The sequence below is a fragment of the Engystomops pustulosus genome, chromosome 3 (assembly GCF_040894005.1).
Source record: "Engystomops pustulosus chromosome 3, aEngPut4.maternal, whole genome shotgun sequence".
NCBI lineage: Eukaryota > Metazoa > Chordata > Amphibia > Anura > Leptodactylidae > Engystomops > Engystomops pustulosus.
Window position 1 is genome coordinate 89,200,782 of NC_092413.1, and position 118,200 is coordinate 89,318,981.

Sequence of the window (118,200 nt, forward strand, 5' to 3'; positions counted from 1 at the left end):
GGTTACCATGAATCATGTGATCTCTGTCCATTTGGACATACCTGAGCAATTGTGTTGAAGATGTTATTTCTCACATATTATGTATTTGGGATGTGGGCACATGTATATATATCAATATGTATTAATGATGTAAACACTGTTTTTGATGTTTTTTATTATGTAACTTTGTACACAGTAGATGATGTCATTATGTGGAGACACTATATATATGTTGTTTTTGGACTATGTACACATGCTTGACAAGATCGCAATGCGATCGAAACATTGCCTTTGGTTGGAATTAAGCAATCTTTTTGAGTTCATCCGTCCCTGTGCTTTGCTGCGGTCCTCTTTGCTATTATTGGATCCATAAGTATTGAAAACCATATTTCAGAGTAGGTGGAGTACAGAGCAGTTCTACCATATGTAAAGAGATAGATTTCACCTGTGCACCGCTCCTTCAGCAGGTCTCAGGGACTTCTGGGTATATCTTATCTTATTCTGGGAAATTGTGTCGCGGAGCTTGCACTCACCTTCATCCAGGATAGGATCGTGAACTTCAGTGCATTTCAGGGAACTTCAGCGCAGCAGCGCCACCTGGTGTCCGTTGGAGGAACTGCCTTGATGAATCCCGGACGGACCCGAATCCACCGCAGAGAACGCGCCGCTGGATCGCGAACGGACCGGGTAAGTAAATATGCCCCAATGTCACTATGTCATTGCAGTACAGCAGACTCCCAGACTGCAAAAACACAACCCACAACTCCCCTGAACTTCCTGGCTTTATCAATATGATTGTCTGTATATCCAGTGAGGATTTATGGCTATACAGACAACCATATTGTTGGTGGTCTGTAGGCTTGGTGCACCTTATGACACCTATGGAACCAGGCACCGTTAGGCATCTTTTACTTAGTATAGATGCGCTAGGGATATATTCCCATATACTCACTCTATACAGCGTTCCCCTATCCAATATGGCGACAGCGACACATCAGTTACTAGTGCGCACGCGCACCTATCGCCGCTCTCCCATTACCCATCAAGCTATAGCGGTCACGTGATTATCAGCAGTACACTACTATGAACGCCGATGGACCCGACAGTATAGTTATCTGGTGAGCGATCGACAGCTATTATACTTGTACACACTACACTGTTGTCATGTTTATTGATGAAATGTGTTGCTCAATACAAATATGTATTCTTATACACAATACAACAGAGTATAGTAATCGTACAAAAAAGGTAACACCTATGTATCTGTAGCAAAAACAATAACAATATTGGTTTTCACCAATTCACAGTGCGGTGTACTAATGTACGTGTATGCAATAGATGTTGGTACCTTTGATGAGGCTGCCGTTGCTCCTCTCGGACTAAGTGATCCGGGATGAGAATAACTTTGAGCACTTGTGGTATTATCCGTCCAGTAGCTGTGTCGCGCAGCTAGTCCACTTGATGTTGGTAAAAAACTGGACAGTACTTACTGTGTGAGGAGTGGAGCCCCGGCCGGCGGCTACACACTCCAAGCACAGTTCCGGTTAGTTCCGTACGGTGATGTCACCTAGGTTACGGTAAGTCCGGAGGGACACAAATCCGCCAACGCGTTTCTGAGACCAATACTGTCTCCTTCGTCAGTATAGTTATCTGGTGAGCGATCGACAGCTATTATACTTGTACACACTACACTGTTGTCACGTTTATTGATGAAATGTGTTGCTCAATACAAATATGTATTCTTATACACTATTTATATACTGTAATTTTCACTTGTTTACAATAGAGGAGTGATGTCACTTCCTCAATGTCTTGTATAAATTGTATCACTGCTGTGTACACCTTTGCTTGAGAAAGGCTCTAGGCTTTAGGAGCTGAAACTTTGCTTGGCACATGCTGGAATAAAATAGTACGTTATTGACCACATTGAATCTCGGAGTGCTGCCATTTTTTCTTTGGTTGAGTTTAATAGAAAATGTAGTCCAGACATTGACAAGGTTTTTGACAATAATTTTCGCCTTCAAACTTTTCTTTAATCAAAAATGTTCCCTTTGTTGAAATTCCAGCATTGCAGAGCTTTGGTATTCTACCTTTTAATTTGTTAAAGTAATCTCGAGAAATTTCACCCCATGTTTCCAGGAGCCCCTCCCACAAGATGGATTGGCTTGATAGGCTGGCCACTCCATTACAGATAGAATACCAGCTGCCTATGCATAAGTTGGAGATGTGCTTTGGGTCATTGTGCTGTTGTAGGATGAAATTGGCTCCAATGAAGCGCTGTCCACAGAGTATGGCTTGACATTGCAAAATGTTAAAATCCCTTTGACCTGGTAAAAATCTCCCACTTTACCAGCACCAAGCAACCCCAGACCATCACATTACCTCTACCATGCTTGACAGGTGGCATCAGGCATCTTCCAGCATCTTCCCAGTGTTCTGTGTCTCACAAATCTTCTTCTGTGTGATTCAAACTTAGATTCATCTGTCATAACACTTATTTCTAATCTTCCTCTGTTCAATTTCTGTGTTCTTTTGCCCATATTAATCTTTTCCTTTTATTAGCCAGATATGGCTTTTTCTTTGCCTCTCTGCCCTGAAGGTCAGCATCCTGGAGTCACCTTTTCAGTGTAGAGGTTGACACTGGCATTAGGCGGGTACTATATAATGTAGCTGCCAGTTGAGGACCTGTGAGGCGTTGGTTTCTCAAAATAGAGACTCTACTGTACTTGTCTGTTTGCTTAATTGCGCAGCAGGGCCTCCCACTTCTCTTTCTTCTCTGGTTAGAGCCTATTTGTGCTCTCCTCTGGAGGGAGTAGTACACACTGTGGAAGGAAATCTTCCGTTTCTTGACAATTTGTCACGTGGAATGGATTCATTTCTAAGGACAAGAATAGACTGTCGAGTTTCACATGAAAATTCTTTTTTTTCTGGCCATTGTGAGAGTTGCATTGAACAAACAATTGTGATGCTCCAGATTCTTAACCAGCTCAAAGGAAGGTTAGCTTGATAGCTTTCTTAATCAGCCAAACTATTTTCAGCTGTGCTAGCATATTTGAATAACATTATTATTTTTACACAGTTAGCAAACACAATGTACCATTTAACCACTGGAGTGGTGGTTGTTGGAAATGGGTCCATATACAGCTACGTAGATATTGTGTTAAAAACCAGACGTTTGCAGGTAGAATAGTTATTTATCACAATGTTAGCTTCATTGACAGAAAATCTGTTTTTCTTTAAAAAATAAAGACAATTCTAAGTGACCACAAACTTTTGAGCAGTAGTGTATACATCGTTTTTACTTTGTCTACATACGTAAAAAGAATGCAGATGTTAATCCATCCTAATAGTTTAAGACAGAGGTTGGAAACTAGGTATCGATGGCACAGTAAAAGTTATCATGAAAGGCACGGACAATATTTTTGTAAGTAACCCAAATTGGCACATCTGTTGGGCTATTTTGTTGCAGTTTTATTTAGTACCGTGTAATTCAGCAGATTTGCTATTCCAGAATATAAGGATGTTCTAGACATAATGACAGACCGTTAGGTTGGGGAAAACTGTGTTAATTAGTCATTGTCTGTATCACAGTTTCTATGTATATTAGATTTTACTAGTATCTTAAATATCCAAAGAAACTGAATTTTTTTAATCACAATTATTTTAGCATTATCTGTACCATTTTTCCTACAACAACATGATCTGATTTGCTGTTATCAGATAGATAGGTCTTACAGCTTGAGGGTCATGTTTATAATTGCTGGGTTGTGCTTCACTCTTTAGTTATCTTCAGTTCAGAAGGCAGCAAGGGATTTGCTATTTGAGAAATGCACCCATTGAAATACATGAATTTTGATACAATGTCCTTATATGAACTGCATTCATCAGACAGAGCTCCATGCCATGCAGAAATTAAACCAGATTTATGGACACAACAATGGGCATGGTTAAATGGTATAATGAGGGAGGCTGACAAAATGGAGTATGCAAAATTTACCATTTAATCACAGCCAATATTCCTTTTTACAGTAGCCATTTATATGTTCAATTTTTAAAGTGCTAAAAAACATAACTGCAGAGAAATCCGTCCTATTAGAACGCCACATAAGAATTTGACTTTGGGCTCACTGATAACTTTTAGGCTAATGCACACCAAAAATTTTAAACCAGTCCATTGTTTTTCACTGAGCAGGCTTGAAAAAGCACCTGTGAGCGTGAAAAGCCCCACTGCTGCAGCTTGTATGCTCCCTTGGGTTTTTTTTTGGATACACAGAGATAAAATGGAAGCAAGGCAGAGATAAAACACAAGGGATGTGGAATGGACATGCAATATACATGCCAATGTGAAACAACCCTAAGGGGAATAGCTGTGACTTTATAACCTCTTTAAGGTCAGGACACAGACATGGGCAGTGAGCCCCACAAACTGTCCCTGTCTGCTTACTGGGTCCACCCTAAACAGTGACCATTAACTGGGCATTGTTTCTTCCCTTGTAAACACATAACAAGGCAGGCAGCACTAAGGGGAGGTAGACAATCCGAGAAACATCAAGATAGCAAGGAAAGTACAAAATAGAAAAATCAGGAGAATGTAGAAAGTGAATAGCAGAATGAACACAAACAGAAAGGAAGAATACAAAAGGGTTGCAGAGAGCCAGCAATCAAGCAAATAGAGTGCTGTTCAGACAGCTGACTGAAAAACTCCAGATAGAATACAGCAACTTCTCAGGCTAACAATAAGGCTAACAATAAGGCCACCAACACATGTACAGAAAGAGATTGCTCTATAAAGAACTGTATATAACATAAACTAGTAACGACTGCCAGATAAGCCAGAAACCCCTGAATGTAACATAGAACCAAAAAAAAAAGAGAAAAAGAGGGTACAAACCAAGGCTTCACACAACAGGGATATGAGAAAAATATTTATTGAAAACAATCAATAAAGTGCAATCAGTAAAATAAAGTGCATCTCAAGAAGAGAAAATACAGGCACACCAGGTAATAGGTCCAAAAATAGCGAATGTACAGTACTGTAAGGTAATATAGTAATAAAGTACTGTAGGCCAAAAATTACACAAGAGGTAACAGAATACAAAAATGGATGATTACATAAAGTGTGAATGCCAAGAAAAACAATATAGCCCACAAGACACTAAAAACATAAGATGGTGACAATATGCGAGTAAGCACAAAAACAGCAATAAATGGATACATAAATAAAGTGAATTGGGCTAGGAGGACAAACTATTACGCATTTCGACAACCGCAGGTCTTTGTCAAGGGATAACAATACGAACAGCATAAGACTGAGAAACCGAAAAACAACCAAAACTTGGTTCTGTATGGTGCCCCTTAAGGAATTTCCGCAAACGTCCTGCTGCTTTCAGCTGCTGCTTAACCTAGGTTCAGGGCCGCCACTAGGAATTTTGGGGCTCCTGGCTGATAATATTTTTGAGCCCCCCTCACACTTAAGTTCCCATCTTATACTGTTATGCCACATTGCATATAAGTGCTCCATAAATTCATTCTCCTATATATAGTTATCTGAAATTAATTATAGAGAGTACTTCACCCCCAATTTATTATATATAGTGCACCTTTTAAACTGATATGACATACAGAACCCCTAATTCATTAATTAAGGGAGTGTTCATATAGCATAAAGCGCACAATGCATTAACAATTCATATACAGTATACACTGTATATAGCCCAGCAAAAATCCCCCAGTAGATTGGTAGCCTCAGCACATGCCCCCAGTAGGAATGGTAGCCACAGCACGTGCCCCTCAGTAGGTAGGGGTAGGTAACCACAGCACATGCCTCCCAGTAAATAGGTAGTTGCAGCAAATGCCTCCGGTAGATAGGTAGTCACAGCGCATGCCCCCAGTAGATAGGTAGTCATGGCGCAGCTTTTCTAGTAGTCTGTTCCTTCTTGCTGCTGTGCCCTAAGCGAATGCCTACTTCTCTCTATGACTCAGGTGCCATAACCTAAGCAATGATGAAAGCTATGACGCCTGGATTATACAAAGGATGCAAACAGCGATGTTAAAGTGATCAACACTGAGTGCGTCTTAATGCCCTGAACATACATAAATTTCATAAAACAAAGCTATTTTCCACCTTTTGACATATGTGCATGTCAAGGTATGTGCAAAGTAGCCTGCATACACAGTTGTCAGAGAGCAGTTGTAATTGACAGCTGTCTATTTTCGATAAAGCTTAAAATGTAAGTTTACTCAAATTTAACATTTAATATATTGTTCTATTTTGCTGCTTGATCATAAAGTCAATTGTTTTACAATCAGATTCTTGAATCTAGAAATTTTAGCATCAAGTCATCCTTTTTATAGTGATACTGATGCTGCACCCTCTTAAACTCATAGAGGACCTGTCACCCATAAATTGGGCACTAGGAGCTGCTTACTTTAGATTTTAAACAAATGCTGCAGTGTTAGAGTGCTATCTAACACTGCGACGGAGTACAATGTAAACGCCAGACCGCTCGCAAAACAGTCCTAGGTATTCATGAGGGGGCAGTACGAGATGCTACCTCTTCCCCGGACCGCCCCGCCCGCTCCATAGGCCGGAGGTGACTGTCCGCCCCAACCCAGCCCCCTCATGAATACATCGGACCATGAATACATTGTACTCCGCCACAGTGTTAGATGGCGTTACCAGAGGTTTGCAGCGTTTGTTTAAGCTCTAGGAGCTGTTTACTTTAGTAAGCAGACCCTAGTGCCCAATTTATGGGTGACAGGTCCTCTCTAAAGCTTCAACAAACTTCATTTTACTTTCTTAAACATTCAATAACAAGTAAGAAAACATCTAAAAAGATATAAGGTCAATCATGGATTTGGCTTTGGTGTTTTCCCAAACACAATCACCAAATACTAAACGAAATCAAAAAATCAAGAAAGCCTAACTGGGGAAAATATAGTATAAAACGTAACTAGAAAAAAAATAAAAAAATAATATCCACTGTGGGGAATTGCTCTGGTAGATGCCTTGTAGCAGTGCAGGAAGCAGGGACACACGCAGAGTTAAAGTCCAAAAAATCTAATGTTTATTCACACTTCCTTGTCAAAACACAAATCAGCCTTGGCTTAGGCGCATACAAAATACAAAATCAACCCTGCCTGGCTGGGCACTGCCTAATACAATAACAGCACCTAACTATAAATGTACCAGGCTGCCTGGCACATGCTCTTGGCCAGCAGAATATCAGGAGCCACTCAGTTACCTTTGCTGTGTGAACACGGTCCAGCCTTCAGCTCTCCAGGTAGCGCCTCACCTACTGCTTCTGGCCTGCAGTCTAAATCAGGCTCTAATGAGGTCTGTGACCCGCACCTGGGGGCTATACAGAAACCCAGGACCAAAGCCCGGATGGAGTAGGAGTCCCACTACCAGCCTACCCCTACTCCATAATAAGCAGGCCCAGTACGGACATTACAAAGGTGTCTATGCTAGCTAGGCCAACATAGACCAAACAGACTACTCTTGCTTACCACATGTCTGCATTAACCCTTGGGTTACTGCAGACAAATCCAGGGCTTTTACCACATACTTTTTATCTGCCTGTAGGACAGATAGCGGTTCTCCTCACTTTCTCACACCACACTCCAGTGTCCAGTTTTATGAGATAGCCCCAATCCAAACACAGGCAGTCTCTCATCAAATCATTCTAAAAACAAAAGTAATGGCATTATAGCGACTTGCCATACCAGAATGTATAAATCTTGGTGCTCAATGGGAGAGTGTTAGCAGAATGATGTAGTAAGAGAAAAGTTTTTTTTTCTTATCCAATGTGGAGCAACTGCTTTTTATGAAAAAAGACGTTTGTGCAAGATAGAAGATTGTAAAGAAAATATCAAAATGCCAAAGGGCACTTAGAGGATAGGAAACAATACACAAAGATTATCACATGATTTACAGTGGGGAAAAAAGTATTTAGTCAGCACCAATTCTGCAAATCTCCCATTAAAAAAGATGAGAGTGGCCTGTAATTGACATCATAGGTATGAGAGAGAAAATATAAAAACAAATCAAGAAAATCACATCTTATTTTTAAACGAATTTATTAGCAAATTATCATGGGAATTGAGTATTTGGTCAAAAACAAAAGTTATTCTCAAACTTTATTACATATTCTTTGTTGGTAATGACAGAGGTCAAACTTTTTCTGTAGGTCTTCACAAGGTTGGCACACACTGTTGCTAGTATGTTGGCCCATTCCTCCAGGCAGATCTCCTCTAGATCAGTAATGTTTTGTGGCTGTTGTTGGGCAACACGGGCATTCAACTCCCTCCAAAGGTTTTCTATGAGGTTGAGATCTGGAGACTGACTAGGCCAAGTCAGGACCTTGAAATGTTTCTACGAAGACACTCCTTCATTGCCCTGGCGGTGTGCTTGGGATCATTGTCATGCTGAAAGATCCAGTCACGTTAATTCTTCAAATCTTCAACGGATCTGTCATTCTGGTCCCTTTGCAGAGATACAGCCCCAAGACATGATGTTGTCACCCCCAGCTTCACAGTAGGTATGGTGTTCTCTGGATGTAACTCAACATTCACTCTCTTCCAAACGTGTGTTGTGTTTCTACCAAACCATTCTACTTTTGTAGACCATAGAACATTCTTCCATAACTCTTCCGGAACATCCAAATGCTTTCTAGAAAACTTCAGATGGTTCTGGATTAGAGATGAGCGAACATGCTCGTCCGAGCTTGATGCTCGGTCGAGCATTAGGGTACTCGAAACTGCTCGTTACTCGGACGAATACTTCGCCCGCTCGAGAAAATGGCAGCTCCCGCCGTTTTGCTTTTTGGCGGCCAGAAACAGAGCCAATCACAAGCCAGGAGACTCTGCACTCCACCCAGCATGACGTGGTACCCTTACACGTCGATAGCAGTGGTTGGCTGGCCAGATCAGGTGACCCTGGGATAGACTAGCCGCTGGCCGCGCTGCTCGGATCATTCTGTCTCTGGATGCCGCTAGGGAGAGAGCTGCTGCTGCTCAGGGAAAGCGTTAGGGTGTTCTATTAGCTTACTGTTAGGCAGGAGTGATTCTCAAAGAACCCAACAGCCCTTCTTAGGGCTACAATAACGTTCTACTTTTTTTATTTTAATTTGCATCTTTTACCATTTTGTGAGGAATTAGCAGGGGGACTTGCTACCGTTGTGTTTAGCTCTTAGTGGCACACATATCCATAGCAAAGACCGAAGTGGGAAAATTCAGTAGGGGTTGGATTTCTATTAGGCAATAACTCAGTGTCATCTCATCTGGCATAGTACTGTGCTTCCTTTGATACTTGGCTAGAAAATAGCCATAGGAGAATACAAACAGCTTCTTGAAGCCTACAGTAGCGTTCTATATATTTGATTTCTGGTTGATCTGCTGGTGGCTGTAGTTTCTGCAGTGCATGTACTTGCCAATTCTGAGCAATTTGTAGTGAGACTTGCGACCGCTGTGTTCTGCGCTTAGTGGCGCACATATCCATAGCAAAGGCTGAAGTGGCAAAATTCAGTAGGGGTTGGATTTCTATTAGGCAATAACTCAGTGTCATCTCATCTGGCATAGTACTGTGCTTCCTTTGATACTTGGCTAGAAAATAGCCATAGGAGAATACAAACAGCTTCTTGAAGCCTACAGTAGCGTTCTATATATTTGATTTCTGGTTGATCTGCTGGTGGCTGTAGTTTCTGCAGTGCATGTACTTGCCAATTCTGAGCAATTTGTAGTGAGACTTGCGACCGCTGTGTTCTGCGCTTAGTGGCGCACATATCCATAGCAAAGGCTGAAGTGGCAAAATTCAGTAGGGGTTGGATTTCTATTAGGCAATAACTCAGTGTCATCTCATCTGGCATAGTACTGTGCTTCCTTTGATACTTGGCTAGAAAATAGCCATAGGAGAATACAAACAGCTTCTTGAAGCCTACAGTAGCGTTCTATATATTTGATTTCTGGTTGATCTGCTGGTGGCTGTAGTTTCTGCAGTGCATGTACTTGCCAATTCTGAGCAATTTGTAGTGAGACTTGCGACCGCTGTGTTCTGCGCTTAGTGGCGCACATATCCATAGCAAAGGCTGAAGTGGCAAAATTCAGTAGGGGTTGGATTTCTATTAGGCAATAACTCAGTGTCATCTCATCTGGCATAGTACTGTGCTTCCTTTGATACTTGGCTAGAAAATAGCCATAGGAGAATACAAACAGCTTCTTGAAGCCTACAGTAGCGTTCTATATATTTGATTTCTGGTTGATCTGCTGGTGGCTGTAGTTTCTGCAGTGCATGTACTTGCCAATTCTGAGCAATTTGTAGTGAGACTTGCGACCGCTGTGTTCTGCGCTTAGTGGCGCACATATCCATAGCAAAGGCTGAAGTGGCAAAATTCAGTAGGGGTTGGATTTCTATTAGGCAATAACTCAGTGTCATCTCATCCGGCATAGTACTGTGCTTCCTTTGATACTTGGCTAGAAAATAGCCATAGGAGAATACAAACAGCTTCTTGATCTTGAAGCCTACAGTAGCGTTCTATATATTTGATTTCTGGTTGATCTGCTGGTGGCTGTAGTTTCTGCAGTGCATGTACTTGCCAATTCTGAGCAATTTGTAGTGGGACTTGCGACCGCTGTGTTCTGCGCTTAGTGGCGCACATATCCATAGCAAAGGCCGAAGTGGCAAAATTCAGTAGGGGTTGGATTTCTATTAGGCAATAACTCAGTGTCATCTCATCCGGCATAGTACTGTGCTTCCTTTGATACTTGGCTAGAAAATAGCCATAGGAGAATACAAACAGCTTCTTGATCTTGAAGCCTACAGTAGCGTTCTATATATTTGATTTCTGGTTGATCTGCTGGTGGCTGTAGTTTCTGCAGTGCATGTACTTGCCAATTCTGAGCAATTTGTAGTGGGACTTGCGACCGCTGTGTTCTGCGCTTAGTGGCGCACATATCCATAGCAAAGGCCGAAGTGGCAAAATTCAGTAGGGGTTGGATTTCTATTAGGCAATAACTCAGTGTCATCTCATCTGGCATAGTACTGTGCTTCCTTTGATACTTGGCTAGAAAATAGCCATAGCAATAGGATAGCATTGTTTGGTTTTAAAAACTCAAAAAAAAACAAAAAACACAAAAAAAAAAAAAAACACAAAAAAAACAAAAAAAAGTAAAAAAAAAAATAAAGTTATAACTCTCATTTTAAAAATGTTTAACCCGAGGGCTAGGGGTAGAGGACGAGGGCGGGGACGTGGGCGTCCAACTACTGCAGGGGTCAGAGGCCGTGGTCCTGGGCGGGGTGAGACACCACCTGCTGATGAGGGAGCAGGGGAACGCCGCAGAGCTACACTCCCTAGGTTCATGTCTGAAGTTACTGGGACTCGTGGTAGAGCACTGTTGAGGCCAGAACAGTGCGAACAGGTGATGTCGTGGATTGCTGACAATGCTTCGAGCAATTTGTCCACCACCAGTCAGTCTTCCACGCAGTCCACCCATGTCACCGAAATCGCCACTCCTCCAGCTCCTGCACCTCAGCCTCCTCCCCCCCAGTCTGCCCCCTCCCAGGAAAATTTGGCATTTGAACCGGCATACTCTGAGGAACTGTTTTCTGGACCCTTCCCACAGTCACAAACCACTTGTCCGGTTGCTGCTGAGCAATTTTCCGATGCCCAGGTTTTCCACCAGTCACAGTCTGTGGGTGATGATGACCTTCTTGACGTAGTGGAAGTGTGTAAAGAGGTGTCCGACGATGAGGAGACACGGTTGTCAGACAGTGGGGAAGTTGTTGTCAGGGCAGGAAGTCCGAGGGGGGAGCAGACTGAGGGATCGGAGGATGATGAGGTGACAGACCCAAGCTGGGTTGAGAGGCCGGGTGAACACAGTGCTTCTGAGACGGAGGAGAGTCCTCGACCTGAACAGGTTGGAAGAGGCAGTGGTGGGGCCAGACGGAGAGGCAGGGCCAGAGCTGGTGCATCAGCGCCACTGTCAACTAGTGAAGCTCCCGTGGTGAGGGCTCTTGCGGCGAGGGCTAGATCTTCAGAAGTGTGGAGGTTCTTTAAGGAAACACCGGATGACCGACGGACTGTGGTGTGCAACATTTGCCAAACCAGGCTCAGCAGGGGTTCCACCACTACTAGCTTAACTACCACCAGTATGCGCAGGCATATGAATGCTAAGCACCCCACTCAGTGGCAACAAGCCCGTTCACCTCCGGCCGTGCACACCACTGCTCCTTCCCCTGTGTCAGCTGCTAGTCAGCCCCCTGCCCAGGACCCTGGCACAAAAACCCCATCGTCGCCTCCACGATCCTCCACAGCATCCACCAGCGTTCAGCTCTCCATACCCCAGACGCTGGAGCGGAAACGCAAATATAGTGCAACCCACCCGCACGCCCAAGCCCTTAATGTGCACATCTCCAGATTGCTTAGCCTGGAGATGCTGCCCTATAGGCTAGTAGAGACCGAGGCCTTTCGCAACCTCATGGCGGCGGCCGCCCCTCGGTATTCGGTCCCCAGCCGCCACTACTTTTCCCGATGTGCCGTCCCAGCCCTGCACCAGCACGTGTCAGACAACATCATCCGTGCCCTGACCAACGCCGTTTCTGACAAGGTCCACCTGACCACGGACACGTGGACGAGTGCTGCCGGGCAGGGCCACTATATATCGCTGACGGCACATTGGGTTAACTTGGTGGAGGCTGGGACCGAGTCTGACCCTGGGGCTGCTCATATACTGCCGACGCCGAGGATTGCGGGGCCTACCTCGGTCCAGGTGTTTCAGGCCTACTATGCCTCCTCCTCCTCCCACCCCTCCTCCACCTCCTCCTCCGAACTACCATCCGTGGGCACGGCGCCATCAGTCGGTAGCTCTAGGCACAGCAGCAGTGCCGTCGCTAAGCGACAGCAGGCGGTGCTCAAACTGCTGAGCCTAGGCGACAAAAGGCACACCGCCCAAGAGCTATTACAGGGCATCACGGCGCAGACTGATCTGTGGCTGGCACCGCTGAACCTCAAGCCGGGAATGGTTGTGTGTGACAACGGCCGTAACCTGGTGGCGGCTCTGCAACTCGGCAGACTGACACATGTGCCATGCCTGGCCCATGTGTTAAATCTGATAGTGCAGCGTTTCCTCAAGACATACCCCAATCTGTCTGATTTGCTCACGAAGGTGCGCCGCATCTGTGCGCATTTCAGGAAGTCCAGCCCAGATGCTGCCACTCTCAGGGCAGCGCAGCGCCGCCTCCAACTGCCCGCTCACCGACTGTTGTGCGACGTGCCCACGAGGTGGAATTCAACACTGACCATGTTATCCAGAGTTTACCAGCAGCGCAGAGCGATTGTAGACTGCCAGATGTCAACTTCCACCAGAACTGGTAGTCAGGTCAGTCAGCTTCCTCAAGTCTACAATGAGGAGTGGACGTGGATGTCTGATATCTGTCAGGTGCTGAGTAACTTTGAGGAGTCAACACAGATGGTCAGTGGCGATGCCGCCATCATCAGCCTCACCATCCCGCTGCTTGGCCTGTTGAAAAACTCTCTGGTCAGCATGAAGTCGGAAGCTTTGCGCTCGTCACAAGAGACGGGGGAAGAATATTCCCTTGTTGATAGCCAAAGCACCCTGAGGTCTGTTTCTCAGCGCATATCGGAGGAGGTGGAGGTGGAGGAGGATGAGGAGGAAGAGGAGGAGAATGTTGGCGAGACACAAGAGGGGACCATTGTTGAGTCCTTCACTGTTCAGCGTGTATGGGCAGAAGAAGAGGAGTTGGAGGAGTTGGAGGAGGAGGAAATGGACAGTCAGGCCAGTGAGGGGAGTGAATTCTTACGCGTTGGTACTCTGGCGCATATGGCAGATTTCATGCTAGGCTGCCTATCCCGTGACCCTCGCGTTCAAAGAATTTATTCCAGCACCGATTACTGGGTGTTCACTCTCCTGGACCCACGGTACAAGCAAAATCTTCCCACTCTCATCCCTGGAGAGGAAAGGAGTGTGAGAATGCATGAATACCAGCAGGCCCTGGTGCACAAGCTGAAACAGTATTTCCCTTCTGACAGCGCTAGCGGCAGAGTGCGTAGTTCTGCGGGACAAGTAGCGAGGGAGAGTAGGCGAGCAGGCAGCTTGTCCAGCACTGGCAAGGGTACGCTTTACAAGGCTTTTGCCAGCTTTATGTCACCCCAGCAAGACACTGTCACCTGTCCCCAGTCTCGGCAGAGTAGGGCTGATCTTTACAGAAAGATGGTGAGGGAGTACGTAGCTGACCATACCATCGTCCTAAATGATCACACAGCTCCCTACAACTACTGGGTTTCAAAGCTGGACATGTGGCACGAACTGGCGCTGTACGCCTTGGAGGTTCTTGCCTGCCCTGCCGCTAGCGTCTTGTCCGAGCGGGTTTTCAGTGCAGCTGGTGGCATCATCACCGATAAGCGTACACGCCTGTCGACTGACAGCGCTGACAGGCTGACGCTTATTAAAATGAATAAAGGCTGGATTTCTCAGAATTTCCAATCTCCACCAGGTGAAGGAAGCTCAACCTGAATAATTGATCCACTCCTCCTCCTCCTCCTCATTTTCCTCCTTCTCCTCCTCTTTGTACAGTAAAGCAGAGGAAAATGGCTATTTTTTGACAGGGCCCACTGGCTCTTGCTATAGTACTTCATGCATTTAATTTTTCTGGAGGGCCACCTACCCGGTCCTCTGTTTGAAACAATTTTTGTGAGTGCCACATACAGGCACTCAATCTATTCCATTTTTCTGGAGGGCCACCTACCCGGTCCTCTGTTTTAAAAAATTTTTGGGACTGCCACATACAGGCACTCAATCTATTCCATTTTACTGCAGGGCCACCTACCTGCTCCTCTGGTTTGAACAATTTTTGGGACTGCCACATACAGGCACTCAATCTATTCCATTTTACTGGAGGGCCACCTACCTGCTCCTCTGGTTTGAAACATTTTTGGGACTGCCACATACAGGCACTCAATCTATTCCATTTTACTGCAGGGCCACCTACCTGCTCCTCTGGTTTGAACAATTTTTGGGACTGCCACATACAGGCACTCAATCTATTCCATTTTACTGGAGGGCCACCTACCTGCTCCTCTGGTTTGAAACATTTTTGGGACTGCCACATACAGGCACTCAATCTATTCCATTTTACTGCAGGGCCACCTACCTGCTCCTCTGGTTTGAACAATTTTTGGGACTGCCACATACAGGCACTCAATCTATTCCATTTTACTGCAGGGCCACCTACCTGCTCCTCTGGTTTGAACAATTTTTGGGACTGCCACATACAGGCACTCAATCTATTCCATTTTACTGGAGGGCCACCTACCTGCTCCTCTGGTTTGAAACATTTTTGGGACTGCCACATACAGGCACTCAATCTATTCCATTTTACTGCAGGGCCACCTACCTGCTCCTCTGGTTTGAACAATTTTTGGGACTGCCACATACAGGCACTCAATCTATTCCATTTTACTGGAGGGCCACCTACCTGCTCCTCTGGTTTGAAACATTTTTGGGACTGCCACATACAGGCACTCAATCTATTCCATTTTACTGCAGGGCCACCTACCTGCTCCTCTGGTTTGAACAATTTTTGGGACTGCCACATACAGGCACTCAATCTATTCCATTTTACTGCAGGGCCACCTACCTGCTCCTCTGGTTTGAACAATTTTTGGGACTGCCACATACAGGCACTCAATCTATTCCATTTTACTGCAGGGCCACCTACCTGCTCCTCTGGTTTGAACAATTTTTGGGACTGCCACATACAGGCACTCAATCTATTCCATTTTACTGCAGGGCCACCTACCTGCTCCTCTGGTTTGAACAATTTTTGGGACTGCCACATACAGGCACTCAATCTATTCCATTTTACTGCAGGGCCACCTACCTGCTCCTCTGGTTTGAACAATTTTTGGGACTGCCACATACAGGCACTCAATCTATTCCATTTTACTGGAGGGCCACCTACCTGCTCCTCTGGTTTGAAACATTTTTGGGACTGCCACATACAGGCACTCAATCTATCCCATTTTACTGGAGGGCCACCTACCTGCTCCTCTGGTTTGAAAAATGTTTGGGACTGCCACATACAGGCACTATCCAAATTAAATTGTCTCCATAGCAGCCTCCACACGTTGTCTCCATTGCTACCTCCAAAAGTCGTCCATATAGCTGCCTCCATACATCGTCCCTTTATCAAACGAGGTGTGTCAGGCAGAAATTTGGGTTGTTTTCATGGATTCCACATCAAAGTTGTTAACTTTGTCACCACCCTGCTGTGTAATCCCCAAAATATACTGGCAAACTTTTACCATTTAGGGATATTATTTCAGCGCTTCTTGCGCATCTGTTTACATTCCCCTCACCCGGCATATCCTAAACTTATAAGAACGCTACTACACTTGATCTTATACAAAAGGTTCTTAGAAGTGCTGTTTGGGGAGTAGCCTAGAGACAGGGGCTTGGATTGGCGAAAGCTCGCCTGGCAGCGGAACGCCAGCTCCATGCGCATCATGCGCTTCTTGCGCATCTGTTTACATTCCCCTCACCCGCCATATCCCAAACTTATAAGAACGCTACTACACTTAACTTGGTGCAGGCTGGGACCGAGTCTGACCCTGGGGCTGGTCATATACTGCCGACGCAGAGAATTGCGGGGCCTACCTCGGTCCAGGTCTCAAAGGCCTACTATACCTCCTCCCACCCCTCCTCCACCTCCTCCTCCTCCGAATTACCATCCGTGGGCATGGCGCCATCAGTCGGTAGCTCTAGGCACAGCAGCAGTGCCGTCGCTAAGCGACAGCAGGCGGTGCTGAAACTGCTGAGCCTAGGCGATAAAAGGCACACCGCCCAAGAGCTATTACAGGGCATTCCACATCAAAGTTGTTAACTTTGTCGCCACCCTGCTGTGTAATCCCCAAAATATACTTGCAAACTTTTACCATTTAGGGATATTATTTCAGCGCTTCTTGCGCATCTGTTTACATTCCCCTCACCCGGCATATCCTAAACTTATAAGAACGCTACTACACTTGATCTTATACAAAAGGTTCTTAGAAGTGCTGTTTGGGGAGTAGCCTAGAGACAGGGGCTTGGATTGGCGAAAGCTCGCCTGGCAGCGGAGCGCCAGCTCCATGCCAAGATCCAACTAACATAGTTTTAACTGCAGCACCTTTAATCTACTACTAGTTCACTGCCTCCATACATCGTCCCCTTATCAAACGAGCTGTGTCAGGCAGAATTTTGGGTTGTTTTCATGGCTTCCATGTTAACTTTGTCGCCACCCTGCTGTGTAATCCACAAAATATACTGGCAAACTTTTATCATGTACCGATATTATTTGAGCGCTTCTTGCTCACCTCCTTTGGTTCCTCTCTGCCACCCATTGGTTTGAAGCCTGAGTCCATTTAGGGTATGTCGCCATGACACTCTCTAGCCTGCTGCCGCTGCCTCTGCATGCCGTCCCCTATAGTGTCAGGGTCAATTATTGGATGTTTTAGATGCTATCTAGCTTCATTCTGTCACTCTGTCATGGCCATGCTGTTGCCCATAATTTTGGCATAATGGTGCGATTATGCAGCCTCAGAGGCATCCATGCATGCTGCCCCTGCTGTTTCCTGTCCATTTCCGTGGTGTTTCCATCCTTTTCTGAGGTTCCCAGGTGTTTGGCCAAGCTTCCCTGTGCAGAGCCTTGGTCCCCTTGAAAAATGCTCGAGTCTCCTATTGACTTCAATGGGGTTCGTTATTCGAGACGAGCACTCGAGCATCGGGAAAAGTTCGTCTCGAATAACGAGTACCCGAGCATTTTAGTGTTCGCTCATCTCTATTCTGGATATGTACTGGCTTAAGCCAGTAGGATCTAAGACCATTGCAGTTTAGTCAGTCCACAACTAACAGTAGCATTTGTTACATTGGTTCCAGCTTTCTGCAGGTTATTCACTAGGCTCCCCATGTGGTTCTGAGATCTTTGCTCACCATTATTGTGATCATTTTGACCCCATGCAGTGAGATCTTACATAGAGCCCTGATCAGGGGAGATTATCAGTGGTCTTGTATGTCTTCGATTTTCTAATTATTTCTCCCACAGTTGGTTTCTTCACCAAGCTGCTTGCCTATTGCATTCAGTCTTCCCAGCCTGGTGCAGGTCTACAATTTTGTTTCTGGTGTCCTTCAACAACTCTTTGGTCTTCACCAAAGTGGTGTTTGGAGTGTGACTGTTTGAGGTTGTGGACAGGTGTCTTTTATACTGATTCTATACCTAATATGTCTTAAATTCCAGCCTGTTGTGCCTCATGCCTTACTTTGGAGATGCAACCCTAATCAGTTGCCACGCTTTTTTGGTTTATGGGACATTTATCGATTCCTATATTTAGCAAAGCCAAAAGAGGGGATTTCTCAAAGTAAGTATTTGTGATTGCAGCCAACAAGGAAAGGCTTGTGTCCAAAGTAAAGTTACTTTAGGACATGACAACCACATATGTAACTGATCTCCTCTCTCTTCACATCCCCGACTGCCCGTATACACTATGAATAACCATGGTAGACGTAATCTTCCATCTTATTTGCATCTATCCCTCCAGTCTATCCACAACTAATTACACACAGTAAAACAACATTATATAATCATGGTGAATTTTCAGCTTGAGATGTCGATGATGGACACTTTAGCTTATAATCTTAAAATGATCAAAGCAGATGGTTGATTTACCAGAGAAATGGAATTCAAATAATTGAATATTAAAGAGCTATAAATAGCAACTTAAACCAAGTCTCTTTGGACACACATAAGAACCTAGAAGACAGTAAACATTCCCTATTAAGTAACATAAATATTAATATAAAGTGTTAATTTACACTTTAAAAAAAAACATTTCATTCAGTTCACTAGATGCTTATATTATCTTAATGCAGCCAGCAAAGTATAGAATAGATAATGTCATAGTGGTTTCTATGGCTACCTCCTATAAAATCCTTCTTATTCTTTGTAGAAAGAGCTGCCAATCAGTGACTAGGATTAACGACTACGAGCAGAGATATGCATAGATACATAACTGGATTTAATAATCTGCTGTGTTACATGTTGCCTGCATTTTTTATGTGTTAGACAGGAAGCAGATGACCATGCAGTCCCTTCTCCCATTATATATCAATTCTGCACTGTGGCTCAGTCTGGAAAATCTGCAGGCCTTAGGCTCTCTTTAATATTATCCTTGATATAGCGCTATCAACTTCTAAAGCACTTAACATAAGCATAGATACTTTTTATGCAAAACTACACTGTAGACGCTGGAACTGCCGCAGGAGTGGTCACAGGAACCTGAGGCGGAGGCTGAGAGTCAAGCAGCCGTTGAAGGGCAGAAGCAACTTGGCTTAGAAGTCCTCCTTGGGCAGCAATCTGCTGAGACTGCTGGGCGACAACACCAGAAAGTTCTGCCAGTATCTGACGTGGCTCCTTGGCGGGGTCCATGGTCAGATTTTACTGTCACGGCTGTGAGTCTGTAGACCCTCTGGACCACCACGGGAGATGGTGCAAGCCGACACCTGGGACCGGAGTCTAAGTGGCATCTGGTCTTCACCAGAACCCGCGCAAGGCAGGATAGTCTTGCTGCGGCGGGGTACCACCAGGTCATTCCACGGGTGCGACTAGCCCGTGCTGGCAGCCAAGGTAGTAATGCAGGAGACAGTCTGTACCTGGGGAGACAGTGGGAGAACAGCACAGGAAGACACTCTAGGACTCGCGTCAGGATTCGCAAGAGCTGACACACAGATCAGGAACAGAGCAACGGACTGGCACACGGATCAGGATACGCAGGATACACAGGAATACAGGATACACAGGACAGCAGGCTACACAGGAACGCAGGATACACAGGAACACAGGATACACAGGGGGGCTTTCTATTCAGGGGATGGCTTGAAGATTCGGCAAGGGTCACAGGAAGGTGGCAGGCCAATTATTCATGCGCTGGCCCTTTAAATGTTTGCACGCCAGCACTGAAGCCAGCACGCCAGCACTGAAGACCACCGCTGGAGCCAGGAGAGGTGAGTGCAGCCATGCAGAGGCTCCGGGGGCACACAGAGGCACACGGGTGCTCCCGCGATCTGAGACAGGGATAACGGGGTAACAACGGGAGAACAACGCAGGAACCGGAATGCAGTAACAGGAACGTAGGAACACACAGGGAGCCGCAGGAATTTATGGAAAACCAGAAGAGGTCAGTACCGACCCTTAAATTTTCGTGTGCCAGGTCGCGCGCGCCCTAGGGAGTGGGGACACGAGCCTGGCCTGGTCTGGACGGGATGGGAGCAGGCTTGTAGGAAGGTAAGTGAGGGCCATGGGGGTGCCGAGCCACCACGGAGAGGGGCACGGGTGTGCCCACGATCCGTTACATACCACCCCCCCTCGGTCTCCCCCGTTTCTTAGTCCCAAGAAACCTCTGGAGAAGAGTCTGATCCAAAATATTCTCTACGGGCTCGCAGAATCTCTCCTCAGGCCCGAACCCCTACCAGTCTACAAGGAAGAAGCACTTACCCCATGATAGTCTTCATGTTCAGAACCTCCTTATCTTCATAGACATGTGGGGAGTCAGTCTCAGGAGCAGAAGGAGGAGATTGCTGAGAAAAGCGGTTCAAGATGACTGGCTTCAGGAGGGAGACATGGAAGGAGTTCGGAATGCGCATTGATGGAGGAAGGCAGAGCTTGTAAGCCACTGGGTTGATGATGCGCTTGATTACCTCAAAGGGACCAAGGAACCTTGTTATCAGCCTGGGTATTGGTGCAGTCTGTGACTCGGAGAAGGGATTGGTCCCAAATTGATTGGAGGTCCTGCACCAGATCCACTACCACAGGGACATCAGAGCAAGTAGACAGTGGAAGGGGAGGATGAGGGATTCGTCCGTAGACCACAAAGAACGGATCTGCGACAGCAGACCCAGAGTCCAGGGACGAAGTGGCGGAGGTTCTACTTGGCTCTTTCTACTTGGCCATTTGACTGAGGGTGAAAGGCAGAAGAAAAGTCAAGATTAACTTGCAGCTGGTTACACAAGAAACGCCAGAACTTGGACAAAAACTGGACCCCTTGGTCAGACACGATGTGCAACGAAAGCCCATGCAGCTGGAAGATATGTTTGAAGAACAAACTGGCAAACTGTGGAGAAGACAGAAGACCGGGAAGGGGAAGAAAATGGGACATCTTGGAAAACCGGTCCGTCACCACCTAGATGACAGTATTGCCCGAGGAGACAGGCAGATCAGTAATAAAGTCCATTGCCACATGAGACCACGGGTGACTGGGTATTGGCAATGGAAGTAACAGTCCAGTCGGTTTGAGACGAGAGGCTTTGTTGCGGGCACAGGAGGAGCAGGTCTGGCCACCAGTAGTAGCGGGAGATGAGGGCCACAAAACGTTGCACCCCTGGGTGCCCAGCCACACCTGAAGAATGTCCCGAGACAGAATCCTCTTCCGGAGAGAAGGTCTAACATACGTCTTGCTGGGAGGGAACTGCTGAAGATCCTTCGGCGCTGCAACAACAAGCTGTTCAGGAGAGATGATATGCTGAGGAACTGGCTCTTCTCCAACAACATCCAAAGCACGGGACAGTGCATCAGCCTTGACATTCTTGTCTGCAGGATGGAAATGAATCAGCAGGCTGTAGCAAGAGAAAAACAATGAACAAAAAGTTCTTGTGGTCTGTGTACACACAAACGTGATGGAGAGCTCCCTCCAGTAGGTACCGCCATTCTTCCAAAGCAAGTTTGATGGCTAACAGTTCTCTGTCACCAATCGAATAATTTCTCTCTGCGGGAGAAAATTATTTTGAAAAGAAGGCGCATGTGAGATTTTGGCCCTTAGGCCCTTTCTGGGTGAGCACCACTCCAGGTTTGTCTGTGTCAGGCCTAGTGAGCACAGGAGCCGAGGCAAAAGCGGACTTCAACTTGGATAAGGCCTCTTCAGCTGCAGGAGGCCAGACATGTGGATTGGCACCCTTCTTGGTGAGTGCCACGATGGGACATACCAGAGTGGAGAAACGCGGAATAAACTGCCAATAATAGTTTGCAAAACCCAGGAACTTCTGTATGGCTTGTAGACCTTCTGGGCGTGGCCACTGTAGAACTGCAGACAAGAAATGGAAGGCTGCGCTGGTGAAACTGACATTTTTCTAGCTTGGCGTAGAGATGGTTGGCACGGAGCTTCTCCCAGAAGCCCTAGGTGCTGGCATTTCTCGGACTTTAGGGACAGACTGGACAAGCCCCGATGAAGTGCTTGGGACTGGCACAACACAGACAGAGGTTCTCCTGGCAACGTCTGGAACGTTCCTTAGCTGTGAGTAAGACTTGCATAGGCTCCACTTCAGACTGTGCGGCCAGAGGCTGGAGCGGCCTTTGTAAAACCAGAGCCAAGCAAGGCAAATGTGGAAGCCGGACTTGTGCTTGCTTGTGATGCAACTCTTCAGCACGCTCCATGAACTGCACATCTATCCGAGTGGCCAGGGTGATGAGACCACTCAGAGTAGCCGGCAGGTCACGGGTGGCCAATACGTCTTTGACCTGTGAGAACAGTCCTTTTTTGAAAGGCCGCATTGTTCCAGGTTAGCTCGGAAGCCACGGTGTGGAACTTGACAGAATATTCACCGACAGACGAGTCTCCTTGGCGCAAGCTCAGCAGCGCTGTTTCAGCTGAGGAGGCTCGTGCGGGTTCCTCGGACCGGAATTCAGCCAGAAATGCCGTATGGGTGGCCATGACTGGATCGCCTCTGTCCCATAGAGCTGCAGGGAAACTTCAGGAAAGGAGGCATTATAAGAGGGGGCTGTGGGAAAGGAGGTATAATATAGGTTGGGTACAGGGTAAGGGCAGGGTACACAATATTTTTTCCAGAAAAAAATTTCCAAAGATTTTGCATGCAGCTGGTCCCTTGTTACAAAAAGGTAAGGGAGCACTGAGTTATATGGTCCCAAAGACTGCCCAGACAAGCTAAGGGGTTGCAGAGATCAGATGAGACTTTCCATTTGTATGGCAACTTCAGACCTGTATTTTTTATCTTTATGCCACAATAAGGCAGATTGCCTCTGTTCCATAGAGGAGTAGCCCAGGCCAGGGCCTTCCCGGAGAGTGAACTGACAACGAATGCTACCTTGGAGCGTTCGGTGACAAACTGGGATGGCAAAAATTCTATTTGCAGCGAGCACTGGTAATAAGGCCCCTTCACAATCCTCAGGCATAGAATGTCTGAGCCTTGTTTTGGCTGCCAGTGGATAAGCCGGAGTGACTGGAAAAGTCGCAAGAACTGCGGCAGGAGTAGTCACAGGAGCCTTGGAGGAAAGCAGCTGTTGAGAGGCAATCTGTTGGGACTGCTGGGCGACAACGCTGGAAAGATCAGCTCCTTGGCGGGGTCCATGGCCGGATCTTACTGTCAGAGTTCTGGGTTAGTGGACCCTCTGGACCACCGCGGGAGGTGGTACTAGCTGACACCTGGGACCGGAGTCTAAGTGGCATCTGGTCTTCACCTGGTGCCACCAGGTTGTTCCACAGGTGTGACTAGCCTGCAGTGGCAGCCAAGGTAGAAGTGCAGAACAAAGTCCAAACCCGGTGTAACAACGGGAGAACAATGCAGGAAGGAACGCAGGAACACACACAGCCTTTCTCTTCACGCAAGATGGCTTGAAGATCCGGAGGGGAATGATCGGACCTGCCGGTATTTATGAAAACCCAGAAGTGGACAGCGCCAATCGGCAGTGCACAGGCCCTTTAAATTTTCGAGTGCCGACGTGCGCACGTCCGGCAGCCTAGTCCGGATGGGAGCAGGCTAATGGGAAGGTAAGTGTGGGCCGGGGGTGCCGGGCCGCCACGGAGAGGGGCACGGGTATGCCCGCGATTCGTGTCATGAATCACAGGAGCACCCTTGACATCTTCTCATTTGTACTGCTAAAAAGTATCTAATGGTCTATCTTAATACATCATTTCATTCCTAACCATGTCTCAACCCCAATTAAGTTAATTTATTATGGAATAAATCAGTTTGAAGAGGAAATTGTAGATCCAGAAATGACGTGAGGCATGGACAAAAAGAATCTGCGGCAAAATAACCATCTTACATTTATGTAATTCAGTAATTACTAGTTGATGTAGGGTCCATCAGGACTTGGTAAAGGTCTAGGTAAACTTTCATACCATCCTATTTAAACTCCACCATTGTTTCGAACAGTTACTATTGATCCAACATCTTGTCGGAACAATCAAATTCTTCATGCTAGAATGACTAGTTCTTTGTGTCTAATGTCATCCATAGGTCTAGGTAACTTACGGTATTTATTGGATGCTGGTTGATGATTAGCTAAGTTTAACATCTTGATCAGTTTTTCTAAAGGTTTCACCGTGGCTGCCAATGATATCACATTTGTTCATGTATTCCACCTGGAGTTTATTTTAAACTTGAATATTAAGTTTCTCATTAGACAGCCTTGGCAACTATGTATATCATCGGTCCCTGACTGCCGGCCACAATTCAAGTCCAGTCCGTGGAATAACTGGTCCCGTGGCAATAGAGCTTTAAGAATAAAAAGAACATGTGCTCACCTGTTCCTGCTCTCTAAAGCAGCAACAGTCCTCTTCTCGGTGTGACAGCTATTACAGACACGGCTATGTCATCACATCACCTAGGTGGCTTTAGGAAATAGGTACATTATAAAGGGAACTGTTGCATGACAGGAGGCATTATAAGGGGGTAGCTGCAGGGAAATTTCAGGAAAGGAGGCATTATAAGAGGGGGCTATGGGAAAGGAGGTATAATATAGTTGGGTACAGGGTAAGGGCAGGGTACACAATTTTTTTTCCAGAAAATTTTTTCCAAAGATTTTGCATGCAGCTGGTCCCTTGTTACAAAAAGGTAAGGGAGCACTGAAGTATATGGTCCCAAAGACTGCCCAGACAAGCTAAGGGGTTGCAGAGATCAGGTGAGCCTTTCCATTTGTATGACAACTTCAGACCTGTATTTTTTATCTTTATGCCACAATGAGGCATAAGGGGAGCAGTAATTGGTTGCCATGGGCAACTAAGAACATCTTACTTTTAGACAGCTTGATAAATCTGCCCAATCTGTTTTGGCCACCAGCAGGACATGATTGGTTTACGGTCAGCCAGAATATATAGTAATACATAAGTGTTTTTTTGTGAGGGATAATACATTTACATAATCTAGTCTTCCAGTGGAACTGAAAAAAGTAAAAAAAAAAAAATACTAAAATGTAAAAAATGAAAAAGGACCTTTTTACAGATGCATTCTTTTTACAGGAGCATGGAATAGAAAAAAGTCTATATATGTTAAATCAAATGGATAATAGAGGGATATTTCATCACATGTCTCAGCTGTGCAAGGCTCTGACCATCAGACCAGAGCATAGCCCCTCCTATGTGGGTTTGTATATAGGATTGCAATGGTTAGTCAAGTGGCTCAGCTATTCAGTGTCTTCCTAGGCATGTGTTTCTAAAGCAAGCTCTTTACCTACTTGGATCAGTATTGCCATGTCTCTTTCACACCCTAGGAACAAGGCACGCAGAGGAAGCTATGATGGAATTTTACACAACAAAACCCAAGTGAGTACACCTAGTTTCTGTTATTTTTACTGCATTATTTAGCTGTTAAGCTACGCTTGGCAGCGTTGTTTTGTTGCTAATAATAGTAAGAGAGATAGAATGGTACCATAGCAGACAATATCTCTATTATACTGTATGTCATATACTGCTAGTTTTGGCATCCGTCCCATGTTTTATTACTTACCATATTTTGTAGCATATATTAATTAGAATACAATGTATTAGTGAATCTGCTCTATTATACAATAAGAAGCAGAGAATCAGTTACTATTTAAGGACTAATGTTGGCACAGGGAAGAACCTCTTTGTTGTATGCAGCATTGGCAAATACATTGCCTATTTGCTATTAAGTAGGGCTTCATGACCCTCTTTTAACCACTTTATACTGAATGTGCAGCGCAGCAATCCTTCAGGCTGTATTTACTAATAGATAAAGTATACACCATATCTTATGATACTTGTGCACACATTCATAGTTAATATTTAATTAACAAAGTATTGAGCCCTTAAAAATGAATTTCTTAAAAGGTGACCTGTTAGTGCAACTGGCTACACAATGCATAATAATTTAATTTTGGATAATAATAATGGAGATAAACTAACACTGTTTAAAAGTTAGGCAGTTCATGGTTAGACTAGAAAAGCAGACATTTACATCAGTTCTTCACAGCCCATTTGCAGTTGTCATTCATTAAATCTTATAAACTATAGTCTATAAGAGATCCAGGAGAAATGGTTCCGAAAGGAATTGATTGATTGGATTTAAGTTCTATAAAAATATGTTGCCTGGATTTACCTACCCGTACATACCTTGATGTTATGTAGGGCCATGCCCATACATGCTCCCCATAACTTTGTATTTTATTGTCCAGCTTCTTCTATGCCAAAACTAAAATTATGCAAATTAGGCTGAAGTTTTTCCCAGAGCACCTCAAAGTTCCATCTACACATCTTGCTGGACCCAGGAGTGATGTTGGTAAAGGAGCAAGGCTGAGAGAAGGCACTGCTCTGGAGTCAGCCTTCATAGCACTTCAGTCTACTTTGCACATTTCTTCAGCCTAATTTGCACTTTCTTCAGCCTAATTTACGTATTTTTAAATTTGACCCCGAAAGGAGATCGAAAATCCAAACAAAGGTATGGTTGGCATGTGACGGCTCCCAGCACCCCCACAGATCTGATTTTCTCAGTAGCAGATCCCTCAACTGAGTGGTTTTGCTGAAAAAAAAAACAATAAAAAAATTATGATAGTGAGGCTCTGTCACTCCTGTGGCTGCCCTGGAGCTCTCCTCTTACCCTAACTATGTACTGCTCCTGCCTTGTCCCACCCAGCATAAGCAGAATACCTAAAGATGGTGTCTCAGTCGTTAGCACTACAGGCTTGCAGCGCCGGGATCCCGGGTTCTAGTCCCATCCAGGTCAATATCTGCAAAGAGTTTGTGTGTTCTCTCCGTGTTTGTGTGGGTTTCCTCCCACACTCCACAACATACTGGTAGGTTGATTAGATTGTGATCTCCATGGGGACAGGGACTAATTTGGCAAGCTCTGTGTAGCACTGCATAATCTGTGAGTGCTATATAAATAAATAAATTATTATTAGTGATCACTGTGTTGTCCCTGACAGATAGAAGTAATCAATCTCTGCACCATCTGCTGTGTATCATCCAGTCATGTGAGTCATCCAGCTCAGGTTGATTAGTCCTAACTGGACAGTTCAGGCATGTGAAAATGCACCCAGCTTTCCAAAGGTCCAAAATTGTTTCTTGAACAAAATCACTCAGGGATTAAACAAGACATGTTTCCGCATCAGTGTTGCTACAGTATTCTCAAGGTATGTTTGGTTCACAATGCAAAAAAACAAAAGGTAGATTTCCTTTAACTGATTCTGGGCCGCCCACGGTCCCTAAAGACTCAGCCAGTGTGTATTTACTGATGCAGGTTTTAGTAGACGGCATAAACAATTGAGCAGCCAAATGTCAGGTCCTCTGTTGCAAACAGCTACAAGACACCCTTGAAAGAAGACAGAGGTGGTATTTAATTGATTCAGCACTGTGCAGAGAAAAGAAGCAGTGGTAGGTTAGCCGCCTCTATGCATCCCAATGATCATGTGATTAAAAGCGACACAGACAGTGACTGTAACAGTGGCTTTTTCACCAGTATATGCGTCCTTGTGTGCAATTTAAAGTCCGTATCCAACTTTCCCTGGTGTCCCATAAATAGACTCCTGCACGTACAAGGGCAGTACCTCATACTGAACCCTGTCTCATACACCCCGCACCCTGCAATCAGGGGTTGCCAAAGAGACCTGCCGCACAATATAAAAGGCTTACACATAAAGACTGATTTCAATGTTTTAACGTAACCATATTATATACCAGGCAGTGGCCATGGGAACATATGGCAATATTGTTTTTGAGGATGACGTGAGAACATCCTGACAAATGGATCATCTCTATCTAATAACAGATGTACGAGTATCCCTGATATTTTGTATCGACATAAATGGACCAAATTGATGAAATGTGATTTAAGTCACCTAACAGGGTACTTTCAACTTATAGGAGAATATAGTTAAATGAAAGACACATATGTAGCTGTTCATTCACACCCCTCTGTGCCACGGTACCCAATCTGTAAATCCATCTGGCCTTGGTCTGAAGGATCGTCCCATTCCAGTCTCCACTTCCCCTGGGATACAGTACTTGGCAATACCAGTAAATCTCAGTCCCTTAGCATCCCCTTTGTGGTGTTGATGTACATGTCTTACTACCGGTTTGTCCCTGTTGTTGTGAATGTCCCACAGGTGGTCACCTATTTTACTCTGCAACTCCCTAGTTGTTATGCCCACGTATTCCAAGCCACATATTGTACACACGTGGCTTTGTAAATCCTGAATTACAAAGACTTTCCCAGTCACATTGCTCTAAAAGGTATTGGAGATCTGTATAAAGAGACAAGCGACACAATTACTCCCACATCTGAAATATCCTAATGGTTTCCAATATAATGAAATGCCTTTTGGTCTGGGGGTTACAAAATGGCTGGGTACCAATCTGTCTTTAATAGAACATCGACATCTGAAGGTGATAAGGGGTCTGGGACTCATCATCTTCCTGATGTCCTCATGCATGTGTAGTATGTACCAGTGCTGTTGTAGGATCTCCCTTGCTGTGTCTGCCCCATTGTAATGTGTAGCTGTCAACTGGCTTATCTATCTTTACTCACTACCTTTACTTTTGTAAAGGGAAGACTGATTTAGCATGCGTGTTGGAAGGCTGTTTAAGGACTTTGCCTGGATAGCCCCTTTGTCTAAACCTTCCCCTTAAATCATTGGCCTGTACCTTTAATTCATCTGGGGTACTACAATTCTCCCCCAACCTTAGATATTGTCCTTTGGAGATGCCCCTCCGAAGAGGTAATGGGTGGTGACTTTCCCATCTAAGTAATGAGTTGGTGGCGTTGGTTTCCAATAGATCGTGCTGGTTAGAGCACCACCTGTTTTGATTAGCAGTACATCTCAGAAGGGCAGCCTTTTCTCATTTATTTCATATGGGTACCTTAATCCATAAAAAAAATATTATTACGGCTCTCCTCTAGACTGTAATAAGATTGCCTGTCCCCTTTTCACAAGACAAAAATGTCATTAATAAAACTAAGAAAGATTTCTGCTGCCTCAATCCCTAGAAAGGGTCCATCACCAAACAGTAACAAAGTCTCCAACCAGCCCAAGAGCAGGTTAGTGTAGGTGGGTGCGCAAGGGCTACCCATTGCTGTGCCCCTGAGCTGGTGGTGTCAATTCAAACCTAAGCAACTCCTGAACAAGTTTGCTGTGTGCTTGAAACAATCTCCTTTTACTAGGGGGCTACTGCCATTGTTAATGCATTAAAAAAAAATAAAAATGTACCTTAAACCTAGCCTGTCTTTATTTTGCTACAAGATGCTCAATGAGATTTGAGGCAAATTTACAGAAGAAAAAAATTACCAACTGTCCAATTTCAATAAAGTTACATTCAGGGTTGTAGCTATTGGGTAGAGACAGCAGAGTAGCACTTGGCCTCTGGAGCAAGCATTTTACCACATACAGGGGCACTAGAATTATAAATGGCACATAGAAAGTGAAGACACTTTCACACATGTTGAATTTATGTTGTCTATGATTTTTCTTTTGATAAGTTCTTTTTATTGATTGTGTTATTTCCAGCTCTAAGGAGGTCAGATGATATCTGCAGCCACAGTGTACCGGATTTGTACCGGAGCTGTACAATGTGGCTGGGATGTGTGCCAATCTTAATCAGCTGCGGCACTGGCATGATATGCCAGATTTAGGAGGCATACACTTATTAACACATTTAGTCGATCCTAGAGTTGTCTGTGCACCTGAAACTGAAATCTATGCCAGTTAGGAGCTGCTTGCTCCTGGCTATATGACAATAGCTCTGTATGTACTTCAGAGGCGGAAATTGTGGCCAAATGAATCAATATCTGTGGCCTGCCTATGCACAGCCAGCATATAATAACTGTGCCTCATGCCCTCTGCCCTCTCTAAAAACAATGCCACCATTTGTCCATTATGGAATCTTGTTTGCAAGTCACATTTTGGCTTCAATATATTCTGTGTGCTCTTCCCTGGATAGGTGTGGATCTTGATTCTGGATCTTGATAATGTCATGGCTATGTGTTCAATCTCATGTTTTAATGGATGATTACCATATGGTTTTGACATCAAAGGTCCAGTAGCCCCATATGATCTAGTATTGAGGTAGGGAGTGTCTAGGATTTTCACACTGCACATATTCTAAAACTGGGGCAACCATTTTTTAACATGCAAATGGACACCAGAATGGACAAGCGGCAGCAGATTTTAAAAGAAGAACAACAGGTTTGCTCACAATACAATGGATATGTTTTATCGCAGAAAGGGCAGATGAGTTCAGCTTGGATATTTTCACTAGGAAATCTTTTTAATAATACATGTGACTTCACTAAGCTCTCTAGTTGTAGCTGCATTATTTCAGGTTCCGCCATAAGATGTGAAAGGAAGAATTCCTATGTGATGTTGTAATGCATGAGGTCGCATATAAGCTTCATGCTCAACTGACTCCTGTGACTTTCCTATATGCAGTTACATTTTTATCAAATGGTGCAAAAAACTCTAAATTTAAGGCCTCCTGCAGTCCCAGGCAGCCCAGGACCCTAGAAGGAAGCTACAATGATAATCCAAACTTCTAGTCCTTCCTTCTACTGTATTGGTGTCCTTGTGGTGCCTATACAATTTAAACATGTGACAAAGCAGGGAGTAATAAGTTACTGCTTAAATTGTTGCATCGGCACTTTGCGAAAAAAATACGTGGGTTTTGGTTGTAATTCGGGCACTCGGTGTCTAAAAGGTTTGCCATCACTGCTATAGGGCATTCATTCTGTGTTTTCTTTAATGTATTCATATCACCCAACTTATATTAATACATCAATAAATCTCTCCTATACGAGTCTGTATGATAAACCTGTCTGTCTGCAGGGGCCACTAGGGGATGCTCAGTGCATAGCAATCATTACTTCTACCATTGAACTCAATAGAAATTGTAAAAATCTTTGAATCCAGTTATCTAGAAACACCTGTAGTAGCTAGAGGAAAATGCATCAATTTATACCAATGAGCAGGAGAAGGTCAGCACGGGGCTCCCTCCCCTATGGACCCCATAGCATCTGTGGGGACTCCTACACGTTAGGTACAGCACTGTCAAAGATAATTTTTTTTTTCTAATTATCTATCTAGTTTAATACTTTCATTTATCAGATCATTTACAATAGGTTTTCCAAATTAGAACAACAAACAGTTGAGACCTCAGCACTGGGTGTCTGTGCTGGTTAAATACTTTTTGCAAATTTTTGTATGGAATACATTTCAACGGCTCCAGAAGCCAGGAAAAACTTGTCTCTGGTCTCTCACTTGTCATCTCAAATAATTACATATAAAATTATGTAATTTTATAATAATGTAACTTTGGAATAGTTCTATTGTCCCTTGCCTATGAATGATTTTCTTGAACCATAGTGGTCAGAGTCTACATTGGACAGCATTTTGACAGAACTCTAAAAGTCTACTGTGCTATGCAAAGGTCCAAAGTCCTTGATCTGATTTGCTCCGTTGATCTGATTTGTTCCTAGCAGAGAAAAAGGCTGCATGCAATTCCCTGATATGAGACGAGTGAAACTGAAGTCAGTGGGTAAAAAAACATACAAGACTAGGAAGTCATCCTAGTGCAATCAGTTTTTCATACCCATGTTTCAAGGGAGTAGAATAGAGCTGTGAAAATCAGATATGAAACTTTGAGAAAACTAGGATGACACTAAGAATACCAAAACAGATTGGCAGATAGCACTAGGATCCCACCCATACATCAAATGCATTTGGTGGACATATTGTCATCCTCAACCTTAGGAACATATAGTCTCCTTGCCAGTAGAATAAATAATATAAATACAATGGCGTGGGCAATATATTAAATCTAACTCATTAAGGGGTAAAATATACAATTACGGGGTCAAACTATCAAAAATAATTAACAATTGGGACAATTGTTATCATACATGGATATGGTGCAATATATATGACATTAAGGGGATTCTCTCTTATTCCTGTGGGAGGGGGCATGAACAGGAGGCACGGCTGAGCAGTAAGGACCTGAATTTGCCAAACTCAAAGGAAAGTCATTTGCATAGATTGTCAAATTTAAAACTGTACCCTGGAACTTTATAGGCATGGGAAGAACCAATATAGGGGTTGTTGTATTGCTGCATAACTGATAGGTTCCCTTTAAAGAGAGTCTACCACCTAAACCAAGCATTATACTTTGCTGGCAGCATGTTATGGAGAAATGAATTGTGATTTCCAAAATACCATTATTTTTTTTGTCCATTTTGTCATTTCATAAGATATTCCCATTTTAATTTGTAAGCTAATGAGGCAGTTGGTGCTCCAAAGTTGTGTCCTCAGCACCTGGAGTTCTTCTGTTTCCACTTATTTCCTTCTTCTTCCAGTGTCACCTATGTGTCAAGACAAATCTCCTGCTTTTCTGATGGAGAGGGTAGTGGTCCAGGTAGGAAAAACAATGCTCCAGGTGCTAAGTAGAATACAGATTAAAAAGGGAATTTGGTAGACAAAAAAGGTAGTTTGGAAATGTTTGTGCATTTCTCTACCATATGTTGCCATAAGATTAAAATGTTTGAAGTGATAGTATACCCCCTTTAATTATGGGTTAACATTCTACAATATAATTCTTTATGGGGGCTATTGAAGGGGCACTATATATAATTATTGTATATCTACCTAGTTACTTTAGTGGGTGGGATCTACTAGGGGAAGATTAGGTGTTTTGCTGGGGCCAAGCTGAACTCCTGCTCTAGTTCATATGAACCTTTATATCCTATGATGTGTAAACAATATTTAAACTCTTTATTATACACGGACTTGTGTAATATTGTATTAGTGCATATGACATAATCAAAACAGACGTATTTTCGAACACAATATGTTTTTATACTTGTTCTATGTTGAGAGCTATCTGGAACTTCAGCACTGAAGCATGTAATTTCAGTTTTACATGCTACTCGTTTTTACACCATATTATGCTAGGTTAAGTCGGCTATTTTTTTCAGGAGTCTCATGACAGAATTTTAGGCTGTTTGCACTCATCCATCGTTCCGGTGAAGTATAAATAATTTAGTCAGGTGCTCTAAATTCCAAAGGCTTAGAAGGATCTTCACCCCCGTAGATTAACAAACTCTTCAGACATGTTATGCTTCTAATTTCACAGTATTGGGCTTGGTCTACTTTTTACAGAGAGAGAAAAGTAATAATTTCCAATGATAAATCTACACTCCTGATACATGTTAATATGATAAATTGTCAATATACTTATTGTACAAATACTATTGTTACATACATAACAGATACAGTTTACAATACAATTCATGTATCAATAGCTTTTTCTGAGAAAATGCATTTTAAAGGAAACAAATATTAATTCCCAACTTTTAATTGTTTGGGATTGGACACAATGAAAGACAACAGCACCCAAGCCAAGGCTTAAAGCGTAACTGTAAAGCTATAGTGATTTTACAAAATTATTATTTGTGATTCCCCCTTTGAACAAACAGAACGATGCCTACGTTGTGTGCTCTCCCATTTCCTTCTAAAGTTATGGCATTTTCTGTTCTGAAAGTGTTTGACAAAAATCTTTCCCACCAGAGGTGAAGTGGGCGGGGACTAATGTCTGTCAGTCTATGCCCTCAAGCTGAGGCCAGGTAGCTTGCCCACAGATCACATGATGCTTTGTGTTCTCTCTCAAAGTAATTTAGCATTAAATCCATTTAGTTTCCCACAAGTAAATCCAGTGAATACTGCACAGTGCACATAGAGGATGTATGTATGGAGAAGCAAGGCACATGTAATAAGTGTTAGAAATCATAAGTAAGCCAGTTACATACAGTCTATAGTCTGTGCCATGTGATCTTGGTTTTGACCCGGTTTGTTTGACTCCACTTGTCTGTCAGTATCTGTTGTTTGTCCCTCAGTATCGTTTATCTCCTACCCACTTCCCTGTGTGACCCCACTTGTGTGACTCCACTTCCATGTCATCAGTTTCGGTTTCTGTGAACACTGACATATCTGTATTCCGGTTACCTGTCCGCTCCACCATCCAGCAGCTGTCAGATGAAGTAAGTCTTCCCTGTCATCTTGCAGGGTCACTCAGGGACCGTCAGTTAGATTCCTGATAGTGAGTTCGCCCTTGCCAGGGCGGCTTATCTGCTTTAGGCAGGGCCTTAGCCCGCAGGGACACAACAAAGCCTTTCCTTTTTCACTTCTTCAGATGATTACTTGTTCAAGTCGTTTTGGTAAGAATAATGTCCAGATATACAAAATATAAAAACAGTATCAAGATAATTGGGATACATTAGAAAAAACATTCTGTAAACATTCCTTTACATATAAGAAAATCTTATTTGTTAAAAATCAATCCCCATAGAGGGGGTATCCCCCTATCCCATCCCACTTCCCTCTTCCCCTAGTAGTGGAAACATTGCCATTTGTTGCGTATACTTTTCATAAGAGGAATCATACAGTTCAGTTCTATGAACTACTCCTAAACACTCCTGTATATTTGGTTTCTTTGGAGATTTCAAGTTTTTCACTAAGATTAACCCCTTAAGGACCAGGCCCTTTTTCGTTTTTGCATCTTTATTTTTCACACCCCACCTTCAAAAATCTATAACTTTTTTATTTTTCCATGTAGAGAGCTGTGTGATGGCTTGTTTTCTGCATAACAAATTACACTTCATAGTGATGGCATTTAATTGTCTATGCCATATACTGGGAAGCGGGAAAAAAATTCTGAATGCAGTGAAAATGGTGAAAAAATGCATTTGCGACGTTTTCTTGTGGGCGTGGATTTTACGTCTTTCACTGTGCGCTCCAAATGACATGTCTAATTTCTTCATTGGGTCAATACAATCACATGGATACCAAATTTGTATAGGTTTTATAATGTTTTCATACATTTACAAAAATTAAAACCTCCTGTACAAAAAAAAAAAATCTTCATTTTGCCGTCTTCTTGCGCTAATAACTTTTTCATACTTTGGTGTATGGAGCTGCGGGTGGTGTCATTTTTTGCAACTTTTGATGATGTTTTCAATGCTTTTATTTTTAGAATTGTACAACCTTTTGATCACTTTTTATTGAATTTTTTATATTTTTCAAAATGGCAAAAAAATGCCATTTGCGAATTTGGGCACTATTTTCCGTTAAACGCAGTAAAAAAACATTCTTATATTTTGATAGATCGGGCATTTTTGGACGCGGCAATACCTAATGTGTTTATGATTTTTACTGTTTATTTATATTTATATCAGTTCTAGGGAAAGGGGGGTGATTTGAATTTTTAGGTTTTTTTAATATAATTTTTTATTTTTTTTTATTAAAATTTTTTACTATTTTTCAGACTCCCTAGGGTACTTTAACCCTAGGTTGTCTGATTGATCCTACCATATACTGTCATACTACAGTATGGCAGTATATGGGGATTTTGCACACCATCTATTATAATGTGCAGATCGCACATTGTAATAGATGGCCAAAAACATGATAGCCTCAGATCATTGTGTGATCCGAGGCTGTCATGGCAACGGATCGCCGCTCCCCGATGACGTCACGGGGAGCGGCGATCGGAGTCATGATGGCGGCGCCCACGCGCCGCCAGCTCGTTAATGCCGCCGGCAGCTTTGCCGGCGGCGATGAAAGGGTTAACACCCGCGATCGGTACAAGCACCGATCGCGAGTGTTAGCGACGGTTGCTTGCTTCATTGTGAAGCAAGCACGTACAGGTACGTCTTATTGCGCTATGGGGTTAATTGAGCCAAGAAAAGAAGGTTAAGAATTAGGACCCTTCCACACTTGCGTTGCAGATCACGTCAGGGTTTGATCAGGGTGCGATCAGGGTTTGGTCAGGGATAAACTGACATTTTTCATCAGAGTTCAATCAGTTTTCAGTCAGAGTTTGTTCAGTGTCTCAGTTTTTCACGCATGTTTTCAATGCAATTTCAATGCGTTTTTCACGTGCTGATAATGCGCGTGAAATGGACTCCAGGCTGAGCTCTATGGCAATTGATGTGTGAAAAACACATTGCACTTGCAAGTGTCTCAGAGTGTGCGGGACTTGCAAAAGTAGAGCATGCTGAGATTTAAACGTGTGTTAAAAAAACGTGCGTGTGTGCGTGAAAAAAAATTTAAGTCTGAAAAGACCCATTGATTACAATGGGTCAGAGTGCAATGCAAGTTCTTCGCGTCAAAAGCACGCGCAGAAAAGGCGCGTGAAAAACGCAAGTGTGAAAGGGGCCTTAGTCTCTCCTTCAATTTTGAAATTCTAGAAGGAATGAGCATTCCAAGTATCCCCAATTAGGGTTCTACTGATAACTGGGTTGACAGTTGATCATCCATAATGTTGAATACCTCTAGCCAATATTCAAACACCAGCGGGTTATTCAGAGAACATCTAGAACAACCATAGTTTTTATTAGGCATAGATTTGGGTAACACTGCAGGGGAATGCCATGTACTGTATATATACCACATAATACATATAGATGTCTTTCCTAATATAAACATACCCATTGGGTTTTTTTGTCTCATTTTGCCTTCTGTCACTTTTGAGACTTTTCACTGCCTCTTTTAATGTTGTTTGCCAAGTACGCCTTGGTCTGCATCTTGTGCAGTGTGCCTTATGTATCTTTATTTTCCAGATGTTCCGTGCAACTTTTCACTTTTTTTTGCTTATTTTTGCAACTCTTTAGGCACAAATCTACACCTGGTTCAGGGCAGTGAAGATTTTCTTCATTGACCCTGTTCTAACATGTAAATTGGAATTATTTCAGCTGCTTTACATTTTTGCACATAAACCTGTTGGGCATTGAAAGTTTGGGCTGTTTTTTTAAATTTTAATTTATACATTTTGCAGTCACATTTTATTGAAACGGTTTGGTTACTTCTAAGGGTGCGGTCAAGAGCAGATTTGCTTAATTACATTGCTGTCAACATGATGTTTACAAAATGCATGCATTCATGCAATGTTAACACACAAGTTAACATTGTGTTAGCACTCAATTGTTAATACTATATTAACAGGTGTATTTATATATTGTTAACATATAGTTTACACATGCATTTTGTGAATGCCATGTTGAAAGAAATGTAATTAGGCAAATCTTCTCTTCTCAGCTGTTGTGATGCACCACATCTCCCTGGGGTGGGACTAGAGTCCTTAAAATTACAGGCCACGGCTTCAAATGCTAAATTTACAGTAGTGTCCACTCCTGTATATAACCCCCCCTCACATGGCTTGTATCCTCCCCTGTATATAACCCCTCACGTGGCTTGTGTCCATGTGGATTTGAGACATTTGCAACAAAAATTCTTTAAAAAAAGGCAAAAGTTTCACCTTCAAGGACAGGAAAAACTAAACATGTATCACAAGTAAAAAGACATGATCATACATAAGGTGCAAAAAGACTTACAAAAAGTCTCAACTACACACCAAAGGAAAAAACTATGGTACATGTCCCCCATTGTCTCTTAGAAAAAGATCCACTCCACCCAGTCAAGTGCTTTCAATGAGTTCAAAAGCCATTTTTTTGCCATTTTGCAACATAAAAAATGTAATAACAAGTGATCAGAAGGTCATACAGTACCCAAAATGGTAGCAAAGAAAACATCAGCTCATCCCGCAATATTTCACCTCTCACATATCTCCATATACCAAAGTATGAAATATGTATTTGCGGCAAAATATAGCAAAACAGAGAATTTTCTTTTTGTACATTTTTTGTGTTTTAATTTTTTAAAATGTATTAAAGCACAATAAACACCATAAATTTGGTATCCCCGTGATCGTACTGAGACCAAGAATAAAGGAAATTAGTCATTTGTGGCGCACAGTGACAGCCTTGAAAACCAAGCCGAGTAGAAAATGGCACAAATGCGTTTTTTCACCAATTTCACTGCATTTGGAATTTTTCCCGCTTCCCAGTACAAGGCATGCAATATTAAATACCATCACTAGGAAGTGCAATTTGTTACACAGAAAACAAGCCCTCACAAAGCTCTGTACATGGAAAAATTAAAAAAATTATAGATTTTTAAGTTGGGGAGTGAAAAATGGAATAAAAAAAAATTAAAAATGGCCTGGTCGTTAAGGAGTTAATAACAATAGATCTAGTGACAACCTAATAGTATCCCACAATAACAATAAAGTGCTCACTTTAATTAGTATTTGAATAATTAGTGCTGAGCCCTCCTAATAATAATCTAATGTAGTTTTAATTTGTAAATAGTGAGTCCCTCACCTGCCCCAGCAGTGCCCTCTCCCCACATACACTTAAAGTCTCACAGAGTTAGATAACCTCTGCTGCCCAATTGTTTCTGTTATGTAATACATTACCCTGCTGCTTTTAAAGCTGCTGTCACCTCTGGCCCACCTCCACACTGTTAATCTCTATGGGGTCCTTGGTTCTGTCATTCAGTCTGCAGCCAGGCCTGCACATCGGAGCGGGGCACATAGTAAGTGCTGACACTCCTCCACGCTACACAGGTCGCGTAATGACATCAAAAGCGCGACCTGTGTAGCTGACATGCGTTCTCCCCTGCTAGGAGGGAGCGATGCTCTGCAGCCAGAGTAGAGAGTTACAGTCACTCACAGTTGACTGTTCAAGGACTGGAGCGGGTAGCCACAGGTGCGAGCCGGCGGCATGACGCTGCCATTGTTTCGCACATGAGTGGGAGCGATGCGCAACTGTCACTCATGTTACAACTCACAGCTTAGCTGACAGGAAGCATCGCGCCAGTGAGCGGTGCCGATGCAAATAAAACTACGGAACCCGATACTTAATGTCTGTGTCGGCAGCCATAGTCAGCTGGTGGGGGCCCAAGATGGTGTGGGCCCCCGCCTATAATCCGACCCTGCCTTACTCTACAATTTTACTCAGTTTTATTGCTGTTTTAGCTCCTATAACTCAGTGATGGTCAGTGTAATATTTCAGAGTGTGGGCGGGGACTCTCTAAGCAGACACTTCATGACCTCTCTAGTGCACTGAGATGTTGTGTGCTAACAATGTGCTTAGATCATTAGGGTACAGGTTTATCTTTTATTTAGCTTCTGAAAAATAACTAGTATCTGACCCATAGAAAAAGAGAGATGAGACAGATCAGAGAAGAGAGATGATGAGATCCATAATATGGATATAAAATACAATGGCACTCTCAGTTCTGCTACATCTCAGCTATAACACACTGTCAGCTCTGTTATACCTTCTACTATAAAGATCTTATCTGTAGTTTGCAAAGTAAGTCTTTGCATACTGCAGCTGGCCGAAAGGAAGTGTCCGTGAGTGTCTGTGTGTGATCTCCTCTTGTAATGCAGGGTGGAGGGGCTAGAGGCGGAGAACACAGCAGTGTGCAGTCAAGAAAAGCTATCTATGAGAAGAATCCTGCCCGACCATAGGATGAGTGCACGCAGCTCCTTGTAGCTGCACACTGAAGATGTATAGGTAGCAGGATCAAAGAGGCTACTGGGGCGTGGAGTAGCTGCGCTGTGTAGCCCCAGCTCCATATATTCCACGCCCCATGTGCATATTACCCTGATTAGAGATTAGCAAATTTAAGGGGAGTAAAGGATTAGCCCTAAAAAGGGCTATCCTTACATATGTTAGATGCACCTACCACCGGATCTATCTTAATAAATAGATCCATAGTGGTAGGTTTCCTTTAATCATCGCTGGGGCTGACAAGATTTCTCTCTGCTCTTTTTTAAGTGTAGTAAATTTAATTTAATCCAGATACTTTTGAATGTATTCTTGCAATAATTTCAATTACGAGCAACATAGTTTTTTTTTTTAATGTAAAAATACATTCCTAATTTCTTCTTAATCCGTAAATATTTTACCTTCCTCATCTCTTATTGCAGATATTTCTTATCTCCTTTTGGTATTGAATCTTATTTGCTAAGTATTTACCTTCACAATACTCTTTTATTTTATTCCTGTTTTGGAGTCTCGTACTCCTCTAAAGACTTTGGAGATCTAAGTATAAGATGTTTTTTTTCCTGTTTAAAATGTTTTACAGGAAGTAAAAATTTCCATGTTTAAAATACCTATCAAAAATATTTGTGTCACAGAAAAGCCTTTTGTCTATGGATTTTTAACTTTTTTTTCCATTTACCCCCATTTTTTTCCATTTAACCCCAGAGCTAATTTTGTATGTTCTCATCAGCATCAATAACAGCTACCGTAATAATAGCTAATGGAGATTTAATGTCCAAGTTAAAATGGCTCGTGAAGAATCTATATTTACCAAAACATCTGACCACTGTCGAGTGATCTGTAATTGACTTACATATAACTTGAAAATCAATAAAGGCAGACAACATATGAGATTTCACCTCTGCTGTCATTGCCTATACTGTACTGTGTTTCTGGCTTTATCTCCCTGTCCTATGGCTGATGATTCGATGAAGAAGATTAATTAAAGTGCCACTTCTTCTATTTCTTCATTTCTACATATCCATGACTCTGATGTTTGATGTTGAGCTCGAACATTTTCTTCAAATGTTAAATCTGAGTATCCTTATGGCCTCACTCACAATACTTGGCCCTTGGTAGTCCCAACCTGTACTTATCCAGGTACTTGGACCTGGTTTTCTTTTTGTCTGGTCTTGATGTATTTTCAGGTAAAAGTTTAAGGCCATATGACGGCTATTTTAAAATTTAGGCATCATAAGTATAGAGAAGACTTTTCATAGTGGCACAATATTGCACACGAAGAATGTTTCTGTACTTGAGAGAAACAGTGCAACAGATTCATGCATTTTCTGCATAAATTGTATGGCTAAAATATGGTATAAATAGTAAAATGTTAAAATTCGAAATAGAGCCTTCATTTTGTTTTGATTTATGTAAAATAAAGAAGCAGCACATGTTGAATTTAGGAAATAGCTAATTTTTCCACATTTTCAACACCCGTTTTCTTAAATTTGTGCAAATCATGTCAGCCAAAATTCAGTGCTAACCTAGTACAACATGTCATGAAAAAAATAACATCCAAATCACCTGGGTAAGTTAAAGCTTTCTAATATTATTACTGGAGCTATAAAAATTGAGAGATGCCAGTTTTGAAAAATATTTAGTGTTATGAAAAAACAGATTAATAGGCACCAACCAATGGCAGGTGCAACAAGGTTTATTTTTCAGTGCAGATTTAGCAGGGATTACACATTTCGAGGGAGAACTCTTCTCTGCATCAGATCCTATGTAATTATAAAAGCTTATGAGGGGGAACAATTGAATGATACAAATGGTAGATACATGAGAGAATATAGAGAGTATAATACTGCTAATACCGGTTTCTACATATAGAAATTCATATACATAGCAGCAATGGCAGTCATATATATCTTAGAACAAATTTAGATAAAAAGATAATTAAAAAATACACAGAATACATCATTGGTGGGAATAAATAAATACAGAAATAAATAAACAATTCATATAGAAGCAGTAAAAATCAGTTTGACATCAGAAAATCAAAAAAGTACCAATGTATACTTCTAAAAAGTTACTCTAAAAAGCAACACCACAGATGGGTAACATTTATAAAAAAAAGAGCTTTAGCCAAATCAAAGATGTAAGGTGAAGGTTAACCTAAGAGGGACGGTCAAAAAATACCAAAGATGCTAAAGGACTAACAGCAAAATGGCAGGATGAAAAAGTCGAACAAATGGGGATATGTGTTATTTTTGAGAGGCATATATTTGGAACTAGACTTTACATTATATAACTTTTTCAAAAAGGATACAACATTTTAAGTACATTATATTCTCACAATGGTTATAATATCAGGGTGACGGCATCCAATCGCCTCAAGGCTTCCACACCCCCTGCTGCAAGCCTCCCCCTGCTGCCAGCCGGCCGGGGAATTAGGAGAGCACAGCCCCACTCTCTCCATGTCCTGGCCCTCTGACGTCACTTGTAAAACATAGTCCCCCCATTCCCTAGACCAGTGGTTCTTAACTGGGGTTCTATTGAACCCTAGGGCAGTGGTGGCGAACCTATGGCACGGGTGCCAGAGGTGGCACTCGGAGCCCTTTCTGTGGGCACCCAGGCCATCACCAGAGACGACTCTAGGTATCTTCCTGCAGTCCCAGACAGCCCTGGACTTTCTGTGCACAGACAGCTCTACCTGGGACTACTGTAGGGGTGGGAAGGTGTGGACAGATCTGGATTATCATTGTAGCTCCTACTCCAGCCCTTCCTGTTTATGGGATCCTGGAGGGAAGGTACAATGATCATCCAAATTTCTCCTATTTTCTGCTTTATTGATGTCCTCAGGGTGCTGGTATGAATGAAAGCTGTGACAGAGCAGGGAGTATAAATCACAAATTAAATTTCTGTGTTGGCACTTTGCGATAAATAAGTGGGTGTTGATTGTAGTTTGGGCACTTGGTCTCTAAAAGGTTCGCCATCACTGCCCTAGGGGTTTGATGAGTCGGTATCACAGACTCATGATGTTAATTTGTGTTGCCAAGCCCCACTTGGCCATCACTTGCTGCATCAATTACATTAATTGGCCAATCAGTGCCATGGGGAATTTAGTGTGTTCAGTAGTCACTGCGTGGTACAGTCGTACGCTGTGTGGTTTCTTTCTTAATTTTTTAATCCATACTAACTATTTCGCGCAAAAAAAAGAAAGTGACAAATATGTACAACATAGATTCACATGTATCATGGAACGTGTTGGGAGTCATCATCCTCATCTAAATAATTTGCAATGCCAAGTTGAAAAACTCTAGTCTCGCACTGGCAAAACTGAAGGAACACTTCTTGAAACTGCATGGAGATGGGGAATACAAGAACACGAAGCTTGCTGAATTCAAGGCGAAAAGAGACAGATTCTCTGCCTGCTCTTGGATTTGTCCTTGTGAACAAACCGATCCTCACCGCGTTGTACGAAGTTGCTTACCTGATCGCAAAGCAGGGCAAGCTGCACACCATTGGTGAAACACTCATAAAACCAGCAGCGTTAAAGATAGCAAATCTGATACTCGGAACAGCGGCCAAAGGGAAATGATCCCAAATTCCTCTTTTAAATGACACCATCAGTGACAGAATAGAGTGTATGAATAAAGACATCTTGGCTCAAGAAGTCTCAGATCCAATTTCAAGTCCGGCAAAATTGAGCCTTCAATACGACGAGACCACAGACGTTTCTAATCTAAGTCAGCTTTCTGTTTTCATGCGCTATGTGAAAGACAACATGATAAAAGAAGAGTTTTTATTTTGAAAGTCTATTATAACAACAACTTAGGCCAGTGATGGACAACCTTTTGAGCTTGGTGTGTCAAAATTCGCCAAAAAAACGAGCATAACTCAGGTGGTGTGTCACCTTGACAAAAAACCCATAATTTTGTGATATTTATTGTTTAAATAAAAAATATGTATAATTATTTAAGTTCTAGGGTACTTTAATCCTAGGTTGTGTGATTGATCCTACCATGTACTGCCATACTACAGTACATGGGTATATGGGGATTTTCCACATCATCTATTTATTACAATGTGCTGGACAATCTCTCAGCCTCCCGGCTACTGCACCTGGCCGTGTAGGAGCCGAGGATGAAACTTAACTCTCCGGCGGCTGCGTGTCACTGAAAATGGCTATGCGTGTCAACACTGACACGCGTGTCATGGGTTGGCCATCACTGACTTAGGCAGTCGATGTGCAGAAGATTGTAGATAGATAACTTCCTCAGAGACAACAATCTTTCATGGGATATGGTTTCTGTAGTTTGTACGAACGGAGCTGCAGTCATGCTGGGAAGCTGGGGGCCAGCAGCTATGAGCAGGCGCACTGGTAGTCTGATCACTAAGGGGTGAAATGCTTTGGGTTTTGCAGTTTTCTATGTTTTTGCCATGTTACTTGTAAATGGAAACATGAAAGCATGGATACTGTACCCAATATTATTGCAGTTACGAATCAGAACTATTTGTACTTTTGGACATTCCCTGACTTGGTAGGAGGTCATAATAAAATGAGACAAAATGTCTGTTTTGATATCAGTCACAAGTTATTAAACACTGGCGGATCAGGTAGCAGTTTGCTGAAAGGTCACACTATATTGAATTCATTTTGCTGGAATGGTAAGTTTTTATTATTAATACCTGAGACGAACAAGGGATTAAGGGATCAGCCTATTAAACCTAGGTTATATTTGACTAGCTCTCTAGGAAAGTCTTATCATCTATGCAGCAGCTGATTTGGGATCTTAGGGGCCCCAAACAAAGTTAAAGTTAGGGCCCTCAACTAAACATAATATGAAAGACTAGACTGAGTGGAGAAATGAAAAATTGTGGCAGACAGTGCTAGATTACTTTGACAGCTGGATCACTGTATTAAGGCTAAAGTTAGTGTTCAGAGCACTCCTGACCAGTGTCCAAGATCAGTTCAAGTCCAAAAACCAAACTTTGTCTTTATCCTCTACCTCCCTCCCCAACTTAAACCCCCTCCAATGCTGATGAAGATAAACTTTCTGTCTTTTATGGTAGCTGGATAATGTAGATGTATCTTATAGTGAGGCCATACAATGATTAAAAGGACACTTTTTTTGCATTGTTTTTTTATCTTAATCAATTATTTATTTATTGGACTGACACCCTCACAGTGTCAGCCCGATCATCAGAACAAAATGCTCTTCCTAATGTGACAACAGCCTCTTAATTAAGGCAAGCATTTCCCTGTGTCACAAATATTTTAAATTGAAGACAGCATTATGGGTCTGGTGAAAACATATAAGAACTTTCTTTTCCAGTTTGTATCCATAGCAGAAATACAATGGCAGATGACATTATCTAGAATAAAGTACATTTTCAATTAAATGTGAGCAGTTTAACCCAGAAAGAAGTGATGTACCGCCTGAAGACAAATCACTAGGCTCAGACTCCATACATTTCGAGTATTGCATGAACTATGCACTGTAAGAAATAAGTCATTATTTTAATATTTGAAGATTCTATAAGGACAGGACATGTTCCACAGGACTGGTACATTACAAATGTGGTGGCAATATTCAAAACAGGGTCAAAAAAGTTTAACTTCGATTGTGGGGACAATATTTTAACGGTTTGTTAGAGATGCATTCTGTAGCATCTCAATGCACTTAACCTGACAACCCAGCATCAGCATGGGTTAATGAGGTATCGGTCCTGTCAGTCTAACCTGATCAGTTTCTTTGCAGAGGCAAGCTCTAGACTGGGGGAGGATGTGGATGTTGTGTAGACTTTTCCAAGGAATTTGATATTGTACTGCATGAAAGGTTGGTACATAAACTAAGAAAGGTGGGACTATGGGAAATCTGTGTATTTGGGTTAACAAATTGCTTAGTTATAGGAAACAGGGTCGTCATTGCTGATACATTCTCAGATTGGGTTGATGTCACCAATGGGGGCCACAGTTAGTATTGGGCCTCTTACTTTTTAATATTTTTACTAATGAACTTATAGAGGGTTTACACAGTCAAGTTTCAATATTTTCAGATGATATTAATCTCTTTAAAGTAATTAATACAAAGGCAGTTAGTATAATATTGCAGAGGGATTTGTTGTAACTGGAGGATTGGGCGGAGAAATGGTTAAGGAAGTTTAATGTAGATAATTTTAAGGTTATACACTTGGGCAAAGGAAACAAAAAAGTACAATTATGTTCTTAACATTCAGTTGGTTGGTAAAAAGGCACCAGAAAAAGACTTAGGGGGTTTTGGTGGGCAAATAACTTAATTTTAGGGACATGACCCAGGCAGCTGCTAATAAGGCAAATAAAATTGTCACACACGGGGGTATGGGAGAATCTCTTTAGGAAGAGTCTGTGGACCCTCTGGACCACCGCGGCGGTTGGTATCAGAGCCGCGGTGGCAGCCAAGGTAACAGATGCAAGAAACAATCCAAGCCTGGGATGACAGCAGGGACATGGGGAAACTCTCATAACAGTCCGAACCTGGGATGACAGCAGGAACACAGGGGAATACTGGTAACGCTAGTATGGACTGAAGACACCGCTGGACTAGAACCCTGGAAGGCACAGTAGGAGTACAGGACAGCAGGAGTACAGGATGGCTGGAAGTCACCGCTAGACAGGAACGGACCACAGGATACACAGGAACGGACCAAAGGATGTACAGGAATGGACCACTGGATCGGACCACAGGAAACACAGGACCTCAGGATGGCAGGACCTCAGGATTGAAGGACCTCAGGATGGCAGGACCTAAGGATGACCACAGGGATACAGGGCTGCCACAGGAATACAGGACCGCCACAGGAATGCACAGCTTCACGGAGAAATACAGGAAACCCAGGAACACAGAGGAACACTGGAGTACAGACACACGGAGGAAACCTGGGAACGCTGGAATACAGAGGAACACTTGGAACCACGGGAGGGCTTTTACTTCAGGGGAAATAGCTTGAAGATCCGGTCAGGAGAGAAGGGAGCCGCCGGGTTATATGGGAACCCAGAAGTGACCAGTGCCAATCAGGAGGATGCTGGTCCTTTAAGTCTCGAGGAGACGTGGGCCTGGTAAGGAAGCAGGTGTGCGGCCAAATTGGATTCGGAGCATAGCCAGGAGCCAGGAGAGGTAAGTCCGGGGATGGGGCAGACATGCCACCACAGAGAGGGGCATCAATGGTCAGACCACAACTAGAATATTTTTTACATCGTTGGACTGGAATGGGTGCAGAGGAGAGCAACCAAGCTTAGTATACAATGATAGATTACTAAAATTGGGTTTATTCAGCTTAGAAAAAAGACAGTTTTACAATTTACAAATACCTGAATGAGCAGTATAGGGATCTTTCCAAAGATCTGTTTATGCCTAGACCTGTGACCAGGACAAGGAATCATCCTCTATGGCTTATTGTACGAGCAGTGAGACTATGAAACAGGAGGTTATTAAGGAAGATACTTTGTTCATGCTCAAAAGAGTCTTGAGTGCCTTTCTTGAGAATAAAAATGTTATGTTTTATGGGAAAAAAAACATTTGTTTAATCTTATAGGTTGGACTTAATGGACTCACATCTTTTTCCAACCTTATCTACTATGATACTGTGATCTTGGTTTTACTTCACCTAGTAGTATGTCTTGTGTCTCCTTGTGATTCTACATACTGGAGTAGGGATCGCTGCCCAGTTTTCACCTGCTTTTTGCACATGGCCAGCAAATAGGCAGGGACAGGGTTGTTAGAAGTTCAGGGCTCACACTTTTTTCCCGTCTTGGCATATAGGCTAATTGAGCTTAAAAAAGTGACGAAATAGAACCTTAATTCTTGGCAGTTGAAACAGCTAATATGAATGTTTGCAAGAGAGAATGCATGTTTCCTGTTGGTCTTCCTCAAGTTACATGCTTTATGTAGGGCAAGGTTAGCTTAGCATGCCAAAGATGAGAAACATTGCAAGTTTCCTGTTTGTCTTCCATGTGTTAACCCACAAGTTGGGTTAAGATAGCCATTGAAATGAGCCATGAACTAACAAACATATACTTCCCTTACTTGCATGATAAACATGTAATTTGTTAGTTGAATGCAATGATAACATATCTTAGGTCACGTATCTACTTGAGGAAAATGGAACTGAGTTAGACATTGACTCAAAGATAGCTACCTCCAATAGGTGACATATGCTACATAGTTCTAGTTTCCTATGAAAGAGTTATTTATTTTATATGAATAACTGCCAGTAAGGCCCAGGTCACATCTTGGTTATTTTATCAGGTATTACATCAGCAGTTATGAGCTAAAGCAAGAAAGGAGATATAAGTTATAATAAAATGATTTGAACCTATTCTGTGTTTTTGTTCAAACCTGTTTTTTTTGGCTCACAAAAATGGATTAGATAACTGAGAATTTAGCCCTAGCCCTCAGACTCCACACTGGGTGAATTTTTGTTACTAGTAAGGGTCTGAGTGCTGGGACCCTGCAGTAGACAGGACTCCCTGTTAAATGGATTTGTTATACATTGACAGGTATTTATGTTATTAAAAACAACCAATTAAAAACAAATGCAGGTTACTGTGTGTTGTAATACATACAAATGGCACGTATTTGGTGCAATTCTTGTTTGTACAAAAAGACCCTATCTTCTTACTATTGTTTCCGATTTAATTCCTCCGACCTAGGAAGATTTTTCATTCTGTGACTCGGCTTTGTGTGATTATCTTTGATTGATTATTTCTTTTCTCTCTTATGATATTCAGGCTAAGTTAGTTACTCAACAAGTGTATTTTAAAGTGACCCATCCTGTGCTGCCTGGTCCTGTCCGAAGAGTGAGAAGGTGTGGACAGGATTGGAGCTTAAAGATTCTGTTAGCAATAAGTTTGTTGCTGCCTAAATTGCTGTGTTGGCACTTTGGGAAAAGCTAGTGTGTTTTGGGTCTTATTTTGGGCACTTGATCTCTAAAAGGTTCACCATCACTGTTATATAAGGTCCTGTTATATTTTCAATGTCTACCCCATGTATGTATTTGATCACATGAAATTACAGCATGCCTACATGGACTTTTACTCCTCCCCATCCTCCATGGATTTCTTCTCTGCCCTATCCTCCATGGAGGCATGCTGTGATTTCATGGGATCAGATACATACATCGGGTAAATGTTGCAAATGTAACAGGACATTAAGTGACATCACCCTGGTCACATGACAAGTAATGCTCAATGATGGAACAGAGCTCTCTGTCCATGTTTCACACAGCAGCATGTCAGTGAGTTACCTAGCAGTGAGACCTGTCAATCAGGAACAAGAAGGCAGGGCAATACAGTAACCACTGAATATGCAGTGCCTCATTGGACTCACATCAGGTATATATGTTTACAGACTGATTTTTTTTTTTTAACATTGCAGTCATGGAAAGAATCCATTAACAGATAATAATTAATAATAATAATAATAATAATAATAATAATTAGGGATAAGGGCACTCTTCCGAATAATTTTTTAAATAATTTGTTAATGAGGTATTTATTTTAGGTGGGTAAATGTGAATGGCAGGTTCTTTTTAAGTAGTGAATAACCTACTGTTGGTTATATATCCTAAAGTCATAGTTTTTGCTGATATCTTTATACATTGTGCAAGCCACCCTACCTTAATTTAGGCTTCTAACGTCTGTGCTAGTTTATTAGACATCATGTTGACCCAAGAGGTCAAGAATGGGATGCATAGGTAGGTATGATTTTATAGCTTATGTAGACAGACAGATACTAAACTAAGTATTCCAACAGTGCCTACTGCTGCCTCTATTACATAGGTGCATCTAGGTGCATCTCCTCCTAATATGCCATAAGCATCCTTGACCATAACTAAGAAGATCTTGACACTCATAAATCACGAAGGCATTAATAACCTGATACCTCCTAGTCATCCTCCGAGCTGAGATGCCAATATTGCAGCTACCTGTATTTCTTATTATTACTCCATGTTAATAATTTTAGTTATTAGCTATACAAACATATTTCCATTGTGTGGTTTGGATGGTATTGGTTGGTAACTATGTCCTACAATGAACATGCATGGAATCTTTAGTTTAGATCTCACAATACGCATCAGCTGGCTCTGGAAAATTTAGGCAAATGATTTATTGGGGAGCGCAGCATGCCCCTTTCATGGTTATTAACTTTCACAGAGTAATTACAGAAAATCTCTAACTTGTATGAAATCAGAACAACAGCTTTATTTGGCTTGGTGGCTCTATTGTTTCTACTTAGGCAGTCAATGGCTCCATTGTTGACGTACCTCATTTGTGACACAGTAGAGATTATAAGATGAGAAAAGCATCATGCTCCAGTGGGCACAACAGGGGAAGGAAATTAACTTGTTGCCCCAAATAAAAACTCTTTTCAGTAACTGCTTGTCAAATCCTCCCAAAATTAGATCTTGTCACTGGTTTCTGATGCTAGATGAAATAAACACTTAAATCTGAGGATTACTTTTAACATTTAATTTCCTGGTTGGTGACATTTCCTGCTTTGCTATTGAGCTTGTCTGTACAATGGTAGATTCTTGTAATCATCTCAGCATGTAGGTCAAAGTTCTAGACTGCTTCAGTCTGCACTCAAGTTGATGTCATGTTCACCCCCCCTCCATTATAAGATTCCTGAGTGTACACTCCATTATAGGTACAGGTATCACGGTATAGTGATGCATACAAATACTGTGCAATACATACAAGTGTCCTTTATAACTTACAAAATTTTAACATACATAATACTTTAGTATGGCACTTTAATCTCACTGTTGCTGCTAGTGATCTTTATGGTCACAATTGTTAGACCTCTCCTGTATCTAGTATTAATTTATTCAGAATAAAAATATATTTGTTATTGATTATTATTATTATTATTTTAAATTATCATTAATTATGGGGGTCTCTATTATGGGAAAAATATAATTAACCCCTTTAGGACAAAGCCAAATTTTGTTTTTGCGTTTTAATTTTCCATTCCCCACTTTTAAAATTCCACAACTTTTTAATTTTTCTGCATAGAGAGCTCTATAAATACAAATAATTTTTGGGTGGCTTAGTCATCCCAAAACTAGTACCTAACTCACTACCACATACAAACTCCAAATGGTGGATCTTATATGAAAAAAACGTAACTTTTATAAAATATACAATAAGAGAAAAATGATGATGCAATCAAAAATTGCGTTACCAATAACCATTTAAATATTTTGATAGATTAGGAATCTTGGGACGCAGCCGTACCTAACATGTTTATGAATATATTTTTTTAATTTATGTTTTAAGGAAAATGGTGCTGTAGGTTTTTTTTTTTTTACTGTAATTTTAGACCCTCTAGGACAGTGATGGCAAACCTCTTAGAGACCGAGTGCCCAAACTACAACATAGACCCGCTTATTTATCGCAAAGTGCCAACACAATAATTTAATTTGTGATTTATACTTCCTTCTCTGTCACAGTTTAATTGATACCAGCACTCTGAGCACACCAATAAAGCAGAAAATAGTCCCAGGTAGAGCTGTCACTTTAAAATAGCTCTGTGCAAGTCTGGGACTGCAGGAAGTTACCTGGAGTCATCTCTGGTGATGGCCTGAGTGCCCACAGAAAGGGCTCTGAGTGCCACCTCTGGCACCAGTGCCATAGGTTAACCATCACTGCTCTAGGATTTTCCAGAGGTTTTCTATTGGGTTGAGATCAGGACTCTGGGCTGGATATTTTGTTTCAATGTTTTCTGTTTCAAGGGACGGCTTTACCCATTTTGCCGTGTGACAGGGGGCATTGTCCTGTATGAAAAATTGAATGACACTTCCTTCACCACCTTTCACTTACTTCTTTACACACTATCGGTTTAGTCTTCCCCCATTTTGTCAATGAACATAATGGGGCAGATTTACTTACCCGGTCCTGTCGCGATCCAGCAGAACGTTCTCTGTGGAGGATTCGGGTCTTCCGGCGATTTACTAAGGATGTGCACCCGATGTCCACCAGGTATCGCTGCTGCTCTGAAGGCCGCTGGAGTTCACGATCCGTTGCTGGGTGCAGGTAAGCGCGTGTCAAGCGGCACTTTATTTTTTTAAATACGGTGGTTTTTCCGAATCCGTCGGGTTTTCCGGCGGCCACCCCTCCCCATTTCTGTCGTGTGCATGCCTGCGCCGATGCGCCACAATCCGATCGCATGCGCAAAAAACCTGGGGCAATTCAGGGAAAATCAGCGCAAATCGGTAATATTCTGGTAACCTGATGTAAAATCGCGATTCGGGTCCTTAGTAAATGACCCCCAATGTTTCCCATCGGCCCCAAATAAATTAACCTTGCTTTCATCACTAAAATGAACTGTGGGCCACGTCTCCACTGTCTACACAACATGTTCCACGGCAAAGGTGAGTCTAGCTTTTTCATTCTTTCTGCTAATGAGAGGTTTGGTCAATGCAGAGTGGGCTTTCAGTCCAAATGCTATTAAACAATGTGACACTGTATGATGCTATAGATCCTTACCCTGTTCAGTGCTTAATTGGCAAGAAATTCCAGTTGCAATGTTGAAACGATCACCCATGGAGATTTTCCACATTATCCTGTTCTCTCTTGAATTTGTCGTTCAAGGGGACTTGGATTAGTTTCAGATGTTCTAGAGGCAATATTCTAGAAATCACAGACTTGATAAGACCAAATTATCTTCCCATGGCTGATAGGTTCACCCTAATGGCCTACATCTGTATAACCTGCTGCTGCAGGGTTTCAGTCACTTTGGAACAGCACATCATTTTTGCAAAGTAAGTGCAAACTAGAAAGTTAGGCTGGTTTTACATTAGTGCTGCGCCACAGACTGATTACTATGCTGGGGACTGAACTCTGTGCATAATATTAATATATGATGAACAGAGCATTTGTTTCCTCAATATGCAGGAGAATCGACACTGTACTGTTAGATCAGGCAAACAAGAACTCTGTGCATCATATATCAATATTATGTATAGAGTTTAGTTCCCAGGAGAGTGGTGAGTCCGTGGCACGGCACTACTCATGTCTGTGATCACGGACTGATCATGGACTAATATGAAACTGCCCTAAGGCTGTCAGTTAAATGGGGTTTATCAGAAAATTAACGAAATTGGCACCAGGTGCTAGATTAACACCAATAACTTGCAGTATCTGAAATTTTCTCTAATTTTGAACAGTGTTTTTTTTTTTTTTACAATAATCTCATTTACATTTCTTTTCTGTGCTTTATAATACATAGAATTTACGCAATACTGCTATTTTACTCATGTTACAATATCTTCACATAGAACCACAGAATTACATTGATATAGAGGAAATTGTGTGTTGATCTCTAATTTTGATCACTCATACAATGCACCATCATTTTATGGGGGCTCGATATATATTATAATTAATTATGGGAGATACTTCTTTAATTTTATAGTATACAGAGCTTTATGAGGGTTAATACTTCCTAGCGATGGTATTTCCAAATTGTACTATCTAGTGATGGTATTTAAAGAGGTTGTAGCAGGACAGCAAGCAGAGAACTAGAAAACAATGAGGAACTGATACAGAAAGTATAGTCGAAATATAACTTCTCTTTACACAAACTCTTTCAGTTATTTGCTGAAAGTGGACTTTATTTACTGTTCAATATACAGGCAGTCCCTGGGTTACATACAAGATAGGTTCCATAGGTTTGTACTTAAAGTGTAATCATCATTCTGAGTAAAAAAAAAAACCTAAAAAACATAATTCTACTCCAGGTGTCCCTGGAAATCATTCCTCAAAGTATTTTGGCTCTCGGCCCTCATTTAGTACCTTTTTGGCCCATAGCAACCAGGGTTTCCAGCTCCTGCCTCCTGTCACCTCATCTCAAGCACACACAGCTGATCAATGAGACCATATCTATCTATCTATCTATCTATCTATCTATCTATCTATCTATCTATCATCTGTCTAGTCATATTTATCTCTCTACCTATCTATTCCATATCTATTTATCTATATTCCATATATCTATGTATATCCTGATCTATCTGCAGTTTTTGTCTGTGTGGATTATTTGTTTACATACAAGTGTAGGGAAAGCTGATGGAGAGACAAGTGTAGTTGTTTGGTTACTAAATTAGTTAGGGCTTCTCTCTGCACATGACTGAGTGCTAAAGCAGTGAGACATGAGGTAAATCAACTGTTAGTAGAGAGGACAGGTAGACGTGTCTCTCCCTCTGTAGTCAGCTCCTCAGTGAAGATGGAATGTGCCCAACAACAGCGATATGAGAGATCACTGACATCTAGGGGAAGTCTGCAGAATACAAGAGGAAGGAGCAAGATTCGGGTAACTAATCCTATTGTAAAAGGGCTTAAAATGACCAGCCCTGCAACATATCAAAAGTTTTTTGAAATGACGTTTACACTTTTAGTTGAATTTCTATGTAAGTCGAAACTGTATATTTTAGTTCCAGTCACAATTGCAGTTTAAACATTTTTTGTTGTAATGGGACCAAAGATTATCAATAAAGCATAATTACAGACACCTTACAGCTGATCATTGGAGTCTGGGACTATAGTAAAGCATTTAGAGAGCTTCACCAGTGGGCAGAGGGGTCCGTCTGTAACTAGAGGTCGTCTGTAAATCAGTGGTCCTTAAGTTGGGGACTGCCTGTATGATATAATGAATCAGAGGAGTAAGGCAATGGAACCTACCATTTGGTTTTATGCACTGTGAACCAAACATACCTTGAGAATGCTGTAGCTACACTGCTGCAGAAATATATTTTGTTTAATCCCTGATCTGATTTTACTCAAAAAACTATTCTAAAATTCAGAACCTTGGGAAAGCTGGGTTGCATGCAGTCTGCCGTTCATAAGCACATTACACAGTGCTTCCTTAACTTTCCAGACTGGACTAATCAACTTGAGCTGGATCATACATACACAGTAGCTGGGGGATGGTGCAGCGATTGTCCCTGACAGGCAGAAGTAATCAACCAGTGTCGATTCTAGCCTTTTTGCTGCCTGAGGCAAAAATTTTAATGCCAGCTCCCCCTCCCCCCTGCATAATAGGTATGAAAAAAAGTCCTCATTTGTCATCCACAATTAAATTTACCAGTGACTTGCTAAACAATGAACATGTAAGTTTGGACAGTAAATCTGGTAGATGTCCCTTCTTGTGTAGATATTCTGTTTCTGCAGGCAGGTACCCGATTCTTCCTGACACCCCTGGTGGCGGTGGGTGCCGGGGTAATTGTTTGGGGGTTAGTGGTCAACCCTAAGCCCCAGCCTTTGTAATAGTCGCCGTCTCTAGGATTGCGAATATTGAAATAAAAACTCCCCGGATCCCTTTTTGACCATTTTAATAAATGTTATAAAATCCACTTGGTATATCATCCATAGCTTCCAAGAGCCTTGTAAAGAAAAATAAAGACTTTTAAAGCAACCCAACTCATTTTAGATGCATGTGTTCTGACAAGTGCATTTCAAAATGCATACAAAAGACAACTGTGTGAATGCACCCTTAAAGGGGTTTTCCCACCAATCAAGTTAGGACCTATCTACAGAATAAGGCCTAACTTGCTGATTGGTGGGGGTCTCAGTCATGAGACCTGGCCAGATCACGAGAACGGGGAGTCCAATGTACCTCCGTAAGACCCCTTGTCGCTCCCAGAGATGAGTAGACCTTTCTGCTCCATTCATCTCTAAGAAGCAGATCTCAATAAAGTGCTGCACTGCATAATAGAGATGAATGGAGCAGAATGGACATGTGCGGCAGTCTGCTCCATTCATCGCTGGGAGCGACAAGGAGTCCGACTGGGGTACCTGGGACCCTGTCAGACACACTATTCATACTCATCACTGAGACCCCACAGGTCAGCAAGTTAGGCCCTTGACACACCAGGCTGGCACGGGCCTTAGATTTCTACCTCAGACAGTTGGAGTTGTTGCAGGGTGTTCTTCTATCCTCTGGCGCACACAAAGTTCTGCCGACAGAAGTGAGGGAGGTCTGTGAAGGCGATGGTGGTGGGTGAACACTGCCGCCGGCAACACTGCCCGGGACACAGCGGTGGTTTTGATGACAGCAAGGCGAGGTGAGCTGCGATCGGCCTGAACACCGCTCCACATAGGGGGCTGCAATCTGCTGCCGAGGCGGGATTTCCATCCCGCATCATGGCAGATGCGGCCCTGGGTACAACACAGTCCCGAAAAGGTGTGTATGGAAGTTACACCAAGATAAAGCCAGGAAGGTAAGAATCAAGTTTAGGTTTTGTGATTCAGTAAACAGGACATTTTGTATTTTATGTGATATGTGCTGTTCTATAGCTCATTAGTACAATAAATTAAGTTTTAAACTTACTGTAACTTGTTTAGTTTACATTATTGTCTACACTGATTTCACTTAGAATCTTTAATCCTGGAGGTGCTAAATGATGTGGGAAACATAGCTTGTAATATTACTTCTAAAAATATTTAGGAACCATTCCATATAGTATCAAACACCTAGGCAATAAAATGCACTAAAGGGAAGGGCTGCTGTTCTTTGTCATGATTTGATCCATACAGCCATAGACCTTCTGGCTGTCAATGGACTAATTTCTTATGACGCAGTCTCCCCTTATTGTCTCACCATATCCTAGTGCTAATAAATAACACCTATCATACGGTTCATCATTTTGTAGCCCAGGGCCAACAGTAGTCAGGATATACAAAATAATCGGATTGATCTCAGCCGTCTTCAGTGTTTGGTTTCCTGTTTGAACAGTGCCAATCCAGATCTGTAGGACCTGTAGGACCTGACAGATACTTTAATATTAAAACCTATGTTTTATTTATAGTAAATGTGCATTCTACTGTTTTCCTATTGATTTTTTTTGGATGTACTTTGACTTGAGTAACAAGTCAGCCAACAGGGTAACTCCTTTTTGGCTTGTCTATATCTATTAGTCTGCTAAATGATGTGGAGGAGTTTGGTCATCCAGCACAGAGGAACCTTGATGGGAGATTTACCAGAAGTGTCTGAGGTAAAACTGTTATAGTTGCCCGTGGAAACCATATGCACTATATATTGCACTCATGGGCGTAACTTGAGGGGGTGCAGAGGGTGGGCCCATGAGGTTTAGGGGTTCATAAGGTGTCAATTTCCCATATGAGAAGACTAGTACTACATACCATACAATATAGTCAGGGGCCTTGCACAGACTTTGCACTGGGGCGCATCAGCTTGAAGTTACGCCACTGATTGCACTGCTACATTTTTGTTATGGATGTTATCCTTTGAAGTACAAAAGTTACGGAAATCAATTAATACAATTATTCACTTACTGGGGGTAGGATGCCACCTACACTAATGGAAACATTGTGTAGGTGATCAACTCATACTGTACTGTAAGAAAAAGACTTAGTCACATTGGTTATTTCAAATTACACATGTTAAGTTGGTGTGAACACTCGCTCATTAGGGACTTATTGCTTTATACTACAAATGAGAAATGATTACTGTAATTAAGCTGATTCTTGTTAGCTATTGGTTTACCAGCATTTAGAGATATTTTCCCCTAAAATCAGAAAATTGGCAACAATAATAGAAGTTTGCTTCACAGTTTGATGTGACTTTAAAAGTTTAAGCAAATCTGACTTGCATTCATGGAACAATAAACATAAAGATATAAACAATAAACATAAAGATATAAACAATAAACATAAAGATATAGTAATTTTGTCTAATTATAAAACATAAGAAAATATCCCAAATATAACAGTGACAAGATTTAGGACATTTTTATGACATGACCTCTGCTTATCTTGACATCTAACCATATGACTGCTCTAGTAGCACAATTATATTATTTTAGCCTAAAATCTGTATCACCACTGTAGTACATATGAAGGACAACCTAGTATTGCCCCTACTGTAGTATCAACCATGAAAGTATGAGTTACCCCTCTTGGCTGAAGATTGGTGTATAAAAAAAATGTATTGTTTTTTTGCAGTGCAAAAATAAGAAAAAACAAATATTTGTGGGCATACAATCACATTTGTAAAAGAATCTTATTTTTGACATAAACACACTAATCTCAAACCTGGTGAGAGACTGCTTACATCTACCACTACTAAAATTAGTTTTTCCAGTACATGGATGCTCTATCTTTAAGGTTACATTCACACTGCTGTATGGAGGACGTAGATACGGCATAAATACGTCCCCCATACATGGCAATGTGCACACGTGTGGCACCATACCATTCTGTAGCCGGGAGAAAGATAGATGTTCTATCTTACCCCGGAATACGGCGCCATGTGCCATATATCTCTATGGAGAGGGGCGGGGTGAGCAGGACCTCCTCCTCTCCCCGGCGCCAACGTGTGCCCGCCATGCTACGGTACGGTGGGCACATATTAGTGTGATTGTAGCCTAAGTTTGTTGCAGCTGATGGTTGTTACACTCCAGCTGTGTAAGTTTATGGTTTGATATGCTGCATGCTACCTAGCGATTACACTAGCTTTTTCACTTTTCTGGAATTCCTGGAACTGGTTTGTAATAATTTTAGCGGCGGCTTCCTTCTATTAAACCCACAAAACAGACTAATTTTTTATTTTGTTTCTTTCAGCACAAGTCACTTGCTCAACGAAGATGTTCAGCACCTTCCCTTGTGCTTCCTAAGGCTCTAAGCAAACCATGGTCATCAGGAAGGTACAAGAGATACCCAGTGTTGTGCATTAATATACATACCTTAAAATGTGATTTAGAAAGGAATCAACATGTCTTGCTTTCTGAGGCATATTGTAAGTGTTAAACGCCATACACATGCAGTCAGCATTATCCTGCAGAGCAATCCAAACACTTTTAGGCAGTGTGTTTGACAGTGTATTTTAGAATCAACTGCATCTTCTACATGACCTTTACTTGATTATTCATCCAGGGGTAGGTTCCCTGGGTCTGATGCACACCCCCACTTGTGGCAGTGCGAACCGTTTTATATTTACATACATAGGTTATGTCATATATACCTGATAGGGCACATCTTCCCTACCTGCTCCAATATTTTACAGAATCAATAGTACCTGCATCTTTAAGAAGTGGGTGGTGTTGATTACTAGAATGCAGCACAGGGCTCCTTCTCTGAGCTCCAGGGTGGCCAGCAATTCTTCTGGCTGTAGCCCATTGCTCTGCATGGTTTGTTTTGTAATAATAATAGGCTCAATCTACAGCCAATTGTCTTTCTCCTTGGAATTTTTACATAAAAACTGGATAGTTCATCAAGCTGATTTTATCCTGATATTAGTTTTTGATCGATTGATGACCACATGACCTCATATTTAACCCCTTCATGACTGATGGCCTTTGTGCCTGAATGTTGAGGTAAATTTTTGCAGTTCTGTTACGTGCTTCTTAGACATTGGGTCTCATTTACTAAGGGTCTGTCAGACACATTTTCTTTGGGTTTCCTGATGATTTCCATTTTTGCGCCGAATTGCCCCGGGATTTTGTCGCACGTGATCAGATTTTGGCGCATTTGCGCCAGCTTGCGCGCGACAGAAATCGGGTGGCATGGCCGTCGGACCACCCGACGGATTGGGACAAACTGCGGAATTTAAAAAAGGAATTGTGTCGCAAGATCAAGCACTCACATGCACCAGGAAGAAGAAGGTAAACTCCGGCAGACCTCAGCGCTGAAGCGATGCAGGAACTCGGGCGCACGATCTAAATGAATCGCAGCAGACCCGAATCCTCGTCGGACAACAAACCGCGGGATCATGACAGGACCAGGTAAGTAAATGTACCCCAATATCTCTGGAAAAGCTTTACATATCATAACAAAGTTTAACTTGATAGGATAGTTTTATTAATTACGTTAATTTGTCAATAATTGACTACAAATGTGAAAAAATAAGCTTTTTTTTGTCATTTTTCCAATTAAAGTTTTTTAAACAAGTAGTAAATTTTATCAAAATATGTTATAAATATGTACAGCATTATTCCATCACACTTTCCTAGGTTCAGATGCCGGGGGGCATGCATTTCTGCAAAGTGAAAATTAATGTCTCCTAAAGCTTCTTCTACATTCTGGCCGGAGGGGGGCACATTTCAAACGTTTTGAAGGGGAGATTCTTTTGTTTAAAATGAATTAAACATTATGATTCTATATGCCAGGGTTCAGGGGATATGGCCGTTTGAATTTGTTCACAGTCAAAACAGTTATAAACATTCTTTCTGCAAGGGGCATGTGCAAATAGGAGGTATATAGCCGTATGGCAGTCTTGAAGGGGGTTAATTTGCATGCAGCAAAGTGTATGAGCTGCACTTTTTCCACCAGTATTTGTATATTAGGCTATATAAATTATAAAGCAATAAATCATTGATACCTTCCCGGTAATCAAAGTGGGCGATGACTACAGGCCCTAGGACTTTGGGTGGCCACTCCCTAGATCTCATTTCTATCTAGCTGTTCTGCTGGTAATATATGTGTACCGGCTCCCGACAATACATATTACAATGTATCTTCCAGGACAAGTGAGTCCTCCAAAGGTCCTGAAAGGACAGCACAGTGCACAGGTACTTTGGACATGGCACAACACTACTACCCATATTCTCTCTATATAAATATGAGCACAACAAAACACTACTACATTCTTATCTACTGTTATTCATAAGATGATTGGTTAGTACAGGCGGTCCCCTACTTAAGAACACCTGACGTACTGACGACCCCTAGTTACAAACAGACCTCTGGTAATTGGCAATTTACTGTAGCCCTAGTCTACAATAAAAAGCTATAACAATTATTAAAGGTGTGTGCCCTTAAGATTTATTGTTAATCCCGGTTCTTATGACAACCCAACATTTTAAAAATCCAATTGTCACAAAGACCAAAAAACATTTGTCTGGGGTTACAATTTTATAAAATATACAGATTTAACTTAAGAACAAATCTACAGAATCTTGTACGTAACCCAGGGACTGTCTGTATAATCAATATCTACCATATACTGTATGGTCACTACATGGTGGTGAAATGTATATACCTGTGTTGGAGGCCACTGGGGGAATTGACCCCTCTTTGCTGAACCCCGAGCTATGCCTCTGTTCACAAAGCATTAAAATGTACATCAAACAACCTTTAGTTCTGTAGAAAACATTAGTGATTCTGGTGTACCTGATGACTATTTTATACTTTGAGAACACAAAGGTGAATTTGCCACTTTTTCTATTGCTGCATTGAAGTGACCTAATTCTAGGGTATTTCCCTCATACATTTTAATAATAAAACGTAATTTCTGTTATTTGCTTTCAAACTTGTTTTCACACCTAAGAGCTGTGGGAAGACATTAAAGGTTAATGTTTCTATAAGGAAAGTACGCAACCCAACATCTTTCACATAAGGTCCTTTCACTAGGCCAAAAAAAAAAACTATAAAAAAATCCTACACACATCCTTTTTTGCAATGCATATCCTATACATACTATTTAGTATAGGCAGATAATGGATTTGTATGATTTAAAACATTTTATTTACCAAGCTGTCTACACCAGAATTCTGGAGTAATGAGCGCTAAAACTGACTAAAATAGAAGGTGCCACATTAATTAAAAGGAACCTGTCGCTAGAGGGCCATTTTTAGCTGGAGAAAGGTTCCTACAGAAACAGTACTGTATATTCCACATATGTTTTTTAAAAAAGCTTTGCGTTATATGGTTATTGAAATAAACTATTTTAAACTTTACATGTTTGGGGGGAGGGGGGGGGTAAATTGTAACGTTTGTCTGCCCCTCGATTCCTTTTCCCATCGTCCTTACTTGTTGTTTCACCACCCCTCGGCCATCCTCTCTCTCTTCCTCCCTCCATCTGATGACAGACGGTATTCTCAGCTTGCCCAGTGAGTCCTTTCCCTCTGGCCAGTACATTGAGGCAGCTTACTGCATCTCCATTCTTGGCACACATTCAACTGGGCCGAGGAACAAGGGCAAGCTGCCTTCACTTCTCAGAGCACATGTCAGAGGAAGAGGGCTTACAGCACAAGAAAAAGAATAGCTTGCTTTAGTTAGTAGATATCATCATTGGGAGGGAGAAAAAGGAGGTGGAGTTAAGAGCAACTACCGAGGATCATGGGAGGAGGGATCCAGGAGCAGATGAATGTTAGTATTAGAAATGCTTTCCACTGGGGCTCAGCTGAAGAATCTGGCAGGGAGTCAAGTAAAGTTTCAGATAGTTTATTTTAATAACCATATACTGCACAGTTTAAAAAAAAAAAAACATATGTGGAATATGCTGTACTGTTTCTGTGGTAATCCGTCTCCAGCCCTCAGTTGACAGGTACCTTTAAGGAAAATCTACCAGTTAATTTAACCTCTAAAAAGCACCACCAGTTCTGTGAAAAGGTTAGAAAGATTAAAGCCAAATACTATAAGAGATATTAGCCGGCTGATTCCTTGTAAAAAAAACTATATAATCTTTATGTAAATTTGGGGAGTTCTCTCCCATTGAGTTTATAACAGTTTCCCTTGTTTTCATTATAAATTACTGGTGTGTGGTGACTTGTTGCTATGATGTCTTCCACAGACTCCACACAGAAAATAGAGAATCCATTGCATTACTATTTTCTGCAGTCTGTATGTAACATCTGTTCCCATTTGGGCTTCCGCACTGTCCTCTGCCTGGAAAGTACCTTAGAATATGCACAGCTGACTTAGTTTGAAATTGTCCTGGATTAGTATGAGCACTGCCTTACTTCACTCTTCATTACAGGGGCGTAACTAGGAAAAGCAGGGCCCCATAGCAGATTTCTGCATGGGGCCCCCCTTCCCTTCAAAAAATATTTATACATATTTGTACAAACACTCTTATACACTCATACACACACACGTATACACTTAAATATATACACATAACATTCTGCACTCACTTTTATATACTTTTATATACATTCACACACATGTATGGGGGATGTATATACGGCCGACGTATGTACGGCCGATATACGTCCCCCATACACTTCTATGGGCTCACGGCCCTGTACGGTAGCAGTACAGTGCAGCACACGTGCGGCACCGTACTGCTCCGTAGCCCGGGAAAACATAGGACATGTTCTACCATTTCCCGTGATACGGCGCCGTGCGCTGTATCTTCCTATGGAGAGGGGCGGGGGTGAGCAGCGCTCATCCCCTGCTCCTCTCTGCAGCATCGATGTATGCTCACCGTACTACGGTACGGCGGGCATCCATCATGTGAATGTAGCCTTATACAGTATATACACACATACAGTATGTACACATTTATACATTTAAACACACACAGTATATACATCAAATTGGCATACATACTGTATATATGCATACATACAGTATATATGCATCAAATACTTTTACATACAGTATACACCCACTGTGTATGTGTTATACACATACATGAAGTATAAAACACTATTTACACACTTCATATACATATAGCATACACACATACATACAACATAAACATCATATATACACACATACACACCATATATATATCTACATAAAGCTTATACACATGGTATATACCGTGTTTACATGCATACTGCATATACACACAGTATATACATGCATACATACAGTATATCCAACATATACACATGCATACAGTATATACAGCATATACACAACATGGAGTACCGGTATATATAAACAACATACAGTGTATACACACATACATACAGTATGTTCAGCATATACACAAACATACATACATGCATACAGTATATACAGCATATACACACACATGCATACAGCATATGCACACACATGCATACAGTATATTAAGAATATACACTCATGCATACATTATATACAACATATACACACATGTATACAACATATACACACATACATACAGGTATATATATACACATACAGCAAATACACACACACACATACATCATATACATATATACAGCATATACACACATGCTTACAGAATATACACACATAACATACAGTATATACACAACATACAGTATTTTCAACATATACACCCACATGCATACAGTATATACACATATATGCATACAGCTTAGACACACATACTTACAGTATATTCAACATATACACACATATATAAAGTATGTATACACACATACAGCAAATACACACACAGCATATACACACATACATATAGCATATACACACACATACTTATAACTATGCATACATATAAAAGGTTTTACTTGCATTTTTGGCATACAGGTTGCTGGATCATGTAGGTGGCTGCATCTTCGGGCGGGTAGGTGTCAGCGGGCCACGCTCCTGGCTCTGGCATTGTGTGGGCAGGGAGGTGGCTGTGGCTGCGGAGGGGCAGGGGGCTGTGGCCGTGGACAGGGAGGCGACTGTGGCTGTGGACAGGGGAGCGGCTGTGGATGCAAACGGGGAGGAGGGCGGCTGTGTGGTCGGGGAGGAGGGCGGCTGTGTGGTCGGGGAGGAGGGCGGCTGTGTGGTCGGGGAGGAGGGCGGCTGTGTGGTCGGGGAGGAGGGCGGCTGTGTGGTCGGGGAGGAGGGCGGCTGTGTGGTCGGGGAGGAGGGCGGCTGTGTGGTCGGGGAGGAGGGTGGCTGTGTGGTCGAGGAGGCGGGTGGCTGTGGGGTCGGGGAGGCAGGCGCAAAGGTGGGGTCAGGGAGGTGGGGTTGTAGAGGCGGCCATGGGTGGGGGGCTGTGGGGGTGGGGAAGAGAGAAGGTGGCAGTGAGGTGCAGGGAGGTGGATGTGTTATTAAATGACATCGTCCAGCGAGAAGCGGGTGGGCATGTGTGCGGGCTGCGGAGAAGGTGCGTAGACGGGCCTGGTTGCTCTGCCTCTGCGCCCCTGTCATGAGGGAGGGATGGGCCCAGGAGGGATGGGCCCGGGAGAGCAGCGTTGATAATTTTGACTCTATCCCGGGCCCCTAAGCAGCGCGGGGCTGGTAGCGCCCACTATGGCTGCTATGGCTGTTGTTACGCCACTGCTTCATTATTTTAATTGATTTCCTCCACACCCATCTGTCTTCTGTTGATTTTGTTCTGGGGTGTAGACGGACCCCTCATTTTCGCGATCTGCGGGGGTTTCAGCACTGAGACCCCCACTGATTAACAACTTAGCCCCTTCGTGGGAGAACCCCCTTAATGCGATCTTACAACTATGGGAACCCTGAAGCCTACTATCATGGCTTATGCTCCCTTTCTTTTTTCCTTACAAAATATCCTAGGTACAGGCGGTCCCCTACTTAAGAACACCCGACTTACAGACGACCCAAAGTTACAAACGGACCTCTGGATGTTGGTAATATACTGTATTTTAGTCCCAGGCTAAATTGATCACCTGTAACAGTTATCAAAAGTGTCTGCATTTAAGATTTATTGTTAATCCTTGTTTTTATTACAACCCAAAAATTTTAAAATCCAATTGTCACAGAGACCAAAAAATTTTTGGCTGGGGTTACAATAATAAAATATACAGTTCTGACTTGCATACAAATTCGATTTAAGAACAAACCTGCAGAACATATCTTGTACGTAACCCGGAGACTGCCTGTATTCATCATGGGTTTTCTTACCCTCAAAAATCTCTAAAATATGAAATCAGATGTCTGTGTCAAAGTCTTCAAAGATCTTCATAAGATGTGAATTAAAAAGGTCAGAAATGTTGCCAGTGAACTTCACAAACAGGAAGCTTATAAATAGTAATAGAAAGTTGAGAGTGATCTCATGACTTGGAGTTCCCCTTAACCATACACATGACATTAATGAAATAGATGAAAGAAAAATACCTAAATTGTGAATGTCAGATTAGAATTTCGTAATTTACAAGTTGTACTGTACCAAGGTTTTCTTGATCAAGGCTATACATATAGGAGCATACTTGGCTAAGTGCGCCAGCATATGATGTTTCCTCACCTCCCGCTGGATTTATCAGGAGGATCTGGTCTCCTGATTGATCCCAGTGAGCTGCAGCGCTGTTCTGGTGAGGCAGTCCTACACTAGTTTTGGCCTGGCATAGACTATAGTTAAAGGACACCTGTCATCAGGTCTCTGCCACTAGTCCTGTCACCTCTACCTGTTGGAGCAGCTCACAAGGATCCCATCCCAGCCTTTATCTAGTTATTTCATACATTAATCATTGTAAAATCATCTATTCTTTATCATGTAAATGAGGCTGGTCACATGGTCAGAGGCAGTGATGTCACCCCTGTTCCCCCTCCCCTCTCCTCCCCCTGCTCATGTCTGTGTGTAATGTATAGTAAAGCATGGCTAGTGTGAGTGCTGTACCTGCTGACATGCTGCATCCTCCTAATATACAGGTGAGAGACACAGACATCAGCTACACATGAATCTGACAGGTTCTGCTGTAACATGGCTGCCTGGAGCTGCTGTATCTCTCCTAAACACACACATATGCACACACAGGCTGCAGGGGGCGTGGCCACCAGCACCAGGGAGCACATCATTATACAGCCTCACATCATTATACAGGCTGTCAGTCAAGCACTGGGGGTGTGGCTGTGCCTCCCACTCATGAATAGAGTGGACAGCTTGAATATGCTAATGCTTCATTGGACATTTCACAGGTCATTTGCATACAGCTTTAGGACCTCATTGCTTAGGTTTACAGGCATGTAGAGGGACAATGAAGGGATAGAGGCAATGCTCTCTAATGGCAGTTTATGAAAATATATTTAGTTTAGGGGGGTTATTTTGCATGACGGGTTCTCTTTAAGGGCTCAGGCTATAGCTTGTGCACAGGCCCACTTCACATCCCTCCAGTCCTATTTGGCGTGGATATGGCATAGTTGGGGAAATAGGTGCAATTCCTGGCCGTGCGCCAGATTTCAGGCATTCAAGCCTTGATACTGTAAATATACACATAATTTATTGTAACAAAAAGACTAGTTCGACAGAACTTAATCTTAAAGAGGGCCTGTCACCAGAATTTTACCCCTCCATCAGTAATACCTGCTTGTACAGGGTTTAAATCCTCCCCATATCACCTAAAATTGTCTGCCACCGTGACACTTTACCTTAATTACAGACATTTTTGTGATATGCAAATGAGTAGACAATGCTGCCAGTGAAACACACCTTCTTCTTTTGATTGACAGCTCAGTGTCTCTTCAAATCTCAGCCTAAACAGACAGGAGGTCCTTTCTCTGTCCACTTCCAGTCCTTACCAGATTTCTGCCCCTCTCTCTCCATGGTGAATTTAGCAGTGAGCACTGTGTGGGAAATTACAGGTCTTCTCACCATTTCACGCAACCTGTGTTAGGTGGAGACAACTGGTGGTGGGCGAGGCCAACATAGACAATGGCAGAAAAAGTTTGTTGGGGGGTGTAATTTTTCTTGATGGCAGGTTCTTGTTCTTGATGACAGGTTCCCTTTAAAATGGAGCAAATTGGAATTTAATTTCAAAATGTTTGCTCTTTGAAGACACAGTACAGAAAGGTTAGTCTATCCTTACAAATACACATACACTTTTATCTTGTGTTTGGGTATGCTTATATGAAAACAGAATAACATTTTCATGTAGCTTAAATAAAAACACTTAGCACATGCTGCATTTTTTTAAGGCATTGGACCCAAAACAATGAAAAAAATTAGAAAACACATGAAAAAGGTTTACAGTTTGTAGAACATTTTACATCTAAAATCTGGCTGAAAAAAACTCAGGCGAAATGCGCACAAATGTATTTGATACATTCCATATAAGTCCAATAATCCAATCCACCAAAGAATTGTGCGCACACATCCCACGCTGCAGAAAACTATTGCTATATGCATGGGGCTAAGTTCCACAAAAAAATTGTAATTTCCACTTAAGGCAGTATAGCAGATTTTACAGCCTGTTTTGCACCAAAAGTTGTCTAAAACATCTCTCACCATATTTATCAAAAGGTTTCAGACAGTTTTAAGGCACTTTTGCAACCAGTGTGGCAGTGCTATGTAAAAGGGGCATGATCTCTTCTAAGGGGTATGGCCAGGGCTGGCCACTGGGTATACCTGGGCAAATGACGAGGCAAAGAGCTGCTGGGGGGCCCACATAAGGTCGTACATAAGGAATCTATATGTTTCTAATTAATCTATAGGGTGTGAGGTGGGCAAATAACCATGAGAGAGCTGTTCAGTATGATAAACTAGGGAATATTTTAGGGAACAGGAGACTGTTTTAGCTTCTGAATGTTTAACCCCTTAAGGACGGAGGGTTTTCCAGCTCATTTCTCGCTCTCCAACTTCAAAAATCCATAACTTTTTCATTTTTACGTGTACAGACCTGTGTGAGGGCTTATTTTGTGCGTAACAAATTTTACTTTCCCGTAATGTTATTTATTTTAACATGCCGTGTACTGCGAAGCTGAAAAAAAATTCCAAATGTGGAAAAATTGAAAAAAAACCGTACGTTCTTGTGGGCTCAGTTTTTACGAAATTCACTCTTCGCTCCAAATAACACGCCTACTTTATTCTTTGGTTCGGTGCGATCGCGGTGATGCCAAATTTATATAGGTTTTATTGTGTTTTAATACATTTTAAAAAATTAAACGAATGTGTACAAAAGAGAAAAAAATTTTTTTGCCATCTTCTGACGCTAATAACTTTTTCATACTTTGGCGCACGGAAATGTGTGAGGGGTCATTTTTTGCGAAATGAGGCGACGTTTTCATTGCTACCATTTTGAGGTCTGTGCGACATTTTGATCATTTTTTATTTCATTTTTTATGTTATGTAAAAAGGTGTAAAAGTCGCATTTTGGACATTTGGGCGCCATTTCCCGCCTCGGAGGTCACCGCCGGCCGTAACCGTTTTTATATTTTGATAGATCGGGCATTTTGGGACGCGGCGATACCTAATATGTCTGTGATTTTTACTGTTTGTTATGTTTTATATCCGTTCTAGGGAAAGGGGGGTGATTTGAACTTTTAATATTTTATTAATTTTTTTTATTTTTTAAACTTTTTTTTTTCTTTTTTTTTTCACTATTTTTTAGACCATCTAGGGTACATTAACCCTAGATGATCAGATCGCTCCTACCATATACTGCAATACTACAGTATTGCAATATATGGCGTTTTTGCAGGTCTTACATTACAATGAGCCACTGGCTCATTGTAACGAACCTGCATAAACCATGTAGCCTCGTGTAAAGAGAAGACCCGAGGCTACCATGGTAACCGATCGCCGCCCCCCGATGACGTTCGGGGGCGTGGCGATCGAAAAAAAGATGGCGGCGCCCGCGCGCCGCCATCTTTTAAACGCCGCCCGCGACTTTGCGGGCGGCGTTTAGAGGGTTAATAGCCGCGATCGGTGCAAGCACCGACCGCGGTTATTAGCGGTGGGGGTTTTGTGCAAAATGCAAAAACCCCCACCTCTGTATGAAGAGGACTCAGCCCGTGAGCCCTCTTCATACATCCCTTATACCTCTGCGCCGTAGAGCTACGGCGCAGAGCGTTAAGGGGTTAATGCCGCCACATGAGTTCACTGCAAAGGGCCCAACCTGGCTCTGCTACCCAGGGACCTACTGAAACCTGGGGCTGACTTTGGGTATGACCTAAGTCATGAAAAATATCTGTAACAACAATGTTTGCATAGCAACTAAAAGGAGGTGCAAAGTATGACTATACAGTCATAAAATATGCTACATTTGTCACCCAGTGTTAGACACTGATAAATCTGGTGAAGCATAAGTTTGTTTACATAGGGGCGTATTTATCAAAAGTGTCTAAAAAAAAAAAAGAGTTTGACTAGACAGTCTTATGCTGCAGAAAATTTATCAAAGCGCCTGGATGCTAAATCTGATGTAGTATAAAACTATAAGACTTTACACCTATTATTAATTGGTGCAGAAAATGCTACTTTTTTGTCAGGGATTTTGTTGCACATTAGGCCATGCCCCATTGTAGACTAGACCACTTTGCTTTAACTGAGGACATGCTTATTTTGGCACATCTGTCACTAAAGTTTCGGAAATCTTTTAATAAATGTTTTGCCAGGGTGTTCTAGACAGTTTTTTGCATGAATTCAAACTGAATTCTGTTGAAAACAGATTCAAAAATCTGCCCCATAATGCATAATACTCATCTATCTGTGAACCTACTGGCACTTTTGATAAATCTTGCACACTATGTTTAAAATCATGTGATTTAAGCATAAGGGTGTTTCGCACATAGTACTTCTTCAAAAACTTCCCCTAAAAGTATGACATTTTTCTAAGTAGTCTTTTGATCTTTGTGTAAAATGGATTAAGATTGGAATGGAAAATGTAAAACAATAGGAGGCATCAAGAGCAAGAGGATTGGAGGGGGAGGACAAAAGTTGTTTTCTAGGTGGATGGTTGCTTTAATTCACACATTGGGGCTCATTTAGTAGGGGTTGTGCACTGCACTTTTGTCGGACTGTTCACCTTCTTTGAGGCTAAAACGGCTTGCACAGGTATTCAAGAAGTGTGTGCGCTGGGATTGTGGCACACGCGACCCTTTCTTGGTGCAGCTGCGCTGGCTTCCATGCTACACAATTTAGGGGGCATGCCATCAGACTTTCTGAATGATTTGGACTGAGCACTGTATTATATCGGAAGCGACACATGCATGATTTTGGGCGCACTTTCGGACAATGCACTTTCTGTGAGCTCCAATGACCGGGTAAGTAAATCTGCCCCATTGTACAGTACAGCAAAACAAATGGATGGATACAAAAAGGGTGGGCTAATATTATTCTAGATGCCTCATGTTAAACTCAAGGCCCATGAGGTGAATATGGTCATATGCTTATCATATTGACGCTCTCCTGCCCAGGCAAGGGGCACACTACGTGCCAGTAGTACGGCATGCTTGCCCCAACACTACCTGACCTGATGCTGGTGGAGCAGAGAGTGTGCTTCATACCCTGATCTGTACTAGCGCTGCAGAGTATCTCAGCATAATGTTGTATTGGGGGTGTAATAAACATAGCTCCCAACCATCCCAGATTTGGTGGGACCAGGGCCACATCTGCCATGAGGCAGGGTGATGATGGCGCCTCTGGTGGGATATTGCAGACCCGTGTGGGTGGTGGCTTATAGTATGGATTTGCCAAACTCTGGCAAGTTCGTACTCACTAACATCAATAACATTGGTGCCTTAAAGACGGTGATGTAATTGACAGGCAGAGCGGTACCTCTATGCACCACTCTGCAGGTCACAGGCCAGTTTGCATGATGTCGTCATCCAACACACCAGTCTGCGTGCCTTCACAGACAACGCGGCATCCAGGGGGAGAAGAGGTTGAGATGGCAGCGGCACGGCTTGCTGGAGCCTGAAAGTATTAGGTTTATTATTTTTTGTGGCTGTCATGGCTGTATATGCTATGTACTGGGGGTTCTGTTTAACTATCTACTGTGGGGCTATGTATACTATCTATTAGGGGACTGTGAATGTTATCGACTGGGTAGATTGTGTATACTATCTCTACTGGTGGGGCTGTGTGTACTGTCTACTGGGGGGTTGCATATAATGTCTACTGGGGTTGTTGTGGCTCTACATATTGTCCACTGAGGTTTGCATGGCTCTTAATATTGTCTACTGGGGGGTGGCGTGGCTCAAAACACTGTCTACAAGGGTTGGAGTGGCTCTATATACTGTCTACTGGGGGGTGACTCGATATACTGTCTACAGGGGGTGGTTTTGCTCTATATATTCTCTACTGGGGTGGTTTGGCTCTATATACTGTCTATGAGAGATCTGTTCATAGCCGGTAGATTATAATTAAACTGGGTAGCCTTAAATGGAGTACTGTATATCATTTAGTTTGGGAGTATGTATAGAAGGGCTTTTATAAATGAATTAAGGGAATTGTATTTAAATAACACAGGTATATGGAGCTAAAGACATTTGACTGTCAATTCAGTAGAGGTAAACCTTAGCCAGGAGAAATCCTAAAGAACTCCTCTTCCTGGTTGAGCAGACCATCACCTGTAAGGTACAAGATACTAGATGTCAGTAATGTCTGTGTCATCGACAGACTACTAGTGTGTTAGGCAGCAGCATCAGACGTGGAGGGGGTGACTAGAATCGGCCCTGGGTGGGACAGTCCCGGTTTTACACTGGAGCCAAGGGATCAGGATGAGGCGGCATCAGCTTCTTGCTACCTCCATGCATGTCTGCTTCTCTGTAGCTCTTCCACAGGGCTGGCCCGCCACCCTCCTCTGAGTCAGTTCAGAGCCCCGTTATCAGAAGAGGAAGAAGGACTGTGGGGCAGCAACGAAAAAATAAAAAACAATGTTTTTTTTGTTATGTAATAGAGTTACAGGAGAAGGGCAGGGGCCACAATATAAAAAGTATGCAGGACAGGAGCAAGCCCGTTGCTAGCACCCTGCTTACCCAGGCAAGTGCTGGGGGCATTGCTTGGGGGGCCAACTCAGTCGCCGAAAAAAGAATTTGGCCCCCTGATCAATTGTACCAGTGCTACTTTAAGACACTGGTACAAATGATCACTTTATGGGTCGTGTAGTGTACTGCCTCTATGCTGTGCTAGTCGGGAGTACAGCATAGAGGCAGAATCCAAAACTAACCTTTCCTCATTCCCCCGAGCCGCCGCGTACAGCAGGCACATGAATAAAGAAGGCGGCTGCAGGCGCTGCTTTGGGGGAACAAGGAAAGGTGAAGGTTTTTTTTTGTTTCCCAGAGTGGGGGGCACAGTGTGCCTTATGGGAGGAGGGGGCAGTGTGCCTTATGGGGGGCATTGTGCCTTATGGAGAAGAGACAGTGTGACTTATGGGGGTAACAGTGTGCCTTATGGGAGGGGGGGCAGTGTGCCTTATGGGAGGGGGGGCAGTGTGCCTTATGGGAGGGGGGGCAGTGTGCCTTATGGGAGGGGGGGCAGTGTGCCTTATGGGAGGGGGGACAGTGTGCCTTATGGGAGGGGGGACAGTGTGCCTTATGGGAGGGGGGACAGTGTGCCTTATGGAAGGGGGGACAGTGTGCCTTATGGAAGGGGGGACAGTGTGCCTTATGGAAGGGGGGACAGTGTGCCTTATGGGTGGGGGAACAGTGTGCCTTATGGGTGGGGGAACAGTGTGGCTTATGGGTGGGGGAACAGTGTGGCTTCTGGTTGGGGTGACTCTGTGGCTTATGGGGAAGGTGGCAGTGTGGCTTATGGGGGGAGGGGGCAGTGTGGCTTATGGGGGAAGGGGGAGTATGGCTTATCAATAAAGGTGCAGTGTGCTGTATATGGAAAGACAGTGGGTCTTATATGGGGGGGCAGTGTGCCTTATATGGGGGGGACAGTGTGCCTTTATGGGGGGGACAGTGTCGCTTATGGAGGGACAGTGTGGCTACAGGTAGGACAGTGTGGCTACAGGTAGGGAGGGACAGTGTGGCTACTGTGTAGCGGGGGGAGGGACAGTGTGACTACTGGGGGGAGCCAGTGTGGCGCTGGGACTGAGTTTTCTGAAAAGGATCCCACTAAGGCTCTGTTGCCCAGGGGCCTACTTAAACCTGGAGCCAGCCCTGGACAGTAGCCCACAATATGAGGAGTATGGAGGACAGGAGGCCACAATATGAGGGGGATAGAGGACAGGAGGCCACAATATGAGGGGGATAGAGGACAGGTGGCCACAATATGAGGGGGATAGAGGACAGAAGGCCACAATATGAGGGGGATAGAGGACAGTAGGCCATAATATGAGGGGGATACAGGACAGGAGGCCATAATATGAGGGGGATAGAGGACAGGAGGCCACAATATGAGGGGGATAGAGGACAGGAGGCCACAATATGAGGGGGATAGAGGGCAGGAGGCCACAATATTAGGTGGGTGGAGGACAGAAGGCCACAATATTAGAGGAGTGGAGGACAGGAGGCTGCAATATGAGGGGGGTAGAGAACAGGAGGCCAGAATATGAGGAGGGGGTGGTGGACAGGAGGCCACAGTATGAAGGAATACAGAAAGCTAGGTCAATATTAGTGTGTGGGGCCACAGATGGGTGATAAAGTAAAGAAGGGTATTATGTGGGTCTATAGTGGGCATGGGCACAATAAGTAGGCATAGTACTATGTGAGGAGGCACTAAGGTTAATATGCTTCCTCAATATGCTTGAGGAAGGGGCAATAGGTGGGACAGTAGGCGTGGTCTATGGCACAAAATGTTTTTTGTGGCACTCTACTAATGCCACCCTTTATGTCCCGCTTTCTCTTTGCCAAAATTTGGAAGGTATGAAATAAGGAGATGGTAAATGTACCTGGCTTCTTATTGTGATAAGAAGTATATTCATGTAGGACACTGGCCCTTTGGTGGCAACTATAATGTTGCTGTGGGCCTTGTTCAACACGAGTAAGTATTTTATACTTATTATTTCCTTTAAATCTACTCATTGTTTACACCCACAAATTATACCATAACTGATTTATGATACAAGTAAGATACAAATAAGTTGGTAGTTAGACAATGGCATATAACTAATTATATATTTTACTCCTCACAGCAAACAGGTGTAAAACATCACTTTCCCTCCCAGCAGGTACAGTTTAGTACATACTGATGCTTTCATGCTGCCTCTATGCCCCTTTGTCTCCAGCCAGTCCGGAAGCATTGCAAACATGTACATGGCTCACATAATGAGGAAATATCCAGTGCAGTGTCCATGAGACAGAAAAACACAACATTAGATGGTGACTGAAGTTTTTATCTTCATGATGATATCATTGGTTGTAATAGACCAGATGACCAGATTATGTCATGACCTTTATGTCACTGTGCAATAGCCACTGTTTTAAGTTCACAAGTTTTTAATTTCCTAGAGTCCCAATACTGCTGAAGGTGAAAATCACCCAGTGCTGCAATAAGTCACATGTTTAACCACCAAGCAAAAACATACAAATATCATTACATACAATCTGTAGCAATGCTTCAATAAATTTGGAATTGTATATTTTTAAATTGTAAGAAACAAAAAGTATATACTTTAGTTTTAAATTTATGTTTCCAAAAGCAATGTTATAACAATAAAGATAGATGACAGTGAAAATTGTCCATTTGCCATCCGTTTCTAGAACAGGTGGCACATGGCTGAACTAAGTGTCATACTTTTTGATAGATCAGTGCCCAGACAAGTAGTACATGTCCTAGTCAGACCTGTTAAGGTGGACTCACTTTGGCGTTTTTTCTCACAGCAATGATTTTTCACTGAATCCATTTTGATTTATGGACACTTACAGATTGGTTTTCTCTTCCTGGCTTCAGTGATTTTTCACGGATGCCTTAATGAACCATTCTTTTCAAACTTCAGTTTTTTTCATTGATCAGTGGTCAATTTAGAATCTGTTCTTTTTGTGTTCACTTACAACATAGGATCACTGAAGTGTGAAAAAGCCCATTGAAAGGAATGGTTCAGTAAGGCATCAGTGAAAAATCACTGAAGTCAGGAAGTGAAAACCAATCTGTATGTGTCCAAAAGCCAAAATGGGTTCAATGAAAAATCACTGATGTGAAAAAAAAAGTGCCAATGTGAAACTACCCTAAGTCCCCATGCACACGACTGTCAGTGAAACGTATATCCATCTGCATATGTCCCACATAGATGACTAAGGTGCCCAGGCTCTGTTCTTGTTCTGTGCCATGGGGATAGAAAGGACGGCTAGCCAGCTTGGCAGGAGACAGTCCTCTTATAGCAGGAACAAAGTAACAGTAATCAGACAGAACCAGTTTTCAGCTTGGCCGGCTCTGCTGCATCAGCAGCACAGAATCATATCCTATGTAATGGTACACAGACAACAGAACTAGAGTCTCTGTGGGAAGAGTGGGAAGGAGTCTGTGGACCCTCTGGACCACCGCGGTAGATGATGATGGTACTAGCCGACACCCGGGACCGGAGTCTAAGTGCCACCTGGTCTTAACCAGAGCCCGCCACCAGGTCGTTCCACGGGTGCAACAAGGCCCATGGGGGCAGCCAGGGAAGCAGGGTGTAGGACAGAGTTCGACCCTGGGATGACAGCAGGAGTACGACTTGGAAGGATGAGCTGGAACTCACGGCAGGGAAGCAGGCAGCAGCTAGCACACGACCCAGACAGACAGGAAAGGGCAGATCCACGGAAGAGAGCTGGTGGCTTGAAGGCGTCTGGGAACACTGGAACACAGGAGCCACCAGGAGCGTCTGGGAACACTGGAGAAATACAGGACACAGGAGCAACCAAGAACGCTGGAGGCACACAGGAAACACGGAGGCGACTGGAAACACTGGAAACAGGAAAGTGTCTGGAAACGCTAATGGGCTTTCTCTTCCTTAGGAGCAGCTTCAGGAAGCTAGGTCTGGAAACCCTGGAAGATCCTAGGAGAAGATCCGTCAAGGCAGGAAGGGAGGTGTCGGATTATAAGGGCGAGACGGATTAGCCAGCGCCAATCAGGAGGACACTGGCCCTTTAAGGCTAGGAGAGCCGGGGTGCGCGCGCCTTAGTGAGCCAGAAGGCGTGCGGCCTAGTCGGGCAGCAGGCTCGCGGCCTAGTCAGGAAGCAGGAGCATTGGAGAGGTGAGTCCGGGTCGGGGGGTTGCCACGCCACATGGAAGGGCACAGGTGTACCTGCGATCCGTACCGAGGATCGCTGGTGCGGCCGTGACATCCTAGCTTCACCTAAGGAGAGATACATTTAAACCTCAACAAAACCATTAACTCTTAGGGCCAATTCCCATCTGTGTTTAGTTTTTCCGTTTTGCAGTTTCCATTTAAATACAGATAAATAACACATCTGTTTTTTTCCATTGATTTTAATAGACTTGTAATGGTATCCATTATTATGTGTTTTTAAAAGGTGTATGAGACCTTCCATTATTTGAGTGGATAATTGAAATAAAACAATGGATGGCTATAAACTAATGAAAAATTGAAACTAAATGACACTAAGGAAAAATAAGGTATCAGTTGTTTAAGAACAGATTTATGAAAGGTATAATTTAAAAACTGATAATTTGCTATTGATGCATCTGTTTAAAATACAACCCATTTCTTTAAAAAAAAGGAAAATGCAAAATGGAAGCCTAAAGGCAGATGGGAACAGGTCCTTATATATAACATACATGACATACAGTATAAAGGTATTGCACATGATATTTCCATGGGCAGAAGGTATCATAGAAAATAAAATTAGAAAAAGACATCAGTCCATCAAGTCCAGCTTATTAAATTATAACGTGTTGATCCAGAAGAAGGCACAAACCCTGAAAGGCAGTCAAAATATTCACAGAATCTACTTTCAAAGAGTTTTATTCCCATAAAATGTGATATTATTGCTCACCAGAAAGTCATCCAGGCCTCTCTTGAACATGTACATAGAGTCGGCCATAACAACCTCCTGCGGCAGAGAGTTCCACAGTCTCACTGCTCTTACAGTAAAGAACCTTTGTCTATGGTGATGGTAGAATCGCCTCTCCTCTAGGTGTAGAGGATGCCCCCTTGTCCTGGTCACAGGCCTAGGTATAAAAAGATCTTTGCAGAGATCCTTGTACTGCCCGTTCAGGTATTTGTACATTGTAATAAGGTCTCCCCTTAAACGTCTTTTTTTAAAGCTGAATAATCCCAAGTTTTGTAATATATATAGCTCTGCAGGATGAATGAGTAGATAGATAAAACAAAATGTTTGCTTTAAATAGGGACACTTAGAGAAATTACTAAAGACCCTCCTGCGGACCATTACAGTAAAAGCATGACAATTTAATTTTTCTCTTGTAATTTCCTATTAAAATGAATGGGAGCAGCTTTTTACAGAGGACTTGCCACAAAAAATGATTGCATAACATTCCCCAAGCCCCATTATATGGGACTAACCCATATGTGGAGCCAAAGTGGAAATGTCTGAGGCTCGGTCCATGCCTTCTGCTGTGGGTAGAGGTTGGCATTAATGATGATATTTTAAAAAACAAAAGCATCAAATTCAAATCCAAAAAACTTTGTGTGAACCTAACCTTACAGCTACTTTGTCTTCAGTCAGTTAACTAGTTTCCCATCTCTTTCCCTGTTATTTTTATAGCAAAAATTGTATGAGATATAATCTTTATTATTATTTTTCAATTTCTAGGGAGAACAGTGGCTGTTCCATATCCATTGAGCAGTGTCCCTTTGTCCTGGGACTATCAAATGAAGATTCTGAGCTGATTTTGCATGAATGTATCCAGCTGACACAAAATGTAAAGACTAAGGAAAGATACCTCTTTCTCTTCAGTGATATGATCATAATCGCCAAACTGAAGTAAGATATAAATCTTAAGATCTTACAAATTGAGTATTTTAGTAACATCTAGTTAAAGATGTTAAAAATTAATCAATGCAAGACTTTATACAGATATTTATGTACAGTAACATGCAGAAAAAAACAATTTTCTTCTACTAGTCAGAAACAGCCAGAGATGAGCAATGCATGTTACCAAGTTTTATGTTGGATCCTCTTGCGCCATTGAGCAAATAGCATAAAATTAACTGTACACAAAAACACTGCAAGCTACTGTTTCTCTGGGTAATAATCAGCCATCAGAAATCTTATGTATAGGGAAGAAATGTGGGCCAAACCCTTTAACTATCTGTTAGCTCATAATGAGACATTGACGATATGCAGCTTTTATGGGTACCTAGCATACAATGACATGAATCATTTTAAATATCTACAGTTGGCAGAGGTGCCTGGTTAAACGACTTTGCGGTAATACAAGTAACTCCCGATGCAACTCTCACATTGTGATCTTAGTACAGTCATGGCCAAAAGTTTTGAGAATGACACAAATATTATATTTTCACAAGATCTGTTGCCCTCTGGTTTTATGTGTGTTTGTCAGATGTTTTTATCACATACAGAAATACAAGTGCAATCATATTATGAGTAACAAAAGCTTTCATTGACAGTTAGAATGAGTTAATGCAGCAAGTCAATATTTGCAGTGTTGACCCTTCTTCTTCAGGACCTCTGCAATTTTCCCTGGTAGCTCTCAATCAACTTCTGGACCAAATCCTGACTGATAGCAGTCTATTCTTGCATTTTTCACAATTTGTTCATTTTTGTTTGTCCACCTGTCTCTTCTTGACTGACCACAAGTTCTCAAAGGGATTAAGATCTGGGGAGTTTCCAGGCCATGGACCCAAAATCTCTATGTTTTGTTCCCTTGGCTGAGAAGCAACCCCACACATGAATGGTTGCAGGATGCTTTACAGTTGGCATGTGACAAGACTGGTGGTATCGCTAATCTTGTCTTCTCCAAACAAACTGTTTCCCAGATGTTCCAAACAATCAGAAAGGGGATTCATCAGAGAAAATGACTTTACCCCAGGCCTCAGCAGTCCACTCCCTGTATCTTTTGCAGAATATCAGTCTGTCCCGGATGTTTTTTTCTGGAGAGAAGTGGCTTCTTTGCTGCCCTCCTTGACACCAGGCCTTGCTCCAAGAGTCTCCGCCTCACAGTGCGTGCAGATGCACTCACACCTGCCTGCTGCCATTCCTGAGCAAGCTCTGCACTGCTGGTAGCCCGATCCCGAAGCTGAAACACTTTTAAGAGACGGTCTTGGCGCTTGCTGGTCCTTCTTGGGTACCCTGGAGCCTTTTTGGCAACAATGGAACCTCTCTCCTTGAATTCCTTGATGATGCGATAGATTGTTGACCGAGGTGCAATCTTTCTAGCTGCGATACTCTTCCCTGTTAGGCCAGTTTTGTGTAGTGCAATGATGACTGCATGTGTTTCTTTAGAGATAACCATTGTTAACAGAAGAGAAACAATGATGCCAAGCACCAGCCTCCTTTTAAAGTATCCAGTGGTGTGATTCTTACTAAATCATGACAGATTGATCTCCAGACCAGTCCTCATCAACACCCACACCTGTGTTACTGGAGCAATCACTGAAACGGGTGTTAGCTGCTCCTTCTAAGGCAGGCCTGCAATGAAGTTGAAATCTGTTTTGGGGGAAAAAGTTCATTTTCTAGGCAAATATAGACTTTGCAAATAATTGCTGTTAAGCTGATCACTCATTATAACATTCTAGAGTATATGCAAATTGCCATTATAAAAACTGATGCAGTAGACTTTGTAAAAATTACCATTTGTATCATTCTCAAAACTTTTGCCCATGACTGTATATGTTTATTGCTGGTCTTACCCCTATCCCAAGCCATACATTATGTTCCAATTATAAGGTTAGTGGCAAAATTATGCAATGTAAAGGAGGCTCTATTACCTTGTTAACAGTTGCAGAGAAGAAGGTGCGGCACTCTCCAGTACGGTACATCAATTTCTTTATTTGGTGCAGGTGCAGGTACAGGACGCCGACAAGCGGCAAGGCAACGGGCCGTTTTGCGCTACAAAGCGCTTTCTCAAGCCTCTGACGTCACTTCCTCGGGGCGTGCTGAATTTATGCATGGCCCGGGGGAAGTTGCCATAGTAATTGACAACAAAGTTACAAATTAGTGTGTCTGGATATACAACAAGTCATAAAAGTATCCAGATGGAAAGTGACAATTCTAAAAAGATACTAATACAAGCGAGGGGAGGCTTATACATAAGGACAAAAAAGAACAAGAAAAGCAGTAGCGAAACCAATTGGTTAATTATCACAAGAGACACAAGCTTAAAAGATTACAGAAACACGCTAAGATCATTGCGATCGTTTAATCCTAATGCGCCCAATGCGTTACATTTAAGGATCCATCTGGCTTCGCGCCGTAAAAGATCTTTCTGGCGGTCTCCCCCTCTGGGGTTCACCCGTACCCTTTCAATGCCGGAGAAGCGCAAGGGGGAGGGATCGTTCGCATGGTGCTTCCTAATGTGTTCGATAAGTCTTGGGCAACCATTCCCTGATGATATGGAGTTTAAGTGTTCTCTGACTCTAATGAAAAGGCTTCTGATTGTTTTGCCAATGTAAAATCTATTACATGAACAAAATAGAACATAGACAACGAAAGAGGTTCTGCATGTAATGAAATCTTTGATGTCTATATGGATACCTCCTAGTTGCAAGGTCTTGGCTTGAATATTGAGTTTACAGAAATTACAGTGTCCACATTTGAAATTCCCTTTTGGGATTCCTTCACTGAGCCAATTATGTCTAGAGACGGAGTATCTACTCCGGACAAGCTCAGTTTTTAGAGTGGGACAACGTCTAAATGTGACCAAAGGTCTGGAGGACGCAAGCTCTGCCAATTTTGTTTCCTGACGCAATAGGTTCCAGTGTCTATTGATGGCCCCGCGGATAATATTTTCGTTGGAGCTAAAATCAAAGGAGAAGGCAAACCTTCTGTCATTCTTTAATTTTTTAGTTTTGACACTCGGAAAAAGATTGCGTCGGGGAACTTTTACGGCCTTCTCTAACGCCTTTTGTACAGTCTCTTTTGGGTATCCCCGTTCAATAAATCGTATAGCCAACTCATCAGCCTGGCGGTGAAAGTTCGAGATCTTAACCAATTGGTTTCGCTACTGCTTTTCTTGTTCTTTTTTGTCCTTATGTATAAGCCTCCCCTCGCTTGTATTAGTATCTTTTTAGAATTGTCACTTTCCATCTGGATACTTTTATGACTTGTTGTATATCCAGACACACTAATTTGTAACTTTGTTGTCAATTACTATGGCAACTTCCCCCGGGCCATGCATAAATTCAGCACGCCCCGAGGAAGTGACGTCAGAGGCTTGAGAAAGCGCTTTGTAGCGCGAAACGGCCCGTTGCCTTGCCGCTTGTCGGCGTCCTGTACCTGCACCTGCACCAAATAAAGAAATTGATGTACCGTACTGGAGAGTGCCGCACCTTCTTCTCTGCAACTGTTCGCATAGTGTCTTGGATCTACGCTCGCGCTGAGCACCCCAGAGGTACCAACGCACACCACTGATGTTTCTTGCCTAAAACCATCCTGTTGTTCTGATATAAGAGGGGGTAGTGCCGGTTTTCACCTCTCTCTCTTACTTTGTTATACTGGACTGTTTCCTACACCAGAGCACACCCCTGAAGACTTCATTCACACAAACCGGATGGATCCAATAATGGAAACAAACGCAAGCACCAGTGGTGCAGAGAGTGCTTTAAACATGGGCAGAGAGGACGCCGCTGCGTTTTTTGATCTATGCAATAGAGGGGAATTGCTACAAATGATTAGCACGAAATCATTGGAACACAAAGTGATGTCCTTGGCGGACAAAGAAATTCGATTATTTTGGACAAACCACTCCCTACAGTCTTATAATGAGAATGAACGTGTCCCGAGAGGCTTACGAGTTTATAAAGAACCAGCTCAATATAAGGACGATCCTGCGTTTATTGATGAATGGAGACGTTTACACCTCCGACATTCGATCGATATCTTGCGATTGGTCCTGGCCCGAAATAAAAAAGAATATGAGACAGTAACTACTGAATTATGCAAAGCCAAGATTGAATTAAGATCACGCCACTCTGAAAGTCAATTTCAGACATTTTGTAAAAAAATGGAGAAGAAATTATTACTCACCCAAATGGAAGTCAAAAATAGGAAGAGAGACAAATTTATGCGAGATAAACAGGATTTTGAGGAGGGACATATTTTCGATTGGCACTCGCAGAATGGTCCAAATAAAAAGAGATCGGGAGGTCGCAGGAGACCGACTAAGAGAAAGACCAATACGGACTTTTGGACGACAGAGTCAGATTCCAGTCCCTCGGACGAGGCAGGAGTATCCGCCAGAGATGTTCCTAATACATCTAATATGAATACTACCGAAACTCCGGCCCCTTTAGGAGACGCATCCGGCGGGGCAGGACAAGGAGGCCGAGGGCGAAATCAGAGCACGAAACGGAAGCAAGTCTCCTGGCGATAGGAGATGCGGACGTTATCTATAAAAACCAGCCTGTGGTCAACCTCACTAATGTCACTTTGGACATTGATACATTGTCTTTATTGTCGAAAGGTTTAAATTATGCTATGTCTAGACAGTTCGATTTCACAACTTTTGAAATAGATCTATTTAAAGCATCTCGCAAATTGAACCTCCGTAGATTTTTTCATGACAAAATAGAACCCGATAGGGAACGTAGACCAGGGGAAGTCCCAAGTACCATTGGTCCCTTGGGATTCAGTCCCCTCGATAATACAAATGAGATTGAATTGACAGATATCCAACTGCTACATGACTTGCACCTCTCACAAGATACAGAGACAATTGACAGTAATCCCTCAATTGTCCATATTGAAGATTTTAAAGGAGGGACCCGATCCACCTTTTGCCCACCCTTGCCGGCCGGCCACCCCATTGAGGTTTTTGTCTCGCGTGTCACAGAGGACGTGAAAGCCCTGATATATGCTAACCCGGACGACAATTTGTCGTCTGGAGAAAGGAAGGCTTTGGGCGCTCTCAGGGCACGCGATGACTTAATTATAAAACCGGCCGACAAGGGTGGGAATGTGGTGGTTATGACACGTGACTATTATGTATTGGAGGCCGGACGACAGTTGGGAGACAGGGACACCTACTTACCCTTAGACCATAATCCTACCAAAAAGTATCAATCGCGCTTACAAACTCTATTAAGACGCAGTGTGGAAAATGGGATCTTATCTAAAAAAACGGCCGAACGCCTTTATCCAAGAAACCCCACATATCCAGTATGGTATTTTCTCCCGAAGATACACAAAACCCTTCACGATCCACCGGGCCGTCCGATCGTGGCCGGTATCGGATCAGTGACTGAACCCATATCTCAGTATGTGGATTGGCTACTACGACCCCTTTTGCCCGACATCCCGTCTTATTTGAAAGACACGACCTCTTTTTTGACTGCGATAGGAGACTTTTTGTGGCAAGATACTTTCAGCCTCACATCCATTGATGTAGAAAGCCTGTACACCCGCATCCCCCAGGACCTTGGGGTAGATGCTGTCCGCCGGGTCCTGGAGGGTGCGGGTAAAGATGCAGGCTACATCTCCTTTGTCTGCGAAGCCTTAGAGTTTATTTTATCCCATAACGCCTTCATGTTTGGCGATAGGTGGTTCGCGCAGAGAGTGGGTACGGCAATGGGCACTCCCGTCGCCTGTACTTTGGCCAATATTTTTCTGGCCGTATTTGAGTCCCGCTTTATCTACTCTCTCCGCAACCCCTTCGCCAAACATATCCGTCTTTTCTTGCGTTATGTGGACGACGTCTTCATGATATGGGACGGCTCAGAGGAGGAGTTCTCCGGGTTTGTCCACTACCTAAACACTTCCAATGACATGAACATGAAGTTCACAGCTAATTTTGGGGGTGAGTCGCTGGACTTTTTAGATGTTCGGGTGACAGCGAAAAATGGCTACCTAGCCACAGAAGGGTATAGAAAACCCACAGCGACGAATTCGCTTCTGCATTTTAAAAGCTTTCACCCAGCACACACCAAGTCCAGCGTCCCGTATAGCCAATTCCTCCGCCTTAGAAGGCTAAATAGTGAGATCTCGAACTTTCACCGCCAGGCTGATGAGTTGGCTATACGATTTATTGAACGGGGATACCCAAAAGAGACTGTACAAAAGGCGTTAGAGAAGGCCGTAAAAGTTCCCCGACGCAATCTTTTTCCGAGTGTCAAAACTAAAAAATTAAAGAATGACAGAAGGTTTGCCTTCTCCTTTGATTTTAGCTCCAACGAAAATATTATCCGCGGGGCCATCAATAGACACTGGAACCTATTGCGTCAGGAAACAAAATTGGCAGAGCTTGCGTCCTCCAGACCTTTGGTCACATTTAGACGTTGTCCCACTCTAAAAACTGAGCTTGTCCGGAGTAGATACTCCGTCTCTAGACATAATTGGCTCAGTGAAGGAATCCCAAAAGGGAATTTCAAATGTGGACACTGTAATTTCTGTAAACTCAATATTCAAGCCAAGACCTTGCAACTAGGAGGTATCCATATAGACATCAAAGATTTCATTACATGCAGAACCTCTTTCGTTGTCTATGTTCTATTTTGTTCATGTAATAGATTTTACATTGGCAAAACAATCAGAAGCCTTTTCATTAGAGTCAGAGAACACTTAAACTCCATATCATCAGGGAATGGTTGCCCAAGACTTATCGAACACATTAGGAAGCACCATGCGAACGATCCCTCCCCCTTGCGCTTCTCCGGCATTGAAAGGGTACGGGTGAACCCCAGAGGGGGAGACCGCCAGAAAGATCTTTTACGGCGCGAAGCCAGATGGATCCTTAAATGTAACGCATTGGGCGCATTAGGATTAAACGATCGCAATGATCTTAGCGTGTTTCTGTAATCTTTTAAGCTTGTGTCTCTTGTGATAATTAACCAATTGGTTTCGCTACTGCTTTTCTTGTTCTTTTTTGTCCTTATGTATAAGCCTCCCCTCGCTTGTATTAGTATCTTTTTAGAATTGTCACTTTCCATCTGGATACTTTTATGACTTGTTGTATATCCAGACACACTAATTTGTAACTTTGTTGTCAATTACTATGGCAACTTCCCCCGGGCCATGCATAAATTCAGCACGCCCCGAGGAAGTGACGTCAGAGGCTTGAGAAAGCGCTTTGTAGCGCGAAACGGCCCGTTGCCTTGCCGCTTGTCGGCGTCCTGTACCTGCACCTGCACCAAATAAAGAAATTGATGTACCGTACTGGAGAGTGCCGCACCTTCTTCTCTGCAACTGTTCGCATAGTGTCTTGGATCTACGCTCACGCTCCCTACTGGTGGTATTAGGGTCGCCTGGAACCTGTTCTCTTTGTGTGCATGACCTTATATGACCTCTGCAACCAACTCCCTCTAACAGCTAGGTCAGAAGAGCATAGATGGCTGATGGCAAGATTTGTTTCACTAATTATTCGCCCTTCTCAAAATTTTCAACTGGGAAAAAAACGTCTTTCAGTGCCTTGTGAAGTCTACAATAGCAGTCAATGACCTGTCACCAAGAGGTACAATGCCCAGAAATAGCCTCTAATAACCATTTTACAGGACAGTTGGGGAAGCACTGATATTACCTCTTGTGGCATATAAAAATGGGGATCCCAGTGCTCCTATATTAGTTATGACACAAAAAGTATTACAATATAAAGAATCAGATGATTTGTTTATTCAAATTAGTTATAATAAATTGTGGGGGGAAATAACATGTTATTATGACCTTCTCCATATAAGACTTAAAATGAAAGATATTGGTCTCTTTTTGATTCTATATCCAGATTTTTTTGAAACTCGTTTATCTGAAGAATTCTCTGATAGATATAATTGTGATGTTGAATTTGAGGCAGCACAGGTCACGGTCACGGGGCGGATAAGAAACTGTTGTGAAAAAGAAAGCTGAATATCCTTTATGGTGAAAAAGATTGTGACTTGGAAGTTCCTCTTTATAACTGACTTTTGTAAGGACTGTTGAGGGGAAACCGATACTGACTGCAAACTGAAAGAAGCAAAATAAAGCAGATCCACTTGTTACATATCTCTTACCTTATATATCTTATCTACAGAGCCAAGTTTTACCCCTTCAGGGTTTAGCCTATTTTAGTCTCTAGAACACGACCCCATTTTTCAAATCTGTCCTGTGTCACTATAAGTGGTTATAGCTTTGGAACGCTATAAGATATCCAGGGGATTTTGAGACTGTTTTCTTGTGACACATTGTACTTCAAATTAGTTTAAAAATTTGGATGATATCTTTTGTGTTTAGTTATGAAAAAATGGAAATTTGGAAAAATTATTTATTTTCAAAGTTCTAAATTCTCTACTTTTGAAGCAGTCATAGCACCCAAATAAATTCATAACTTACATTTCTCAAATGTCTGCTTTATGTTGGCATGGTTTATTAAGATTCCACATATTTTACTAGAATGTAACATTAGCGTGAGCGTTTGAGTACAGTGTCAACTGTATACAGCTGACAGCCACTGCTTCTGTGGCCGGCTCAGTACGTGAGTCCGTGCCAGAAACGGGATGTAATAGAACATCCCGGTGCTGGAAGTAGCTTCCTGCAGAGACGTACTATTACGTCCAGGCGCGCAAAGGGGTTAACACGGGTGTTTTTTCCTTTTGTTAAAATGGACCATTGCTTTTTATTGTAACATATTTGTCTGGTGTGAAGGATGCAACTTTTAAAAAGGAAATGGCTAAGTTTTGCCCAAAACAACAGTTGGTTGTTCTGTTTCTTTCAATCAGGTTCACTAGCCAAGATAAGGTGAACCTTTGCACACTCTTTTGCGACTTTAAAAAAAAATTGCAGAAAGTCAATTTGAGTAACATGCTTCTATGCTTACTTCCAGTGGATAGGAATCGGTTTATGGTCATGTGATGGACATACAGGTGCATGAGCCTTTATAACCACACAGCTCTGATTACTCTCTGTGTTCAAGCAGCTTGGACACTTCATAAAAGCATGGACAGATTTCTATCTACTGGAAGTAAACATCAGCAAGCAGAGATCTTAAACACTTAATACAGAAAGTATATTTTAAAATTGTATAACTTTTTGTGTCGATTTTTTGCTAAATAAAGCAAGTCCTGCTTTGACTATACCAAGTTGAAGTGCAAATACCAAAAAGTCACAAAAAATGTGCAAATTTCTAACTGCTCAAAAATTTGTGAATTTTTTGATCTTATATACTAGGCAAAAAATAACATTGGTACATAAATTTGCCTTCCCTTCAGAATTCATGTGGATTTTTATTCAAATGTTTTCAATAGAGAATAAGAATAAGGGAGTCCAACCAATTCAAAAACTACATTATTGACTGAAAACTAATGGAGGTGCTGAGTGAGAATAGCCCCCGATAGTAGATAGTAGTAGGGAGAGTAGACGATCATGTAAAAAATAAAAACGTCTAGGACTACTCAAAAAGTATTTAATTAAAATTGATAAAACTTAATAAGGTAAATACAGCTAAATAAACATAAACATAAAAGTGAATACAATTCACATGAATACAATAAAGTTGATAACATAGCCACTAGGAGAATGAATAAAGTGTCATGGGTCGGGAAGTAAGAGTTCACCTTACGGAGACTGCCAATTAAGGCCACCATCTGGGCGAGTGGAGTCTTATAGCCATGGATGCTAAGGATGGGTTTAGGAAAACCATGCCTCTATTAGCTACCTTGTAAGGCAGCTCCCTTGACATCAGGCATGACCTACAAGAGGCTTTATGACATGATACGGAAGACAAACCGGTATATCTATTCCAGAAGGAACAGACTCCCAACTGTAGACAGCACTGTTTTGACCTGACAGGCTCTCCAGTATTTGTTTGGCTGGGTGTGAGGCTTGTGACTAAAGTGTCATAGCAGCTATCAAACCTCTTTAAGTGGGGATTTATTGTATAAACGTTATTGTATTTATGTGACTAAATGCACTTTTATGTTTGTTATTATTTGGAGGTATTTTCATCTAAGGTTTTTAGCATTTTTAACCCCTTCACGCTCCGTGGCGGATATATCCGCCACGGAGCGCAGTGACTTAGCGCTCAGTGGCGGATATATCCGCCACAGCGCTTATGCCGGCTCGGCTCTGGATCAGAGCCAAACCAGCATCGGGAAACACGGGGTGCCGACTGTAACTAATAGCCGGCACCCCAGTGTAACACCCGCGATCGGAGTTGTCTTCGATCGCGGGTGCTTAACCCGTTAAATGCCGCGGTCAGCGCGACCGCGGCATCTAACATGCATCTGGGGGGTCTTTCCCCCACGATCGCCCCCCCAACCGTTTTCGGGGGGTGCCGATCGTTGCTATAGCAACTCTGGGGTCCGATCTGGACCCCAGAGTTACTTGCAAGAATTGCCGGTAAGATGGCGTCTGTGACGTCATCTTACTGGCACAGTGCCAGCCTATGCAAGTGTATAGGCTGACACTGATAATACTCTGCAATACATCAGTATTGCAGAATATTATCATGAAGAAGCAATCAGATGATTGCTTGTTCATGTCCCATGGTATAAAAGTGAAAAAGTAAAAAAAAAAGTTATTCAATAAAAAAATAAAGTCATAAATCACTAAAAATGCCCCAAACCCCCAAAACATATAAAGAGACATATAACTAAAAAAAAAGTCTAAATCATAACACAAACCCCACATATATAGTATCACCGCGTCCGTAACAACCCGTAGAATAAAAGTAAATCATTATTGAACCCCCACGATAAACGGCGTAAAAAAAAACTGTTATAAACCCTCCAAAAATTATGATTTTTACCTTTTCAATCCCACAAAAAATGCTATAAAATGCGATCAAAAAACCATATGTACTCAGACATGATACTGGTGCAAAGTACAACATGTCCCGTAAAAAACAAGCCATCAACCAGCTCCGTAGCCAAAAAAGTAACAATGTTATGCCACTTGGAAGACGGCAATACATAAATGATAGATTTTTCCCCACATTAGGGTTTTGTTTGACAAATTTAGTAAAACGTAAGAAAATATATTCATGTTTGGTATCCCTGTAATCGTATCAACCCATAGAATAAAGATAACATGATTATTAGTCTATACGGTGAACACCAAAAAAAAAAAGTAAAAAATCCAGTACAGAATTGATGCTTTTCTACTCCTGCCCTCAAAAAAAGTTCCTAAATTTTCAACAATAGGTGATACCAACCCCAAAATGGTAACAATGGAAAAAGCATCTCATCCCGCAAAAAAAAATGCCGTCACATGGCCCCAATAACGAAAAAGCGAAAATTTTATAGCCTTCAAAAGGGGCCAATGAGGAAACTAAAATCCTGGCAGCTGCAGGGCCCTCCTTCCCTTCTGCACCTCGCTGTGCCCCCATAAAACAAGTCACAGCCACATGTTGGGGGTCTTTGTACTCAGGAGAAATTGCAGAACAAATTGTATGGTGGGTTTTCTCTTTTTATATTTTGGAAATGTGTAAATTTTAGTGCTAAATGAACGTACAAGGGAACAATATGACCATTCTAAATTTCACCTCCATTTTGATTCAATTACTATGAAGATCTCAAGGGGTTAACAATCTTCGTAAAAGCTGTTTCTGATAGCTTGAGGGGTGCAGATTTGAAAATGGGTAGATTATATATGGGGTTTTGATGCTAAATATGTAAAATTTCATTCAAAACTGTATTTATCCCCAAAATAGTCAATTCTGAAAATCCGGAAAAGCGATATTCTATTTGTAAGCCGCGTGACATCAAAATAAATTATCCAGACATTTCAGAAATTATGAAAATGTAAAGTAGACAAATGGGAAATGTTATTCAGCAAATTATTTAGGTGGTAAATCTATCTGCCTGAAAACGCAATGATTTAGAATTTCGAAAATGGCAAATTTTTCAAAAAATGTATCATATTTTCTTTTTTTTTGTAAATAAACGCAAAACTTATCTGCCAAAATTTACCACTAAAATGAAGTACAACATGTGGGGAAAAAACTTTCTCAGAATCGTTTTGATAAGTAACAGTGTTCAAAAGTTATAACCATATAAAGCGAAGCAAGTCAGAATCCAAAAAATCGGGCTGAGCCTTAAGCTACAAAATGGCTGCGTCCTTAAGGGGTTAATAAAAGACTTTTGGAGTACTACAAGAGATTTACTTTCTACTTATATATTGGTTTTTATCCAATGTCAGTGTTTGACTTCATGAAAATCATGATTAAATCAACTGCAGAAAATTCACAAGCTATTCATGGAAAACACTTCTGTGCTGTCAATTTATGGCAAGAAAAACATAAATCTGCAGTTCACATGAGATTTTAGTCTCAATTAATATCCTACCTTATTAAAGAGTGGGAAATATGTGTGGATAGACTGTGTGTTCTATGCAATGTGTTTAAGGTTGCACCTTAAGGTGCTCTCTAGTGAACTGCTAAAAAAAATATTTACCCAGGGCCATTGGTTGCTCAGTTCTTTTTTGAGGCCAGTAAAATAGTTATAAAGGAGAAAGCAACTATAGCATATTCACCATCATCTACCACTCTCAGTGCTTGATATTTGATTTTCACACTTTCCTCCTACTTATACCCAGCACAGTGGGTGGTCTGCTCCAGTATGAAAGCACCCCCAATCTTTCATATTGACAGTGTGGAAAGTACATTCTCTGTTCAGTGTCTTAAAGGAATACTTCACCTGAAAAATACATTTTCTGTGAGTAATGTAGCTGTAAGCTAAGACATTAATGTATAGAGCAGCAGTTTATCCAATTTTGACTGATGTTCCCATACATTAATAAATGGAAAAGGCTGCACATTGCAGATAAGTAACATTCAGAACATAGAAAATAGAGCTTGCACCTACAGGAAAGCTATGTATCTGTTGTGGAAGGAAAAACAAGCTGAACCATCGGCAACAGGCGATAGAAAGTTAAAAAAGAAAAAAATTATTGAAACATAGTTAAAAATGCGATCACATGGCAAAAAAAGAAGGGTGGCGCGTTTCGGACCTCATAGACCTGGGTCCTTATTCACATATATTAACAACAAAGACACTAGCAGGGTATAAGCAATGCACAAAGAAAAAGTATATGGAAAATACAACGTTAGTATTAGTACATGAACCTGTGAAAAAAGGTAAAAACACCAAATAAATGGGTGTTACAGTATTCAATATATGAAATTCAGATCGCTTCTAAAAATCAGACCAAGCGGATAACGTGTATTGAGTGACAGGAATCCACTGAGCTTCCTTAACATGAAGCATTTTAACCCTGTCACCACCTCTCCTGTTAAACGGTATATGATCAATGGCAATGAAACTTAAGCGGTCCTTAAGTTTCCTGAAGGTGCACACCATGTACTGTAGGCGGCACAAAGTGCATTCGGCCAGATATATAACATGGGTGGTATCACAATTCATACATCTGAAAATTTTGTATGTTCGATGGTTGACAGTTGAGGAAAAAGAATTGATTTTGGTCATGTATTTGCAAATGTTACATCTGTTTCCGCCGCAGCAATAGCTGCCCTTGTAAGTGAGCCAAGTGTGTGTATGATCCACATGTACAAACACATTGGGTGACAGTGATGTGGCCAAAGTAGGTGCCCGGCGGGACACACACATGATGTTATCGCATTCCAAAATAGGCAGATGTTTTTTGATGATATTAACGACCTGGGTGTATTGTTGAGAAAATTGAGTACTAAAAGTCGGTTTAGAAACTGCCTGAGAAGGTTGAATTTGTTTGTCTATTAAATAGCGTGAACGTGATTTAGAGTTGACTATACGCTTGGCACGTTCACATGAAGTGGAAGTATAGCCTCTTTGTTTGAGGCGAGTCATCGTGACCTGTAGGAAAAAATTATCGTCAAACATAAAAAAATTCTTTTGCAGCAAAAAGTGTAAAACAGTAGAGATATAGTTTTGAAGTTCAATGTCATATGCAGAAAATTTGCACAAATGCTTCACATGTTAATCAATGGGGAATACGGGGAATACTGGTGTATTACGCAGTGACATCGCATGACACCCAAGAGTCCTGTTCACACCAGGACATTTGGTTAACCGCTGCAAGGATGGCTTTGGTGTCTCTTATGTATCCAGGGAGTCTGGTAACCAGTGGCTGGAGAAGATTAACAAGCCAAATCCTTAAGTGCTCCATAAGGGAGTTGGTTGAGGATACAATTGGGGGAAAGACGGTGGAAAACCTCCTTTATGGATTTTAGGCAACATATAAAAGTTAGAACAAATGGAGAAGTCCTTTTATCAAAGAAGCCCGATTGGAGGCCGTCTGCGACCAATTTCTCCATTTCTGCTTTGAAACTTGGTGTGGGGTCATCCGGAAGTTGAAGGTAGGTATTGGTGTCCTGTAGCATATGATATGCTTCTTGTCGATAGAGAGCTTTATCCAAAACTGTGACGTTGCCCCCTTTGTCCGAGGGTCGTATAATAATATAAGGATTATTGTTTAGTTCCGAAATATCCAGGTGTTCCTTGCGTGTAAGATTATGTGATGATGTGGTGATGTTATCGCGTAAAGTTTGAAGATCCTTCTCGACCGCTTCCTGATTAAGGTCCATGACAGGGACTCTAGATTGAACAGGGTAGAATTCTGGATTTGTAACTTTTATCATATTAGATGTATTGGTGATAGGATTAGAGAGACTAACTTCGGTGGCATTTTGTTCCTGTAAACTCATCAGATTAAGCAAGGACACTTGGTCCTGGAAAGGGCAGGTGAGTGAGAAGATGTTAGCTCCCAATTCGTTAAGTACTTGTGGTTTAGCTGATTGATTGTGTATCTGTTGTGTTGCTGTCTAAGTCATGCAGTGTATATTTAATATTTTCATCTTCTAGATCTGTGGTCCACAATCTTTTTTGGCACCACCAATATTAAAGGGCAGGAGTTGGGATTGAGGGAGTGGTGATGCAAACAAAAGTTGGGAACCACTGGTGATGAATACTTAAAAGGGGTTGAAAATCATTGCAGCTCTCTTTCGAAAACAACTACATACTGCCCATTGTCATGTTTGGAGCTCCATTCGGAAGAAAGCAGCTAGGTTTTTTTAAAACCCTGGACAACCCGTTTTAAGGCCCTGCTGGAGAAGGGTTAGCCAGTAGTGGTTTCTGACTGTTTGTGTAGTTGGGGTGTCTGGCCACGCTTCTTATCCTGGCATTTTCTACTATTAAAGATGGTAAAATTTTTCAAAAATTTGATTTGCTGAGTTTGCCGAATTCTCCGACAAAATTTGACTCTACCCAAATTGAATCATGGCGAATCACTTTAAAAAACAGGTATTTCCTGGCTGCAGAGAGACTATGGGGTGTTGTAGAATGTTGTGCCATGCTCAAATATGCATAGGGAGCGTGGTTTGGTCTTCAAACAATGCTGTGTTTTAGTATGACATGCACATGACAGCCGCCGCTCTTAGATTCGCTTCACTCTTCAATTCCATGGGCACTTATGGAGGCCAACTTGACCAAATAAGTGAAGTGGGAACGCAGCCTGACAAAGATAACTTTTTTGTGCCAGCTCCAAAGGACTGAGCTGAGGGCCAAGATCCCACTATAACATCAAAGAGTGCACTATGTGGATTTGACACAGAGTTCTTGATATCTACTTTAGCAACAAAAAAGAATTGAAATTTGTGGTATACAGATCTTCCAAAACGGACACCCTGGATTTTGAACAAAAATCACTTCATAAGCTACAAGAGTACAAGCAACTAGACGCTAGAAACATGCAGCACATGCAGTGTGAAATGACGGGATTGCAAATCCCGGCAGGGCTGTGACATCACATAAGCCTGCCGGTTGCTGATCGAGGGTGTTTCTTTCTCCTTCCCAGAGTTCTGTGCCCCATGTAACACATTGTGCTCGTGGCCATTTTGATAATAAATAGAAAAAAAAATTAGTTCCCATGAATCACAGTAAACTTCGGATTCGTGCAGACCAAAGTTTTCCTGAAATTCTAAACGAATTCATTAGAATTGATTCACCCATCTCAAGCTAGTATCCACAGTAAGATTTGCTGCTGACTGAAGATGTGGTGGAGGGAACTGCACCAGCAAAATTGTACTAGAACCGTGGTTAGTGGGACACATGAAGAGCAGAAGGACTGTTCCAAGGGCCCCACTACATCTTTAGGCAGCTGCTACTCCTGCCCCTTCTGTGGCCGAAGACTAAATAATTTCCAGCCCATTATTGATTTTTGGTTGGGGAACATTTTTCTGGAGGATTAAGTTCAAGTCCTTGTTAAAGGAAATCTACAAAAACATTAGTGCAAGCACTAAGCAATCCCAGCTGTTCCCTTTACCCTATAGCTTATGTGGCCTTTCCATAAAAAAAATAAAGTTTATGAATAAATGAATGATGCAGAAGTGCTCTTGGGGCATTACCAGAGCCCCACAGGCTCTGTGCACACTGCAGCACTTCTTACATTCCTCCTTACCTCCCCTACTGCTGGGAACATTGATGCTCTGGGTTCGGAGACCAGCTGCAGGAAGAGGCTGTGCTATGAAAATCGCATAGCAGCATAGCGATTGCGCTGCATTTCAGTTGAGGAGACTGACATCACCAGTAGTGGGGAGGCTCCAGAGGAGGAAGGAACTATGTAAGATGTGCTCTGGGGGTGTGAAGCTGGAGCCATTTCCAATGAAGGGCCAAATAAAGCTATAATATAAACACATGGCTGTAAATAGTGTGTCTTGATCTACAAGTAAGTAATGCTGCTTTATTAGGCCTTAATGTGATGGTAGATTTCCTTTAAAGATTTTGTGTCCTTGCTAATTCATTGTATTAATTACTTAGAGCAAATCAACAAGTACGAAATAATATTGTAGATCAGCTCACCACATAGTCCAGACAATCCTCGTTTTCTCGGCTCCAAATGGCTCCAGCACGGACAACCTTGGCCACAGGTGCACACGAAGCAGCAATCGAGAAAGGAGCCAGTAGATCGATAAAATCATCAAAATTTATTGATGATTTTATCGATCTACTAGCTCCTCGCATCTAGCTGGATTAATGCTCTCTTTCTCGATTGCTATTAATTACTTAACCCACAAAATGTGTCACTACCAGGCAATTGCTATTATGCTATATCTACTAGTTAACAGATATTATAGAAGATTGAATTCAGTATTCTATCTTCTGAATCTATAAATCTATCTATAAATCTATATCATTTTCATATTTATCATCATTCTACCTATCATATGTCTATCTCCTATACAATTCTCCTACAGTCCCATATTACAGATTGTCTTACCATACTACTGTTTGTAAACGGAGCCTCTTACTGAATGTGATTGTTCGTAAAATAGTTTTATTTTGGGGCCCCATTTTTAGTTTTGCCTAGGGCCCCACTTTGTCTAAAACCATCCTTGCTTGCAAGTGCACCCTACGTCTCCATGTTATTGAAACAACAGTGGATATATGTGACCAGCACTCCATTGACGGAGATGGCTATTTCCTCAGGAGCTGCTTGAGCATGTGCCCCAGCACTGCCTTAGCTTCACTTGTAGAGACTCATTCTTTGGATTACTGGAAATCCAACTTCTGGGATCTATAGAGGTTAGGGGATAAATGTATGGAATGTATGTATAAAAGTAAGGTATCAAACCATGAGAAAGACAGATTTACAGATAAATGTATAATAAATTAACTAAAGTCAGTAAAGCATGTCTTTAAATTAATTATAGATTATCTGGGTAATGATACTGACTTTATTATATCACAAATCAGAAACCTTGAGCTCTGGTTGCTAACATTACTGCACATACTTATAGATTTTTTTGTGGTAAGCGAGTATTTTTAATGTAAATTCTACATTATAAATTCATGTAAGAATAAATGATTAAATGTACAGAATATACCTATATCAACCTGGATTTATGTTATTCAGATCAGGCACTAGCTTTAGACTAAAGCACCGAGTGGATCTCTCCCAGATGATGGTCTTGTCATGTGATGAAGATGAGGAAGACACTTGTCATTTCCATAGATCTCCAAAGAATGCCCTTATATTAATATGGCCTTTCAATGCCTGTATTGCATCTTTCCGGTAGGTATGACTAAGATGTTTTAATTTTTTGCAAATTATCATTATAATACTAAGTATGTCTGTCTGCCAGCTGTGTCCATGGTTATTAAATGTTCTGTGATTCTAACAGAAAACTTAGAGACCCGAGACCGTTCCCATTAAACACCATTAGAGGGGGTTTCACAGTTTCCATATATTGATGACCTATTCATACAACAGGTCTTCAATATTAGGTTGGTGGGGGTCCGGCTTCTTCCAGTGATGGAAAAACAGTTCACATCTAGAATATTCATTCATTCACTCCAGGATTAAATTGTATTATGCTAGAAACCATTTTTATCCTTTGTGGTGACACGAGGGATAAACCTTGTGCTTGAGGTTGTTGGATTGCCAGACAGAGGTCATCTACATTGCTAGCATTCTGAATAACTGCTATCACATGTCGTCACATGTTTCAACTTTACTGTGAATCATTTAAATGCATAGGCATATTCTGGGTGAGGCAGGTGTCCATATTCACTACTTCTCTTTCATCTTACTTTAAAATCATGTTGTGTCATTTTCCTTCTAGCCAACGGTTATGTATATTTCACAATAACATTTCTTAAGCAAAATGTAATCTTCCACGAAATTCCATTGTATACAATGCCTGTTGTATACGTTCATTGACAGATAAACCAATTAGAAATGTCCTAATAAAGTCATAAAATCATATGAGTGAAGGTTAATATACACAGACTGAAAACCCTCCACAGATATTCTGGCTTAGAAGGGGGTGGTATATTACAGGGTATTCCCTGGATGAAGAAATTGTAGCACTTTTAAAGCTGACAATAATTAAAAAGGTTTAGAAGAAACTGGAAAACCCCTTTAACTCTGCCCCAAAAAATGACAAAAACTAACCATTTTTAGTTTCATTCACTAATGAAAGGAAGCAACAGCAAAACAATGTGCTGTGTTGGTGGTGGCATTACTGGTGTCCCTAATTTGTTGAGAGCAATATGCAACACCCTGGTGGACAACTACTTGGTCTAATTCAGTCATTTGACTAGCTCATGATAGATTTTATATGACTGTGTATGCTGGACGTATGTCTGCCTGGCTATGGCCCTGCGGACATACATTTGTGTGTGTGAATGCACCCTTAGTGGTATGTGGCTTTGGAGGTGCTGATTGTATCTCTTGAACTACTTTATATGAACACGGTTTAGCCGCTTTGCTGTCTGGATTCATGCACACCATTCATCTGCTCCCTCTGCTGTGTGGGTCTATGAGCTCTATGCCAATCGCTATTGAGCCTGGAGCTTTGTTCTGCCTACCCTTTATTCACTACTGGTTAAAAAAACTTTTTTATCAGATCCTATCAGGCCTTCCTAGTTATTTATATTCTTAACTTTTGATTTCAATACTACTGGAACCTGTCATTTTATTGAAATATCAAAACCAGATGACAGGTTCCTGTTACCTTTTTTTATATACTTCCTTGGTGTCATTTTCTGTGGGATCATCATCAGTCCAAAATACTATAAACCACTGTACCCACTTCTATAAACGGACATTGGTGGATGGAGCAAGACATTGGGGCAGATTTACTTACCCGGCCCATTCGCGATCCAGTGGTGCGTTCTTTGCGGTGGATTCGGGTCTTCCGGCGATTCACTCAAGGCAGTTCCTCCGTCGTCCAATAGGTGTCGTTGCTGCGCTGAAGTCCACTGAGGTCCGCCGGAGTTCACAATCCTATTCCTGGTGAAGGTAAGCGCGTGTCCAGCGACACTTTTTTTTAAAAAATGCGGTGGTTTCTCCGAATCCGTCGGGTTTTTCGTTCAGCCACGCCACCGATTTCCGTCGCGTGCACGCCGGCGCCGATGCACCACAATCTGATCACGTGCACCAAAAACCCGGGGCAATTCAGGAAAAATAGGCACAAATCGGAAATATTCGGGTAAGACGTCGGGAAAACGCGGGCATTAGTAAATGACCCCCATTATGTCCCAGATGTGCTCAATCATATTCAGGCCTGGGGAACAAGCAGGCCTGTCCAAAGCTTCAATGTCTTCATCTTGCAGGAACTGTTGACATACTCCAGCCACATGAGGTCTAGCATAGTCCTGCATTAGGAGGAATCCAGGGCGCACCAACATATGGGAGCTTATTTACTAAGGGTCCCGCGGCCGCAATTTCGCCGGGTTTCCCAACTTTCCGGGGATCACGCCAGGGATTGTGTCGCACGCGATCGGATGGTAGATTTCCAATAATTACATATTCACAACTATATTTAAGCATCTACAACTACACTGTGCTGTATAGTATATTGACTAAAGTGCACAAATTTACCTATAAAGTGTAGGTTTAAATGTATTATTTTGAGTTGACACTAGAGATGAGCGAACACTAAAATGCTCGGGTACTCGTTATTCGAGACAAACTTTTCCCGATGCTCGAGTGCTCGTCTCGAATAACGAACCCCATTGAAGTCAATGGGAGACTCGAGCATTTTTCAAGGGGACCAAGGCTCTGCACAGGGAAGCTTGGCCAAACACCTGGGAACCTCAGAAAAGGATGGAAACACCACGGAAATGGACAGGAAACAGCAGGGGCAGCATGCATGGATGCCTCTGAGGCTGCTTAATCGCACCATTATGCCGAAATTATGGGCAACAGCATGGCCATGACAGAGTGACAGAATGAAGCTAGATAGCATGTAAAACATCCAATAATTGACCCTGACACTATAGGGGACGGCATGCAGAGGCAGAGGCAGCGGCAGCAGGCTAGAGAGTGGCATGGCGACATACCCTAATTGGACTCAGGCTTCAAACCAATGGGTGTCAGAGAGGAACCAAAGGAGGTGAGCAAGAAGCGCTCAAATAATATCGGTACATGATAAAAGTTTGCCAGTATATTTTGTGGATTACACAGCAGGGTGGCGACAAAGTTAACATGGAAGCCATGAAAACAACCCAAAATTCTGCCTGACACAGCTCGTTTGATAAGGGGACCATGTATGCTTACAGTTCATGCCAGTCGCTGCACTGGCTGCCAGTCTCCTTTCGAATACAGTTTAAAATAATAATAACCCTCATCCATAAAGCTCTGTATAATGCTGCACCCCCCTACCTCTCCTCTCTTATCTCAGTCTATCGCCCAACCCGTGCTCTTAGATCCGCCAGTGATCTTAGATTAACCTCTACCCTAGTGCGGACCTCCCACTCGCGTCTCCAAGACTTCTCTAGAGCTGCACCAATTCTATGGAATGCTCTGCCCTGGACTATCAGACTAATACCTAACCTCCAAAGTTTCAAACGTGCTCTTAAAACCCATTTCTTTAGGCAAGCCTATAACACTCATTAACTGCATGAAGTTTTAACTCTTCTACTAACCCGTCCTGTGTCGTCCTCCCATCTGTTATCCAGCAACCAACAGGCACCAGACTTCTCTGCAGTCCCATTCACCCTGGACCTGGTATATAAGATGACGGCTGAGTGGTTCAAGCGACAGCAATTCCATTTATTATATTTTTTTCTATTCCCTAAGAAGAATGGCTTGACCATTAAATATTCTTTTACCTCGTGTTACCCCATCATCTTCATAAACCGTAAGCTCTGGCGAGCAGGGACCTCACTCCTGTTGTTCCATACAAATGTTGTGCTCTGTTACATTACATTTGTATTTGTTTCCTATGATTTGTAAAGCGCTACAGAATATGATGACGCTATATAAATAAAGATTATTATTATTATTATTATGGAGGCAGTGAACTAGTAGTAGATTAAAGGTGCTGCAACTATGTTAGTTGGATCTTGGGATGGAGCTGGCGCTCTGCAGCCAGGCGAGCTTTTGCCAATCCAAGCCCCTGTCTCTAGGCTACTCCCCAAACAGCACTTCTAAGAACCTTTTGTATAAGATCAAGTGTAGTAGCGTTCTTATAAGTTTAGGATATGGCGGGTGAGGGGAATGTAAACAGATGCGCAAGAAGCGCTGAAATAATATCCCTAAATGGTAAAAGTTTGCAAGTATATTTTGTGGATTACACAGCAGGGTGGCGACAAAGTTAACAACTTTGATGTGGAATGCCCTGTAATAGCTCTTGGGCGGTGTGCCTTTTATCGCCTAGGCTCAGCAGTTTCAGCACCGCCTGCTGTCGCTTAGCGACGGCACTGCTGCTGTGCCTAGAGCTACCGACTGATGGCGCCATGCCCACGGATGGTAATTCGGAGGAGGAGGAGGTGGAGGAGGGGTGGGAGGAGGTATAGTAGGCCTTTGAGACCTGGACCGAGGTAGGCCCCGCAATTCTCTGCGTCGGCAGTATATGACCAGCCCCAGGGTCAGACTCGGTCCCAGCCTGCACCAAGTTAAGTGTAGTAGCGTTCTTATAAGTTTGGGATATGGCGGGTGAGGGGAATGTAAACAGATGCGCAAGAAGCGCATGATGCGCATGGAGCTGGCGCTCCGCTGCCAGGCGAGCTTTCGCCAATTCAAGCCCCTGTCTCTAGGCTACTCCCCAAACAGCACTTCTAAGAACCTTTTGTATAAGATCAAGTGTAGTAGCGTTCTTATAAGTTTAGGATATGCCGGGTGAGGGGAATGTAAACAGATGCGCAAGAAGCGCATGATGCGCATGGAGCTGGCGCTCCGCTGCCAGGCGAGCTTTCGCCAATTCAAGCCCCTGTCTCTAGGCTACTCCCCAAACAGCACTTCTAAGAACCTTTTGTATAAGATCAAGTGTAGTAGCGTTCTTATAAGTTTAGGATATGCCGGGTGAGGGGAATGTAAACAGATGCGCAAGAAGCGCATGATGCGCATGGAGCTGGCGCTCCGCTGCCAGGCGAGCTTTCGCCAATTCAAGCCCCTGTCTCTAGGCTACTCCCCAAACAGCACTTCTAAGAACCTTTTGTATAAGATCAAGTGTAGTAGCGTTCTTATAAGTTTAGGATATGCCGGGTGAGGGGAATGTAAACAGATGCGCAAGAAGCGCATGATGCGCATGGAGCTGGCGCTCCGCTGCCAGGCGAGCTTTCGCCAATTCAAGCCCCTGTCTCTAGGCTACTCCCCAAACAGCACTTCTAAGAACCTTTTGTATAAGATCAAGTGTAGTAGCGTTCTTATAAGTTTAGGATATGCCGGGTGAGGGGAATGTAAACAGATGCGCAAGAAGCGCTGAAATAATATCCCTAAATGGTAAAAGTTTGCCAGTATATTTTGTGGATAACACAGCAGGGTGGCGACAAAGTTAACAACTTTGATGTGGAATCCATGAAAACAACCCAAATTTCTGCCTGACACACCTCGTTTGATAAAGGGACGATGTATGGAGGCAGCTATATGGACGACTTTTGGAGGTAGCAATGGAGACAACGTGTGGAGGCTGCTATGGAGACAATTTAATTTGGATAGTGCCTGTATGTGGCAGTCCCAAACATTTTTCAAACCAGAGGAGCAGGTAGGTGGCCCTCCAGTAAAATGGAATAGATTGAGTGCCTGTATGTGGCAGTCCCAAAAATGTTTCAAACCAGAGGAGCAGGTAGGTGGCCCTGCAGTAAAATGGAATAGATTGAGTGCCTGTATGTGGCAGTCCCAAAAATTTTTCAAACCAGAGGAGCAGGTAGGTGGCCCTCCAGTAAAATGGAATAGATTGAGTGCCTGTATGTGGCAGTCCCAAAAATGTTTCAAACCAGAGGAGCAGGTAGGTGGCCCTGCAGTAAAATGGAATAGATTGAGTGCCTGTATGTGGCAGTCCCAAAAATGTTTCAAACCAGAGGAGCAGGTAGGTGGCCCTGCAGTAAAATGGAATAGATTGAGTGCCTGTATGTGGCAGTCCCAAAAATTTTTCAAACCAGAGGAGCAGGTAGGTGGCCCTCCAGTAAAATGGAATAGATTGAGTGCCTGTATGTGGCAGTCCCAAAAATGTTTCAAACCAGAGGAGCAGGTAGGTGGCCCTGCAGTAAAATGGAATAGATTGAGTGCCTGTATGTGGCACTCACAAAAATTGTTTCAAACAGAGGACCGGGTAGGTGGCCCTCCAGAAAAATTAAATGCATGAAGTACTATAGCAAGAGCCAGTGGGCCCTGTCAAAAAATAGCCATTTTCCTCTGCTTTACTGTACAAAGAGGAGGAGAAGGAGGAAAATGAGGAGGAGGAGGAGTGGATCAATTATTCAGGTTGAGCTTCCTTCACCTGGTGGAGATTGGAAATTCTGAGAAATCCAGCCTTTATTCATTTTAATAAGCGTCAGCCTGTCAGCGCTGTCAGTCGACAGGCGTGTACGCTTATCGGTGATGATGCCACCAGCTGCACTGAAAACCCGCTCGGACAAGACGCTAGCGGCAGGGCAGGCAAGAACCTCCAAGGCGTACAGCGCCAGTTCGTGCCACATGTCCAGCTTTGAAACCCAGTAGTTGTAGGGAGCTGTGTGATCATTTAGGACGATGGTATGGTCAGCTACGTACTCCCTCACCATCTTTCTGTAAAGATCAGCCCTACTCTGCCGAGACTGGGGACAGGTGACAGTGTCTTGCTGGGGTGACATAAAGCTGGCAAAAGCCTTGTAAAGCGTACCCTTGCCAGTGCTGGACAAGCTGCCTGCTCGCCTACTCTCCCTCGCTACTTGTCCCGCAGAACTACGCACTCTGCCGCTAGCGCTGTCAGAAGGGAAATACTGTTTCAGCTTGTGCACCAGGGCCTGCTGGTATTCATGCATTCTCACACTCCTTTCCTCTGCAGGGATGAGAGTGGAAAGATTTTGCTTGTACCGTGGGTCCAGGAGAGTGAAAACCCAGTAATCGGTGCTGGAATAAATTCTTTGAACGCGAGGGTCACGGGATAGGCAGCCTAGCATGAAATCTGCCATATGCGCCAGAGTACCAACGCGTAAGAATTCACTCCCCTCACTGGCCTGACTGTCCATTTCCTCCTCCTCCAACTCCTCCAACTCCTCTTCTTCTGCCCATACACGCTGAACAGTAAAGGACTCAACAATGGTCCCCTCTTGTGTCTCACCAACATTCTCCTCCTCTTCCTCCTCATCCTCCTCCACCTCCACCTCCTCCGATATGCGCTGAGAAACAGACCTGAGGGTGCTTTGGCTATCAACAAGGGAATATTCTTCCCCTGTCTCTTGTGACGAGCGCAAAGCTTCCGACTTCATGCTGACCAGAGAGTTTTTCAACAGGCCAAGCAGCGGGATGGTGAGGCTGATGATGGCGGCATCGCCACTGACCATCTGTGTTGACTCCTCAAAGTTACTCAGCACCTGACAGATATCAGACATCCACGTCCACTCCTCATTGTAGACTTGAGGAAGCTGACTGACCTGACTACCAGTTCTGGTGGAAGTTGACATCTGGCAGTCTACAATCGCTCTGCGCTGCTGGTAAACTCTGGATAACATGGTCAGTGTTGAATTCCACCTCGTGGGCACGTCGCACAACAGTCGGTGAGCGGGCAGTTGGAGGCGGCGCTGCGCTGCCCTGAGAGTGGCAGCATCTGGGCTGGACTTCCTGAAATGCGCACAGATGCGGCGCACCTTCGTGAGCAAATCAGACAGATTGGGGTATGTCTTGAGGAAACGCTGCACTATCAGATTTAACACATGGGCCAGGCATGGCACATGTGTCAGTCTGCCGAGTTGCAGAGCCGCCACCAGGTTACGGCCGTTGTCACACACAACCATTCCCGGCTTGAGGTTCAGCGGTGCCAGCCACAGATCAGTCTGCGCCGTGATGCCCTGTAATAGCTCTTGGGCGGTGTGCCTTTTGTCGCCTAGGCTCAGCAGTTTGAGCACCGCCTGCTGTCGCTTAGCGACGGCACTGCTGCTGTGCCTAGAGCTACCGACTGATGGCGCCGTGCCCACGGATGGTAGTTCGGAGGAGGAGGTGGAGGAGGGGTGGGAGGAGGAGGAGGCATAGTAGGCCTGAAACACCTGGACCGAGGTAGGCCCCGCAATCCTCGGCGTCGGCAGTATATGAGCAGCCCCAGTGTCAGACTCGGTCCCAGCCTCCACCAAGTTAACCCAATGTGCCGTCAGCGATATATAGTGGCCCTGCCCGGCAGCACTCGTCCACGTGTCCGTGGTCAGGTGGACCTTGTCAGAAACGGCGTTGGTCAGGGCACGGATGATGTTGTCTGACACGTGCTGGTGCAGGGCTGGGACGGCACATCGGGAAAAGTAGTGGCGGCTGGGGACCGAATACCGAGGGGCGGCCGCCGCCATGAGGTTGCGAAAGGCCTCGGTCTCTACTAGCCTATAGGGCAGCATCTCCAGGCTAAGCAATCTGGAGATGTGCACATTAAGGGCTTGGGCGTGCGGGTGGGTTGCACTATATTTGCGTTTCCGCTCCAGCGTCTGGGGTATGGAGAGCTGAACGCTGGTGGATGCTGTGGAGGATCGTGGAGGCGACGATGGGGTTTTTGTGGCAGGGTCCTGGGCAGGGGGCTGACTAGCAGCTGACACAGGGGAAGGAGCAGTGGTGTGCACGGCCGGAGGTGAACGGGCTTGTTGCCACTGAGTGGGGTGTTTAGCATTCATATGCCTGCGCATACTGGTGGTAGTTAAGCTAGTAGTGGTGGAACCCCTGCTGAGCCTGGTTTGGCAAATGTTGCACACCACAGTCCGTCGGTCATCCGGTGTTTCCTTAAAGAACCTCCAGACTTCTGAAGATCTAGCCCTCGCCGCAGGAGCCCTCGCCACGGGAGCTTCACTAGTTGACACATTTGGCGCTGATGCACCAGCTCTGGCCCTGCCTCTCCGTCTGGCCCCACCACTGCCTCTTCCAACCTGTTCTGGTCGAGGACTCTCCTCCGTCTCAGAAGCACTGTGTTCACCCGGCCTCTCAACCCAGCTTGGGTCTGTCACCTCATCATCCTCCGATCCCTCAGTCTGCTCCCCCCTCGGACTTCCTGCCCTGACAACAACTTCCCCACTGTCTGACAACCGTGTCTCCTCATCGTCGGACACCTCTTTACACACTTCCACTACGTCAAGAAGGTCATCATCACCCACAGACTGTGACTGTTGGAAAACCTGGGCATCGGAAAATTGCTCAGCAGCAACCGGACAAGTGGTTTGTGACTGTGGGAAGGGTCCAGAAAACAGTTCCTCAGAGTATGCCGGTTCAAATGCCAAATTTTCCTGGGAGGGGGCAGACTGGGGGGGAGGAGGCTGAGGTGCAGGAGCTGGAGGAGTGGCGATTTCGGTGACATGGGTGGACTGCGTGGAAGACTGACTGGTGGTGGACAAATTGCTCGAAGCATTGTCAGCAATCCACGACATCACCTGTTCGCACTGTTCTGGCCTCAACAGTGCTCTACCACGAGTCCCAGTAACTTCAGACATGAACCTAGGGAGTGTAGCTCTGCGGCGTTCCCCTGCTCCCTCATCAGCAGGTGGTGTCTCACCCCGCCCAGGACCACGGCCTCTGACCCCTGCAGTAGTTGGACGCCCACGTCCCCGCCCTCGTCCTCTACCCCTAGCCCTCGGGTTAAACATTTTTAAAATGAGAGTTATAACTTTATTTTTTTTTTTACTTTTTTTTGTTTTTTTTTGTGTTTTTTTTTTTTTTTTGTGTTTTTTTTTTTTTTTTGAGTTTTTAAAACCAAACAATGCTATCCTATTGCTATGGCTATTTTCTAGCCAAGTATCAAAGCACACTACTATGCCAGATGAGATGACACTGAGTTAGTGCCTAATTGAAATCCAACCCCTACTAAATTTTCCCACTTCGGTCTTTGCTATGGATATGTGCGTCACTAAGCGCAGAACACAGCGGTCGCAAGTCTCACTACAAATTGCTCAGAATTGGCTAGTACATGCACTGCAGAAAGTACAGCCACCAGCAGATCAACCAGAAATCAAATATATAGAACGCTACTGTATGCGTAAGTAAGCTCTTTGTATTCTCCTATGGCTATTTTCTAGCCAAGTATCAAAGCACACTACTATGCCAGATGAGATGACACTGAGTTAGTGCCTAATTGAAATCCAACCCCTACTAAATTTTCCCACTTCGGTCTTTGCTATGGATATGTGCGTCACTAAGCGCAGAACACAGCGGTCGCAAGTCTCACTACAAATTGCTCAGAATTGGCTAGTACATGCACTGCAGAAAGTACAGCCACCAGCAGATCAACCAGAAATCAAATATATAGAACGCTACTGTATGCGTAAGTAAGCTCTTTGTATTCTCCTATGGCTATTTTCTAGCCAAGTATCAAAGCACACTACTATGCCAGATGAGATGACACTGAGTTAGTGCCTAATTGAAATCCAACCCCTACTAAATTTTCCCACTTCGGTCTTTGCTATGGATATGTGTGCCACTAAGAGCTAAACACAACGGTAGCAAGTCCCCCTGCTAATTCCTCACAAAATGGTACTAGATGCAAATTAAAATAAAAAAAGTAGAACGTTATTGTAGCCCTAAGAAGGGCTGTTGGGTTCTTTGAGAATCACTCCTGCCTAACAGTAAGCTAATAGAACACCCTAACGCTTTCCCTGACCAGCAGCAGCTCTCTCCCTAGCGGCATCCAGACACAGAATGATCCGAGCAGCGCGGGCAGCGGCTAGTCTATCCCAGGGTCACCTGATCTGGCCAGCCAACCACTGCTATCGACGTGTAAGGGTACCACGTCATGCTGGGTGGAGTGCAGAGTCTCCTGGCTTGTGATTGGCTCTGTTTCTGGCCGCCAAAAAGCAAAACGGCGGGAGCTGCCATTTTCTCGAGCGGGCGAAGTATTCGTCCGAGCAACGAGCAGTTTCGAGTACCCTAATGCTCGACCGAGCATCAAGCTCGGACGAGCATGTTCGCTCATCTCTAGTTGACACTTCTCCTGATGTATATTATTTAAAGGGGTATTTCCCCGAAAACAAGTTTCTTAAATGTACTCAGGATAACAAAATAACACATTCTCTAATTCACTCGTATTAACAAAAATACAGCATTTCACAAATATAATTCCAATCTGTCTTTATCAGTCCTCGTGTATACAATTTAAGTTGCCCCTGGACACGACCCTGGATCTTCTGACTTTATGGTCGGCAGCCATCTTGTGTGAGGCTTCACAGAGCTTGTCTCTATTTCTCTTCTTCCTTCCAGCATGTACACAGCGTGAGAAGAACTACAAGCTGCAGGCAGATAAGTTCTTTATCCGGGGAGGGGGAGGCACCTCAGATCTGATGTGTGTGTGTGTGTAGCTGACGTGTAGCTGATGAGTGGTATGTGTGTAATATGCGTCTCATGGATCAAATCATCTCTGATCTATGTGTCAGATACTAGTGAATGTTCAGAAGGTAAATCTAAGTCTAGATAAACCTTGTACCCTGATTATCTAACCCCATTGTCAGCTCACAGAACTAGAGGAATCATGTAGTGTGCGCTTAGAGAGTCCTCGACCACACGCTGGAATTTTGCACTGACCATCCATCATTCAGTGATAAGAGCTAAAACAGCAATAAAACTGTGTAAAATTGTAAAGGGTTAAAAATGATCTTTATTGTGTTTATTGCTATTGAAATTTGAGAACTTTCTTTCATGGGCAAACCCCTTTAATGAGTGAATGCATTGATTTAACATTTAAACTCCTTTTAAAAACTTCTGCCAGAATCTTATAAGCACAATAGTGACAAATAGGTGGTACCAGTTTGGGTGGTGTCAGAGCATAATCTGAAACTATTGACACTGACTGAACAATATAAGATCCTGCAGGGACAACAAGCTGGCAATTTACTAAATGGTTTCTAGAAATATGAAAAAAAATATTTATAAGAAAAGTCGATCCTGAATATTTCTTTCACAAGGGAATATAGGAGTGTACAACAATTGATGTGTCAGTAGAGGTCCTCTTTTTTCCACTCTATTTGGTAATGGTAGTAGGATAAAAATAAATCTTGATTGGTGATCTGGGGATCCAATTGCCAACCGGTATCAGAAAGGAATTTTTTCTTTTTTAGGGCTCTTTCACACTAGTCTGTCTGTGTTGCTTCCCTGTTATAGCTGTGACAGTTTTTTTCACCTCTGTAAGTCATCCATTTTTTTCTTGAAAAACAACTGGTTCTCCAGCATCATCTGGAGAAAAATGGACCACACACAGATGCTGTTAGTTTTTTTGCCTCTACATTGAGTTTTATGAAAGTATGTGGTCCGATGTGAGAAAAGCTTACTGCATACTGTGATTTTTTTTTAAGCATGAACCATGGATCGGAAAAACAGTTCCATGAAATAACAGATTGAAAGGTGAAAAAAACGGTAGTAAACAATGAATGAAACATGAAACACACTGGTGTGAAAGAGCCCTTAAAGCCAGGGCCACACAGGCAGCAATGTAAGTCGGTAAGCCACAGTATAAATTGTCAGTAGACATCTATTTTGCACTCCCACCTTCCACGCCATTCACTAGTCTATGAGTAATACAGACCTTTCGGACAAAATGTTGTGAAGATTTACAACAAGAAGGTTTTGGTAGCAGGCTGTGATGTCATGGGTTTAGACTTAGTTACCTCTGCCCGTGACAAGAGGAAGCAGGCGTGTTTTGCAAAACAGTGACTTTAGCAGAGCAACCCATGATGATGCTTTTTCCTGTCTCCATGACTCTTGTGAATTTCCACCTGCCCCTACACTGAGTAGGAAAGCGTGGAGAACACTTGCCTTCAGTAGACGCTGGCTTGGTACTGGATGGTCATGCACTTTGTCTCCTCTTTATTACAGTTCCTGTGAGGTGAAGGAGCTCTGGCTGGATACTCTCGTGTGGTAAGTGATGTATAGAAAATGAATTCAAATAGTGTATGGAAAATGAATGGGGTAACATGATTTAGAGTAATAGTGACAGCAGCAATGTACAATCAAAATAACAGTTTTACATGTGATTGTCTTTTAATAGAGAATTAACTGTGAATATAATAGGTGCGGTATAAAGAAAGTACATTCATGTTACTATCTGTACTTTAACTATAGCTACCAGTAATGTGTCTCGTGAACCCAGATGTCAGTAACCATATGGTAGATTTACTGTAATGACATAACAGTTATCTATGTGATGGTGGAATAACTATTGATAACATTGAGTTATATGCTGCATGTACAACATGTGCTCTTTCATCATTATTCAGTATACTCTAGATATATCAGCCACTTCATTATGGAAGGAGTGTATTTAAGTGTATACAATATATAAGGTAGAAATTTTAAGGAGGTGGTACCAGCCTTATTGATTATGAATTATCATATTATTAAAGTTATTTCTGTATATCCGGTATCTGTGCTCGGATATTGTTATGGCTGATATTATTTTGGATCAAGGATTTCATAAATTTGTAGCTTGCAATTACATAAGATTTCTTCAATACCAGGCAACGTGGACAACTTAGTTTTTTTGATCTGTTATTTTGATTGCAGCTATCACCATGGGAGTTGTCTTGTGGTTGACGGAGTTTTTTTTGACACGCAGCCAGCCAAGCGACACTTGTAGATAACATGTTTTCAAGCCTATAGTGGCTTTGGATTATAAACGGCATTCTACTTATTAATCTTCAGTAAACCATTAGACAACATGAAAAAGCCCTTCAATCCACAGCATACCATATGCATAATCCTAAATTAAAGGTCCAAAAATGCAGCATTTTTCACGTATTGTGATTTTTTTTCATGTAATTTATAGATCAGTTTTTGTTCTGAGATATAGCGTATATATGATATACATATATATTAACATGGAATTATCCATGTTGAGGTTCCAGAAGAGAAAATGCCAAAAAAATACTGCCATTTTAATGGAGAATTGTAGTTTTATACTTGTAGTAACCCTGGTGACCAACCAGGTGAGCAAGTATTTTGAATGTATGCGTTATACAACTCATTTATAATATGGGTGTTATACATCTTTATGTTTTCCAATTCTCCGTTCTTCAGAATCCTTAAAAAGTTTGATTGGTAGTGGAATTGAATACAATTTGGATGGTTTTATTACTGATTATATATATGATCTCAGGCCTATTCCATGTAGACTGAACCAAGTAATAATTCTGGCAACTAACCACACAGTTTCTGCTTACAGGCAGATAAGAGAAGTTGGTGGCATTGAGGGAAATACAATCCCTTGTGCAGGATTACTCATGAAGGTTCTCACAGGCTGCAATGCTGTAAGTAGATGACTTATATATTATGTATTTATCCATGACTTCAGGCACAAACATCACCATTGCCTAATGCTCATTTATTTTGTTGTAGTCTAAAGCTCTTGTTGCCAACAACATGGACACCCTAATTGAATGTCATACAGAGGTGAGTCATGTATGTTTTGTGTGAGTTGTGAATGGAGGAAGAGACAGTAAATGATTCTTAAAAAAACCTGAGTGAAAGCTACTTCTCATTTACTCATACACTGTATTGTACATATGAGGAAGAGGAGTGCTGCTAAATAGGGGAACGCAGCAGAGTATTTCCACAGCTGTATGAGAGGTGCAGTTTAATGTATGGATTAGGGACTCCTTGCATCATAATTTACTATGATGCAAAGGATCCTGTCCACTGAACTGTTCTCAGTCTGTGATCAATACACAAGTCTACTTCTACAGACAGAGCACAGTGCACTGGTAAGGGGTTCTTGCATCATAGTGAATTATGTGTGTAGCTCATTGGCACCCATCCACTGCACTGTGCTCTGTCCTTGGGATATGACCGGCAAATGGATACGTTTCGACAGGCCAAGCACGTTCATGTGCAGATAGTAAGGGAAATACTCACATTTTATTGCATTAGTATATTGTCCATACTAATAAAGGACATGTGACTACAGCTCATTGGCTAATATCAGTTGTATATCAATCTCTCATTGTTTTAAGACCAATACTTTGCTGACAATAAATTGAAACATTTGCTTACATTCAGCAACTTTTTCTTAGAGTTTTTCATGATTTAATTTAAACTTTATAATCATTAATGGTATAAATTCGTCTGGTTAATGGTTCCTGTCACATTTCCTAAAATATTTCCTGCTTTTCCTATACAGACAGTTTAACACATATAAATATCCTACTTATAGTTTCCCTGTTCTATAACACAGGCAGACGTCAGGAAGTACCAATTATTGACAGATATGATGAGGAGTGAGGACAGCATCTGCCATGCCAATGGTGAGAAACATCACATCTTGCAGTATTAATCCATGTCATGCTGATGAACACAATTGACTGAAGCACTGCATACATCCAGCCACTTAACTGTGACTACGAAGTAGAATCAAAGTAATGTTTAGCAGAATATTTCTTATAAATTTTTAGAAAACTCAATTTGTTTGTTTGTTTTCTCTATTGGACTGCCCAGAAAGCAACAAAAAGAGAAAGGCTGTGATTTCCTGGCCCTTTACATTCAGAAGAAGTTCTACACTTTCAGAGTCCTCAAATCCACCTGAGCTGAAGACAACTTTATTTGACCAGCCCCTGTCTATCATCTGTGAGGAGGATAATCTTCCTAAACCAATATGTGTAAGTAAAAAGTTCTAATAATTTCTTCAATGCAATTCCATATAAATGACAACTATGAAAATGCAGTTCAAGCCTTATCATTTGAATATTTTATAAATTTTTTTAGTTTCTTTAGTTTCCTCTATATAGTTGGGTGGAACAGTGTCTCAAAGTTCAAAATCCAAGCACCCCTTACATAAAAAATATTGTCAAACAAAAAAATACAAAGCCTGGTTGCAAAGTGACCTAGACACATAACATGTACCACAGTTATTAAACCTGGGTTATGGGGAATTTCGATATTTAAAAAAACAACAATTTTATTATTTCCCTTTAGGGCATATTAACTATCCTGAGAATGCAGGGCCCACAGACAGAGGGCATATTTCGTAAAGCTGCCAATGAAAGAGCTCGCAAGGAACTCAAAGATGACCTGAACTATGGAAGAGATGTGGATTTAAAAAGCAAATCTGTGCACTTACTGGCTGTTGTGTTAAAGGTATTTTGGACTACAATTCTTTATACTATTCATTTGCAACACCCCCCCGGGGCCTAGTCTTTTCTTGGGGCCAGGAGGCAGCCGGGGCCCAGAATACCAGAGTGGCTGGCTAATGTGGTCACGCTGCTGGGCATGCTGCTGTCACGGTGCTTGTGTTGGTCTCCAGCATGTGGTGTGTGCAAGAAATAAGGAGGGAGGGGCTGAAGTACTGGTTCTCCCTGGGGAAACCCCTGAACATCTGTAAGATAAGTAATAGGGTAATGGATGGGGAAACCTGTGGTGGTAAACAGTCGTATACAAGCATCAGACGGAGGCGACATTGTTCAAATCGCCTCACAGTTCTTTAATGAACAAAGGATGGTAGGCAATGGGCCTAAAAGGTCAAACAGCAGATCTGGATTCTGGTACTGGAGTGGTCGTGAAGAGTGGTCCACAGGAATAGTGCAACAGCCTGATGGTATATGCAGGCTGGGATAATTGAGATTGAGCTTTGACCAAACTGGGGAAGCTTCAGCTCTGGATTAGAGTCTCCTGACTCAGTTCCTGGGATTGTTTTCTGAAGCAGCACTAAAGGTGTGCTCCACACTCTATCTCTCTCTTCAATCTGACAGTAGGTTTGACTCTCTGTGAAAAGACCATGTGATCCCCCTGCACAGGGGTTTTATACTCCCCCTGGTCAGGTGGTAGCACCTCTCTACAGCCACATAATTGGATAATAACTTACAACCATTCAACTATTGCCTTTACAGGCAGTGGCTACAGCTGCTATTACACAATGACCAGGTTCTAGACGGGTCACGACTCCCCATAACCGCTCCTGACCTGGGGAGGGCGCTATTCGCAACTACCAGCCTGCCTATGTATTTGCAGGGGTGTTGCATATTACTTTATTAAACCTCAATTATTGATAAAGCTGCATTTGTGAAATCGGGTTGCTTCTTCGTGTTATGCAACAAAGTAGTAATTAGGGGTTTCCATAATCTGGTGAAATTAATTCCGTTATAACCCTGTTTATCCCCTGGCCAAGGTTAAGATCTTGTTGGTACCCCATCTCTACGCAGGGTCCTTATAGTCCCTGCGCTATTCAAACCTCCCAGTAAATACAAAATTGAATCTTAGGTTATTTTAGTTTGTTGCTGATCAATGTACTTATCTCCCAAATCCAGGATTTCCTAAGGGGCATCCCAAACCAGCTCCTGTCATCTGAACTATACAACAAGTGGATGTGTGCATTGGAGAAGCTAAGTTTGGAAGAAAAAATTGAGGAGATGAAAAGGTAATCTCAATTGTAACCTTTCTTGCTATAATATACACAAGGGGGAATTAGTAGTTGGTCCCATGTAACAGTTCATGTTAACTTGACATTATGAACAGCTCTATTGTAGCTTTGATAGATCTGTTTAGAAATTGATTTCATCCACTTTTCAGGTATCTATTTTTAATGAAAAGAATATCTCTGCATGCTTTGTTTTTTGCAGTCAATGTCCAACTAAACCAAACACAGTGCAGACCAATACAAACACAAGTATTGCAGTTCATTACATATAGAAGTCACAAAGACCTGATGAAAGCTGAAGAATTCCTTTCTAAGCTGAGGATAGGAGTTTCATAAAAGTCTTGTATAATACACAGTGCAGTTTGTGCTGTAAGTCTAGGAGTATGGTATGTGTAGCAGTGTTAGATACAAGTAAATTGTACTGGCGAGACTCTACTAGACCACCAGACAGTACTGGAACCTCTCTAATAGAGCGGCAGATGATTAAATCTTCTTGCCTTTAATGTTTACTGTGGCCAATCACATGTAAGATTCCAGTGAAATGGTGCTGAATCTTGCAGCTAATGTCATATGCTGCAGACTGTGCATTGTAGATCCTTAATAAATCTATCATGCATTTTCTCAGACAAGGTCAAAGTAAGAAGAAAATAATGAAGTGTAACATGTACTGGTCTACACTCAAGTTCTTACTCTTTCAGCTAACCCACACTAAGAACAGACTGTCCGAGTGATGAAAATTTTTGCATTTTAGTTCCTCTTTGTTTAGTTTCATTCTTTAGCAGGAATTTTTTAGAATGGTTGAACTAAGATTGCACAAATCCTGATCGCTTTCTGTTTTTTTTCTGTAGTACTGCAGAGATACTACCGAAACCAAATCTGATTATGCTGCAACACTTGATCTGTGTTCTCCATCATATTAGTAAAGCTTCTGACATAAATAAGATGGACTCCAGAAACCTAGCTGTCTGCATTGCTCCAACTATGCTCATCCCTCAAGTTGATAAAGAACTTCCTCTTGAAATTCTAAAGGAGCTGAATGAAAAGGTAAAAAGAGAAGTGACATGTTTTTGCAAAAGAAATTTGCAAATAAGTTTTCCAGGGTGGGAAAGTGAAAATGAGGCCTTAGTGCTACATTTGAAAGGCAGTTTCCTCTCTCTATATATGTGTATGACTTACAAGAAGCCTAGTGACATGATGTATATAGCCAAATCTGTATATTTTTTCCAAGCACATGGATGGCCTTTAAGCATCAGTATGCCTGTAAAGGTGACCTACAAAGGCAAATCTCAAAAAGTATAGTATATACAGTATAGAAGTGGTGAGTGGTAAAAACCTTGTAGAAAATAAAGCCAGCAGGTACAAGAACCCCCTATAAATTAAATAATGTAATGGGAACGGGAACCTTGTAGAACCGTCAGTAACCATCAGTTATGGGATAAGTGTAGAAATGCTAGTAGTAGTCTGAACCTTTAAGCTTCCCAGAAATAACTTTTCTCTTTTCCATTGATATGTAATATATCAAATACGTAAATATTCTGCAAATAAGCTTATTGGTTATCTGGTAGACTCTATACTTTTGTAACTTTTCCCTGTTTGTGAGGTTTTGATTGCCTCTTTGGTGACTTACTATATTTTTCTGTATTTTACCAGGTCACAGCTCTGGTTGAATTCTTCATAGATCACTGTTTTGAATTATTTGGTGAAAATATATCACAGTTGATTATTTTCGAGGAAGATTTTCTGGAAAATATTAATAGTCCAGGTGAGTAAAGATTGCTTGATATTTAACAAGTTCTTTCTAATATGTGAGTAATTAATGTTACCTCATGCCTTATTAAACTTTTAATGATTAACATTTTAGGGAACCTCAATTATCATGTAAAATGTAGTTTCACTTTTCTCTTTTGGTGAAAGACTCCAGTTTCTCATAAAACATGTTTAAACCAAGTATCACCATATAACAGCAAAACCATTAACCACATCAGAAAAACTGTGTGGACCCATATAAAAATTATATTATATACATCAAGGGGTAAAAGAGGAGGCTTTGGAACGGCACCGTGAAACAGTCGGGTGCAGGTCTTCACACTGGGTCCGACATGACCCACCAGATACAGTAGATGAAAGATGATGAATCAGCACTCCAAAGGATAGTGCCAGCGGTATTTTTATTCCTCCATAGATGCAACAGTTCTCCTTATCTAGAAATGCTTGAGAATGCCTTTATAGATAAGGCAAAACGTCACATCTATGGTGGAATAAAAATACCGTTATCACTATCCTTTGGAGTGCTGCTTCATCATCTTTCATCTATATTATATACATCAATAACTGCCAATGTAAAGAGCTAAACACACAGCAAATGAATTTAATAAGAAGATATGTATAAAAGTAAGTGTGCTTAATATAATAAAATGTGAATTTTGTCTGTTACAGAACTATCTATTCATCAGAATGACTCTGCATATGACAGCACTGATCCAGACCATGAGTGTCATTCTGGTTCATTCAGATACAAGTGTGGACAGCAAGGACACTGCAATGGTGAAAATGAGGATGGCACAATACACCATGATATGCCTCTATCAGATTTGCCAATTGAGCACTTAAGAAATGAGATCAGCAGCATGGACCGAAGATGCTCAGAGCCATACGTTTTTTCTTTCCAGAATGATATGCCAGTGAGGGAAAAAAAACTAACCAGAAGTCATGATGATGTTGCAATCAGGAAACATAGTCTACAATGTAGAGACGATAAGCTGCCCACTTCTTCCCCTGAGAAATACGGTCATCAAGCTTTGTATAGGAGAAATATGCCAAAGGGTTTGAAAATTTATACCAACTATGACCCAAATATCACTGATGACTCTTTAGTCAATGCATCCTCAATCTGTTCTCTTGACAGCGCCTGCTCAGACCGCTCTGTTTTTACTAGCTCCCCACTTGTATCCCCCTTAAGTCCAAAGATAAATGATTTACAGAGACACAAATCTTTATCTGTAAAGTGTAATGTCATCAATGATGTTGTCAAAGTTGGACGAGAAATGAAAAAACACTCAAATTCTTTTTGTTTTGTAAACCACAAAAAATTGGTAACCAAAACACAAAGCTGGGGCCCTGATCGAGAAAATGCTAGTGGATTCCAACGAAGTGGATTCAGTCAGAGTTTTCGATCTAGGAACCACGACCAGGACACAACTTTCCCACGACCACAAGTTATAACAAAAAGGCCTGCCACTCAGAAATTATCTGTAGATGAAGTGTTCAGGATGGTAGACCAAAGAAATCCTGGAAACCCTCCCTCGTATGAAGAGGCCGTCTATAAAAATGTAACCACATACAGTCATACTATGACTGTGCAAACCATGAGAGACAGTGTTTCACATGATGATCACCTTGCACCTTACATTACTAATGGACCTTCAACCGATTCTGCCCAGAAAGAGAACAAATCTCATAATGACAATGGACTCCACTCCGTTATTGATAGAAAATACGATCAGACAAACTGTGAGGCCGGGAGGTTAAAATCCGGCCTCGTCAGGACCAAGTCAGACTCCAGTCATGGGAACAAGCATGAATGTATAAGTCGAAGGTGCAGTCAGCCCATCTTTGAGATTTATGATCAGATACAGTATGCTAAGGAGTCCTATGTCTGAGTAATTACATTTCTTTACTGCAAATACTGTAAAATAGCACAATAAGAACAGGTCAATTCCTCCCATTTCTGTCTTTTAATATTATATTTTTCTTGTATGTAACATTAGAAATAAACTTGAACAAGGTTTTATTTTAGAACCAGTATAACTGAGAACATGGAAATGTGTCTTATGATTAGATTATCCCTGCACATTCTAGTTTAAAGGGAACCTATCACCAGGGACCTAATTTTCACTAAAGACAGATTGTAAAAGCCCATTACACCTGCATTGCAAAAATGCCTCCCTGTCTTTTCTAAGCATTTGCATTACAATATAATTATGTGTTATAACTTACCTTGCACCCTGACAAAATCCTGGGGTAGTCACAGGGGCTGGACTTTGGTTTGCATGCTTTTCAAAAAAGCAACATGTGATTTGTCTGAACTGCAGGTTGTCTCCATGTTTGTGCTCCTGTACAGATTTTCCCTCCCCCACTGATGTCAGCTCAGCAGCTCTGAGAAGGAGCAGGAGGTGGAGCTGTACAGGAGCACAAAGGTGGGGGCCAAGCTCTGAGGAGTGAGTGACAGACAAGTCACATGTTGTTCTTTGAAATACATACAAACCAAAGCCCAGCCCCTGTGACTACCCCAGGATTTTGTCATGGAGCAAGAGTAAGTTATAAAACACAATTATATTGTAATGCAAATGCCTAAAAAAGGCAGAAAGGCAGATTTGTACTGCTGGTGTGATGGGCTTCTGCAATCTGGCTTTAGTGAAAATGAGGTCCCTGGTGACAGGTTCCCTTTAAGTGGAAAACCCTTTTTATGTCATGTTGATATTTATAATGTTTATCTATCAATTTTATGTATCTAGTCCAATCACTTTGCACATTAGATTTTAATGTAAACTTTTAGATAGATGTCAAACTATTGTTTGATGTATGACACTACATTAAAGCACTTTCATACTATAGTACAAATAGTTTTTTTTTACTGTAATTTTATTTAAATGTATTAAATGGTGAATTTTACTGTTGTTTTACCTTTTCCTATGAGTGAGCTAGACACAGAATATACAGAATACACAGAAGACTTCATTAGTTGTGATGCTGTCAGAGGTTTAACCAGTACACCCATAGCAAAACTGGGAATGGGGCCCCAACTGCAATATGACACTCAATCACATGTGGACGTTACCAAAAAAAATAAATACAGTGATTTCAACGTACTGAGATTGTAAACACAGTGATGTCACTGAAAAGGGATAATAAAGATTGATGTCACAGTACCAAAATACTATAAACAGTGACATAATAGTATAGGGATAACAAACAG

At 42.4% G+C, this 118,200-nt stretch overlaps 1 protein-coding gene across 3 annotated transcripts; it reads left to right on the top strand.

Annotated features, from left to right (window-relative positions):
- Positions 1 to 25,424: 25,424 nt before the first annotated feature.
- LOC140121599 (T-cell activation Rho GTPase-activating protein-like) lies at positions 25,425 to 117,129 on the top strand. Of its 3 annotated transcripts, XM_072141367.1 has the most exons (14): positions 25,425 to 25,577; positions 58,271 to 58,353; positions 77,684 to 77,854; positions 95,861 to 96,019; positions 108,698 to 108,739; positions 110,043 to 110,127; positions 110,216 to 110,269; positions 111,051 to 111,120; positions 111,311 to 111,471; positions 111,788 to 111,949; positions 113,116 to 113,225; positions 114,074 to 114,269; positions 114,876 to 114,987; positions 115,662 to 117,129. In XM_072141367.1, the coding sequence occupies exons 1-14, from the start codon at positions 25,506 to 25,508 to the stop codon at positions 116,882 to 116,884; spliced, it is 2,700 nt and encodes an 899-aa protein (XP_071997468.1). In that variant the 5' UTR covers positions 25,425 to 25,505; the 3' UTR covers positions 116,885 to 117,129. The 3 variants fall into 3 exon arrangements, with proteins under 3 accessions (XP_071997468.1, XP_071997469.1, XP_071997470.1); XM_072141368.1 differs by lacking the exon at positions 58,271 to 58,353 and having other exon boundaries at positions 25,433 to 25,577; XM_072141369.1 differs by lacking the exons at positions 25,425 to 25,577; positions 58,271 to 58,353 and adding an exon at positions 64,882 to 64,938.
- Positions 117,130 to 118,200: the final 1,071 nt, after the last annotated feature.

Excerpts from the sequence above, each read along its gene's own strand:
- LOC140121599 (XM_072141367.1), top strand. The coding sequence starts at position 25,506 with ATGTCTCTTTCACACCCTAGGAACAAGGCACGCAGAGGAAGCTATGAT. Across the intron at positions 113,226-114,073 it reads AAAATTGAGGAGATGAAAAG|TACTGCAGAGATACTACCGA; the intron begins GTAATCTCAATT and ends TTTTTTCTGTAG. Across the intron at positions 114,988-115,661 it reads GGAAAATATTAATAGTCCAG|AACTATCTATTCATCAGAAT; the intron begins GTGAGTAAAGAT and ends TGTCTGTTACAG.